The 144,179-nt window shown below is 32.7% G+C and overlaps 12 protein-coding genes across 15 annotated transcripts; 6 read left to right on the top strand and 6 right to left on the bottom strand.

The window, feature by feature from the left end:
• Positions 1 to 5,398: 5,398 nt before the first annotated feature.
• Positions 5,399 to 7,240, bottom strand: LOC112800031 (inositol-tetrakisphosphate 1-kinase 1-like). Its single transcript, XM_025842066.3, has one exon. The coding sequence runs from the start codon at positions 6,935 to 6,937 to the stop codon at positions 5,789 to 5,791; it is 1,149 nt and encodes a 382-aa protein (XP_025697851.1). The 5' UTR covers positions 6,938 to 7,240; the 3' UTR covers positions 5,399 to 5,788.
• Positions 7,241 to 36,824: 29,584 nt separating this feature from the next.
• LOC112800030 (uncharacterized membrane protein At4g09580-like) lies at positions 36,825 to 39,841 on the top strand. Its single transcript, XM_025842065.2, has 4 exons — positions 36,825 to 37,247; positions 38,623 to 38,893; positions 38,981 to 39,151; positions 39,398 to 39,841. Exons 1-4 carry the CDS (start codon positions 37,036 to 37,038, stop codon positions 39,521 to 39,523), a joined length of 780 nt encoding a protein of 259 aa, XP_025697850.1. The 5' UTR covers positions 36,825 to 37,035; the 3' UTR covers positions 39,524 to 39,841.
• A 502-nt stretch (positions 39,842 to 40,343) lies between these two features.
• On the bottom strand, positions 40,344 to 43,782 carry LOC112800029 (uncharacterized). The gene is made up of 6 exons (XM_025842064.3): positions 42,749 to 43,782; positions 42,579 to 42,637; positions 42,260 to 42,329; positions 42,023 to 42,148; positions 41,788 to 41,916; positions 40,344 to 41,168 (listed from the first exon to the last, which is right to left on the bottom strand). Exons 1-6 carry the CDS (start codon positions 43,439 to 43,441, stop codon positions 40,722 to 40,724), a joined length of 1,524 nt encoding a protein of 507 aa, XP_025697849.1. The 5' UTR covers positions 43,442 to 43,782; the 3' UTR covers positions 40,344 to 40,721.
• A 5,405-nt stretch (positions 43,783 to 49,187) lies between these two features.
• On the bottom strand, positions 49,188 to 50,728 carry LOC112800028 (uncharacterized). The gene is made up of 3 exons (XM_025842063.3): positions 49,991 to 50,728; positions 49,705 to 49,877; positions 49,188 to 49,606 (listed from the first exon to the last, which is right to left on the bottom strand). The coding sequence occupies exons 1-3, from the start codon at positions 50,459 to 50,461 to the stop codon at positions 49,516 to 49,518; spliced, it is 735 nt and encodes a 244-aa protein (XP_025697848.1). The 5' UTR covers positions 50,462 to 50,728; the 3' UTR covers positions 49,188 to 49,515.
• A 10,143-nt stretch (positions 50,729 to 60,871) lies between these two features.
• On the top strand, positions 60,872 to 67,488 carry LOC112800027 (cinnamoyl-CoA reductase-like SNL6). Its single transcript, XM_025842062.2, has 5 exons — positions 60,872 to 61,242; positions 61,323 to 61,477; positions 65,738 to 65,929; positions 66,745 to 67,082; positions 67,225 to 67,488. The coding sequence occupies exons 1-5, from the start codon at positions 61,113 to 61,115 to the stop codon at positions 67,304 to 67,306; spliced, it is 897 nt and encodes a 298-aa protein (XP_025697847.1). The 5' UTR covers positions 60,872 to 61,112; the 3' UTR covers positions 67,307 to 67,488.
• A 3,470-nt stretch (positions 67,489 to 70,958) lies between these two features.
• On the top strand, positions 70,959 to 74,003 carry LOC112800026 (zinc finger CCCH domain-containing protein 12-like). Of its 2 annotated transcripts, none has more exons than XM_025842061.2 (2): positions 70,959 to 72,252; positions 73,576 to 74,003. In XM_025842061.2, the coding sequence occupies exons 1-2, from the start codon at positions 71,412 to 71,414 to the stop codon at positions 73,863 to 73,865; spliced, it is 1,131 nt and encodes a 376-aa protein (XP_025697846.1). In that variant the 5' UTR covers positions 70,959 to 71,411; the 3' UTR covers positions 73,866 to 74,003. The 2 variants fall into 2 exon arrangements, with proteins under 2 accessions (XP_025697846.1, XP_025697845.1); XM_025842060.3 differs by having other exon boundaries at positions 71,032 to 72,252; positions 73,528 to 74,003.
• A 1,686-nt stretch (positions 74,004 to 75,689) lies between these two features.
• LOC112800025 (RING-H2 finger protein ATL30-like) lies at positions 75,690 to 76,643 on the top strand. Its single transcript, XM_025842059.2, has one exon. The coding sequence runs from the start codon at positions 75,690 to 75,692 to the stop codon at positions 76,641 to 76,643; it is 954 nt and encodes a 317-aa protein (XP_025697844.1).
• A 2,699-nt stretch (positions 76,644 to 79,342) lies between these two features.
• On the top strand, positions 79,343 to 83,119 carry LOC112800024 (transcription factor bHLH71-like). Its single transcript, XM_025842058.3, has 4 exons — positions 79,343 to 79,544; positions 81,483 to 81,982; positions 82,075 to 82,545; positions 82,646 to 83,119. Exons 2-4 carry the CDS (start codon positions 81,623 to 81,625, stop codon positions 82,823 to 82,825), a joined length of 1,011 nt encoding a protein of 336 aa, XP_025697843.1. The 5' UTR covers positions 79,343 to 79,544; positions 81,483 to 81,622; the 3' UTR covers positions 82,826 to 83,119.
• Positions 83,120 to 88,031: 4,912 nt separating this feature from the next.
• On the bottom strand, positions 88,032 to 90,009 carry LOC112800023 (RING-H2 finger protein ATL52-like). The gene has a single exon (XM_025842057.3). It carries the CDS (start codon positions 89,327 to 89,329, stop codon positions 88,181 to 88,183), a length of 1,149 nt encoding a protein of 382 aa, XP_025697842.1. The 5' UTR covers positions 89,330 to 90,009; the 3' UTR covers positions 88,032 to 88,180.
• Positions 90,010 to 95,005: 4,996 nt separating this feature from the next.
• On the bottom strand, positions 95,006 to 97,459 carry LOC112800021 (28 kDa ribonucleoprotein, chloroplastic-like). The gene is made up of 4 exons (XM_025842054.2): positions 97,000 to 97,459; positions 96,823 to 96,921; positions 96,304 to 96,603; positions 95,006 to 95,503 (listed from the first exon to the last, which is right to left on the bottom strand). The coding sequence occupies exons 1-4, from the start codon at positions 97,300 to 97,302 to the stop codon at positions 95,330 to 95,332; spliced, it is 876 nt and encodes a 291-aa protein (XP_025697839.1). The 5' UTR covers positions 97,303 to 97,459; the 3' UTR covers positions 95,006 to 95,329.
• Positions 97,460 to 98,672: 1,213 nt separating this feature from the next.
• LOC112800022 (protein TORNADO 2-like) lies at positions 98,673 to 100,173 on the top strand. The gene is made up of 2 exons (XM_025842056.3): positions 98,673 to 99,265; positions 99,498 to 100,173. Exons 1-2 carry the CDS (start codon positions 98,768 to 98,770, stop codon positions 99,807 to 99,809), a joined length of 810 nt encoding a protein of 269 aa, XP_025697841.1. The 5' UTR covers positions 98,673 to 98,767; the 3' UTR covers positions 99,810 to 100,173.
• Positions 100,174 to 130,144: 29,971 nt separating this feature from the next.
• LOC112800020 (protein RGF1 INDUCIBLE TRANSCRIPTION FACTOR 1-like) lies at positions 130,145 to 133,741 on the bottom strand. Of its 3 annotated transcripts, none has more exons than XM_025842052.3 (5): positions 133,389 to 133,741; positions 133,114 to 133,311; positions 132,814 to 133,029; positions 132,382 to 132,627; positions 130,145 to 130,703 (listed from the first exon to the last, which is right to left on the bottom strand). In XM_025842052.3, exons 1-4 carry the CDS (start codon positions 133,389 to 133,391, stop codon positions 132,388 to 132,390), a joined length of 657 nt encoding a protein of 218 aa, XP_025697837.3. In that variant the 5' UTR covers positions 133,392 to 133,741; the 3' UTR covers positions 130,145 to 130,703; positions 132,382 to 132,387. The 3 variants fall into 3 exon arrangements, with proteins under 3 accessions (XP_025697837.3, XP_072052291.1, XP_072052290.1); XM_072196190.1 differs by having other exon boundaries at positions 130,145 to 130,695; XM_072196189.1 differs by having other exon boundaries at positions 130,619 to 130,705; positions 132,389 to 132,627.
• Positions 133,742 to 144,179: the final 10,438 nt, after the last annotated feature.

Raw genomic sequence — 144,179 nt, 5'->3', positions numbered from 1 at the left:
TAGGTATGCTTTAATGTAATACAAGTAAAACCTATTAAATATATATAATTTTTCCCTTGTTAACGGTATTCACCTAATATATGAAGAAAGTCAATTTCTTATAATACTCTGTCAGATCTCTAATGGTCTATATATGACCTCTATTCTGTGTAAAAATTAATGGGTTAATTAATTATGTTGTGTACCTTATTGTTCTGAGATACATATATGGTATAGATTCATTGATCATAATCTATTGGTGGATTAATATGAACATTAATAAAACTGTGATCCATTTAATATTGAATAATAATTAATATGCAAAGTGTGGTTTTTTATACAAACTAATTAAAAGATTCACAATATATGTTGAAGTGCAGTTTCCACTTGAACACTCGTTAGTTTAGCAGAGTCATCTTAATTGGCAATGCATTAGTCTACAATAGTTTTGATGATTATTAATTAGTATTTAGTGATTAGGGTGATAACACATTGGCCTTCACAAAGTCCTCCCGAAACATGTTAGTAAAAGAGAAATGATGATGTTTATATTATATATCTTTTATTTATAATTTTTTTGTATATCTTCTGATCTTCTCTATTGTAATAAAATAAATTGTTTATTTTTGTATGCTTTTTATTAATCACTTGTAATATCAAAAATATAAAATATATAAAAAAGTTTATACAAACATTGTGCATTCTTTGTAACAATTCATAACCTTTTAACTATTTCTATTTATACGTCATTCTGTTACTTCTATTATCATATTCAAATTTTGTTGTATTATCGAGTTATAATCATGTCCCAAACTATGTTTTATTTTTTCAAAATTACATTAGTTTATTATTCAGTTCTCAACACAGAAATTACTAAAACATTGTCCTCTTTTGGCGATGATAAAAATTTATTGTGTTAATTGGACAATCAAGCATACAAAGCAGCATTATTAGTTCTTGGTGAGCAAGAATGGAGTCACCGAGATTTGGGAGGCTTTAAAAAATGGGATAATTAAAGGGGTAATTTACCCTCTATTTTAGGGATGACAAAACTTTCCGAGATGCGGGGATTCTTGTGGGGACTGCTCCGAATGGGGATCCGACTGTGGAAAATTTTTTCTGTGGGGATGAGGATGGGGATGGGAGACAAAATTTTCCCGAGACTGGCGCGGGACTCGAATGGGGATTCCCGCCCCATCCCCGCTAATTCCCGAAATTCATAAATTTACTGAATTGTCCTTAGGTAGCGTTTGGTGGAGAGACAGAGACAGAAAGACTGAGACTGAGAGACAGAGACTAAGAGACAGGGATTGAAACAAATCTCTGTATTTTGTTTGGTGCAAAATGGGAGACAGGAATTGAAACAAGAATGCAACTCTAATTTAATTTGCATAAAGGGTAAAATTAGAATTAATTAATTGAAATGAAAGTATTTTAGGTATAAAATATTATTAAAGTTTCAGTCTCCATTTCTAAAAATTTCAGTCTCCTGTGTCCCTACTTTTTGGAAGTACTGAAATACTGAAATTTTGGAGACAGAGACAGAAATTTTAGTACCAGTCTCTAAACTAACAAACACGATACTGGGTCTCAGTTTCTCAGTCTCTGTCTCAGTACCTGAAAACAAACGCTAATAGTTAATTTCTCATATATATTTTTTAGTCATTTTACAAACACACACACACACACATATATATATATAAACTAAAAACTCCTAATCCTCATTTGCATAACCCTTTTTCAATTTAGAAATTCCTAACGCTGTCCATACTTCATCCAACCTCTTTGGAGCCACCTTCTCGCCACTCTCCCTTCTCACCGCATCGTCTCACCTCACCGTGCCATGATCCTCACCGCGTAGTGCTCTCTATTTGCGGCGTTCCTTTCCGTAATTCTGTCGTCGTGTCCATTTTACTCTCTGTTACCGCGTCTCCTACCTTGTCCATTTCTCTATCCTCTGGCTCACCGTTGCATCCTCCCACTGCGTCATTTTGAAAGAAGTCACTATCTTGACGTTTAGATTTTTTGTATAAATCTTGTTGTTTTTGTATAGAATGGATACTTACACCTCTATTAATATGGAAATTAATAATTAGTTAGAACTATGAGATAGATGGGGAATGGGTCCCCGCGGAGAATGGGGTCCCGTGAAAAATGGAGATGAGGAGCAATATTCTCCCACGGCGGGGAATGAGGACGGAAATGGAGAGTAAATCTGGGGGCGGGGATGGGGAGCAGGGAGGCATCCCCTGCCCCACCCCACCCTATCCCATTGACATCCCTACTCTATTTTAGAGAGGCTTGAATAAAATTCACTACAAAATAATTATTAATTAAAAATACAGATTAAAAAAATCCAATTTTTTTTCTCTTTTATTCACTTAACGAATTTTCTTGTAAGCTTTTAGATGTTTGTTAATAGGTACACCAACCGATGGCGTCCACATGTTCACATACTCCTGCAACATTTTTTTTTTTTAATATTGAACTAAGTTTGGGATATACGGTTAAAATAGAAATAATCAATGTCGTAGGCATATACTTTGTTAGAGGTGGGTGAGTGGAAATTTAGATTTAGGTATAGCGTACGTTTATCAAATTTTTATCAAAAAGCTAAGAGTTGAACAATCAAGTATCGAAACTAAACCAGAATATTATAACTTAACATTCGTTGACTTTCAAATTTGTTCAATCTTGAGAATAATTCTTGTGTGTTGTGGTTTTATTATGTGGTGTTCCAAGTATACCAACTATGAAATTAGAATATCATCAAACTATTGCCTACAAAAGAAGAAGATCCCAAACCAATGAAGGCTTCAACACTACTCCAAAAGCTAGACTGTAAAGAAAAGTGGTTTTTTAATAGATAGTTTTAGACACTAAGGAAAACACCATTACAATACTAAGCATAAGACTAGGACTAAACATTGTAGTGAGTGATATTCAAACGATAATGCTTTTGTTATAGCATTTTGTTTCACGGGAATTTTGTTTATTTTACTTTATGTTTGGATTTGTTGGCTTCCTATTGTGTTCTGCTATGGGGTACATTTGTATAAAAATATATAATACTTTTGGATTAATAAGTTTGATTGATTGATTGAAAAGCAATGCCAGATAAACATGAGCATGACACTAATCTGATGCTTGAATCCTGTTAAAGCATTTGTATGAGTTAATCAACAAAAATTTTGGTTGAGATTTTTAGCAAATTGCTGTCATTTTTCAATTTTTGGTCTGCTATTCAATTGCATGTTTGCAATTAGAGAAAATTGGAAAATAAAAGTGTATTTAGTTTGTGTTTTGAATTTTAAAATGTTATGGGGAAAAAATAGAAATGGGATAAAAAGTTATTATTTTCACTACTTGCGTGTTTTTAGAAAATTCTAAAAATAGAAAAACAGATAATAAAAACAAAAAATAAAATGCAACCAAACCACTTTCCCACAACAATAATTTTGGTGGATAGATTTGGATTTTCCTTTTCTTTTGGATGCGCTTTGTTTTCGTTTTCATATCCAGAGCATGTATACAATCCAACTCTTAATGGGCCTCTATCTTTGGCATCTTGTATTGCAAGTCCTAAAAAAAAAAAAACTATATCTTGTATTGTTGTGTTAATATTTAATTGGAGAGGATTTGGTCCTCTCAACATGTTAATCTCAGCTGAACGGTGAACCAAAATATACAAGGTTGCTCAGTGTTCTTAGTGACATGCTGGTGGGAAGAAGGAGACTTTTGACTCTCATCAACACCTCGGCGGTGAGACAAGAAATCCATGTCGCATGGCATCCTCCTCCTCAAGGTGTGTTAAGGGACGAGCAAGGAAAATGAGTTGCTAGGTTCATGCTAGTGGGAGCTGGGTTTCTTAAGTGCTCAGACAAATATTAGGGGATGATTTTAGAGGGGCTATCTTACCCATTTACTTGCAAAAAAGAAATGTTAATCTCAGCTAGAACACTATGATGCACAGCCAGTTTACATTGTTCTAGTGTGAAACCAAAAGCAAAGCACAATAAAACGCTATTCTTCAATGCAGTGTGTAGAATTACATTCACTAACCAATACCAACTTCCCTACATATCGAAGGTTAAATAACAAAAGCATTAAAAAGATGACAGAAATAAAGTAAAAATGATAACACAGGAAGAACTACAATGGATCATACTATGAAAGCACATATCATGACACATTGCCACCAGGTCACAGAAAAATTTTGAATCATGCAAGCACCCATTAGCCTTTAGATTAATATAAATGATCATGTACCTTATTTTTCTGCTTCTTACACTGGACCATAAAAAAGATCAACTACACTCGCATCATTTCAGTACCTAATAACTTCTCCATGGGCACTTCTATCAATCAAGATCATTGAGCAGTGCCTACTTATTGATCAATTGCACAGCATATTAATATGAACGTAGTAAACTTAGTAGTGAAATCAGTATATAATTCCATTTAACTGAGTTGATTCAGTACAGCACAATGCACTAACCCAAAATCCGAAAATATATGTTGTTTGCTAATCTACATAATGCACCTCAATAGATGATAAAACTCGAGGTTAAGTATAAGGAAATTATGAAAGGAAAGAAAATGAAAACCACTGATCATGTGCATCAACAAGAATCTCTTTCCAATATATCAAGCCGAAGAATACCAATAAATAAGCATCACCATAGAGTAGCACTTATTGGGTAGATCTCCTGCTCATAGTAGACAAAACTCAATGCTTGCTACCCAAAAATGAAAATAATAATAACTTGGTCAAACAAAAACAACTGGAGAAAAAGGCTATCTTTGCTAATAATCCATCTCAATTGCACCAAAAAGCCGTAAGCCAATAACACGAATGTCCAATTCAGTTTGTTAATCATATATTTATACCCCAGCACGACACTGGTGCTGAACATATTTGCTTCAATTCCCAATAGATCACAGTTATTAATCAGGTAATGTCTTTGCATTTTATCAAAGATAGGCAGAAAATAAGAAATTAAGAATTCTAAAAGTAAATCAGATTCAGCCCAAAAATGCCTACAAACTGAGAACACACTACTTTTGAAAATGCACTGTAAACACGGAATAATCAGTATTTCATTTTTATATAGAATATGCATTACCCCACATACAACCAATTAAATTGCACCACAACCTTAGACAATATGCATTACCTCAATTGCAGCCGTTGCATCAGCTGCATTTTTCCAGACTTTTTAGCAATAGCAACACAACCACAATTGACAACCGCAATTGACCACATTTTAAGGCATATTCAGTAGCAATCTCTTATAATTAGGAACATCATGACTTAGTAAACAAGATAGCTATCAGTCAAGTGTAGGTTATAACAACTAACGATAAAATCACAATCATTGTGAATGCAGAAATCAAGAAATCCAAAATGAGGATAGAATTGATCAAAGGAAGAATTAAGGCATCGAATTAAATGCAAAAACAAACAACGTAAAGCAGTTTCTAGCATGAACTTAAGCCTCAAAATACAACTTTCCTAAAGCTTCAGGTATTTGAGAACTATCTATCTCCTGAGCAATGCTGTAAGGAATATACATGTTAAGAGGTTAAAAAACTAGCACAAACAACCCTACCAATTCCACCACTGTACCAACTGGCTACCCCTAAACAGAATGTGCAGCTCATGTCTAACCACCAACTGGTTAATGGGTCCAGTTTGCAAATTCAGGTTACCCAAAATCACCAGTCAATGACAGAGTGCATTATATGAGAAACACATTATTCGTTTGGGAAAAAAAGTAAAGAAAAAGAAAAAGAAAAAGAAAAATCCTCATACTTGAACAGAACTCTCTTTCTCTTCCATGCCAAGACTTGAAACTTGAAGGTTACCCTCATCCCCATCTCCACAAAAACTACCGCTCACAATGGACCTTGAATCATCACAACCCTGCCAACACCTCTCCGAACCGGCACTTTCCTCCGCAATGGCACCCGCTGTGCCATCCTCTTCGGTTTTCTTGCACAACACATCACAGAAAAAATCTGTCAAGACAGCCTCATAGCCAGGCATTTTTGCATACCCTGGGAAGTAATTGATGTCAATGATAAGGTACCGATTCCCATACCGGGAATCCCTAATGACATCAAAATTAAAGAGGTTCAGCTTCATCACCTTCCTCAATCCCCGAGCAATGTCCGTGACAAAGCTCAACGGCGGCATCTCGGTATCACCCAAATGCATCATCTCGTAGTAACTGTCATCAATAGTCTGGTTCGCCGCCAAATTCGACACCTGAGAGAACGAGAGGACCTCGTCCGAGACCTTCTTCTCTTCGGAGACGTCGGGGAGGGACTTCCTCTTCACGCATCTCACGCGCTCGCCGACAACATACACCTTGAAGATGACGCCGCCGTGGTTAACGAACTCCTGCAGAACGATCGGTGGCTTCAGCTTGTTGAGGCCATCGTGGCTGAACACCAACGCCATCTTGTGCGACTTGGCGCTGCCGTCGGCGACGAGCGGCTTAGCGATCACCGGAAACTTCAGCGTCTCCCACGCCTGCCGGTCGAACAGTGTTTCTTTGTCGTAGATCACGATCTGCTTCGGGATTCCAAATGTCTCACCGCTGCAGCGGCACTCGATTCTCAGCTCCGAAACCACCTGCAGCATCGAAATCCGGTTGTGGAGCCGCTCGATCGCCTCCGGCGAGTCAAGAACCGCCGCATTAGGGTTCGCCGCCGCAAATTCCCTCAGCTGGCGCTTCCAGTCGTCGCCGTATAGCTTGTGGAGGAGGCAATCGAATGGACCCTGCTCTGACAATGGTAGATTTGTGTCGACCCTTACGAGGTCGATACCGCGCGAGCGGGCGAGGGAAACGAGCGAGTCGCGGATGAAGCTCTGCTGCTTCTTCGGTGCGAGCGCGTAACCTATGCGGAATCTCTTCTTCCCTTCTCCTCCTCGTTCTTCTCCTTCCGCCATTGAAATCCCTTTCAGTGGTGCTGGTGGTGGTGATTCTCAAGAAAGGCAAGAACGCAAGCAAGGCTCATGCGAGCCGAAGAAAGAATCGCATTCGCAAGAAAACGAGAGATAATAGCGCGAGATTTTGGAGATTTGGGGCGAGAGAGGGCTAGGGTTTTCTCTTTTTGTTTCTTTTGATTTTTCGACGTCGTTTCGATGGAAGAAAATTTTGCAGAAAAGGAAGTTAGAGAAGAGGAAAATAGAAAGGGGAAAAAGGATATGTACGAACGAGGGTGTGGATATATATAGCTTATACACTAGGGTTAGAGTGAAGGGTGGGGTGATAACATAACCTGGCTTAGTTAAGAAAAGGAAGAGGATCGGGGTACACGTGGCGTTATTACTTGGTGCGCTCTGTGGATTCGCGCCGCTTTATTATTGAGTGAGTGTGTGTTTCTGTGTGATACTATTACTGTTACAGCAGAGTCAAAGTCAGAGCCTCATAAGATTTGGAGGGTGCATTGCTAGGATTAACTCCAATGGAGGAGCAATAATTATTAATTAAAGGGGAATAATTTTATTTGTGCGGAGACTTTTTGACTTTGGTCTTCCCAGCTTAGACTAATTAATAGCGTTAGAAATTACTCTTATTGAACCATTTTTCCCCGTGTTAGGAAATGTAGATGTTCGAGAAGAAAGTGGAAATAAAATATTGATTATTGTTTATACAAAATAAATTCAATTGCATAAATATTTTGTGTATAATTTTCACTTTCAATGCAAGAATTATATTGATAAGTGATCTACACTTTTTTAAATGAAAATATTTTTTCTCAAATAAGTGTTTGGTTTTTTTACTTTTCAAATGAATTAAGATTGGAGTTATAAAAATTTTAAAAATATCACTAAATTATTCTTAGTAACAATATTTATTTTCTTTAATTAATTTACTATTTTATTCAAATATGACTAAAAAATATAATATTGTCACATAATTTGTTAAAAAAATTAAAAATACAGAATTGATTAATATTTACTGAAATATAAAAAATATTAATTACCTAACATTATATTTCTATTTTTATAACATCCAATTGCACCAGAAGAAGCTAAAAAATCTTTCATGATAGCTAGGCTGGGTACCCCTACCGTAGGTGGGTCTTCAAAATTCCACACTCTTTGGCCCGGTGCACCATCTTGAATTATCCCATGCCATTCACGGGATGAAAATATGAAATTGAGAGGTTCTTTTTTCCCTCCTCAGAAAAAAGGACCTTTTTCTCCCGACACTTTGTCCCCCCTTCGTCTTTTTAGGGTCCTACCACTTTCTTAATTTAATTTTAAGTTAAACTATTAAAAATATATTGAAATTTTTTATTGTAGATAAAAATATTTTTAAATTTTATTATTGACAAAAATATCATCAAATTATTTTAAAACGTGATAGAAATATACGTTTATAAACTGAAACGTTATATAACAAAAAAAAAAAACAATGTAACAAAGAAAATTTTTCACGTGATGACAAGTGAATTTTTCATCTTTATAAGTGAGTCATATTACGATTTTTCATTCAGAACAAATATTTATCACGAGTGAATATTTTCTGCACATTTTTAAATTATTTAAGAATAACTTTATCCATAACAAAATATATTAACATTTTTGTCTGACACTTAAAATAATTTCAATGTATTTTTTGTGAATTACCCTTAATTTTATATGTTAATGTTAAAAACGGTTCTTAAAAGATAATGTATAAATTAATTTAATTTGTTCAAATATTCAACCATTTAATTTAATCTTTAAAAATATTAACATGAATTAATTTTACTTTTAAATCAAAATGACTTATATGTGTAGTATTTTTCTTTTGTTAATTTCTCATTAATCTGTCACTAATAAACATGTAAAATAAAATTTATTATATATTATATTTTTAACATGTCACTTGACTTTTAATATTAACACATCATTAAAAAATTATAAAAGAATAATTTGACTCGCATATTTTGTTGGAACAAATTAAAATATTAAATCTTTTAATACCAAATTAACTCATACATAATTTTTAAACATCAATCTTTTAATTTCAAAAGTTTAGACGAAGATTCGTAATTAAGATTCATCGAATGGAGGGCCAAATTAAATTCTTTGGCTGGAAAACAACACAAGAATTCTTTGATGGTGGTAATTCACACGGACAAATTATGTTTGCGTCATATATCTCTATATATATACTGACAAAAAAAATTAAAATTTATCTTATTTAATATTTATTAATTATTATGATAATTAATAAATATTAAATTAAATAAATTTTAATATATATATATATATATCATTTATTGTTCATATATTCCGAGATAAAGATTGTCTTAATAAGTTTTGTAAATGCAGTGAGTAATGTAGTGATGTATATGAAAATGAGCTTAATTAATCTTAGGAATTTTAATTTTAATACCCTTATAATATAAAAAATTTTAGATGATCATCTAATATAATTCACATATTTAAATGATTTTTTAAATAATAAATTCAATAATTAATTATTTTTAATAATATAATAATATACTATTAAATGTGTATGTATATATACATTTGCTTCTTTCAGTTAATCTTAATGTATATATAGTTATATACACAAAAAAAGGTTAAAATGGAGGGAAAAGAAGTCTTGCTTCAAAAATGTAGCGAAGAATTGAGTTTTCATTGTTAGAAAAATCACAATGCAGTTTATTTTTTCAAATACTTTTCAATTGTTTTTTTTATTTTTAATGCGCTTTTAATATATTAAACACATTAAAAATATTAAAACATTAAAAGTAGTTAACTTTTTTCAGTATCCTTCACAAGAGTTAGAAAAATAAGAGAAAACAATAAAAAAAAGTTTGTGTGTTTAAGTTATATAGAATAATATAATATAAAAAGATATTTTTAGGTATTAAAAAAATTAAAATAATAAAAATATAATGTAACACCCTACCACACAGGGCCTTACGCTTAAGTCGTAAAGCAGAGGTGGCAAGGTATTACGACCTCTAAAAGAAAATGATATCTACATAGATATAGTTGGGTGAAATCATATCTAGGAGCCTTGAAGAACAAGCTAAACAAATTGATAAACAGAAAATCGTGACACACTCGCATGGATATTCGTAAAACGGACAGGTAAAATCGAAAGATAACTGAACACATATATATACATATCAGAGTTCCAAAACTCAGATAGCAAGCTCCAGACTCGACCTGCGAAGCCAAGGCCGACCAGAGTATATAATTATGTATATATACAACCCAAAATAAAATTCAAACCACAAAATAAACCCCTGTATCTCCAAGTCGACCTCTAGGAGGGACAAAACACAAAATATACATGCGGAGATTCTATAAACATATATACATAACCTAAAACAAAATATGACAGTCCAAAAGACAGTTATTCGCTCGTAAGGAGGATACCCAAACGCTCAACAAGGTGTCTCTCGACCTGCATCTGAAAAACAACAACATAGTATGGGATGAGAATCGGAGGTTCTCAGTATGGTAAAGGTGCCCGCATAGTTAATATAAAAGGTCTCGGGAAAGCCAGAGGCATTCCTAGAACTTCGACACTCAGATTTCAGCTTAAGAATTCAACTAAACCAGAAATTAGGTAAGTTGTCTAAGGTATTCTAATTCTGAATCTAACTTTAACCTAATAATTCACGTTCTGTCTCCTCTAATCATCTGAATCATTGGTGGAACAATCCTCTCTCCTCACACCTTCGCCAGGAAGGATTTCTCAGAAAACATACACATATAGTTCAAGCAAGAAAAGCACAGGTAGAGAAGCATTTACAGCAAGTAGAACAAGTAGCGGATAAGCAGAATTAAACAGTTAAGCAAACCAAAACAATGCACACTCAAGCAAACAAACAAATGCATATGATGTATGCCTGTCGTATGGCTGATGAGTCTCATCTGTCGGTTATACAGCTGGTGGACGAAATTGTGATTTCCTTTTTTCTTGTAATTGGATTTATAAAAGATGTATACTCTGAGGGCATTGTTTATTTTCTTCACAATCTCGTTCAACTAACCAGCAAGTGTACTGGATCGTCCAAGTAATAACCTTACGTGAGTAAGGGTCGAATCCACAGAGATTGTTGGTATGAAGCAAGCTATGGTCACCTTGTAAATCTCAGTCAGGCAAATTAAACATTATTTATGGGTTTGAGGATAGGAATAATAAAAAGAAATAAATAATAAAAGGGATAGAACACTTATGCAGATTCATTGGTGGGAATTTCAGATAAGCGGATGGAGATGCTGTAGAGCTCTTGGACGCCTGCTCTCCTACTCCTTCTACTCAATCCTTCTTACTCCTTTCCATGGCAAGCTTTGTATAGGGGTTCACCATCAACTGTGGCTACTTTCATTCCTCACGGGGAAATAACCTGTGCGGCTGTCACTCGCACAGCTAACCAGTCTGGAGGCATCACCCATGGCTGATGGCTACATCCCATCCTCGCAGTGAAAACTATGCTAACGCACTCTGTCACAGTACGGCTAATCACCGGTTGGTTCCCGCTCCTACTGGAATAGAATCCCTCTTTTGCGTCTGTCACCAACGCCCAGCAGGTTAAAGTTTGAAGCACGTCACGGTCATTCATGATCGGAATCCTACTCGGAACACCACAGACAAGGTTGGACTTTCCGGATTCCCAGGATCCTACTCGGAACACCACAGACAAGGTTGGACTTTCCGGATCCAGATGAATGCCGCCAACTATCTAACTTATACCACGAAGATTCTGTTGGGGAATCTAAGAGATACGCATTCAAGCTCTGTTGCATGTAGAACGTAAGTGGTTGTCAATCACTCGCGTTCATAATTGAGAATGATAATGAGGGTAATCTGACTCATCACATTCATCATGTTCTTGGGTACGAATGAATATCTTGGAATAAGAATAAAAGAGAATTGAATAAAAGAAGATAGAATTTCATTAATACTTGAGGTACAGCAGAGCTCCACACCCTTAATCTATGGTGTGCAGAAACTCCACCGTTGAAAATACATAAGCAAAGAGTTCAGGCATGGCCGAATGGCCAGCCCTCTCCAACGTGATCAATGATCTCCTAAGATGAAGAATAAAACAAAACTGAGACCAAAGATGTCTAATACAATAGATAAATGTCCTATATATACTAGACTAGCTACTAGGGTTTACATGAGTAAGTAATTGATGTATAAATCCACTTCCGGGGCCCACTTGGTGTATGCTTGGGCTGAGCTTGATCATTCCACGAGCTAAGGCATTTTTTGGCGTTAAACTTTGAGTTATGACGTGTTTTGGGCGTTCAACTCCGGATCATGACGTTTTTCTGGCGTTTAACTCCAGACAGCAGCGTGTACTTGGCGTTCAACGCCAAGTTACGTCGTCATTCTTCGAATTAAGTATGGACTATTATATATTGCTGGAAAGCCCTGGATGTCTACTTTCCAACGCCGTTGAGAGCGCGCCAATTGGAGTTCTGTAGCTCCAAAAAATCCATTTCGAGTGCAGGGAGGTCAGATTCCAACAGCATCAGTAGTCCTTTTGTCAGCCTTCTTCAGAGTTTTGCTCAAATCCCTCAATTTCAGTCAGAATTTACCTGAAATCACAGAAAAACACACAAACTCATAGTAAAGTCCAGAAATGTGAATTTAACATAAAAACTAATGAAAACATCCCTAAAAGTAGCTCAAACTCACTAAAAACTATATGAAAACAATGCCAAAAAGCGTATAAATTATCCGCTCATCAACAGCCAACCCGACAAGTCCTGGTAGTTAACCATTGGACAGTCCCTCTGTGCGCGCATCCCCAAGCTCAATAATATTCCATGGAGTCAAACTCCAAGCTCAAATATAATATTCCATGGAGTCACACTCCAAGCTCAATAGTATAGTATTCCATGGAGTTAAACTCCAAGCTCAATAATATTCAATATTCATATTTATATGCATGCCCATGGGAGAATCCGGGGAGTTAAAGTGCCCGGTCACATCTTGCGACAGAGGGTCAACAAATAGTCTCAAATATACAAGCCACATAATAATCTCTTTCTCTTTTAAAATATTACCTCAAATCAAACTCCAATTCTTAAAGAAATTTTGGCAATATCTCCTCTAAAACTCAAATTTCTGCCACCCTTCAAGGGTCCCAACTATCAAACCAAACACCCCTCAGTCACTCAAATCATTTCCAGTAACAAATTATTTCATAATCAAACAAATACCAATATTAAATCTTTTTCCAAACCGACCAACTTCAACAGCAAATTATTGACAATAGCTAAACCTCACATTTTATACCATATACACAAATCCATCAATTATTCATTCATTTCATTCCTATCTTAAGGTCTTCTAACCTGAGTTTTCATGTGACATTAAACATTATCCACGAGAAACCAAAACCATACCTTCGTATGGAATCAAAATATTCAAAACTCTGGAGAAACTTTCTGACCGAGCTATCGAAGAAGAAAACGTCCAGAATCGTCTTTGCCTCCTAAAACTCTCGTTAGCCAAATCCAAAGAAAAGAAGAGCTACGTCATTGTCAACTTCCACTAATCAAAAATGGTGTCAACGTGTAGAAGAGGAGGTTACGAATACTCTTACCGGATTAGATTTTTTATTGGAGTTATAAATTTCCAGAAATCGAAGCCGGAAGTTTAGAAGAGTTTACGTTTTTTCTCTTCGTTACGTTCTCCCCTCCCTCTATTACGATATTCACGTATATATGTTTATATATATATGACCGTCTTGGCTTTTTTTTTTTAATTATTATTATGTATAAACCGCCTTGGTTTCTTTATTATATAGATGCCATATATATATATATATATATATATATATATATATAACACGTAACCTAATGCATAATGATAATAACAATATATATGTAACCTGATGCAAAGTTTAAACCACCTTTTATCTCCTATGCTTTATAGTTAATAATAATAATAATAATAATACTAGCGATAGTAACGATGGTCATGTAATAATAATAATAATAATAATAATAATAATAATAATAATAATAATAATAATAATAATAATAATAATAATAATAATACAATGAATATGAGATATATATATATATATATAAACTTATAATGCAATTTAATACTTACGGTAAGTATATATAATAATAATAATAATAATAATAATAATAATAATAATAATAATAATATAAATTTAATTAAATTTAAATTATTATAAAATTAGTTTAATTATTGATAATAAAAATATTTTTTTCTAAAAATAAAGAATTCTAATTTTTATAAAATAAATTATAACTTATTTATATTTATATTTTTAAAATTGAGGGTTGCTACATCCTATCCACCTTATAAAAATTTTCGCCCTCGAAAATTGATATAAAATGGAAGAGACTCATACTAACGTAACTTCCCTTCTTAAACATGTCAAAGAAAAACAGTAAGATTTGACATGTTTAGTTTGCAAATTCAGGATATTTTTATGGCTTAAAAGTCTACGCAAAGCGGAATATACAAGATAAACTCGATGCAGAAAGGTTGGTATTGGAACGACGGGTTTATCGCTTCTAATACTCGCTTCATCTAGCTCCCAGGTTCTGCTGATTCTAATGGTGTCACCTTTCGTAATTCAATCGAAACTGGTTCAGCCTCTGACACTAAATCTATCACAACTTACTCTTTCTTTTGACACATAACCGATTATCAATTACGAGTTTAACCTATGTCATGTCTCTTCCTCATAACTTACCATCTCTGGGTTTCAGGTAACTGTCCCGCACAACTCTCAACATTTCCGGTTCTTTATGTATAACTTAAGTTGTATACTCAAAATAATTCAACCCACTACTGCTGCGCCACTCTTATTATTATTCTCCAAGAATTTAGTCACTTTTCTAGGCTGACCAACTATCGTTCTGTCTCACCATTCGGAGGTTTTTAGTCGATCGCTCAATTGAAAATCACAAGGCTCACAACTCGGTAATGTACTACAATGAATGCTACGTGCTATTTACTACGCAAGGCAGTCGGAAATTTCGATTATCAGTGCGTGATTACCTCTAATCGGAGTATCTGCGGTTCCAGCACCATCCGCTGTCATAGTAAACACGTGTCCCTGATGTTGTGCCTTTCCAGCTTCTTGATTCTTCTTCTTTTCTGGACAATTCCAAGACAAATGCCCAGCTTCACCACAGTAATAGCATACACCTAAACCAGCCCTGCACGGAGTATTCGGGTGGTACTTTCCACACCTCCTACAAGTTAAATCATTCGGTGGGGTCTGAGCTTGCTTTCCTTTGCCTCTTCCCTGGCTGTTATTATTACTGAATCTCTGGAAGTTATTCTGACCTAAATGTGGTTGTGGGGTGTAACCGCCTTGCTTAAAATCTTGTCCTCTAGGGGCGAAGTTCCTTCCCTGATCTCTCCTAACAAAAATTCGCTGATCACTCTTATCTGATGTCGCCTTTCTCAGACAATCCTCAGCAACTCTACTTTTGTTTACCCGTTCTGAAAACACTCTGATCTCCATTGGTGCAACGAAGCTCAGAATATCACTTCGAAGACCTCCCTCATACTTAATACATTTCCACTCAGCAAAATCATCAGGCGCACCTTGACAAATACGAGAAAAGCGACATAACTCCTCAAACCTGCTAGTATACTCAGCAACAGTCATCTGTCCCTGCTTTAACTGCATCAATTCAAGTTCTTTGGCATTTCTGGCTGAATTAGAAAAGTATTTCTTATAGAACTCTGTTCGGAAAACCTCCCAAGGAATCACAGCGCCATCTGGCTGCAGGATACGTCGTGTCCCCTGCCACCAATGCTGAGCCTCACCCTGCAGCTGATAAGTTCCAAACTCAACCCATTGCTCCTCAGGAACCTGCTGAGCCTGCAGTGCCCGTTCCATAGCTTGAATCCAATTATCTGCATCTGTGGGATTTGAGGTTCCCCTAAAGGTCAGAGGGTGAACTTTTAGAAATGTAGCAAGTGTCATGGGACCATCCTCATCATTATTGTTTCCGTGATTACCCTGGTTTATCTGATTACCCAGTGCCTCGGCTGTCGCCTGCATAGCCGCAGCCATATTTCCCAGGGCAGCCATGAAGTCTACTGGATCATTCCCTGCCAGGCCAGGAGTAACAGTGCCTATCCTACCTCTACCTCGGCCGCGACCACGTCCGTGAGTCGACATCTGGTCCTTTCACACACCAAACAAGTGATATTAAGTTGATCAGTCTCAATATCGCAAGTCTAATGCTTCAAGTTCCAAATGCATGCTCATGAACGTTTATGCCACATATATCAATCAGATATCCTAATAGCACATACACACACCCAGAGTATGCCCAAAAGCATAATCAGTCCATCCCTCAGGCTCTATAGGAACGAACTGCTCTGATACCATAATGTAACACCCTACCACACAGGGCCTTACGCTTAAGTCGTAAAGCAGAGGTGGCAAGGTATTACGACCTCTAAAAGAAAATGATATCTACATAGATATAGTTGGGTGAAATCATATCTAGGAGCCTCGAAGAACAAGCTAAACAAATTGATAAACAGAAAATCGTGACACACTCGCATGGATATTCGTAAAATGGACAGGTAAAATCGAAAGATAACTGAACACATATATATACATATCAGAGTTCCAAAACTCAGATAGCAAGCTCCAGACTCGACCTGCGAAGCTAAGGCCGACCAGAGTATATAATTATGTATATATACAACCCAAAATAAAATTCAAACAACAAAATAAACCCCTGTATCTCCAAGTCGACCTCTAGGAGGGACAAAACACAAAATATACATGCGGAGAGTCTATAAACATATATACATAGCCTAAAACAAAATATGACAGTCCAAAAGACAGTTATTCGCTCGTAAGGAGGATACCCAAATGCTCAACAAGGTGTCTCTCGACCTGCATCTGAAAAACAACAACATAGTATGGGATGAGAACCGGAGGTTCTCAGTATGGTAAAGGTGCCCGCATAGTTAATATAAAAGGTCTCGGGAAAGCCAGAGGCATTCCTAGAACTTCGACACTCAGATTTCAGCTTAAGAATTCAACTAAACCAGAAATTAGGTAAGTTGTCTAAGGTATTCTAATTCTGAATCTAACTTTAACCTAATAATTCACGTTCTGTCTCCTCTAATCCTCTGAATCATTGGTGGAACAATCCTCTCTCCTCACACCTTCGCCAAGAAGGATTTTTAGAAAACATACACATATAGTTCAAGCAAGAAAAGCACAGGTAGAGAAGCATTTACAGCAAGTAGAACAAGTAGCGGATAAGCAGAATTAAACAGTTAAGCAAACCAAAACAATGCACACTCAAGCAAACAAACAAATGCATATGATGTATGCCTGTCCTATGGCTGATGAGTCTCATCTGTCGGTTATACAGCCAACCCGACAAGTCCTGGTAGTTAACCATTGGACAGTCCCTCTGTGCGCGCATCCCCAAGCTCAATAATATTCCATGGAGTCAAACTCCAAGCTCAAATATAATGGAGTCACACTCCAAGCTCAATAGTATAGTATTCCATGGAGTTAAACTCCAAGCTCAATAATATTCAATATTCATATTTATATGCATGCCCATGGGGGAATCCGGGGAGTTAAAGTGCCCGGTCACATCTTGCGACAGAGGGTCAACAAATAGTCTCAAATATACAAGCCACATAATAATCTCTTTCTCTTTTAAAATATTACCTCAAATCAAACTCCAATTCTTAAAGAAATTTTGGCAATATCTCCTCTAAAACTCAAATTTCTGCCACCCTTCAAGGGTCCCAACTATCAAACCAAACACCCCTCAGTCACTCAAATCATTTCCAGTAACAAATTATTTCATAATCAAACAAATACCAATATTAAATCTTTTTCCAAACCGACCAACTTCAACAGCAAATTATTGACAATAGCTAAACCTCACATTTTATACCATATACACAAATCCATCAATTATTTATTCATTTCATTCCTATCTTAAGGTCTTCTAGCCTGAGTTTTCACGTGACATTAAACATTATCTACGAGAAACCAAAACCATACCTTCGTATGGAATCAAAATATTCAAAACTCTGGAGAAACTTTCTGACCGAGCTATCGAAGAAGAAAACGTCCAGAATCGTCTTTGCCTCCTAAAACTCTCGTTAGCCAAATCCAAAGAAAAGAAGAGCTACGTCATTGTCAACTTCCACTAATCAAAAATGGTGTCAACGTGTAGAAGAGGAGGTTACGAATACTTTTACCGGATTAGATTTTTTATTGGAGTTATAGATTTCCAGAAATCGAAGCCGAAAGTTTGGAAGAGTTTACGTTTTTTCTCTTCGTTACGTTCTCCCCTCCCTCTATTACGATATTCACGTATATATGTTTATATATATATATATGACCGTCTTGGCCTTTTTTTTAATTATTATTATGTATAAACCGCCTTGGTTTCTTTATTATATAGATGCCATATATATATATATATATAACACGTAACCTAATGCATAATGATAATAACAATATATATGTAACCTGATGCAAAGTTTAAACCACCTTTTATCTCCTATGCTTTATAGCTAATAATAATAATAATAATACTAGCGATAGTAATGATGGTCATGTAATAATAATAATAATAATAATAATAATAATAATAATAATAATAATAATAATAATAATAATAATAATAATAATAATAATAGTAATGCAATGAATATGAGATATATATATATATATATAAATTTATAATGCAATTTAATACTTACGGTAAGTATATATAATAATAATAATAATAATAATAATAATAATAATAATAATAATAATATAAATTTAATTAAATTTAAATTATTATAAAATTAGTTTAATTATTGATAATAAAAATATTTTTTTCTAAAAATAAAGAATTCTAATTTTTATTAAATAAATTATAACTTATTTATATTTATATTTTTAAAATTGAGGGTTGCTACATATAATATCTTATAATAAATATTCAAATAAAATAAATAATTCTAATGAAAATTAATTGATTCTAATATATTCTAACATCTTTTTTCAAATTCAAGTGACAATATGAGTTTGAAATTTATTTAAATTTACGAAATAAAAAAATTGCATAAACTGATGGAACGGGTGCATATGAAACTGTTGGAAGGAAGTGCAGACATAACTGTTGAAAGAAAGCGCATATAGAACTGCCGCAAAAAAGCACAGACGAAACTGCCCCAAGAAAAATACAGACAAAACTGCTGAAAAGATGGTGAACTGTCCGAAAACTGCCGAAAAAGCGACAAACTGCGAAGAGATGGTAAAATATCGAAGGATGACGAAAAATATTTGGTTTCTCTATGAGAATAGGTAAGTAGTAGATAATAGTAGTGTTTGATTCATTAGACTTGAAAAGACACAAGATAGAAAGGATAAGTTAATCTGGGAGGTGAAAAAATATCAAAAGAGTGACAAAAATGTAAGAAAAAATACATAAAAAAAAGTGTGAAAAATACAATGATTCCACCGGAAGAAAAATAATCTATCTTCTTCAAAGAGGATACTATGATTCTGATACCATGTTAGAAAGGTAAGAGAGAATAATAAAAAAAGATTTATATGTATGTTCAAGTTGTATGAAATAATACAATATATACGAGTATTTATAAATGATAAAAAAATCGAAATAATAAATATTTAGATATGTTAGATAATTATAATAAAAACTAATTTATCCTAATATATTCTAACAATAAGTGCTTAGTTAATTAATTCCACATTTAAATATGGGCAAATGATCAAAATAAATCAATTGGAAATCAAATTTACTGGATTACAACTTTTGGAGATTGCATACGCAAATGCATTTTTTACAAAATTATAGAAATCGCGATAAGGTCCCATTGATTCCAAATGCATGTAAATCGCTATACTTTCCTAGCAGTTTACATTGAGATTTGTAATAGTCAGAAATCGCGACAGGGGTCCAACGGTTTCTTCATATTTGGGCAAATGTGCATAAACTGCGATAGGGGTGTAGCGGTTTATGCTTTAGTATAAATACGCTAGAGGGAGTTGCAGATTATTCACTTTGCACCATTTTGAAATTTTGAGAGAGAGGGAGAGTGAAAATTTTGGTGAGAAAGACAGAGTTCTTAAGGTTTAGAACATTTGGCCATTCAGATTTAGCTAGGTGCAGGACCACGTCAGACGAACGCAGCCTTTACTGACTCAACGGCGTTGTACACGTTGCTGGCAGCATCAACGAAGAGGTAAGTTTGTTTTTCTTTAGTTATTAAATTTCATATAACATAAAATGTAGTATTCGGATTGCAGTAGTTAGAATACATAATTAAGGATTGGCCAGTTTAGGATTTCAAAGTTAAGACATAAAATTTAAAGGTATGGTCAAATATTTAAATAGAATGATTATCCTCTTGTATTTAAGATATAGGGTTCAAATTGTAAGGCTAGGGGTGTTGTTTAAATATCGTATTTAAAAATTAAAATTTAAAATTTTAGCTTTTAAATATTTAAGTTTAAATTTTAATATTATAATTTTAGTTTTTAATATTTAAAGATTAAATTTTTGAAATAGAACTTAATGGTTGTATTTTATATTCTTAAAATTTAAAATTATAAGTTTTGTAGTTTTGTATTTAAAATTTAAGATTTAAAATTTAAAATTATAAGTTTAGTATTTGATTATTTTAAATTTTATATTGTAGAACATATGAATTTAAAAGTCGGACATTTTTCACTTGTTGTAAAATACATTTAGATATGTTTCAGACTGAAATGTAGAAGTTTAGTAATTTTGTTTCCCAATCCCTATATATCTGCGCAACTGCCTTTTGTTTTATCATTTACACCTTTTTGTAATTAGGCTTGAATCCGTAGGTTATTTCAGTAGCTTCTTGCAATACATTTATCGTAATCGTTGCATCGGTTCTAACCAACGGAAAAATCCTTACACAAATGACATGGTGATCGAGCTGTCGGTGATCACTCGAAATCAAAGTGGCCAAGCAAGTGTGAGGTCCGTTATACCTTCTAGCCTCTCAATTACCCTAACACTGCTGAAGTGTGATGCGAATCATCCCGTGCAGCAGTTTCTGAACTCCTTACATCTCACATGATACTTCAGATGATCTGACTCTATCACCCGGTACTCAACTCCACGACGAATGCTATAATCTTTAACACTCAACATAGCTTCCTCCTTAGTCTGGAAATATTGACCAATCTGAAATTCTCCAGAAGGATTTCCCTCGTGAATTGTTTGACCTTCGAAAGTGGGATTTATGTCCGGTTGTTGGCCAACGGCTTCCAAGTTCAGCATTGAGAAATGTGGAAGGTGATGCTTTGACCCAAAATTGGATAGCCCCTGACATGTCGGTGGGTTCCTAGGAGTATCCTCGTCATTGTCCCCCAAGATGTGAGCTGGCTCATCGTCCGAATCATCCTCTCGCATCGCATTTTCAACCCGATCCGATTCATCGTCACCTAAAAGACCGAGAATCAAACCTGGTGACCTAGCTATCCCAACTGGAACAGATGGAGGTTCAACCAACAGACAATCAGGTGCAACGATAGGCATTGAGGTAGAAGCACCCCACCGTCGTTGACTGAGGATTCATCGCTGATGCCCCAGAACTGTCGACACCATCTTCCAACTTGGCATACAACTTGTGTATTCTCACTTCCGAAAAATTGCGCCGACAATGAAACAAAATCCGCATGTCTTCGTCCGACCCTATCACAAATGTTTCATACTGCATACCGTTGATACAACCACAACCCTTGTAGAACACCTTCTTCACCTACTTCGCCCCACACAACCTGTCTTTTGCAATATACTTGTCTTTAGTTCTGACAAAGTATATGTTGACCAGATAAAAACATTCACCACTTCTTTATCAGTGAACTTAACACCGTGTCTTTTGCTTGTTTTTTTATTTTTATTTTTCCACACCAATGTACTATAACCAAAAAATTCTCCCCAATGTCCGTTTGTGAATTTGTGAAAATAACTCTTTACCATCATGCCACTCCCTCCTAGTTGGTATTTATAGGCGTTTTTTGTGCATGCATAAACCGCTGGACCCTGTCGCGATTTATGACTAGTACGAATCTCAGCGTAAATCGCTAGAGAGGTGTAGCGATTTACGTGCATTTGAAATTCGTGATACTCCTATCACAATTTCTATAATTTTATAAAAAATACATTTGTGTATGCAATCTCCAAAAATTGTAATCCGATAAATTTAATTGTCAATTGATTTATTTTGGTTATTTGCCCTTTAAATAGTGTATATTAATTTCATTCACGACAATGTATATGTTACTTGACTTTTGGAGGCTTGAAAGGACCAAATATCAAATATGCATGGCTGCTACTTTCTGCTTTAATTTGGCAAGAGATCCAAGCATATGCTATAAGAATAAAGCATGATATATGCTTAAATTCCCATCAATTGCATATATAGTTGTATTTTCCTACTAAAATTCTACAGAGAGAATGAAATGAAATTGATCCTTCTAATCTTTGTAGCCATATGCTTAAATCCCTCATTGCTGGCTACCATTAAAGTCACGATCATTAGGACCATTCTATGTCTCACAAAGCAACTGATCATACTCACTGGAGATTCTTTGCTTTATTCCTAAGACACTTTTTGTTGCTTAAATTAAGTTGTGATATTACAAATTTTAATAGAATATTTAAAAAATAGGTATATATAACACTGACAACAAAAATAATCAATATAAACTAAATATATTTTAAATTACTTATTTATAATATTTAAAAATAGTTTTAATAAATACCTTAAAAATGCTTTTAAAGAATACCAAAATAAATTTCTTTTGTAGAGTTCAAATCTAAAACAACAATTTATAATAATCACTTTTTAAAATATTCAATAATTTTATAGGAATATTTTTTTTGTGATCTACAATATTGCTCGACAGGATAATTAAGGACTAATTTCTCACAAAACTAAACTATATTTAAGGGGTTTAACCCTAGCTAATGTTAATTGTTACGTCTATAAGGGAGAATTCGAACACGAATCATATTTATAATTAAAGACCAAAAACATATTCAACCCATCCATGCATATATACGATTAAGCTGAAATATAAACTGATTGATTTTAAATATTTTTTTTTTTTACCCCGTGCCAAACGGAACCATACCGGAATCAAAGAAAGCAGAATGTCACGGTAAATTTTTAGAAGGTTAGATTTAACAGTGTTTGTATAGTTTTCTGGAGTATTTGAGAATACTCTAGATGGTTCCGAAACATTCTAGAATGTTCTAGAAGGTCCCGGAATACCCTAGAAGGTTCTAGAAGACTTTAGAAGATCATGGAATATTCTAGAAGAGTATGGATTGATATAAAAGTATGAAGAGTTGTATGGAACAATCTAGAAGTATTTAGAAAGTAGTAGTAGGATAGATATTTATAAAGAAGGTTCTAGATGATTAATCTAGACCATTGATTAGATTTAATCGTAACCATCCATTGAGGAGGTGGATGGCTATAAATAGGAGGTAAGAGTTAGTGTGGGTGTGTGTGAATCATTTGTAACCACACTTGAGCAATAAAGTATTCTTCCACCAAAGCTTCCTTTCTCTTGTGTTCTTTTGTATTCTTAGCTTTCTTGCTAAGTATTGAGGGTTAGGCTGACTTGGTCTTAGCTCAAGAGGTGGAGTAAGTCCGAGTGCCGGCACGGTAGCGTTGGAGTGTGTCCAAGACCGCGACAATTTGGTATCCAAGCAAGGTTTGAGAGGGAGCACAAGTGGTTTGTGGGAATGGCTTCAAATATCACCATGGAGCATGTTGAGTCACAAAGGGGAAGGGATACTATTCCTTCTCAATGGGGAGGCAAGAAGGTACGTTCTTCAAGTGAGCCTAGAGGTAAGGACTCTAACTTCTTAGAAGAAAGAGTTTCTATGTTGGAAAATGTTCTATCCTCTATGGATGAGCGGTTCCAAAGGATAGAACATGACAAGGAGACCCTCGAGGCTCACGTGTTGGGGGAATTAGATGCTTTCAAAGAAAGCATGCTCCAAATCGAAGAGAAGCTTGAGAACTCCTTAAAGCTATTTGAGGAAGTTCGAATTTGGTTCGAGGAGGCGAAATCTCGACCAACTATTATAAGGGAGACAACAAAGATTGATCTTCCCAAGCCAAAGGAGTTCAAGGGCGTAAGGGACGCTCGCGAGGTGGAGAACTTCCTATGGCAAATGGAGAGGTACTTCGAAGGCCAAGGGGTGGTCGAAGAAGCAATAAAGGTACGCACCGCAGCTCTCTACCTTTCTGATAATGCTACTTTGTGGTGGAGGAGAAAGTGCGTAGATATGGAAAAGGGTACTTGCAACATAGCCACATGGGAAGATTTCAAAAGGAAATTGAAAAGACAATTCTTCCCTGAGAATGTGGTTTATGAAGTAAGGAAGAAGTTGAGGGAGTTGAAGCACAAGAGTACGATTAGCGACTATGTAAAGGAGTTCACTACTCTTACGCTTCAAATCCCCAACGTAGCATCAGAGGATGCATTGTTCTTCTTCATTGATGGACTCCAACCTTGGGCAAAGCAAGAACTACAAAGAAGGAATGTTAAGGATGTCGATGAGGCCATCGTGGTGGCCGAATCACTCACTGAGTATCATAGGGGAGACTTTAAATCCAAATCTTCTTCCAAGCCTAGTTCTACTAAAAGTGGGGGAGACAAGGGGAAGAGTTTCTCAATCAAGAAGGAAGGAAAATACTCTTCAAAGAAAGAGTACGAGGAAAAGAAGAAGGCTTTCGTGCCCAAAGGAGGATGCTTCGTGTGCAAGGGACCACACCAAATGAAGGACTGTCCCAAGCTAGGGACTCTGGCATCTATCGCCGAGGAACGAGAGGCCCAAACTCAAGTAACTGAGTGTGTTGGATCCATCCAACACATAAATGCTGTGAAGGGAAAAGAGGCAAGCACTGTAGAAAAGAAAGGCTTGATGTATGTCAAAGCCCTTATCAATGAAAAACCTGTCATGGCTATGATCGACACTGGTGCTACACACAACTTCATCACGCCTGATGAAGCAAAGAGACTTGGGTTGAAGATCACTGAAAAGAATGGCTGGTTCAAACCCGTGAACACCAAGGGTGAACCCCTTAAGGGAGTAGCAAAAGGGGTTGAGATGACTCTTGGTTCTTGGAAAGGCCTTGTGGATTTCTCAGTAGCACACATGGACGATTTTAAAATAGTCATCGGGCTCGATTTGCAAAGGAAGGCAAATATAATACCTATGCCATACTACGACGTAGTATGTGTCATGGAGAAAGGGTCTCCATGCATGGTCCCTACAGTCTCTAAAGTTGGAGGACCACCGATACTCTCCGCTATGCAACTCAAGAAAGGGTTCAAGAAGGGAGAGATTACATATTTGGCTCTACTACAAGAGGAGTTAACACTTGAAAGAGAAGACGTTCCACTCGAAATCAAGGAAGTCCTTGAAGAAAATAAGGATGTAATGCCTTCCGAGTTGCCAAAACAACTACCACCTAGGAGGAAGGTGGACCACAAGATTGAATTGGAGTTAGTAGCAAAGCCGCCCGCCTCAACACCTTATAGGATGGCACCGCCAGAACTCGATGAGTTGAAGAAGCAACTCAAGGATTTACTAGATGCTGGGTTCATCCGTCCATCGAAGGCACCTTATGGCGCACCAGTCTTATTCCAAAAGAAGCATGATGGTTCATTGAGGCTATGCATCGACTATCGAGCACTTAACAAGGTAACCATCAAGAACAAATACCCCATTCCTTTGATAGCCGATTTGTTTGATCAACTTGGTAGAGCCAAGTGGTTCTCAAAGCTAGATTTGAGGTCAGGATATCACCAAGTGAGAATTGCCGATGGTGATGAGCCTAAGACCACATGTGTCACGAGGTATGGATCGTATGAGTGGTTGGTGATGCCTTTTGGCTTGACCAACGCTCCTGCGACCTTCTGTACCTTGATGAATGAGATCTTTCGACCTTACCTTGATCGGTTTGTAGTGGTCTACTTGGATGACATTGTTGTCTATAGCAATACTTTGGAGGAACATGTAGAACACTTACGAACCGTGTTCAAGATCTTGCGAGAGAATAACCTATATGTGAAGAAGGAAAAGTGTTCCTTTGCAAGGGACGAAGTCCACTTCTTGGGACACATCATTAAAGGTGGAACTCTCTGCATGGATCAAGAAAAGGTGAAGGCTATCAAAGAGTGGGAGCCGCCAAACAAGGTATCTGAATTGAGGTCATTCCTTGGGTTGGCTAATTACTATCGGAGGTTTATCAAGGGATACTCCACCAAGGCTGCACCATTAACTGATCTTCTCAAGAAGAATCACACTTGGGAATGGTCAAAGGAGTGTCAAAAGGCCTTTGATGAGTTGAAGGATGCTATCACAGAAGGTTCAGTACTAGCACTACCCGACTACTCAAAGGTATTTGAAGTCCACACTGATGCTTCTGACTATGCCATTGGAGGGGTTCTAATGCAAGAAGGACATCCTATTGCCTTTGAGAGTCGCAAGTTGAATGATACAGAGAGGCGATACACTGTCCAAGAGAAGGAGATGACCGCAGTGGTGCATTGTCTGAGAACTTGGCGTCACTACTTGCTTGGTTCACACTTCATCGTCAAGACAGACAATGTGGCTATAAGCTACTTCCAAACTCAAAAGAAGTTAAGCCCCAAACAAGCTAGGTGGCAAGACTTCTTGGCTGAGTTTGATTTCGAATTCGAATACAAGTCAGGCAAGACTAATGTGGTAGCTGATGCGCTGAGTCGCAAGGCTGAGTTGGCGGCCATTTCTATGGTTGAAGGAGATATTGTGCATACCATCAAGGAAGGGTTGCATCACGATCCATTAGCCAAGAAGTTGGTGGAGTTGGCTAGAGAAGGTAAGACCAAAAGATTTTGGTTAGAAAACAACATTCTCTACACAAAAGGGAGAAGACTATACGTTCCTAAATGGGAAAATCTGAGAAGGAAGTTGGTAAGAGAATGCCACGACACCAAGTGGGCTGGTCACCAAGGTCAGCGAAGGACCTTAGCACTCATTGAATCTTCTTATTATTGGCCTCAAATGAGAGATGAAGTGGAGAGCTATGTGAAGACTTGTCTTGTGTGCCAACAAGATAAGATTGAAAACAAGACACCAAGCGGGTTGTTGGAACCTCTGCCTCCATCAGAGCGACCGTGGGAAAGTGTCTCTCTAGATTTCATCTCTGTCTTACCGAAGTCCGAGGGGTTTGGATCTATTCTCGTGGTAGTGGATCGATTTTCGAAGTATGCTACCTTTATACCTGCCCCTACTGACTGCACTGCAGAGGAAGCAGCACGACTATTCTTCAAGAATGTGGTGAAGTACTGGGGATTGCCTAAGAGCATCATTAGTGATCGAGATCCACGCTTCACAGGACGACTATGGATAGAGCTGTTCAAACTCCTTGGGTCGGAGCTTCATTTCTCAACAAGCTTCCATCCTCAAACCGATGGGCAGACTGAGAGAGTGAATGCCTTACTTGAGTGTTACTTAAGGCATTTTGTAAGCGCTAATCAGAAGGATTAGACAAAACTCCTAGACATTGCTCAATTCTCATACAATCTGCAAAGGAGTGAATCTACAGGGAAGAGCCCATTCGAGATTGTGACTGGACAACAGCCGCTTACACCTCACTCTCTTTCTTCCTCTTACTCAGGGAAGAGCCCTGGAGCTTATCATATGATTAAGTCTTGGGAAGAACAAGCAGATGTCACTCATTCTTACCTTAACAAAGCTGCAAAGAGGATGAAGAAATGGGCTGATAAGAAGAGGAGGCATGCAAGCTATCAAGTGGGAGACAAGGTAATGATTAAACTTCTTCCACAACAATTCAAAGCCTTTCGCAAGGTTCATAAGGGCTTAATTCGCAAATACGAAGGGCCATTTGAGATCATTGGACGTGTTGGGGAGGTTGCTTACAAAGTACAACTCCCTCCCTCTATGAAGATCCACCCGGTCTTCCATGTGAGTATGCTTAAACCATATCATGAAGACCAAGATGAACCGAGTAGAGGTGACTCGAGTCGTGCTCCGCCTGTGGTGATTAGATCATTCGATAAAGAAATCGAAGAGATCTTAGCTAATCGCGTTGTGAGACGAAGAGGGGTACCACCAAGTATTCAATATTTGATCAAGTGGAAAAGGGCTCCCGATAACTGAAGCTAGTTGGGAAGCTCGTGAAGATCTGTGGCAATTCCAAGAACACCTAGAGCGCTATCATGAACAGAACGCGACGAGGACGTCTGCGCATTAGGTGGGGAGAATGTCACGGTAAATTTTTAGAAGGTTAGATTTAACAGTGTTTGTATAGTTTTCTGGAGTATTTGAGAATACTCTAGATGGTTCCGAAACATTCTAGAATGTTCTAGAAGGTCCCGGAATACCCTAGAAGGTTCTAGAAGACTTTAGAAGATCATGGAATATTCTAGAAGAGTGTGGATTGATATAAAAGTATGAAGAGTTGTATGGAACAATCTAGAAGTATTTAGAAAGTAGTAGGATAGATATTTATAAAGAAGGTTCTAGATGATTAATCTAGACCATTGATTAGATTTAATCGTAACCATCCATTGAGGAGGTGGATGGCTATAAATAGGAGGTAAGAGTTAGTGTGGGTGTGTGTGAATCATTTGTAACCACACTTGAGCAATAAAGTGTTCTTCCACCAAAGCTTCCTTTCTCTTGTGTTCTTTTGTATTATTAGCTTTCTTGCTAAGTATTGAGGGTTAGGCTGACTTGGTCTTAGCTCAAGAGGTGGAGTAAGTCCGAGTGCCGGCACGGTAGCGTTGGAGTGTGTCCAAGGCCGTGACAAGAAGCATAAGTATATTATACGAAAGTGATAATAACAAATTAAAACAATTAGAGAATTTGAATATCGTTGCCAAATTGGCTTTAAATCCACTTGTGATTTGTAAAGAATAAAGTTAGATCAGAAAGAAAGAAAAAAAATATCTCAAATATTACCTGAAAGGTAGATAAAAGATGCTTATTACGTTTTATTCTATTATATTGGAGGAAAATTTAGATTAAATTTTTTTTAATATATTTTTATAAAAATTTTTAAACAATTATAATCGTAAAACATTATTTTCATTATTTTGAAAAAATTTAACAAGCATAAACTACAACAGAAAAAATCTATATTCAAAATTTTAAAATTCAAAACAAAACATAAGAGAAGAAAAACCAAAAGTGATTCCACAAAAAAAAATGGATAATTAAAAATATTATTTGAATATAAAAAATTAACTATTAAATTAGTCATCTTAGATTTATGTATAATTATATGTATTGTTTATTTTATTTTTAATTTTTATTTTATATTTTAATATATATTTTATATTAATAACTAATTTAATAATTAATTTTTTTATGTACCATAGTTGATATATAATATTTCACAATATCTTCAGGACAACAATTAGAAGAAGATAAGGTAGACAATCTAGAGGACTTTATTTTTTAAACAAATACTTTCTATGGCCTTTAATCATACAGTTTTATATATCCAAGAAAAAATTCCTCTCTTCTAAACTTTTGTGAAAAAAGAATACCTAACCTAAGGAAAATCTTTATTATTTTACTTTGTTAACTTTCTCTGAACATTTTGGTGATAGTGATATTATTACTCATGCATAAGATAAGAAGGCACATTCCATTCAAATTAAAGTAAATATTCTCTATACTACATGGTATATGCAACTTTTCTTCTCATAAACGGTCAATTTGGTATTGTCTCCATTGTTAATAATCGATAAAATGGTGAAAGAATAGGAAAAGAAAAGAATGCAAATTTTTATTGATTGTTGATTGATTGAATTGTATTATAAATTATAAATATAAAATTAAGTATATATAGAATATTGTCTTATAAAAGATAAAAATAAATAAATATAAAATAAAAATAACTAAAAATAAGATAAAAAAATAAAATAAAATAATAAAAACTAAAATTATAACTCTTTATGGGACACGAAACTTTTTTTATTCTTGTAATTTAATAATAATCTAATCAATTGTTAGGAAAATTTTATATAGTACTTATACAGTTTAAATCAGGCACTTCGGTTTCATTAATCATTTGACTATGTAAAGAGATAAATTTTCTTAAAGTACGAGTAATAAAAGTATAAACAAAATAGCTATTGAGGGGCCAAATAACAAACAAATAAAAATTTTGTCCTACATGCAAATAATTGTATGTGATTATGTAAGTCATGTATCTAGCTGATATGTCTTCAGTTTAAAATTTAAGTTACTTTTTTTTTTTGGTTAAATTAAATTGTTCAATATATATATAAAATAAAGTTAAATATGGAGACACGTCAAACTCAAATGCAATTGGAAAAAATTACTCAAAGATAACTCAAGTATACAAGTTGGGATCTGACTAGAATTCTGTTAAATACTAATAAAAATTAGTTTGAGATTTTAATTTGTGAATTTTAAATTTTTATAAATTATTAATAAATTTATTTTTAAATTTTTTTATTTATGGTAATTAAGTGAAAAAAGATTCTTATTAAAAATGATGTCACAAGAAAAAAAATAATTGTAATGCAAATATTTTTTAAAGAAAAAAATGACATCAAACAATAAACGAAATAAAAGAACACTAATAATAATGATGATGACTACAGCCGAGAGATAGGTATGATTATATAATAAAAATAGTAAAAATAGAAGTGATAATTATAAAGATGAATAATATAGTGATAGTAATGGTCATAATTGGTCATATCCTTGAAAAGAACTTTGTGGGATTTAAAATTCCTACAAAATACAAATGGTTCCCCACAAAAATAATTACTATTACTATTTTATAGATTTTTTAATAAATACATCGTATTGTTTCAAAATGAATAAGTTGAGAACTGAAGTATCCATTTTTTTTTTTTTTTTTTACAGGAATAGTCTTGTTCTTTTGTGAAAATAAATGGGGATAGGATTGGTCTTTATTCTTTTGTTTTTTCGGCCTTGTTGGGCTCTTTTTATTGGTCTCCTTAAGTAGTAGCATACTCAGTAGCGAAACTCTCAAAAATTAGATTTGGTGCTCCATATCTTTTTGGTCAGAAGAATTTTTTGGTGCATGGTATATTTTTGGGGAATAAACCATGGAAGTTTAAGATTTACATAATTTATTTTTCTTTTGGTAGATTTTATGAACACAATTACTATATTTTGGGGGCAAACTAGGGGTACTCCTTTTTGTTATTGACCCAAGAGAGGGACAAAGTTCTCAAATGCAGCCCAATCAAGTTTTAGACTCTTTAGTAATGAAGGAGGCTCCTTATTTGGACTAGAGTTGGGTTAAAGACCATAAATTTGAACCCTAAATCTTCTAACCATATCTGACTCAAAAAATAAAAAATGGTCCCTTCTAATGATTTGTTTCTTAGTTATATAATATAATATTTTTTATATATTAATTATTCATATTGACATGTATTATATTAAATAATTTAATTAAATATATCGAATTATTTAATAATTATTAAATATTATCTTTACATAAATACATCTTTATATGAGTAATTTTTTTTTATTTTAAAATCGTTTTAAGATATACGTAACGGTTAGCTCACAAAATCAATAGACTTATTTTTAAATTTAACTAGTAATTATAAAAATCTTTATAAATGGATATAATAAAAAACTTCACAACAGCAAAAAATACTTGTCTTTTAAAAATATGCACTAATTTTTGTTATTTGTGCCAGCTCACTTTTGCTCTTATCTATAATTTTTTCATAGATAGTAATAATAAGTTTAACTTGATAAGTTAATTGATTAGGCTCAATTATATATCGTAGTTTAGGTAGCGTTTGATGGAGAGATAGAGACAAAAATATTGAGATTAAGAGACAGAAATTAAGAGGCAGAAATTAAAATAAATATCAGTATTTTGTTTGGTGTAAAATGGGAGACAAAAATTGAAATAAGAATAAATTTTTAATTTAATTTGCACAAAAGATAAAATTGGAATTTATTAGTTGAAATGAGGGTATTTTAAGTATAAAATGTTATTAAAATTTCAGTCTCTATCTCTAAAAATTTTAGTCCTCTGTGTTCCTATTTTTAGGAGGTACTGAAATTATAGAGACAAAAAAAAAAATTTTAATACCAATTTTTGAACTAACAAACATAATACTAAATCTTAGTCTCTTAATTTCTGTCTCAGTATTTCAAAACAAACGCTACCTTAACGAACTAGATATATAATAATTCAACACATGTGAGATGTCTACGATATTGCAAATGAGCATGTGTGCAAAATAAAAGGAATCAAATAATATGCTATTTTTTTTGGGAGAGAATCAAATAATATGCTAGGAATTATAAAAGAACAAGAAAGTAATTGTCTAATTGACCTATATATCAAACAATAGTCGTTAGCATTCAGCGATTTTACTCCTCAAGTTATTAAGTTATTATTATTTGGGTGGGCCTCAATCATTGTATTTTAAGCAACCTTTATCATTTTCTTTTTTTTTTTAAAAGAAGATACAATGTAAACTTCTTGGTTTTTTTTTATTTTTAAATGTTCATGATGGATTCTAAAATACCAGTACACTTAACACTTTTTTTTTTTCAATTTTATAATTTAGTATTAATTCAAAGGAGATCGATTTTACCAACTTCTAATTAATAATTAATAGAGTCACAAGAATAGATTTTGTGTGTTCTTTATTGTCAAGTTTAGTTGGGAGAAGGGTGTTGGGAAAGAGACAAAAAACGAAAAGGGAGAGGATTTGAAGGGTTTTTGTTTGTTTGGATATGAATGGAAATGGAGGTGAAGAAAAGGAGAAAGTGAGAAAGAGAAATAGTAATGGAGGAACCGGTGAAGTGGAACACTGCAAAACGCACATGGCCGCATTGGAATCTCCGCACTCATTAAGGATTCACACTCACTCCCAATACCACGTGTTTTATTCCTTCTAATCTTTCTACCCACGTGCCACCCCAACCCCCGCTGTTAATTAAAATGCACCAAAACACATTAATAATTAGGGTAACACATTAATAATCTTTCAAAGGATTAGTATTATTGTTTATTCTAAATTGGTTTTTGTTACTGATTTGTCACCTTATAATAATTTTTATTGTGATAATTTAATCTTAAATATTATTATTTTTTGTTTGTAATTGACATTTTTATTATTAATTTAATAATTTTTATTTTTATTTTAATGATAAAATGGTCATAACATGAATATCATTTATCAATTTTATGTTTATAAAAAAAAATTATATTTAATCTAAAAAATAAATACATGATAAATTTTATTTTATATCATACATTTTATATTTATAGAATTATTATAAGAACACACGTGATAAGTTGTATTTTACATTGAATATTTTATAATAATAAAATTTTTATACTTTTTAAATATTTATTGACTTAAATACTATAGTGTTTTTACAGATACTCATCACCTCCTTTTTATTTTCTCATTATCAATGTATATCTTATCTTGATGGAGAACTTATAAGTACTCGTTGACGGATAAATTATACACAAATCAATCTCAGTAAGAATAATTATAACTATATTCATCCAAATTGTTCTGAATCAGATTTAGTATAGAACCATGGTAAATTATTTTAAGGACAATTTAATATGATTACGCAAATATACATAATTCGATCCAAGGTAAACTGATTTATTACAAGAAAAGACACTACATAAAATTATTTGAATTAGGATGCTTTACCAAAAACAAGAGAAATGGATAAATTAATTTCACTCAAATCGATTTAGTAGGAAGGTGTTTTCTATATAAACCAATTTCACCTAAATCGCCTCATTGTGAGAAAAGTCTATAATTTAGATAATGATTTATTTCACACGTCTTTTGCTTTTTTAAAAAAGAATCCCCCAATTTCTGTACGAATAAAGTGTTCGTAATGGATAATAGAAATTAAAAAAAATAACTATATCAATAAAGAGATTTAAAAAAATTAGCGTATACAACAATTTTTATTGATTTCATGCTAGAGTAAAAATAAATTTTTAATTTATTAATTTTAAAATGATTGTAATAATATTAATCTAGTTATAGATAAAGTTATAATATGATTTTATGACATATGTTGTATAAAATTATTGATATTAATAAAGTTATAGATAAGATTACAAACGATTATCATAATTTGATTCAATTACATATAGCATACTAAATGTAAAAATGTTATTCTGTGATATAGTCAATTCATTGTATTAATTATAAGACTATCAAGAGATCATAGAATATATTTTTTTAACGATCGCATTATTTTTTATTTGGAGACTGTTAGACTATACCACTTAATTAGGCTCAATTACAATTGATTTAAATTTGATTAGCCTCTGATTAGTGTATTTATTTGTCACTGTGACACATAGCAATCTAAAACTCACACATTTTATATGTCATTCGATGAGTGTATTATTATTTTACAGGATGTTATATCAGTGGATGTTTCATAATTTTGAGTTGTACATTTTTAGTAGTAGACCATCATAAATTTAATTTTAAGAGTTTTTTGGGTGACTTTTTTTTTTTGTGGAATGCATCAACAAGTTTACTATTGCCTATGCGTTATTTTAAGATAGCTTTATAGTGCTCTCTCTTGATGCGAGTGAGAATAATGTTAAGATGTATACTCAAATGAGGAATATTTTGTAATTTATTTTGGGTGTAAAACGAAAACATCATCATTTCATTGTATTTACTAATTCAGCGTAAAAAAAAAAAAAAAAAGTCTAAGGACCACAATAGTGACCAAAAACTCAATCTTAAAATTTACTATAGTACAATTAGAATTTGAGAGACAAAATTAGTAAAAGCCTTAAATAAAAAAAAAATACTATAAAGTAATGTTCTCGGATAATATTTTTGACTACCTTTAAAATCATTCACATCTTCAAAGTTTCTCCAAGTCATTTTTCGATTTGCTCCTCATTCTGTTCAAACACCAAAATTAATCGTAAGCAGAACATTTTTTTAGCCATTTAAAAAAATTATTGATCTATCTTAACTCAACTTATTTACAAGCATTTATAGTTTTTAAGTAATAACATATATCTTTAAAAAATATATTAATTAGATCCTTAAATAAAAGTCAGTAACATAAAAAAAATATAGAATCAACATTTGGGTCGTCTTAAGACTCACACAATTCAATCAAATTTTATCTAGATCTATTATCTTATAAATTTCCTTTTCAATCTGCAGTTTCAATTTCTTATAAAAAACAAGTGTGTGATAACCTTCTTATTCTTGTTAAATCCAAAGCATTTGTTGCGGCCATGTGAAAAAAAATTCTCAATACTTTAAAGTGGATTAACAAATATTTCTAAAACTGTCAGAGATAGTTATTATGTATTTATAGTTATACAACTTCCTTTACAAGTAAAATAAGGGAAAAGAGTAAAACTTATATTCGTTGTTCATGTAAATTTTTGGGTAAATATATTTTGTTTTAAATTTTAAAAAGTTGTTAAAATAGTATAAGATCTAATTTAATTCAACTTATTCTTGATATTTAAAATATATTTAATTTTATCTTTTGATCAAATTAGACGAGTTATTTTTTTTTCATGTTAAACTTATTTTCCTACTTATATTACATCATCCTTATTTAAATTAACTACAAATGACAAAATTTAAACCATAATTTATGATTACCCTTAAATTGGGAAATAAAACCACCATTTGTTTTGTAATTCTAGTCACAATAAATTAAGGATAAGAACTATAATTTTACTTTTATTCATAAAATAAATGATAAATAAATTTTTGATTAATTAAACATATAAAAACATTTATTATTTTTTAAAATAAGATATTTAAATTTCTTCGAGAGACTGATTTGTCTTTATATATTTTAAATAAAAAAATTTAAATGTCTCATATCTTAAAAAATTAAAAATATTTTTATATTTTTAATTAATAAAAAATATATATGTCTTCGAATTAAAAAATTAAAAATTTATTTATCTTTTTCCCTTATTTATATACACTTAAAACGGTATATTAGAACCACGATTTAACATCTTATATTTATTATAAATTATAATTCAGTGATAAATTATTAATTATAACCACGAGTAATATCCATTTATTTTTTGTGATTTTAAATCATAATTTATATAGAGTTAAATAAGATTGTGATGTAACTAAAATTAATATAGGAGAATCATGATAATAAAAATAAAAATATTATTTATACATTAAAATTAGTTATTAAAATCAATTACTAATATATTTGTATATAAATATATATGTGATGTGTGGTTTAATTTATTTTTAATATATATTTATATTTCAATATGTATTTTATACTAATAGCTAATTTTGATGGCTGATTTTAGTGTACATATATCGTTCTTATAATAAAAAAAGAATCCCGCTAAAAAACTAATGGAATATTTGTACAATGTGTACAATAAACTATTTATCTGGCTCAATATAGTTAAAAAATGAACATCCAAAATAAAATACTATTAATTTTTTAAATACAATACACTCATACTATCCAGAATAACCATCCAGATACCAGAATAATAAACATCTAATATCCTATTGAATCAAATATTCCTATATTCTATTATACATATTGTATAAAATATAGATACTCTATTAACTCCCTATACTCCCTCTAAAAAATATAGGAAAATCATGCGATTTAGTTTATTTTTTAACTCATTCAGGTAAAAAAAAAAAAAAAACCTTGAATTAAAAAATAAATAAAAAAAGAGTGGAGTTTGTTATTTCGTTATACTAGGCTTTTGGGATTCATAAATAAAAACCTTAACCACCAATATTGTTCCTATTAGCTCATTCTTTCTATTTCTTCTTTCTTCTTTCTTCTTTCTTTTCTCTCTCTCTCTCTCTTTCTCTCGTAGGATAAGGCACAAAGAGAAGTGAGAGAAGGAAGGAACACCAATTCCAATTTTCGTCTTTTCCCTCCTTCGACCGTAAGCCACCCTCAAAAAGATAAACCACACCATGGGGAAGGAGGGTGGCGACACCGTTGGGGAGGTACTGCCGCCGCCGTCGCCGTCGTCGAAGTTCCCATTGAGCGCCTGGGAAACTGCGGTGGCTTCATCGGTGGTTTTGGGATTCGCGGCCGGTATATGCGGCGTATACCTAACGATGCCGGATTCCGATTACAGCTTCCTTAAGCTCCCTCGCACCCTTGAAGATCTTCAACTCCTTAGGTAAAAATTTTATTCGTCATTTTTTCTTAACCTTAAACATTTCATGTAAGTTTAAACATTTAAACACAGAAGAGAGAGAGAGAAAAAAAAAAGAAATCTTTGACCTACCGACTATTTTTTTATCCTACATTTTTTTAATACCTTTTTTTTTAATTTTCGGTTCAAGCTGGATTGATAACTTCCTTGATTATTAATAATTTGCTGTAGTTTTTTTTTTTTCGGATTAAGTATTATTAGACAACAATTATGAATCTGACCAAAGAGCGTTAATTTATGTCAAATAATGATTCACGCACAATATTTTGGGGTAAATGCTTTGAGGTTTGATTTTCAGCTGATTCTGATATAATGGTATCATCCAGTCCGTGAAGAGAATGTGATGATGGCAAATAATGAATTTTTTGTAGGATTCATAATTATATCATAGAAAAAATATACATTTATTGTGAATATAAGCTTCTTCCTTTCCTTCTAGTACTAATAGATCTGGAGATTATGGGGGTAGATTCTAGTGACTAAAATGAAGAGGTTGATTTTGAGTTTAGGTATATTGTAATATTTACATTTGTTATTATTGATGGATGCTAGTGTTGCCGATAAAATTTATTGAAGGGTTATGATTTGGACCCAAAAGATGCCACTTTTACTTGCAAGAATATTCCAGTTGAAAGGTTCACGGACTAAGCATGAATTTTAATTATAGTTGTTGCTCTGATCCCTTGAAGAGAATTAATATTTTCTCAATATCAATATCTACCACCAATAAAATTATTTTGAGTTTACAATATACCTAAACTCAAATATTTACAAAGTGTGCATCAAGCTACTTGAAATGTGGTTCCATTGTGATGACTTCCATCTTATTGAATAAGGTTCAAGAGTAATATGTTGCTTTGCCGAGAATAACACAGATCATCTAGTTTTACAAAAAATGCATTCCCATAGCTTGACACTGCTCCTAGCTTTGTCTGCATATGTAATGGATAAATGGAGGAGAATGGTGATTATTTGATGCAGAGTGTTGAAAATTTCAACTACATATAGCAAAACCTGTATGCTATATTTTACTGAAGGTGAACTACAATAGTAACATTGATTATTAATTCAAATTCATTATGCAATGTTCTTGTACATTTTCCCATCAACTTTCATCTTTGCTCTTAACATCAAGATGCATCAAAATGATGGTATTGGTATTTATTCTGTTGAGAGCAACAACATTTGACTCTGCCTTTCTTGTCCTGGATTGGTTTCAACTTGCTTTTCTTTTTTCGGGTGGGGAACATTGATTTATCTTATATTTATGTTAATGCATATGTGAGAAGGGATATGCAGAAAGGGAAGTGTTGATAACGTCAGTTTTTCATCTTTGTAGAGATAACCTTGAGAACTATACAAGTGACTACACTGCACAAGTCCTGGTGGGATACTGCGTGGTATATATTTTCATGCAGACTTTCATGATTCCAGGGACTGTGTTCATGTCGTTGCTTGCTGGAGCTCTTTTTGGAGTCTTAAAAGGCGTAGCTCTGGTTGTGTTCACTGCCACAGCAGGAGCTTCTTCATGCTATTTCCTGTCAAAATTGATTGGGCGACCCCTTCTCTCCTCTCTTGCACCAGAAAAATTGAAATTCTTTCAAAATGAGGCATGGTTTCCCTTCTTTGTTTCTCTATATAGCGGATTTAATCCTATCAACTATCTGAAATAACATGCTTGTTTTTAAAACTTCCAGGTGGCTAAAAGAAGAAAAAGTTTGTTGAACTACATGCTTTTCCTGAGACTGACTCCCACCTTGCCTAATACATTTATTAACTTTGCTTCACCAATCGTTGATGTTCCTTATCATATTTTCTTCCTGGCAACTGTTATTGGACTCGTACCTGCTGCATATGTCACTGTCAGGGTATGTAGCTATAGACACTACCACTTGTTTATACTGATGTTGTAGCAAACTTGTGCTTTTCCAAAGTATTCCTTCGATTCCATATTCATAGGTTGTTTTTACTTTGGTGCTTCCATACATGAATATATCTGAAAACAAAGAGAAGAGAAAAGAAGTATCGTAACCTAGAAACTGAAATAAAGTTCTCATTATACTTGTACTTAATAATTTCACATGTTAATTTGTATTTGTGTTTTGGTTATGCAGGCTGGGTTGGCTCTTGGAGAGCTGCAATCAGTGGGGGATCTCTACGATTTCAACTCAATTGCTACCTTGTTCTTCATAGGTCTTGTCTCGGTTACACCCACGCTAATTAGCAAGAACGAGTCATAGCCATTGACGAAGTGAAGAAGCTTGTGCTGCGAGCCCCTGGATATTCTGATAAGCTAATGCAAGTAGTTCAGTACTGTACATATTTGATTCATAAAAAGGGAAGGAAGTTGCAATTGCAATGAAGTTATTTGCTATAAGGATTTTTATTGTAAAGTGCTGAGATTGTTTTGATGATGGCTCTGTCAGTGTGGCAAGAAACAAGCGTTTGGCTGAATTAGTTATGGTACATTGTTCATAAGTTTGTTTATGTGTAAAACATACGATTATGGCTAGTTTTTAATGTTATCCTGTTCGCATTGTACAGTAATTTGGATAAAATGCTCATTTCCGAATCAGTCTTCCCCCATCATTCAGGTTGCGGATTGTCATTAGTTTCATCAATGAATTTTAGAGCTTACAGTAATAACATACTCTTTTTTCTTCATTTTGAAAATAATGAGTAATTAAAAATATAGAATACATGTCGCTGAGAGTAACACTTCCTTAACAGACTTATAGGAACAAGTTCTCTAACGATTTTACCTTTATTTTATATTTGTAGAAACTTTCCATATAATTATCATTGAATTTCAAGGATAAAAGAGCAAAAATTAAAGAGAATTCTGTAGTTAATGCGGTTAGGCAGCTACTTGTAGGCTTCTTGTAAATTGCCCGAAACTTTGGACAAAATTCATTAAAAAGTCGGCAATTAAGCACCCATTAATGATTGAGAAGCATTTTCCAACAAAGAATTTGGCACACAAATTCAAGCATTAAATGGCTTGAACCGTGTGATTTCCTTTATTAACAAAGAGGAAAGCAGGGTCCATTCTAACGTTGCTTTAAAACAAGGACTTAAAGTGATATCACATTAATTAATGAAAACATTCTAGAAAGTAGAATTACATATCCAACTTTAAATGAAATGAACGAAGAAGAGGGAGGGGGAAGGAGTTGAGAATACTGTTAAAAAAGGATTATAAAAGACAATATAGTTAAGCTTTCATCCCTTTATCTCTATCTACTGATTTTTTTTTTCTTATCCGAAAACCCTTTTGCTATAAAATAAATGCACCTTCAAGCCCACTGCGTGGTTATTAACTGGGAACACTGTCCAGTGAACAAGTCGCTTTTCACGCATGTTTGCTCATCAGCCATCAGAGCCAGTGAGGGCTAACAAGTTTTGTAATCTAAAATCCCTTATAATACTGGAAACGTGCTACCTATTCTTCTTCACCTTCTTATTTCTGAAGGAGCTATCTGGAGTACGACTATCAAGCTTGCGTTTCATCCCAGCTTGTTTTGATGAACCACTTTCTTTGAGCATTTTTGCTTTGGCTTTTCTGGCAGCAACTGATGGTCGTTTCTCCGAGCGTCCTTTTGATTTTTCTACTCCATGAGCTTTCTTCTTGAAATCAGATTTTGTTGCACGCAAACCCTGGTAAGATGCATTGAATTTTTTGTTTGACCTGTTGATGCTGCTTGAAGGAGACGTCATAGCCAGAGACTTTCTCTTGGCCGGGGTGCCAGGAGCTTGTGCTGGTGATGGCTTTGGCTTTGGCTTTGGCTTTTTCGATGGAGTGGAATCAGCCTTGGCATGACTGAGTCGTAATTCTCGGTCTCGAAGCTTCAGGTTCCGTTTCTTGAGTGCAGAATTAGCAGCTTCCTGCAGTTAAGACAACCCAATTTTAGTTAAAATTTATGGACATGGTTCTAGAGGGCAAGGCTGAAAACAATTTTTGCTGCTCTTTACAGGCAATATCATCCCATTCAATACTAACCTAATTACACCTTAACTGTTACAGCACTCATGTATATTACATATCACCATTGAACTATGTACCTAATTAATAATTATAACCCCCAACCCCGCAAAAAAACAAAAAAGAAAAAAAAAACTAAAGAACAAATAAAAAACAAGTACAGTTAAAAATAAAAATCCTGTTGGGATAATATATTTGGGTTCAAAATGGCATCTAAAAAATTTTTCAAAACAGCTAACCCATATGAAAATAAGGAAACAAAGCCTCAGGACAAACAATAGTCCAATGCAATTACAATGACCTATGTTCCGGATTAAATGACGGAAAACCTCTACTTCTCAGAAACAGATAACACGAAAAAGCAATCACATAATATGATGGTTTCTCACAGAAATATCAAGTCACAGACAGCTCTGATTTTAACTAGTTATAACATGGTTATTTAACCTAAGCTTTAAGAGCACAAAGTGAGCATACTTGATAAAAAAAACATATAGCTATTCGAGCACCAAAACAGCCTACCTTTGTTTTAAACAGCACATAGGCAATACCCTTTCCAACATTAAGATGAGGATCTCTAACAACTCTTACAGCTTCTACACTGGTTCCCAGGTTAGGTATGCTACAAAATAACTGATATAATTCTTCATCCTGGAGAGAAGGATCACATGTTATATCTATTAGCCTCTGTAGACCCTCAGACGTGATGTAATCGTGAGAACTCAATCATAATGAAAATTATTGACAAGAAATATACCTTCACATCAAATGGAAGGTTGCCCACAAACAAAGTTCTCTTGTTATCATAAAGTGGAGTACTCTCCCCTTTAAGTTTCTTGCGGGGCGGGCATGCCCTATCAACACGAATATGATTCCCTTCAACCTACATCCAGATAAATAAACTACTTTATAACTTATAAGCAAGCCATCACCAAAATATACAAGGTAAATACAATACTAGATACAATTCCACATAAGTGGGACAAGGACATACCACTGCCATGTTGTGGGACAAAGATGCCTGAGCAGATTCTTCCGTTTTGAAAACAATGTAGGCATGAACACTTGCAAAAAGTAAACAAACATTCATCAATTAGAAATCCCTAAAAATGAGCCCTCCTTATCAAAGCATTAAACCAAATCTAAAGAAAAAAAAAGAGGGGGGGGGGGGGGGTTAATAAAATAGCAGGTCCTATATTCCTATTCAATTGAAACTTATAAAAGAACTGCATTTTCTACAAATTAGCACCAATACAATATTGCAGTTGAAGTTGCAGCTTGGTAAATTGTTCAGTTTAGTTCAGCTCGAATACCTATCAGCAGCATCATTGATTTTCTTCGCAAGGATAGCACCCTTCCTAGGCTTTTTAGTCTGTTCAATACAAAATAGTACAACGTTAACTCAGATTCCAAATTGAAAAAGGATAAAAAAAAAAAAGCATTTAAATCTTGAAAGAACACCCAAAAGATAAAAAAAACCTACGTCTTGTATCGGAACAGAACGAATCCTCACGGATTCAACCTCACCGAACTTCTTGAACTCTTTGAGCAGGGTCTTCTTCTTCACCTTGAGAGGCAAATTTCCAACGAATACCGTTCTCAAGAGCTTCTCCTCATCATCAAACCCTTCCTTCGATACCATCATATCAGCAGGGTTATGCAGCAACTTCCTCTTGTTCCCAACTTTTCCGTTCTCCAACACAGACGCTTCTTTTTCTTCATCCACCACCGCACCATACTTCCTCTCCTCCCACTCCTTCTCAAGCTCCTCTCTTTTCCTCTTCTTCTTCTTCTTCTCCTTCCCCTCATCGTTCTTTTCAATTGCCAAGTCAGAGCCTTTGGCCTCTTCAATTGACTCGTGGTACTTCCTCTTCTTCCCCGAAGCTTCGATTGCGGAATCGGCGGAGGGCTTCTCCTCTAAGGTTTTCCTTTTCCTCTTCTCCTCGCCGGTGTCGTGTTGTGCGGATCCGACATTGTTAGGGATTTGAGTTTGTTCGTTTGATTCCTGAGAAGGTTGAGTGGGCTTTCTCCGAAAGGGGTTGTCGTCGGAGAATAAGGAAGCGAGGGCGGTGCTTGGTTCCGGTGCGGCGGCAAAGAGCGAGGAGAAAATGCCGGCGGCGGGACGGGGCGAAGCTAAGTCGGTTTGTGGAGGGTCCTTTGGTTTCTTTTTTCCCATTGTTTGAATTGGAGAATACACTGAGTCGAAATTCGGGTTTGGGTGGCAGAAAGAAACCCTAGAACTGGACTCTGATTTAACAAGGAGAAAGGTGTAAAAAACTAGTCTTAGAAAATATATATATATAAAAATATAAAACAAAAAATAACAACTAGTTTACTGGCTACTATTACAGAATTATTAATTCTTAATGGTTGATTAGTTATTAACAGTTTATACACAAATAGGAAAAGCCAGCTCAAAAAATGTATTTGTAGTAGAAGTCATGGATTATATTATATGTGAACTAATAATAAGTTCAGCTTAATTTTTTCTTGATTCCAATTTAACTTTGTGTCACTATTATAACTTATAAGTTTGTTTTCAAAACAAATAGTTCAGACTTCAGACGCTGATCTAATCATACTACTAAACTCTCAGTTTTTTTTTTAGTTAGCTTCTTAAACAACATGAAGATTTAAGAATTAATTCTTCACAAATAATCAACGAGTAAAAATTATTCAAAATATAATTTTTAACTATTTAAATAAAAATTTAATTTGAATGTACCATGGAGAGAGTACTCTTTTACTATAAAATTATGGCACTTCAAAAGATACTTAATAAACTTACATGAGTGAGGTATTCAAATGCAGGAGATCAATCACCAATGTTTCTGCACAAAAGGGTATTCGTTGTGATTAAAATGTAATTGTGTATCTGAAGTGTTGGTGAGTTTGCATATAGGGTCCTCCTATTAATTTTAAAATGTCCTAAATTTGCAATTGAGTTTTACGGTCATTTCTAAACTTACAATGACTTTAATATTGTCCCTGAATTTAATAAATGTGACTCACGGTCGTCTCTAAAATATTTTCTGAAAAATATTTTTTAACGGCGTGATGACGTGTACTAAGAGACGCCACGGTGGATAGGTAACAGCTATATAACGTGGCTGTTATCGTTATTGACTCAATTTAGTCCCTAAAGTAGTTTATAACCTTAGTCTCCAATTTGAGCTCTATCTGTATCCAACATTAGAAGTCACTCTCTTTCTTCTTCTCTATTCTTCTTCTTCTCCGCCACATCTCCTTCAACCAAAGCAGCATAATCAAATAGGATGAACCCAAATGACATCCATGCAAATTTAATTTAACCTCCGATGAATCCCACACCATTACCTCCTCCAAAATCACACAATAATCCAGTAACTTCTTAAGTCCGAAACTCATTTCCGCTGTTGATTACCTCCTGAATGAGTTGCCATTGTCGATTGAGGAGTTGAATGAGATGCCTAAGGTAATCATCTTCTTTAGCTAGGAAATCATTTCAATGTGCTCACCATGAGTGCCAAAAGTTGAAAGAACCATATCAGTGCCAACAGTGTCAATCTCAAAGTCACCTCACTTATTGATCCACAACTCTCTGCAAATCATGGAACAATCCCAGCCTCCTATAACCATATATAATGGACTTCAACTCAAAAGCTGAAGCGTCAATTTCTCCACCATTACCTCTCAAATCCTCAACCAAATCCTTGGCTTCACGAAACCTATCCATTGCACACAAACCACTAACTATCTACTCAAAAGCCCTGGGTTTTATGTAAACAGAGGAAGAATTACAAAAAAGCTAGTTCATGTAACAATAAACAACACCAAAACCTTTCTATGAGCCTTGCTTGGAGTGTGACTCAAGCAATTTACAGTAGAAAAGAGCAAGCTCTCTGTTTTGAGATTCAAGCTTGGAAGTGGCCTTAAAGACGAGAGCTTCAGCTTCCTCAGAACGACCCAGTTGATAAGAAGAGCTGCAAGGTCAGAAACAAAGGCAGGGTTCCAAGTGAACTAGGAAGTTTGGGCGATACATGAATAAAATTGCAAAATTTTGAGGAATTAGAAAATGGAAAAAGAAGAAAAGGGTTTAGGGTTTACAGCACTTACAGAGAAAGTGAGAGAAGAGAGGTGAAAAAGGAGGAGGAGGAAGAAAATAGAAGATGACAAAGTAGTGTCTTCTAATAGTGGAAGAAGAAGAAGGAGATGTAGTGGAGAAGAAGAAGGAGAGCAGAAAAAAAAGAAAGAGAGTGACTTCTAATGGTGGACAGAGATGGAACTCAAATTGGGAACTAGGGTTATAAACCACTTCAGGGACTAAATTGAGTCAAATAACGATAATAACCACGTCATATAGCCGTTACCTATCCACCGTGGTGTCTCTAAGTACACGTCATCACGCCGTTAAGGAATATTCTCCGAAAAATACTTTAGGGACGACCATGAGTCACCTTTGTTGAATTCAAGGACAATATTGAGGCAATTGCAAGTTTAGGGACAACCGTGAGGCTCAATTGCAAGTTGAGGGACCACTTTGAGATTTAACTCAATATAAGTGTATATGACTTCTGGTGTGAATGCTGAGAATATTGTTGTGTTTTTATGTGAGTTTTTAAATACAGATTTTAGAGTCAATGTTTTGGAAGAGTGCATTAAAACATCCGTCCAATTCTTGCTGGAGGAGTACAGTGCAGCTCTAGAGTAAATGGTATTTAAAATCAGTGACGCAGTCTTGGTAAGATGGGCCAAAAGGCAAGATAATAATTATTGGAGTTTGAGTTTAAAAAAAATAAAGTGAATTTTTTTTTTGCAAAGTTTCAATAATATCAAGATTCAATATGCTTCACACAAAGAGTTTAAATTTATCAATAATTGAAAAAAAATAATTAATAAACAAAACAAGAGTAGTAAAGTCTTGTGATGCTAATGAGAAGCTGCATGATTACCAAAATGATATACGTGTGCAACTTTAGCAACCATTACAAAAATGAGGCCTTATATACAGTGCTGGAGACGGAATAATATAATAAAAAATAAAGACAACTTAACAAGAGTTATTATAACCCTAATATTTAGTGGGAGAACTTTCTTTTTAATTTAATGTTAAAGACTTTGTTTTAGGTGTGATTTTTTTTTATTTTGGATATTTTTATATTAGTAGTTATGTCTTATTCTTAATCATTATCCTTGATAGCAATATTAAAAGAAATATGACTGAAATGTAGGATTTGTTTTGTATTTTTTCTTTCTTCAAATTTTAGAGGAACAGTGAAAATAACAAAAATATCAAACACTGGAATAAAACAAAAATTAAAAAACACAAACTAAATAATTTACTTTTTCGAAATCACTCCAACCTTTAAACACTAGTAAGGTTGTCGAAATAGCATTACGACTCACAATGTTGCCTAATCCAAAAGAAGTTGCAACCATAAGCCTCTATCCTTAATCCGGTTAATCATTTTGCAATTAAAACATCACACAAGGACAATTATCCTACATACCTCCAACCAGATAATAATCAGGTGAATTTGGTGACCTAATCTGTAAACCGGATTTTGTTGGATTTTATCGAATATTATCCGACAATCCAATTGAAGGAAAAAAAATGACGAGTTTAATAAATTGGACAATCCTCTCTGCCTCCTTCTTGCTTCTTGCTCTGAATTTTTGCTGTGGCTAATTCAAATTTGATAAGTATTAGAAATATAAATTAGAATTTGATCATCGAAAAACATCTTCAAATCAATACCAAGAGTACGACTTAAGAGAGGAATCAACAAACAGTAGTTCAGAAAAAAAAATAATTGTCCTTTATAATGAAATTGTGGTACAATTAGGCCAGCTGTGTATCAAAATTGAGTAAACAAGAGCATTAAACAACTAGATTAAGACATTACAAAGTTCATGCATGTTTGATGTGATGAGTGGTATGTTAATATGACTTGTTCAAAAATCAAAGTGCATATTTTTAGTTTGCGGCGTCCTAAAAAAAAGACATAATTTTATAAACTTTTACGGGAATTTTTGAATGCATATTCTAGAGTTAATGTTTTGATAGAGTGCATTGAAACTTCCATTCAATTCTTGCTGGAGGAGTATAGTGTAGTTTTAGAACGGTGGTCTTCAAAATCAATGAAGCAATCTTGGTGAGATGCTGGATCAAAAGACAAGGTGATAACTATTGAGGGTTGAATTTTGAAAAAAATAAATTGAAAAATTTTCTGCAAAATTTCAATAATATTAAGGTTCAATATGTTTTATAGGAGGAGTTCAAATTCATCAACAATTAAAAAAAATTTCATGATCAATAATAATAAGAATAGAAAAGTCTTGTAGTGCTAATGAGAAGCTGTGTGATCACTAAAATGATTTTTGTGTGCAAATGTGACATTGAGTATAGGGATGTGGTCTGTCGGAGGCAGAATATTGCAATAAAAGGTAAAGACAACATAGCAAGAGTTATTGTACCTCTAGTATTTAGTTGGAGAACCTTTTTTTTTAATTTGGTGTTAGTCTTTGTATTAGGTGTAATTTTTTTATATTTGACATTTTTATATTAGTAGTATTATCCTATTCTTGATCATTATTCTTGATGGCAATACCAAAAAAAATATAACTGAGATGTAGGATTTGTTTTGTGTCTTTTCTTTTCTTTTTGGGTCGAGTTTGTAACCCAACAATCGGGAAAAAAAAAATAGCCTACATAATTTATATACTATTCCGTCATTTTTTATTTTTCTTTTATTTTTATATATTTTCGACAATATTTAAACAAACTTGTAATGACTAATGAGTTGATTACATCAATATTCATTGTTCGTGTTATAAAAAATTAAGAGTTTCATTCAACCGGAGAGCGATGGTGCTTTTAATGTATCTAGCATGTAAAAGAAGGTAGCTTTCATCCTCCAGTAGGGATCATAAATGGGAGCTAAATGATTGCATATTTGCATGTAATCAAAATTGATATTTTTGACATTTTTCCTTTTCTGTGGCCTCCATAAATTTGTCTTCTCATTCGCTGAAGCAGGTGTGATATTATCACATTATAAAACAAAAAACAAAATAAGATCTTAGTTTAATCAATAGAAGTAGATCACATTGAAGCATATGTTTTTTTTTTGTTTTTTTTCCTTCAATTATTTGTTCAAATTGTTAATCATATAAAGTAAAAAAGAAAACCAGGTGCGTTGTCGTCCATTACATTAAGTAGATTATGATATTCCTCTTCCCCACATGAAATGACATGTTGCAAATCCAATTGAAGGATTGAACAACAATACTTTGTTTGTTTGTAGAACAAGAGTTCACTCTAATTCATAAACCCACTTAAGATATTTTTCTAATGGAACAGTGAAAGTGAGCGTGATCTATAGTTGTGATGAGATTGCTTACAGTGCAATTAACAAAAAGATAATACCTGATTGGATTGTGCTAATTTTAATTAGCCGGCATGTGGTTGTCTCTATCAGTCTGTCGGTGAGATAAGCTGCTTAACACTAATCTAAATCTAAATATACTTTTGGAGACTATAGTTTAGTCGGGGAACTGATTAATATTGACGAATTGAGCTTTAATCTTAATATTAAAACTTAAAAGGAGGAGTGAATAAAGTTAAGCAACTTGAAAAGTAACAACGGATTAAGAAACTCAAAACCAATTTTGGTACAAAAAGGTTAAGGTACCTCTCTCTGTTTGTTTTAGAAGAGTAGTAATGGCCTAATAGTGGATGAGTTTAACAACTAATTTATTCAGTATCCATTTTATACTAATTTCCAGATCTAAAGCTACATAGTAAACGAGTACTATAAACGTAGAGTCCACAACTAATCTAAGATTTAGCTAAAAATTATCTCAGAAGAAGATAAAAGATCTGCGTTACTATTGATTATGTAGATATGGAAAGATAATGCCTAATAAAACAAGGCTAAGGATGCTGGGTAAAAACGATTAGCACTATTATTAATTGCATTAACAAAATTTTACAAGTCCATGTCTATCCCAATAATATCTATCATACATAATTTAAGCGGGATCTACAAAGTTATATTAGAATGTTACAGTCTCCGGAAGTGGCGAGAACGGAGGAGAAGGGTGAAGGGACAGAGGCAGCCATTTACTTTTCAGTCTCTGATATTCTATAACTTGGAGCTATTTCCGGTTAGACATATCAAACAACAACGATCCTTATTCTGTAACTTTCAGATTCAAATGCCATTTATAGAAAATATAGCACTCTCTACAACCTCTAAATACCAAAAATCACTTTAAAACACAGCCATTAACTTCCTCCTCCTCCTCCTCTTCTTCCTCTGCTTCCCACATGAAGTGCGCATAGGATCCCAGCACCGTGCTGCACATAAAAAAATATCAATTATTGTTGTAATTACTAATTACTTTACTATGTGATTTATTATTATTATTATTATTAAGAAAAGATGGAGGAAGTACCAATCATCAGGAGCAGCGTAAACGGCCTGGTCAAAGTAAGATTTGGCTCTCTCTTCATCTCGCTGCGTCTCCCAAATCAGCGTTCCGTACAGAGAAAGAAGTTCGCCGTCGCCGGGATTAGCGAGGATCGCTCTTCCGTAATATTCCTCCGCTTTCGCCGTGTCTTTCTCAACCTGCAATTTCATCATCCATCATCAGATCCATGAAATTTTCCTCTTACACCTTTTTAGGTGAAAGGATTCATTAAACGAGTGCATTAGAATTTGAGTTTTCATTTTTCAATCACCTCGTGCAGGAATTTCCCGTAGTTTCTAAGCAAAAGAGCGTCCGTAGGGTTTGACTTCAGCATTTCCTCGTAGTATGCGCCAATCTTCATCCTATCGCCGCCGTTTCCTCCGGTCACGGTCGAGATTCTTCTATCGCCGCCGCCGTAGCCGGATCCGCCACCGAATTCTTCATCTTCGTCCTCTCGCACGATCACCGGGAAAGGGCGCGTTCCTCTTCGTTTCAGATCCTGGATAGCGCCGAATCCTTCGCTCGCGGACCGAATCGATGACTCCGACATCACTCGGCGGATTCCGTTTGGCGGAAGGTCTCTACGGCCGTCGGAGTCTAAATGTATCGAGAGGCTCGGCGACTGAACACGGCTGTTGTCACCGGAGAAGGACGCTTGGCGCGGGAGAGCGAGGCGAGGCGAACAGTTCCGGACCGGATTCAGGACCGGCACGGATCCGGTTCTTATGAGAGAAGCTCTCATAACTCTTATGAGAAGTTTCGAGTGTTTGATTTTTTGGTATTGTGTGTAAGATAAGAGGCGATCACCCCCACCTACTAGAAGAGTTCAAAGGACCCCCTTTATTAAGGGGATTTAATGGAGGGGCAAAACGGGTATTTAACCTTATAGTGTATGATTGTATTGCATCTGAACCATTAGCAGTTTAGCACCGCTGAAAGGGTTGACCCCCTGATTCTACTAGATTATGACACGTTTTTGTGGTCACACGTGTACCCCCCAAAATAGCAGGCTTTTTCAGCTAATTTATTTCTTGTTTTCTAATTATTGTGTGAAAAAAAAAATTACGAGGAGATTTTAGTATTATTTTACATAAAGTTTTCTTATAACAAATCAAATGTGTCCTCTAAGATTAATAAGCATGATACTTTATTTGATTTGCTTTATCGTATTTTGAAGGAAATACTAAAGCTGAGGTGTGTATGGTTCGAGAAAAATTAGGTTTGATGTAACTTAGATTCGGTTTGAAATATATATCAGATTTATTTATTAGACTCAAATTCGATCTTAAATTCTATAAAATTTATACATTTTTGGACCACGATTATATCGAGTAAAAATTGGGTGAAAATTAGACTGTTAATATTACATTATATTAATATTTTCTTATAAGCTAGCATGTGAAAACATCCAAATTTTTAAGACTCCAACCATTATTTGACATGGTAAAATTCACTTAGAAAAATATAACAAGAACCAACTCTTCTCTAAAATTAAAGCATAACTATAATGAATATTAATATTGTCTAATAACACCAAATATTTAAATCAATATAAATAATACAATATTATACATTAATTAGTCTAAAATCTTATACATTTTAAATATAAAATATTAACTCATAGTCTTATAATAACTAATAACACCAAATATTAACGTTTACAGAATAATGACCGGATCTATTTTTTAGACCCTTATCCAGTCCTAAACTCGGTAAAATCACACAAAATTATTTCTTAGAGTGTTCGAAATCGAGTCAAGTCTTCGAGTCGGGCCGGACCATGCACACCCCTAACCAAAGCCAATTTAATTTGACAATGTAATATTATTATAGTAAAAATGTTATATGTATATAAAAAAATATTTATCAAAATGATTATTTTATTTTATTCTATATAATTTTTAATGTATTTAATTGTTAATTTTAAATGTATACTTAAGATAAACACTATTATGGAGTTGAATACAAGTTAATTATGGAAAGTTCTAAAGGAGCGTAGACTTTTCTGTGGGAGGGAGGCGCAAGAAAATTGAATCACGGGCGGTTTGTGAAATGGTGTGATGGAGTCCAAACTCTAAATATTACGCCACGTAGAAAAAGATCACGTGATGGAGTATTGAAAAGTAGTGAAGTGAAACTGATGTGGTGAAATACTTTCATGTAGATGTAGCATTGATCAATGCAATGTGAAAGTGTGTGCTAATGGTTCCTGTTGTGGCGGGTTTAACAAGAATGCCATACTACTCTGCAATTAAAATCATGAATCAATTTGTGTTAGAAGAGCTAATTAAATGGAATGAACAATCGGGTATGTATTACGCAAAGGAGGAAGCAAGACAAAGTTGCTATCAGAAAGTAGAATATCTAAACAAGTAAACAACAATAGTGAAAAGGTAAGTTAAGTTAGAAAGTGATATTTGAAGTTGAGAGCATGTATAAAAATATTTTTTAATATTTGAATTATACTAATTATTATTTCAAAATTGATAAAAATATCTACGTTAATCTTTAACAATATGATAAATCACTTGATAAAAAAAAATTGACAGATTAATATATGATTTTTTTTCTCAAAAATTTAATTATTTGAGTGTACGTGATTAATCTAAAAAATTCGCTTTAGCATTAACTCTAAAAAGAATAAAATTTAAAAATGGATTCATATTAGGTGAAAAACTTATTTGCTTGTTTGATCTAGGGTTATCATGTTGAGTTATTTTCTAAAATAATAAAAGAGTCATGCTCTCAAATACAGCTACTCACTACGAATTATAAATATATAATATAACAATTAAATCATATCCATATTTCTTTTTGGGTGACAACACTTTTGTTTCTTCCTATTAGTTAGGAAGTAAATTTTGATATTATATCTTTAATTTACAATCATGGATTCGCCATATATAAAAGATTCAAGTCCTCCTCCTAAGAAATAATTGGTAGGGACATTAAAATAGGGAAGAAAATTCCAAGACTCATCACGTCGTTATTATTGTAAAATCTCCCGTCAACGGAATGGGCAAATGGTATGGTAAGAGTGCTTGCTGTGGTTTTCGTGCGAAAATGGTTTTGCATTGCATGGAGATTGGAGAATACAGACAAAATGGTTGAAAATGAATCTTAAAAAAAGGAGAGGACATTGGATAGTAAACACTTCTAGGATAAGGTTCATCTCCTTTGTTCCATTTTTGCACTCTCCCATTTCGATTGACTTTACAAGATAAGATAATTATTGAATTTCTATGCTTCAATTTTTATTTTTTAACCTTTCAACTTAAAATTGAAAAGAAAAATTATTGAATTTCTTAAAATTCATTGATTTTCAAGAATTTGTTTGAATTAAAAGGAAAAGAAATATTTTACAATCACAATATTTAAACTTTTAGAAAATATGCATATACCCACCGAAAGTTCTAAACATATGATTTTGTCAAAATTTTTATTCAATTCTTGTAATAGTTGAAAAAAAAAAGAATGCCTTCCATAATATATATAATAGAATGCTTTTCATTGTTTGTTTATTTTCGTCATAGATGCTTATTTATCAGTTTTTTGGGAGATGACAGATCTTTGTGAATATCAGTAAATATTAATTGCAAAAAAGTTTTAAAATATATAACACAAAATAATAAATATAACACAATTAACCCTAAAGTTAAAATATAATATAAAAATCCATTCATATCATTTTAAGGTTATTTTTATTAAATACACAATAAATATATTGAAATTCTAAAATATTTATTTTTTATTACAGACTTATTATATTGATACCCTTAACAAGTGGTTTTAGAACACTTATTAATTAATTTCTTAAAATATTTAACTTTTCTAGTTTTTAGATTCATTGACAATTTATTGATTTAATGTATTTATGTACAATTTTTGTGGATATGCTAAATTACTAATGAACCTAAAAGTAGTGCGTAAAGAAGAGAAATATTATGAGAATGATGGACCTAGGGTGCACATGCCGGGTGAAGCCGGGTTTGATGTGATCCAGACCCGATTCGAAATATATACCGGATCTATTTACTAGACCCGAACTCGGTCCTAGACTCGATGAAACCAATACACTTTCGGGCCACAATTATACCGGGTGAAAACCGGGCCGTTAACATTACATTACGTTGATATCTTCTTGTAAACTAGCATGTAAAAATATCCAAATTTCCAAGGCTCCAACCATTAGTTAACATGGTAAAATTCACTTAGAAAAATATAACAAGAACCAATCATTCTTCAAAATTAAAGCATAACCACAATCAATATTAAAGCATAACCACAATCAATACTAATATTGTCTAATAATACCAAATATTTAAATCAATACAAATAACACAATCTTATGTATTAGTCTAAAATCTTATGCATTCTAAACATAAAACATTAACTTATAGTCTTATAATGACTAATAACACAAAATATTAAGGTTTATAATACTTAAATTCCACGTAAGAATAGTCATGATCCATCACTAATAACACAAAATATTAATTGTGTATGATGACCGGGCCACCGGGTCGACTTCGGGTGACCCGAGCTATAGCCCGGACCCGACCCGAAATAACGACGGGTCTATTTTTGAGACCCGTACCCGACCCTAAACCCGATGAAATCACTCCAAATTAGTTCCTAAAGTGTTTGGGACTGGGCCGGGACTTCGGACCGGGCTGGGTCTGTGCACCCCTAGATGGACCTTCCAATTTTCACTAATGTCCAATAATACAAACAGGGTTTCAGCAATGCAAACCATCAAAAAAAAATTATAGACTTCCACACACACACAAGTTTGGGCTCTTGGTCAATAAGATATTTGTGTATCAGCTACCCCAAAAAAAATTGATGACTCGTTAACCAAAAAAAAATTGATGACTCTTTTGGATCAGTGGGTTTACCAATAAGTTTGAATGATGGACATATATGTATCAAACACCGAATTAATGAATTATCGATATACCGGATCTCTTTAAGTTGGGCTCTTAACATCTGTTGGGTTCATCAAACTCTTTATATTACAGAAATGGAATTCAAATAATTAATTAATTATTTTACCAAAAAAAAATAATTAATTAATAGACACCGAACAATAAAAAAAAAAAGAAAGAATTTGAGTGTTCCGGATACGATGGTATATTAAGAAAATGATGAAATAGATGTTAATTTGTAGGATGAAATCTTAACGTTAACATACTAGTCATATAAAACATCCATAAATGGAATGTGTATATATCAAATTAGCTTTTGAGTTTTTTAGTATTGAGTTTATGATTATTTCTTTTTTGGTTAATATTTTTTGGGCTAATTTTTTTTGTATCAAAAAAATATTAGTGTTTTTGTTAAAAATTGGAGTATTTGGTGTAATTACATATGGGTGGATTTTTTTGTGAGAAGTCAACACGTGGGGGACGTGGTGCAACACGTGGGAGGCATAGTGAACACGTGGCAGCAATCTGATCAACACGTGGGGGATATGTTAAACACGTGACAGCATCTTAACCAACACGTGGAGAGCGTGGTGAATAATTTTCACAACACTATAATACACTTCAAATATTAATATTTAACTAAAACACCACTTCTCTTTTCATATTAAAAATAATTTCTGTATTTTTCGATCATATTTAATTTTCAAGATTTTATGATTTGGATAAAGTCAAAGTGTTTGGCCTATGAATTATATATGTTGTAATTTGCAGACTTTTCCAACTAAGCTTGCCGTTGTCGCAGTTGTCATTTTCAAAACCAAAGCCACAACTTTGGACTGAGTCATTGTGTACTTGGCAATTAATTAAAGCGGAAGATAATTAAGCTCTCTATACAATTAGGATTAAAAAAAAAAAAAAAAGAAATCTTGTGTTTGTTTGGAATCTTTACATGGACATTGTAAAATTTATTTTATGGTGTGTCAACGTTTTTTTCTTTTTATCCTTTGCAAATCAAAATTATTAGAACATATTTAAGAATTTTGCTAGCTAAACAACACCTAATTAACTAATTACCAGTCAATTTGTTAATAATTAGTAATTTTGATTTTTTAAATTATTATTAATTAGTGATTATTTAATTTTTGTTTTTTAAAAATATATAATTAATAATTAATAATTACAATTATTTAAAATTAACTATTTAACAGCTGTTTATTTATATTTTTCCTAATGATAAAGGCCAAAAGGAGAGGGTAAAATAATAAACATGCTAAGAGGAGGGTAACACCACAAAACTCAGCCTTGTGTGCAGTGTCTTTTTCTTTCTTGTAATGTTAGTTTACACATCAACTACTCAACGTACATACACATGTCCTGTTTTCCTTTCAAATGTTCATTATTAATATTAATATTCCCTTCAATGCATACAAATATATCCAGAGAGACTATGAACCTTTCAAAACTTGCTTATCGTCATTCTTCTTCCCTTCTTTCACTCCCATTTCCTTTTTTGTTTTCTCCCAAAAATCCGATCTCTTCGTTCATTTTTCTTGTTACAAGCGAAAAACCAGGAGTTAATATTCAAATAAATTTTTGAAATTTGAGGTCGAATTCAATTTGACCATACTCTCAAATTTTTTATTGATTTAAATTAAACCTTGAAATTTATAATTATAATTTAACATTAACTCTTGAGCTGAATTTTATTAATGACGTGTTGATTTAATATATTAACTTGCTGTAATTTAAATTTTTCATTCAAGTTTTATGTGATCTACACTTATAAACTTTCATAAACTTAGCCACTACTTGTAGAATTCCAAAATTTTTAAATTGAATTTGTTATTATCGTATTCGTAAGGATGTTGACGAGTTAATCAAATTTATAGAAAGCCTATTACATCTCAGTCACTTGAAATCTAGACGATAAGTCCAAATCTTGATAAATTAACGTGTAAAATTAACACGTCATTCACGTAAATTAGTTCAGAGACTAACGCAAATTATTATTGTAAATTTTGAGATCCAAACTGAGTCAATTATAATTTTAAGGATTAATTTAAGCTCAACCTAAAATTTCAGAGATAAATTGAATATTGACTCAAAAAGTAAGTGTGTTTCACACCAATTAATTAGTTTATTAACATTAAAAATAATAATATGTATTTCTTTGAGCTTAATCACTACAAAAATTATTGGAATAGCGACCGATTATGGTGTTCGTTAAAACCTTGGTCACTAATTAGAAAATAGCAATCACTTCGATCTCTAACCATTAGCGACCGATCTTCAACCAATGCTACCAAACTAGTACAAAAAAGATATTGGAACTAAATTGGTCGCTGAAGAAATCGGTCACTAAATAGCAATTGGCCAAATCGGTCGCTGATGTTTCACTATAAAATCTAAAATCAGTCGCTGTTACTGATTTTTTTATTATAGATTTTAACTAATTTCACATATACCATTATTAAAATTCGATTTTCATAAATAATTATATTTCAACAAAATATAAAAATATCAAATAGAGATCAATTTTTCAAATAAATATCTTGTAAATACCTGCAACCAAACGCGTTGAAAGAGAATGCCACCGAAAGTGTAACTGCTTTGAGAGTGATTTGGAACCTCATGCGCGTGCTTCGGCTAAGGTTGCAAATTGAAATAAGGTGAACAAACAATAAGAAAACAAATCAAGAACATATAAATTAAGAAATCAAGGCGTTTCTTGGTTTTGGAAACCTGAATGTGAACGATCTTCTTCTCTTCCGTTGGAGGTTCAAGATTGAGAACTGAAAGTGATGGTTCACTGAAAGATTGTTATTTGTTAATATGTGTACAAATTCTAGCTACCAAATTTAAACGGTGATAAAACGATATGCGAACTCAGATAACGCTAATACCGCCGGGATCTCAAAGATGAAGGCGACGACGCCAAGACCTCAGAGGATGACGCTGCAATCAGAAGATGATGAAGACGGTGCTGCAATAAAGAGACGACAATGGTATGGGTAACTCAGAAGGCGAAGAAGATGTTGTTATGCTTCTGGCGAGTAGCTCGGTAACTGAAGGGAGAAGATGAGAATGGTGTAGGTGAATTAGGGTTGGTGACGGTAATTTAGTAACTATTTTATTTTTTTAAAATTAGCGACCGATTTTGTGACTAATGAGTTTATAGTGACCGAATTAGTGATCATATAATCTTTCATCATATTTTTCTATCGATCGCTAAATTAAAAAATAGTGACTGATTTTGTGACTAAGAGTCCCAAAAGATGTTGCTTCTTTATTTTGGTTGCTAATTCGGTCGCTAAATTAAAAAATAGCGACCGATTTTAGCAACCAACTTTATTCTGATTGGATAAAAAAGTAATCGGTCGATAATTCGATTGCTATTAGTGAATGATTTAGCGATTACTGTCTTAACGACCAAATAAATTTTTACTATTTCTCTATTGATTGCAAAATCGGTCGCTAAATTAAAAATGGTGACCGATTTTGTGACCAAGAGCCCCAGAGACATTATTTCTCTTGTTTTGGTTGTTAATTCGATTGTTAAATTAAAAAAATAACGACCGATTTAGTGACCAATTTTATTCTAGTTGTATAAAAAATTTATCGGTCGTTGAATGTTATTAGCAACCGATTTAGCGATTAATTTTTCTCTAGTCCTAAAAATTCTATATCAATCACTAAATTAATTGCTATTAACAATCAATTTTTTAAGTCGTTAAACTCAATCGCTATTCTAATAATTTCTTATAACCACTAAGAATAACTCAAGTCTACGTCGTTAATTATAAAAGAAATTTATCGCATGGGTTTACTTCCTTTGAATTAAATTTATTAAGTTGCATATTCAAATATGGTGTTCTATTATGGATTGATTCCATGTGCTAGCTGGGTACATATAGGGAGACGAATAACACTAAAAATAATCTAAAAATACATGAGACACCATGTCATCACCATGAATTACGTACTTGCATACATTATCATTTAATACCGTTTTCTCGAAGAGTACATAAATGTGACTATTGAACTAATATTTTGTTACGAGGAAAATATAACTTGGGATGAAAAATTGAAAAGAAATCGCAGAAAGAGTAGTCATGGAGATTATCTATTACAAATGTGATCCACCAAAAGCCCATATGGAGATGAAGACTTGCCCCCGCACAAACAAATTGGGATGGAGTAGGGAGAGAGTGAGAATTCTAGTTATTATTGTTTTTGTTGATAGAAAAATCTAATTTTACATGAAAATTTTTATATGATAATTTTTTTTTTTTTTTTACCTTTAGAATGGTATGGATAGATAATATTTTACATTTTTTAACTTTACAAAATGTGATGAATATAATGAAAAATTTTAAACTTTATAAAAATGCATTGTGTACATGCCCAAAATTTATATTAAATTGTGTGTCTAGCACGAATTATAACAATTGTTTGCTACACTAAATCATTTGAGGGTGAAGGAATGTACTTCTCTATTACATCGTTGATTTACTCAAATGACACCACCTACTAAATTGTGGTAAAATACAACGATGTACATGAAAGAAAAATATAAAAATACATCAATGTAATTAATTTGAAATAATTTGGACATTCACCTAAAATTTTATTCCAAACAATTTATTTAGGTGATTTATCCAAATTTTTAACTACTAAAAATAAGAGATTTCAATTTCCACCTATAACGAAAGAATTTAATTTTTTCCTCTCTGATCTCTCAACCTCATAAAATGCATCTTATAGGATATTTTAAAAATACAACTAATATTGATAGTTCAACCAAATAAAATATTCTGAAATTAAATGAAATATAGTTACAATGTTTAAGTTTTCTTATATTAAAAATACAGGAAATTTAAAAATATCCCATCCAAATATATCTTAAATTTTATTATTTTACTCTTAAAATATACTATTAACTATTTTTTTTAATAAAAGACAAATTAGTGTACCTTAGTCATGCAACACCTTAAAATTAACTGACTATACTATGGGCCAGTTTGAATAAATTTTTTAAATAAGTTTTTTGAAAAAAGAGTTTAAAATATAAAGATTTTTATTAATAACAACTTTTAAATAAGTTATTTTGTATTTGGAAAGTTATTATAAAAATTCTTATTTTAAACTTGTATATTAAATAAGAATAATAAAATAGCTTTTGAAAATAGGAGAAATCACATTTTTTAACTTTTTCAAAAGCTCTTAAATAATTTTTTGAAAAGTTAAAAGTTTATTTAAAAAATTGTACCAAACATTATTAATGTAACTTTTTATAAGTCAGAAGTAAAAAAAAAACTTCATATTTCCCAAACAAGTTTTATATATACACTAAAATTAGTTATTAGTATAAAATATATATTAAAAATAAATTAAATCACATATATTTATATACGAATTTATTGGTGTCTAATTTTATGTAGGAATAATATTTTTGAAAATCAATACATAGTCAAAGACGTAGTAATTGACTAAGAGTGAGAGCATAACAATTTAATAATTTAAGAAGGCCACTTGTTAATTCTTAAAAAAAATTTAATTAATATGTACTTTTTAAGAAAACACATTAAGATGATTATTAATAAAAAATTTAACATTTTTTATTGAATAAATACATAATGAAAAAGTATATGAAACCAATTAATAATCAGCAAAAAATAAATGGAACAACATAATTAATTATAATTAGTTTTATTAATTTATAATTTAATTTGTTTTTTAAATTATTGTTGACCACGTTTAAAACATGAGAGAAGATACGCTAGTGATAGGAGAGAATTACAGAACAGATGCTTTGATCATTTATTAGTTGATTTCATATAATTAATTATATTTTATTAATGGTAACACATGAAACATAGAAATCATATCCAAAACCATCAAATTTATAAGAAAAAGAACATTCGTGTGCCTATCAGTAGCAACATCCGATTAAAGTCATTGGTGCTTCTGGTTTACCAGTTAGCTGATTCTTGACTTATATAGAGTTGGTTTCCTAACATTGTTGATACATAATAAGTATATTTTTGGATTAATAATATTAAGAGAGTGTTAAAAGCTTTATGAAATTAGAAGAGAAGGAAGAGATGGTAAGATGGTGAGTTAGGTGCATATAACTAGGCACGCCACATTCCCACCAAACTACATTTATAATGGGTTGAAAGTTGAAGAAACTCAAATACGTTCCCCCTTTGTTTTGACCCTTTGACCCCATGACCCCCTCTTTTTATATTAAGAGCTTAATATTGTGTGAATAATAAATGAAATTAGAGAGAGAGAAAGGTGCGTGCGCGTGTCAATCTCCTAAACGACAACTACCTCCTTCCTACCTATCTACCCTCCACACTCTTTGAATGCCCTTCTCTCTCTATAAATCAATCTACACTTTCTTCACATAAACCCCCCCTTTTTATTTTCCACTCTTTCAACACAGATTAAGATCATAAGATGGCACCCTCATTCGACCACACCGCTCAAACCGTTTGTGTAATGGACGCTTCGGCCCATTTGGGCTTCGCCCTTGTCCACACACTCCTTCATAGGGGCTACACCGTTCATGCCTCCTTTCAAACACAAGGTATGTGTATCTCCCTAAATGGGATTATTCTTCTTACTATTTCCTCTTTTATCTTAATTAATTAATTACTTCTTAATTAGGGGAAGATATGTTAAAGGGGATTTCTACTGACCCAAACAAGCTTAAGATATTCCGCTCAGACCCGTTTGATTATCAAAGCATAATGGATTCCCTTAAAGGCTGCTCTGCTTTGTTCTACTCTTTTCAACCTCCTTCTGATCAACCTGATTATGATGTAAGCAAGCAAGCAACCTCCTTTATTTTTACCCTTCCTTGGAATTGTTATATTATATTATTATTTAATTTTTTTATAAGATAGAGTTAATGCATGCAGTTTCTGTTGGGGAGGTTGTGGTTGGGTGAAAATACCAGCAGTGTTTGTTTGCGTTAGTCTTTAAACTTTGGGATATAATATAGCTTCCATTTATTGTGGTAGGCATCATTTGCCTGAATTTTCCCAACTTCTTCTATCCCATGGCAACTCTAATTTCCCTACCAACGCTTAAGATTATGACAACTAAGCACTTCATACTTCATTCACAGTTTTAGTTAATCATAATAATGTAGCTAATCCATATGTCATTGTCGTCCATTCACTTGGTTAATCCCCCACCTTTTTTTTTTAATTTTTCTTTTTGGGTAAGGATATAGGAGTAATATCCATACTCCAATAACTATCCAATTATATCATTGCTTCTTATTTCCGGAGGCTTATACTGAGGTGCTGGCGCGCCTTCACTCTGATCATTGCCCATTATTCACTAGGTGCAAGATGGCAAAGAGGGCTACCAAGGGCCATCGTCCGTTCAGATTCCAGGCTGCGTGGATGACTCATCCTCTTTTTAGGAATGTTGTTGATACAGCTTGGAATAGAGGAGCTCCGGATGTAGTCAAATGTTTGTTGGAGGTTCAAAAAGAGGCAACTAGCTTCAATAAAAAGGTTTTTGGTAATATTTTTGTTAAGAAAAGGGAGTTGGAGAGGCTTTTGAATGACGTCCAGATTACTCTAGAAAGTCGGGAGGATCAACAGCTTAGGATAAAAGAGCAAGTTTTGCATCAGGAACTGAATGCTGTCCTTCTTCAAGAAGAGCTGTTGTGGTATCAAAAATCTAGAGAACAATGGGTGAGATGTGGAGACAGAAATACAAAATTTTTTCATCTGCAGACAGTTATCAGGAGAAAGAGGAACAAAATCCATGGGTTATTTTTGGAGGATGGGTCTTGGGCCACGGAGACTACGACTCTAGAAATGGCGGCAAATTCTTTCTTTCAAAAGCTCTTTTCTACAAGGGAGGATATTGACCTGGACGCCATGGGGCCTTTTCCTTGTCCGTCTCTTAGTACTGAGGCTTGTCAAAAGTTAGTGGAACCGGTGACGTCTGAAGAGGTTAAAAGAGCTGTGATGACCATGAGTTCGTTTAAAGCCCCAGGGCCAGATGGATTTCAAGCAATTTTCTACAAAGAGTTCTGGGACTCTCTTAGCAACGATGTGTGTGGACTGGTCAAGCGAGCTTTTGAGGGTGAGCCAATGAATGCGGCTATTTTCGATACTCTAATTGTTCTAATTCCTAAAGTGGAAGTTCCCTCTTCCTTACGGGAGTTTCGGCCTATTAGCTTATGTAATGTAATTTATAAAATTGTCACAAAGGTTCTAGTTAACAGGTTCAGACCTTTCCTGTCGGAGATCATTGGTCCTTTGCAAGGAGGGTTCATTCCAGGAAGAGGAACCACAGAGAATATTATCATTGCTCAGGAGATTATGCACTTCATGAGGAACACCAAGTCTCGAAAAGGGACCATGGCATTCAAGATTGATTTGGAAAAAGCTTATGACAGGGTAGACTGGCGTTTTTTGGAAGCTACTTTGGTCCGGTTTGGGTTTCCAAAGGCTACCATTAATCTTATATTGAATTGTGTGACTTCCTCTTCATTGGCAGTTTTGTGGAATGGGAACAGGCTCCAAAATTTCAATCCAAAGAGAGGGTTGAGGCAAGGAGATCCTATGTCTCCTTATCTATTTGTACTCTGTATGGAAATGCTTGCTTGCTTTATCTCTCATAGAGTTTCCCAAGGTTTGTGGAACCCAGTTGCGGTTTCTAGGAACGGACCACGACTCTCTCATTTGATGTTTGTAGATGATCTTTTGCTTTTCTGTCAGGCATCAAAAGCTCAAGTAATAGAGGTCATGCATTGTTTGGACTTGTTTTCTAGAGCGTCAGGTTTAAAGGTAAATCTTCATAAGTCAAAGGCCCAGTGTTCCAAGAGGGTGTCGGAGAGGAGAAAAGAGGTTCTCTCAGGGGTCTCTAACATCCGTTTCTGCAATGATTTGGGTAAATATCTGGGAATTAACATCGGTCATGCCAGAGCTTCCAGGAAGACGGCTCAGGAGGTTATTGAAAAAATTTCGAGAAAGCTCTCCAGTTGGAAAGGACGCCTACTAAATAAGGCAGGGAGGCTTTGTCTTGTTAAATCGGTTATGACCTCTATCCCAGTTTATGAAATGCAAATTTCTCTTCTCCCGAAGTATGCATGTAATAAAATTGATTCCTTAATGAGACAGTTCTTGTGGAAAGGCCAAGCGACTGGAAAAGGGCTGCCTCTGGTCAGGTGGGAGGTCGCCATAACTCCTAAAAAGGCAGGAGGATTGGGTATTAGGGATACTTCCTGTGCTAACATGGCACTTTTGGGAAAGTTGGTATGGGATTGTCTAAACAATAGTGAGAAGTTATGGGTGCAGGTTTTGAAGCATAAATATCTCAGGAATCAATCTGGTATGAACGGAAACAGTAGAAATTCTTCATCGGCTACCTGGAAGAACATTGTTAGTGCCTATGAGCATCTCAAGGAAGGGCTTCATTGGAATATTGGAGATGTCCACAAATCAGTTTGGTATGATGAGTGGACTCCTTTTGGTAAACTTTGCAACCTTGTTCCTTATGTACATATTTCTGAATCAGATTTCATGGTGGCTGACTTGTGGAAAGGGGTGTCTTGGGAGGTTGATAGTCTTACCACGCCTATTCCGCATGAGATTAAGCAGTTTATTTGTGGTCTGAGATATCCTAGTTCGACTGAGTTGGAGCCACAGTGGGAGTGGTGGCCTGCAGCATCAAAAAAGTATAGTGCAAGGGAGGGTTACAGATGGTTATTAAAGAAAGCATTAAATTGGAATGCCAATAGTAATTGGAACTGGTTGTGGAACACAAACATTCCAGAGAAGTTCAAATTTACTATGTGGCTTGGCTTACATGATGCTCTACCAACTGAGACCTTTCGATTCAAGCGGCATTTAGCTTCTTCAGATATGTGTAAGAGATGTAACAAGGCGCAGGAGACTATGGAGCATTGCCTTAGAGACTGTGAACGATCAAAGGCAATTTGGTATATGTTGGATCCTAGTATCCTGGACTCGACGACTGGTACTGCTCTTGAAGAGTGGTTTCGGAAGGCCTTGGCTAACAATGAGGCGTCCTTTGGTGCAGGACTTTGGTGGGTATGGAGACATAGGTGCAATGACATATTCAATACTGACAACCCTTGGACAGACCACAAGGTTGTTGCCTTGGCCAGAATTACCGCCAAGGACTTACAGGTTTACAGGAATCGAAGCAATGCCTTTAGGTCTCTCCGAAATTGCCTGTGTTGGGAACCACCGGTAGGTAATAGTTTTAAAGTTAATTGTGATGCAAGCTTGTATATGGATTCAAATTTAGCGGGATTTGGGTGTATTATTAGAGATTCTAAGGGAGATTGGATCTCGGGCTGCTCTGGAAGCATTCCCCCTTGGTCTATAATCAGATGTGAATTATTTGCTGCTTGGAGGGGGCTGGTTTTAGCTTGGGATTGCGGTTTGAGGGATATTATATGTGAAACGGATTGCCTTGACATTCTGCCCATCATGCATGAGCTTACAAGTGGGTATTCATCTGAAGTAACAGATTTGGTTCACAAGATTCAGGAGCTTTTATCTCGTCCTTGGCTTGTTCACGTTGAATGGGTGTCCCGAGAAGCAAATAGAGCTGCGGATTGGATGGCTAAATATAGTGCCAAGAATAACTCTAATCATGTTATTTGGTCTGAGCCTTGTGTTGATCTTCAACGAATCATCCGCTCGGATTTAGGATAGTTTTTGCTTTGTTTCTTTCCTTGTTTAGACACCAAAAAAATATCATTGCTTCTTAGTAATCATATGGAACACATGCAATGGTTCTAATCTCATTAAAACATAACTGCTTGATCATCTCTATGTAAATCGTATAGGTATTATGATTCTTTAAATAGTAACCAGTGTATTAATAATTAAGAGAAAATTAAACCACATTAATATTCTTTAAAATATTTTTACTTCCTTCCAAGTTTGAAAGTAAGCAATAAACCAATGAGCCGACCGTCCAACCAAATTAATTTGGCAAAAGAAAGTTGTCAAAATTTGTAAAAAAAATAGCTGTAAAGGCGGTAGAAATTGAATTGAATTGATGAGTTGTCATGCACGCAGGAATACATGGCTGACGTGGAGGTAAGGGCTGCACACAACGTGCTTGAAGCTTGTGCACAGACAGAAACCATTGAGAAAGTTGTTTTTACATCCTCGGCCACCGCTGTTGTTTGGAGAGAGGATCGTAAAACCATGGAACTAGACTTGGACGAGAGGCATTGGAGCGATGTCAATTTCTGTCGTAAATTCAAGGTATAGTGTCTAACACCTTAGCTTCTAGACAGAAGAAAATTATTTTCCATCTAAAAGCAAAACAATATGACTACGGTTTAAAGAACATAAAAAATATTTCTAATCTTTATTTATTTGCTCGAAAAATAAATCGTTTTTTCATAATTCAAAAAATTTGGTTTCCACTAGTTGAACACCAAGTCTAAGTAGTTTTTGTTATTTGGACAAATAATTAAAAAGCAGAAAATACATTTAGGGTGGGTGTGTTTGGAGAAATTTATAAATAATTTCTAAAAATTTTAAGATATCATATTTTCATATTTAGTTTAAAGTTTTGAAAAGTTATTTCTAAACAAGTTTGATTCTAGAGAATTAAAATACCATCATTTTAATTTCTATTTTCTTATTTGATATCTTTAATTTTTATGGGAATGAAATCTTTATAACAAAATAATACTTGAACCACACGCTAAAAAAACGTAATTTAGGAATTGTACAAAGTTGAAAAGTAAAGAAATGAGGAATTGAAGAGTTGGAAAAAGAAAATCGATAATTAATTAAAAGAAAAGTATAGCGTAAAAAAACGTAATTTAGGAATTGTACAAAGTTGAAAAGTAAAGAAACGAGGAATTAAAAAGTTAGAAAAAGAAAAGCGATAATTAATTAAAAGAAAAGTATAACACAAATAATTATTCTAATATTAAGATTTAAATGAATAATTTAAAAATGTAATATATTTTTATTTTATTAGTAATTATTTATTTTATTAAAAAAAATTATTAGTTATCTATCATTATCCTTGCTTAATTAATGAATAGTTGATATCTGTGAAACAGTTGTGGCATGCAATGTCAAAGACGATGGCAGAGAAGACAGCGTGGGCCCTAGCAATGGACAGAGGGATGAATATGGTGTCAATCAACGCAGGTCTTTTGATGTCCCCTGATCTCTCCATCAGCAACCCTTACCTCAGAGGAGCCGCTGAGATGTACGAGGATGGTGTCTTCGTAACCGTTGATCTTCCTTTTCTCGTCGACGCACACATCTGTGTCTACGAGGATGTCTCATCCTACGGTCGTTATTTGTGCTTCAATCATATTATTAACACCCAAGACGATGCCCTTCGCCTCGCCCGCATCTTGACCCCTGATGCTGCTTCTTCCTTGCCTCAAAGGTTACTCACTTTTTCATTTATAAAATATTTAATTTAATTTAATTTACCTTTTACGTTTTTGGAATTTTGGTCACGTTGACTTTTGTATTTTAGTGTAGCATATTCTCGGGTGACATATTTGACTAAATTTGATTTTGTGCAGAGAGGAGTGTGGGAAGAGTTTTATAGAGCAGAGAATAAGCAACAAGAAGCTGAACAAGTTGATGGTAGACTTTGAGGCTTGAATTATGAATGATTTTTGTTGGAAACCAAAGAGAAAATACATACTGTGTGTACAATGTTACCATGTTAATTATTAGTAGAATTATTTGTTTGTATGTATGCCCCCCATGTCCCCATGATGAGCCACAAAATGAATTTATCTCATTTTTAAACTAAATAATTATAATTATTTCTTTATTATTTATATTTATTTCTTTATTTGTGCCACATAATTGTCTGCAGTTTTCAATTCTTTTGTTTATGGCTTTATATTTTCTTATTTTTTGAAGAAAATAGTAAAAAAAAATGTGCTAAATAATTGGAAATCATCAACTTAATTAATGATTAAATTATATATAGTTAATTAAAAGACGAAGTTAGTTTGTACAAATGTATTGATAGTTTAAAAATATTTACACTACAAACTAAAGGATTAAAGAAAAATATTATCAAAACATCAGGATGATAATTTTTTTTTCACAATATTAGATAATTAATTTTTTCTCTTATATTTAATTAATATTAATTAATTTTTCATTTTTTTATTAAAACAATTACCTTCTAATATTTTACGGAATATATTAACCCTATATATATGCACAACCCTCACTATAAAAAAAATCACTCTCTTAAATAGTGATAGTACACCTTCATATTCACTGGACATTCGTCTTGTAAAAGAAATATTAGAAAATTAACAGAAATTATTTTTAATTGGTAATTAACAAGTAATAAGTGTGAACTAAAAATATGTTATTGGACTGTTAAATTAAAGGTATTAGATTAATAGTTAAATATACTCATCAATAATAATAATTTAGCTCGTACTCAAATTTTTTTCATCTTCCAATTACTACTCGTCCTAAAAGTATATTTTAAAAACACAATAAAAAGGAATATTTGTTTAAAAATTATTAAAAAAGTAACTTCTTTTACCTTTTTAATATATTGAATATATTAAAAACTATGATTATATTTTTAACATGTACCCCATATAAAGGGAAAAATTAACTAAATCTTAAATAGAAATAACATGCGAGTTATTTTGTTGGGCCCAATTAAGATGAATTTTGATGTGGCTCCTAGGGTAACATTAAACAAAAATAAAATAAAACAAGTTGATGGCGTGACATAATAGAATGTGTTGGTGGAGCAAGCACATGTGGTTGAGTATGAGAAAATTAAATGACCCATCAAAATGCATGGTAGAGCAGAAAGCAACTGCAACCAGGAGACTCTGGAGTGGACCAACACAAAGAACCTTAGCTGGCTTATAAATTCATAAATCGGATCGGTCGGTGGTGGAAAACAGAAAAACTAGAAGATGATGAAGAAGAAGAAGAAGGAGTACTAGCTAGTTCCTATGGTTAAATTAAATATAGTTGGCAAAATGAAAGCTAAGACTGTGGTGGCATTGCCATTATTATTGCATAAATGCATATGCAATTAAACCAAAAATTAAAGCCCTTTGCTATTTATTATTGGGTACGTAGTAACTTGCCTCAACACTTTGCAAAGTAAAATAAAGATAATGGCAATTAACAATACCCCAGCTAAATGCAGATAATAATAATAATAAGGTTTAACTACTCTATTGGTTTTTTATAGTTTCGCAAAATTTTTAATTACGTTTTTGTATTTTTTTCCTTTTATCTTTGCAATAATTTTTTTTATTGGTTCTCTATACTTTTTTTTTTCTTTTTATTTAGGTCTCTGCACTAATTTTTTTTTTTTAGTTGGGTCCCTATAAAATTAAATCAATTACTACTAAAAGAGACTTAATTGAAAAAAATTTGGTGCAAAGACTCAATTAAAAAAAAAAAAGTATAAGAACCTAATTGAAAATTTCTAAAACTAGGGACCAATAGAATAATTAATAATAATACAAATAAAATAGTAGAATGATTTTATCAAGTTATTTTTATGATTAAGTAAAAGTTGTGTGTGTGTCTGATATTGATTTGACGCATACTTTTCATCGTTATTAGATAAAATATAAAATCAAATATGTCCATGCAAAAAAATATATTTCTTAAAATATATAGTGGAATCGAAGAACATGATTAAATTGAGTTGTGCAAAATGCGATGAATGTTGGTAGGTTGACCATACCATTTTTTTCAATCAGCATTTGATGCGAGCTTCTTCTGCCAAAAGTAGTTTATCAAATGTTTTCTTTTAAACAATAATACGTAGTTGGGTTTAATTTTCGGCCACCTAATAGATTTGTTCCGCGTTGAATGATCGACTTTTCTCTTCTTCCTAAAATTGAATGATGTATTTATTGAAAAAGGTCAACTAATGAAACTACAGCATGGCATACTTCATGATTGTTGCTGGAAGCAGAGATAGATGCAGATCTTATGTTGCTGTTTCATTTAATTTTCCTTCAGCCAAGTAGTTAATTAGTCGTTTCACTTCTTTATCATACATCTTAATTTGACGAGAATAATGTGAATCGGAATATTCCCTAATAATACTTTACTGTTTTTCATTAATTCGTAGTTGATAACTGAGAATTATATAATGTAAGATTGTGCTATTTTTTTCCATTTTTCTTTTCTGCTTAGTCATGTTTTGAAAATAATACTTACGATTTAAAGTGTTTAACTATTTTTCTGGGGTACATATTAATCATCTGAACCATTTTATTCTTCGGTTCTTCCCCCTAAACACATCAACAACACTGTTCAGCTAATTCCCTACATATGTTCATTGAGTTGACCTCCAGCTGCAATTATATTAGGAATAGATTCACATGGAAAAAAAAAATACATCTTTTGAAGAGAATTGATACTCATTTAAGAAAAATAATACATCTTTTGAAAGTTATTTTGTTTTTTTTTTTTCATAATATTTTTTAACTTGGTATGTTAAGGAATAATCCGTGGTGAATCAGAATTTTATTTAATAATTTGTAGTTAGCTAATGAATTGCGACATACTAAAAATGTATGGATCGGATCATCTATATAATATACAAAAAAAAACTCCAGATATTTGATACAGAGTCAATCGTTTCTTTTTTCTTTGAGAAATGGTCAGAATTGCATCTGTGTAATTATGTTCGAATTTTACTTGGAGGCCTACTAGAAATAAAAGATTGCCTAAGAAAAAACAAGATGTTTTTTTTGTTCTTCTCTTATAGTGGCACAAGTTTATTTTTTATTCATATGGGGCCTAGGCCCGTTAAGCTGACATGTGATTTACTAAAAAATAGCTTAAGGTTTTGCAAGTTCTGACAGATCTTACATTGGGCTATGGGCCATAAAGTATTTTAAAGAAAATTGGGCCGAGGGCTTTGACCAATCTCTAAGATGGACTAAACCCATTTGTTCCAGCATTTTTGTTACCGTGGTAAAGAAAAGAAAAGAGAAGCCTTTACGATGCATGATGAAAAAATGATTTTCTGTTTTCGTTTGCTTTTGGTCATATGATTTTTCTGCTTTTTTATTTCTATTTTCTTTTCTTTTTTGGGTTTTAAGTTTCATCACATGACCGAAAAGAAGAAGCAGAAAATCATTGTTTATAAAAGAAAATGGAAATAAAAAGCAGAAAATCATATGACAGGAAAAAAAAGGTAAATCATCAACAAATTGTTCATGGCAGAGGGAGCAAGGAATTAGTACTACAGCACTCCTAAATAAATCCTAATTTGCCATCCTCGAAAAAAGATATAAAAAAAAATGAAAAATTTGTCGCACTAAAAATGCTAGTAATAAATAGTTCCTGATGTAATGTAGTTAGTTACATTTGTATCTGAAAATAAAAATCTAAGAGGAGGTTGTGTAAGTAATAATATCTGTTATGTCTTGTTCATTACAAGACAATGCCATTATTTCGGCAAATCTTACTAACACATGCCTTTGAAATTCAATCCATTTTGGGATTTGGGAACCAAGCTACTTCTGTCTCTAGATCTAATCCAATTCATACCATCTTCTTCTTCTTCTTCTTCATCATTCATAAAATTCTTAAATTTCATCTCTTTCGAATACTCCTAGGACTACCACTAACACTAGAATCATTTCTCCCCTTTCTCTCACCTAACACACACTAAACTCAACACACTTCTCAGCTTGTCCTCGTTTTCCGTGAAATTAGGGTTTTCCGATCCCCATTCCGGGCGATGGATTACAGCCGAGACGGCGACGTCGTTCAAATCATCGCCGGCGCCGCTAATGACCCTTCCGTCTGGGCAACCGAAGAGGACTACAAATTCTGGAACAACGAAGGTGACAGCACGCCTTCCAATTCCGGCGGAGGAAGCGGATACGACCAGAGGAAGAAGGCAAGAAGCTCTCAGGACAACAACGCAACGACGTCGTCGAGCAACAACAATAGCAACAGGGCGAAGGCCATAGGGAAGATGTTCTTCAAGACTAAACTATGCTGCAAGTTCCGTGCCGGAACCTGCCCTTACGTCACCAACTGCAACTTCGCCCACTCCGTCGAAGAGCTCCGCCGCCCTCCACCCAACTGGCAGGAGATCGTCGCGGCTCACGAGGAGGAGAGGGCCAACACCGGCTCCGACACTGTTGTTCCCGCCAGGGAGGAGTTCCAGATTCCCATTTTGGGGTCTTCCAATTACTCCGGCGAGTCGCAGCGGTCTTACAAGGGTAGGCATTGCAAGAAGTTCTATACAGAAGAAGGGTGTCCCTATGGGGATAGTTGCACTTTTCTTCATGATGAGCAATCCAAGTATAGAGAGAGTGTGGCTATAAGCTTGGGCCCTGGTGGCTATGGTGGTGGAGGGGGTGGTGCCGGTGGAGGAGGGGGTGGTGGAGGTACTGGAAGTGGCAGTGGTGCCGGTGCTGGTGCTGGTGCTGGTGCTGGTGCTGGTGGAGGTGGGAATGGGAATGGGCCTAATTCGAAGCCTTCGAATTGGAAGACGAGGATTTGTAACAAGTGGGAGATGACAGGGTATTGTCCCTTCGGAAACAAGTGCCATTTTGCTCATGGTGCAGCAGGTATTCTTTTCATTTGCAAACTAGGACTTGAATAGTGGCTATTTAGTGCAGTGGAAGTTTGGAATAATCGTTTTATTTAATTTGTCTTAGAATTGGAAACTCATAAATGCTGTGTGTTGTGGTGGTCACATATCTCCGTAGGTTTTCTTTCAATTGCACCTTGGCATTGCGTTGTTTCATTAGAAAATACAGATAAACATGCTTATTATCAGAGACTAAAAGCTTATGTTAGGTTCCTTCTAAAATGAAAACAGGGTAGTATGTGACATCCTTATAGCTCTTAGATAGATGTTCAGTAGTAGAAATTGATCAAAACTAAACACTTTTGGCAACTTCTGCATACATAGTGGAAGCAAAGTTGATGAAAAACGAAACTTAATAAAAATATATGCATGCTTTCTTGTCTGTTCCTTTCAACTCTTCATAAGTGAAGTTGAACCTATACAAGAAGAAACTGATTCGGTTTAGAACCATGCACTAGGTTTCTTTCAACCATGACAATAGCCTCTTTCAAGTTGCATATTATGCTTGGAGAATGCAACAATAACTTCAAGAAACAAGAAATGAAGTAGATAAACTATTTTGAGAAACCTATTTTCTACCTTCCTTACATAAGGGATATTTTTCATGATACTGAGAATGAGGATTAAATTTAAACAAGGTACCACAATTATTAATAATTAGATGGCATAAAATGTTTTCAACTTCACATTTTGGAATTAGCAATAAATAAATAAGAGAGTCAAAATCAGCAGTCTGAAGCCAACATTTTGCTAAAGCTAGGCAAGTTTCAGGAAAAAATGCAAATGTGTGTGAATAACTGTTGGAAAAGACGGTATTTTGCCCAAGTTTTGCTCCCTTCAATATATATTCTATCATCTGATGGCTTTCCCTAAGTCTGTGTCCCTGTTAAGTTCTGTGATTGCTTGTGTGTGGAATTGGTTAGAGAATGAAATTTGCAGCAATTAACTTGAGGGTAGGATGAGTCTTGAGCTCATCCTTAAGGTTAGTGTTGTTATGTTGAGGCTTGGGTTCATGAATATGCTAGTTATCGTCTTCTACGCACAAATTCAACGAATGCCAGCAGTAACTTTTTGTGGCAATGAAATGCTCCTCTGTATTATTAATGGTTGCAATAGAATTTCTCAATTTCAGTGTGAATCACACTACTTGTCCTTGAGTATAACTATATTGCATTTAAGAACATTTTGTCTGATGCTGGCACATAGCAACTTAATTACTCTCTAACACTGGTTCTGTCGAAATTGTATCTAGCAAGCCACCTACATGGAAAAAAGTTTGACTCTGGTGTTATGACCGCAGAATTGCATCGGTATGGAGGTGGGCTTGTAGAGGGAGAAAGTAGAGACCCTGCTTCTGCTGCTGCTCCGGACGCGAAGCAGGGAGGCGTACCTTCAAAATCTCCTGCTGATAATGTGGTTGCATCAGTTACCCCGGTTGCTCATTCGGATTCGATGTATCACATGGGAGTTCCTTCGTCGCAAAGGGCTACGATTGTGCTTCAGAGGCCTGGACAGAGAGCGCACCAGAAGTGGAAAGGTCCTGATAAAATCAGTAGAATATATGGTGATTGGATTGACGACATTGAATAGAGTAGAGTGGCAATCCATGCCTTTGTAACGTGAAAAATAATGGAACAGGACTCGAATGATCCTATGTATTACCATGAAACCGAGTATGTAATGTCCCGTTTGGATGAAATGTGATGTGATAATGTATGTTTATCAGTTTATGTTCTTGTTGGAAGAGGAAAGAAAAGAAAGAAAAGTGAAAGAACCTTGTTTATGCAAGGATTTCCATTCTTATAATTTTTTCGTTCAACTAAACATATTCGAGAAATCACATGTAGGGGGACCCTGCCTAACGGGTTTATACAAGGGAAAATCTTCTCAAAAGGTCTTTCACTGTCACCAAATAATTGTTATAGGACCCCTTATGGTATAAAATATAATATATGTACGCGTATTATTTTTAATAGGTAGATTTGTTTTTATGTGAATTTTTTATTTTTTATTTTTAGATGATCAATTGTAAAATTAGATTTTGATATTATAAAAAGGTGAATGTTATGATGCCTATCATATTGTACCTAAGTTCAGGGACGGACATAAGGAGGGGGCGAGTGGCGGCCTCGGCCCCCCAAACTTTTTTTTAATAGTAATAAGTTATTATGTATAATTTTTTTAAAAAATTATTTAGTATTTAGTTTAGTATAAATAAAAGTTCAGTCTAATTTAAATATTAATAATTTTTAATATCTAAAAGATAAGTAACAATATTAAAGAAATTTGAAAAAGATATTATTACTAATATTTTTTAATTAAATAAAAATTTTCAAATCTCATAAAGTGAATTCTTTTTCTTCTTATGGTCGTCTTTTTTTATTCATTTGATATTAATTCTCTCTGTTTCAACTGCTATAATTAAGAGATCTTTTTCAACTATGAATATTGTGAAAAATAACTTAGAAACAAACTAAAAGATAAATTTCTTGTTAATTGTCCTTTAATTATATTGAAAAGAAAATTAATGAAAAATTTAATACAAATTCTATTATCGGTGAATTTTATGATACAAAGAATCGACCACTTCGTTAGTAAAAAGTATACACATATTTTTTTTACTTTAAAATATATTCTTTGTCGGTATATTTTTGTAATACATCTTATATTATATAATTTTTTTACATAATTTTTAATATTATATGTGTGTTATTGACCCCTATAATATCATTTCTAGATTCGTCCATGCCTAAGTTACTAAAAAAAGTAAACAAATAATATTTAATAAATTTTACATTATTTATTTTTTATTTTAAACATTTTATTTTTTACTTTAAAAGGTAAATTAAGTAATTTAGGCACCACAACAAATGATCCCATAAAATTCACCTTATAAAAATGTAGTTAAATAAATAAATTATATTTTTATTTGAGTAGTTTTTTTTTAATATAATTGCTACTCTAATGAAGATTTTATGATTGTTATCGTGTAAAAATATTTTATTTTGATCATTAAATAATAAAATATGTTATAATGCTTAATTTTCTATATCTAAACATATAAATCACATTTTTAAACAAACAATCATGATAAGGAGATATTTTTAACATTTTCATTGAAATAGTCTCTTTAATACGTGTGTTGAGACATGGAGGCAAAAAGTGTTGTTATTTTATATCCTAAATTAGTTATGGAACATTAAGGGTTGTGGTTGTTACAAGTGAGAAAAGTAATGGTGCATATATTAAATGAAAATAAAAATAAAAGGAAAGAAGGTTGATCATATTCCACGTTTGCAGTGCTGAAAGTACTCTCATCCATGCAACAGAGGAGAAGGAGAAACAGCATAACAGAGCAACATCATTCCTTTTGATTTCTTTTCATCCATCCATGCAAATAATGCAAATGTTACTATGTCGTCGTCTTCTTCGTCTTCACCATCATCAGAATCAGATCACAGAGGAGGATCAGCAGCATCAACAGCATACAACACACCACCAATACTCGTAGCTCTCGTCCTCATCGTCCTCGTCATCTGCTTCGTCTGCTTCACCCTCGTCTACTTCTGCCGCTGCTACTTCGTCAGCATCATCCATACCCTCGCCTTCCACCGCTCCCCCTCCGCCAACGCAGCCACCACCACCACCGCCTCCGCCACCGCCAACACCATCAACAACGCTCCTAATTCCCCCTTCATGGGCCTCGACGCTTCCCTCCTCCACGAATTCCCCACCTTCCCTTATTCCTCCGTCAAGGATCTCCGCAAGGAGAAGAAGTACGCCCTTGAATGCGCCATCTGTCTCTTGGAGTTCGAGGACGACACCGTTCTCCGCTTGCTCCCCGTTTGCCGCCACGTGTTCCACCAAGAGTGCGTTGATCTCTGGCTTCAACGACACAAGACCTGCCCCGTTTGCCGCACTGATCTTGAAACCAGAAAGTCTTCTGCTTCTTCGATTACTCACGATCATGACAGGCAGAGTGCTGCTGTTGGAGGAGACGACGGTAATGGTGATGATGACGTCTGCATTGACGTCAAAGAAGGCGGCGACGACGACGGTAATAACAGATTCTTGCGGTCGCATTCGACGGGGCATTCAATAGTTATGGTTAGAGAAGAAGGAAGAAACGACGAAGATGATGATAGGTATAGGTTGAGGTTGCAGGAGGATGCAGAGTTGAGAATTGTTAACAATGATATGAAGAAGAAGAAGAATCACCAATACTCGAGAAGCTGCGAGAGTTACAAGGAGATGATGATGATGATGGCGGCGGCAAAGCCCCTTGTTCCGCCTTGTACTAACTGTGGTTATGTTGATCATCACACTCTCTCCGCTCCTTCTTCTTCTTCGCGTGTTGGTGCTAACTGATACTTGATTTAATTAATTTCTTAGTATATATGTAGCTATCTATGTATATTAGAATATTTTTCTTGTTAATCCGGTAATAAAGCCTTTAGGATCATAATTTTTACTTAGCAATAGCAACACATATTTATTATACTCAATTTGCAACGAGAAAGTTTAGAGGTCAGCAAAATTTGTAGTTTTTAACCATTACTTAGTTATTAATAATGTTTTTAGTGGTGTGAAATTGCATCTAATAACGTAGAATCATTCAATTTTTTTTTTATAGTTAACTACTGGTCAGAATTTAATAAAAATGCTGGTCGTAGCACTCTTGGTTTGCAATATCTCATATGTCTTTTCAATTTGTTCTTTTGCTTTTTAAGGTGGAATTGGGAGAAATAGATTCTCTCCATTTTTTTTAACACTTGAGAGAATAAAGTGTGATCTCTTACCTTTAATTCTATAAGTATGACTAAAGAGAAAGAGTAATGAATAGTAAAATTAAGCACTCGACACCATCCAATTTTTTTTTTTTCACAAGAGAAGATCCATTTCCTGAATCGGGACACTTACAAACTCAACGCATAAACCTATTTCGTAATTCATGACATAAGTATAGAGATAACAACTTTTCTAGATAGTTTCAATTACTATCAAAACATAATTCATCAACTTAATATGATCATTTTTTAGACTAAATATTTGGATAAAAGATGAAATGATAGGGGGTTTCACTTCAGTCTTATAACACTAATTTCATTTTCAGCATTAGGGTCTGTCACTGCCAATGTTTTTTCCAATTATTGATGTTATAAGAGATTGCTTTGACTATTTGAATGACACCATTTTTTAGCTGTATTTGTACTTCTGATGCAGTCTGATACCATTCGTGGAATTAAAGCTGTCACTACTTTGAAGAATCATTTAATTGAGGATTGAAACTTGATATATGCTTTATCTCCATCTTTAATTATAAATTATAATTTCCTTCAATAAATTTTATGCAGGAAATATATCCTGACAGAATTGGTAAACTTGTTTGCTGATATCCTCTGTGTCATTTTTGTTAGTCTTTCTATCTTTGCTTGTATTATTTATGTCCATATTTACCAACTACCGTTGGATATTAACAGTATTTCATATGTTGATGTTAATTTTGTTGCAAGCCATTGGCAGCTATAGAAATACTTTTTTGCCCCTCTGTGTTGATCAATTCAACTGATTTGGCAATTTCAATTTCATGCTATATTTTTAGGGTAGATTCTTCAATAAAGATTAATAATTGTCATTGTATAAAAATATTTTATTTTAATTATTAGATTATAAATTCTAAAATTTGATTTTTATATACTATAAAAATATTATTTTTATTTAAAGTATGACAAAATAAATAAATTATACTTTTTAAACTAAAATCATCATAAAAAATATTTTTCACATTTTTATTAGAATAGTTGTCTATTTCTAATGCATTGTAATAGTGTGGTACCGGTTATTATAAACTATAAACTATAAAGTATAAAGTGAATAATACAGGGTTTATTAACGTTGTTGATAGAACATAAATATCAAACAGTAGCGGTCTACTTGTACATGCAATGATTCAATTGCATGTTATGATTAATTCAATTAAACTGTTACGGTAGAACTTTAAAATTAGGTCTAAGCTATTGTCGATTCAATAATATCCTTTCTAGAGGCATATCAATCCATACAGATCGTAAACTAGATCATATCCACCAAATATCTATTCGATTTTTTTTAGTTCACCTTTTAAATACTATAAAAAAAACTTAATACGTGTTCAAAGTATCTTATATTTACTTTTTTTTTTTATTAAACAGAAAAAAAAACATAGACAAAATTAAATTTATTGATGATTAGATTCATATCTAAATTTATTAGATATTGAAGTTCACTCCGTGGTTGATTCCAATTCCAGTAAATGTTTGCTAGAAGTAACTGCTTTAACCATATAATTTGTAACACTATTTGCATTTTTCTAAATTAAAAGAATAAAGACTCTTCAATTTCAATTCATAATTTTCTATATATGTTCTATAATATCCTTGTCAAGTATTCTTTAGTTTACCAAAAAAAGAACTTCTAAACTGTCTGTTTTATAAATAACCTCACGAAATCTACTATCTCAAACTAGAAGTAAGCCTCTCCAAAAAAATACTGTACACTTCGACTTTTTCAGTACAAACTTTCAACTAACATCTTATATTTACTTTTAATTCTTATATCTTTTGGACTATTTATTAACTTGAACTTCAGAATGTTTTGTAAGTACAACTCCGTTCCTATAAAAAGATCAATCCTGAGTAAAAAATCATCAACTATTGTCCTGTGTTCTACTCTTACAAATTTATATTTCACATAATCCAATTGAATTAGACTGAGGTTTTACGAAGGACTAGTTATAAGGTGGTATTATGTAGTATATAATATGAGGTAGTGAATTGGCAATTTCAAATTCTGACATACATTAGAAATTGTGATGAGTTATATATATAACCTTGAGGGCACATAAAAATTAACGATAGGCATGGATGTGGTTGCACATGCAATTGCATGTTATGGTCTGTGCACGGACATTGATAGATCATGAAAGAAACTCACAACTCATTGTTTGATAGTTGATAAAACTTCATTTTCAAGAAAGTAGAGAAAGAGTAATATATATATTTATATATATAGAATGGGAGAAGAAGAATGTGGAAAATTGAATGACATGATTTCAAAATGTGAGTGCTTGCAGTTGCAGAGGTGAGAGAGATGTACTTTTTCCGTGAAGGGAAGGCTTTGCAAACCAGATTCACATGGTGAGATCGAGGGGTTCTGACACATTGGACCGTGGTCCAACCTCTCCTCACAAAACTTCTCTCTCCTTCATATGTCTTCATCACCCACAAAACGGTATCTTCTTTTCTCTTTCCTTTCTTCTTCCTCCTATCAACCCCATTATTTTACTAACTTCTTCTAAAACTTTCCAAAACTAATATTATACTATTAACTAGGTAAGAAATAATAATGTTAATAAGTACACAATAACACAAAGTTACTTTATTTGACTTAGTACCTATATATATATATTTACATTTATATATTCATTATATCTAAAATTACTTATTTATTTTAGTAATAATTAATAAATACAAAATTTAAAATTTTGAATTATTTTAGATTAATTTTTATTGTGTCTCAATTATTTTAAACTAATAATAAGGATTCTGCAATAATTTTTTAACAATAATAATTACATTCATGCTTGTATATAAATTTATTCATCAGATCAATTATCAATCTAAAATACATATTAAAATACAAAATATATAATAATAATATTTAAGATAACATATATATATATACATAATTTTTTCATTATAACTCGGTTGTAACTACGAAATAATAACTTAATCATTAAATTAATTATTCATTTATTTCAACTTGGTAACTTTAAAATAATTCATCTAATTATAAATAATAAAAATTCATATACAATTATTTTTATATAAAATTAATATTTAAAAATTATTAATAATAATTTAAATAAATTTATTAAATCATCTCATTGATACAACCATAAGTGACTTTTTACCATTATAAAGACCCATATTTCATTATTTCTACATTCTACTACTAGACCGAAGTATAACTGGTTCGACGAAGAAGAATCGAACTTCTTCTTCACAAAAAAACGAAATATACCTCGAAATGCTCAACAATACTGAAACAACAACACACAAATATATAATATGTATATCTAATTTAATAATTAATTTTTGTATACACATTATATTTTATAATAGTTGAATGATGCACGTCAAGTCTTTATTTTCCATCAAACGAGGCCTTAATTGGATTCAGTTCATGCATTTGTCTGTTTTAGATGATACGCATTACATTAACAAAGGTGATTGACTTAGCTTGAAAGATTATTTTCCTAATTGTGAAGTACATGGTGGTCCTCACGATCATTAATGTGATTACAATCTAGCATATCAAAGGTATAACAAGTTCTTAAAAAGATCAGAAATAAAGCACACTATTCACTTGAAAATCAAAGTAACAACGGGTCGGGAAGTACGCACCATGTAGTAGGGGACAGATGCATTTGTCATAACTCATAATAGAAATGAAGTTGCATCCATATACATGACACATCAAAATGACTAAGCTTTGAGGAAGAGGAAAATGTTGATATATGCATATGACATGTGGAATGTAAACTCTGTATTGTCAAATTAGGAAGCCATAATAATAATTTTTGGGAGGAATCTCTACGTGGGGCATGTGATGTATGCATGTATGTATGTATATGCATGCGTTATGCATATATATACACTTTCCATATCGATTTGGGTCCCTCACCTCACTCTCTCATTGCAGATTCTCTGCACTCTTTCACAGCATCTATCCAATTAGGGAGCCAACCAAAGCAAATTGCAATTGCAATTGCAATTACAAACAATCACTCACTCACACCCTTTTTTTTCTAAGGTTGCGTTTATTTATAAAGACAGGACACTAACACATAAATATAGAGACATAAAATTATGTTTAACAGAAAAAATATAGACAGAAACAAGAGACATTGAATTAATAACATAATTTATTTTTTATTTTTTTATTTTTTATTAATTTTTTATAATTATATTTTTTTATTATTATATTTTTTATCTCAAATTTTTTAAATAAAAAAATAAGAATAAATTAAATTTTTATAATTTGTTCTATTTTATCACCAAGAATACAAAATTTTATATCTCTATCATGTCCTGTTCTGAAAAACAAAACGCAGCTTAATTTACTAACTTTATTATTGCTGAAAAGTGTAACTCCTTTTCTGTGCAGGTCACGTGCTGCATAACCTCATATCTAAATTTACCCTTTTCTAAATTTTTTTTATCATCAAGTTAGATTCTGATATAAAAGATTGGGGTGGTGTGTTATCTTACATTGAGAAAGGTTATTATTGTTGAGAGCAAAAAGCAATGGCCTTATTAGAAGATCATCATCATCTTTCATCATCAAATGAGTTTTCCAACTTCATTGTGTATGATACTATTTCTGCAACCCCTTTTAGCAGCCATGGAAGTTCATCTACTTCTTTCATGGCAGAAGAAAACAAGGTTGAAGAGTATGGAGAGAGGACAACAACACGAAAACGGCAATCGGGTGAAGCAGGGCAAGGGAAGAAGAAGAGAAGGAGAAAGCCAAGGGTATGCAAGAACAAAGAAGAAGCTGAGAATCAAAGAATGATCCACATTACTGTTGAAAGGAACAGAAGGAAGCTCATGAATGAGCATCTTGCTGTTCTTCGCTCACTCATGCCTGAATCCTATGTCCAAAGGGTTTCTTTCTACTCTCTCAAATTTATGTTCATGCATACATAGACATAACAAGTATACTAATTGAAAATTGAATGATTTAAAATGTTAATTAGGGTGATCAAGCATCAATAGTAGGTGGAGCTATAGAGTTTGTGAAGGAGCTAGAGCAGCTGTTGCAGTGTCTTGAGGCTCAAAAGTTGAAGCTTGTACATCAAGGAATGGCAGCACAACAATCCAACAAGAATAACAATGAAGATGAGTTGATGATGATGATGATGATGGTGATGGGATCAGCCCCTTTTTCTCATTTCTTTGTGCATCCACAGTTCACTTGGTCTCAGGCTCCAAACAAATATGCTTCCCACCACAACAAGACTAACAATAATAATAATAATAATCAAGCAGCCATGGCTGACATTGAGGTTACTTTGATTGAAACCCATGCAAACCTCAGAATCCTCTCAAGGAAAAGCCCCAAGCAACTTTCAAAGTTGCTTTCTGGTTTTCAGAATCTCTCTCTCACCATTTTGCATCTCAATGTCACCTCCATGGACCCCTTAGTACTCTATTCCATTAGCGCCAAGGTATGTTAATTCTGTTACTATTACACTTACTATTTGATTAATGAATAATAATGTTGTGTCCTTATTTAGAAAAATTCATTGTTTATTAATTCAAATGAAGGTTGAAGAAGAATGCCAACTTGGTTCTGTAGATGACATTGCAAGTGCAGTTCACAACTTGCTTAAAATGATTGAAGAAGAAGATTCCCTTTGCAGTTTATACGGTGAAGTTACCAAATCAACCCCCTCTCCCCTTCAAGACTCACTAGAGAATTCAAACACAGAATATTCTCTTAGCTAGCTCTGCTTTTTCTTTTTAAATTTATTGTCTGTTTTAATTAATTTTCTCAATCAGGTGTGCATAGTTTTAAGTGTTAATTATTCTAAGAACTAATGTTGTTTATTAGGGTCCTTCTAAGTACATGTTTTGAGAACATTTTGCACCAAACTTGAGAGTGGTTTAATTTTGGTTAAAATGTAAAAAAGCAAAGGGGAAAAAAATAAAAGTACTGACAAGGTTTTATCTTGTTTGCAGTGCTGAATGGATGTATTGTCCTACATTGCCTTAACACTAATAAGTACTTCACTTAGCTTCCTTTGTTTTCTTTCTCAATGTGATTATTATAATATTAATCTCAATTTATTTATTAATATATAAACAAGAATGGTTTTCATTAATTGTTTAGCTATTTGGATGAAACTATAATAACAACAAATGCAAACCAAAATAGGCATTTTAATTTCCACCGTATGATGGTTGTTGTTGTACTTACATACATTAGAAACTTTATTTGTGTTTAAAATAATATATAATATATAATGTATGTACTTGTTAGTTGACTTACTCACTTACCCATGAAAAAGCTCTCTATTATTATACAGCAGGAAGATGAAGTAGAAAACAAAACTGGCCAGGTATCTAGGTTGTGACCACACTCAATATTTTTTTTTTAATGTTTATTTTAATTATTTGAGTTGTGGACGGAAGGGATAGTAAATATTTTAGATAAGTCACCAGCCATTACTTTGTCCAGAAAGGTATAATATAAGTAATAAAAAGAAAGAATCAGCTTAGAACATTTAAAGATACATTTTGGACTCATTTGAGTTTGCTATCAGTGGTTATTGTCTTTGTTAGAACTAGCGGTGTGCATAGTTCGGTCCGGTTTGAAGATTCGGTTTGGTTTCAAATATTTTAAAGATTAATTTGGTGTGATTTCATCGGGTTTAGCGTTGGGTAAGGGTCTCAAAAATAGACCCGATCATTATTTTGCGTCAGGTCCAGGCCATAGTTTGGATCACCTAAACTCGATCCAGTGGCCCGGTCATCATACACAATTAATATTTTGTGTTATTAGTAATGAATGAAGGTTATTTTTATGTGAAATTTAAATATTGTAAACCTTAATATTTTGTGTTATTAGTCATTATAAGACTATAAGTTAATGTTTTATGTTTAAAATGTATAAGACTTTAGACTAATGCATAATATTGTGTTATTTGTATTGATTTAAATATTTGGTGTTATTAGACAATATTAGTATTGATTATGGTTATACTTTAATTTTAGAGAAGAGTTGGTTCTTGTTATATTTTTCTAAGTGAATTTTACTATGTCAAATAATGGTTGGAGTCTTGAAATTTGGATATTTTCACATACTAGCTTACAAGAAGGTATCAAGATAATGTAATGTTAACGACCCAATTTTTACCTGCTATAATCATGACCCGAAAGTGTATAGGTTTCATTGGGTCTAAAGTTGGGTTCGGGCCTAACCAATAGGCCCATTATATATTTCGGACTGAGTCTGTGTTACAACAAACCCGATTTCATTCGACCCATGCACACCCCTATTAGAGATGTGGGTACAAATACATTGAATCATGAAAAAATGTAACACATTTTTTTTTACATTTTAATAAAGTAAAATTTAACCAATGTTGCTATATATCTTATATATTAATTAAATTTATTTTGTCAATCTATATATAGAGGCATGAATCATGATTACTCATTCGTAAAAGTTCTATTAAGCTCAATTAAGGAAACAATTGATTAAGATTTTAATTTAGCCCAATACTATATATTCTCATATTGTTGGCAAAGAGAAACAAAATGAGAATAATGTATGGATGTAAATTAATTTCATTTTGAGGCTCTACGACATGGTGTTGGTACATTGGGATAAGTGATACGTTTTTTTAATAATTTTGAAAAGAAATGCAAAACTTTGGTTTGTTTTAACTCTTAGCTTCCAAATTTGTTTCTTTGTTTGCAATTGATGTGTTCATTAAGACAGAGTGTCGAGTAGTGAAAGCTAGAAGCAGATACAGACATGCATGGATGATTCCCTACATAACTTTGTTGTAGTGGGGATAGATTTCTTTGCAGTGTGGTCTTAGCTTGCAAACTGCCAAACAATCAAATCATTATATATTATCACCTATATATATATATATATATATTTCTTTGTTCTTATATATCTATTATTCCCTATATATTCTTATTACTATAAATTAACTAGATAAAAAATTAGGTCCTAAAATTTTTACAAGATATTTGAGCCGATCAAATTCATTGACAAATTTTAAAATTAAATATACTCTAAAAATATGTAGTTTTAAGCTTTTATTTATTGTTCTATGAAAATACAAATAATTCATGGCTTCTTTTTTTTAGTCCCCCCTCCCCAACTAATCATATGACAAAATTTGAAGTTCAATAGGACACATCACCTTCCCTTGTTGGTTAATGTTAGCATTTGAGTTTTTCTATGGATTGATAAAATTGTTGGGCCAACCGTGGGGAGCTCTCGACAATCGAGGAGATTCAGAAAAAAATTAAGTGAGAGAACATAAGATGAGATGACGCCCCATCCAACTCAAAACCTTAAGGTGTCAAGTTAATGGGTCTCTTATCTTATAAACTCATCACTCTTCCATGTTTTCTTTGATGTGGGACTAATTTCGACACTTCTCACACTTGCAACACTAACAAAAATTGTCCGTTGATGTAAGAATAATGTTTTTATTGTTAGTTGCATAATATATATTAATTTTAATGTTTAAATAAATTGTAAAAATTAAATAGGTTTTAGTTTTTGTGACGGTTTTTTGTCACTAAAAATAACTGAAAAAGTTGTCATGAAATAATCGTCACATAAAATGATATTTCTTGCAGTGATAATCATTAATGTCTAGAAGAGTGAAAGAAAAGAAAGCTCATTCAGAATAATAGAGGCCATGGAATTGGTTAACAACCTTTTAAGCACGATATTATAATGTGATAGCCCTTTTTTTCAAAACTACTCTATTTTTATGGAACACTTTCATTATCCACTAGTATAGTTTTTTCTGCAATATCAAAGCGTGGTTCGGCATTGTGAGTTTGTGACGTACCTAATTTCATAATGTTTTGAGTGCAATGCAATCATTCTTGAACTTCTTATGATAACAAAGACCCGAGAAGGTGTTAAATTAAGTCCTGATGGTGGAGTACACAAACTTTTTAGAAAATGGACAAAAAAAAAGAACTAATTAAAATCCTTGATACAACAAAGGATGGATTAGATAAATGCAGTTCACTGATTCAGACATGCACAAAATAATTTGAGTCGTGTGATACATTAGACTTATAACATATACTATAAATGTTTGCAAGGAAAAATAAAAAAAATTAGTTAATTATAAGCCAAAAATTCGCACATTCAACAATTTAAAAACCGCATGCATTGCAAAATTCATATTAATTAGTTGTTGACTGCTGTTTTTTTTATTTATTATTTAATTTTTTCTCGTATTTATCCAAGTATAAATAAGAGATAGACAGAGAACAAAAGATTAACAGTAACTAAATCTAAATACAATCTCACCATCCACGAAATTTTCTTGATTATTTTTAGCAGTTTAACTTTCAGAAACTAATTATAGCATCTAACTAATTTAGGTTTACTGAATGAGCTACTCGTCTACTTAAACAAATGTAGACATATCAAACTTTGTTTTGTGTATACAACAATTTAGTTGTCTGTAAAAAATTTTTAAATAAAATTTAAATCTGTATAAACGATTACTTTTTAATCAAACAAAAATTAATAGAATCTCCGAGTAGTTTTCCTTAATAACCCAAATGCAAAAGCAAACGAGATATAATATCTCTTATCTCGCTAAGATCGAGTATAAATATATAAGACTATTTATTGGACCAAATTGTTTACTTTAGTCGCTATTTATTAGTGAGCTAAACTTAAAATTGTAGCATGTTTACAGTTGGGTAAAAACTCAAGTGCAGTCATATAAAGTTGATAGTTGAGAATCGTTAAATAATTTGACAGATTTGACTAAATTATCATCTAATGACTCTTAACTATCAACTTCACATAAAGTTAAATGCACCTGAGTTAAGTTGACATGAAATAATCCTTCTAAACTATTTTGTTGTTTCGGCGTGTGAAAAAGAGCAAGTATCGAAAGCAAGTATCACAAGTCACAACCTAGTCTAACCCGAACAAAGAACGAACCAATTCATTCCCCTTATTCACCATGAATCCAACTATATGTCTCTTTCATATTACTAAACAGGTTCCTATCATTTCATTTCATGATATCAAATCCATATGCTTTTAATCGGTGCTTTATTATTATATTAACGCGCATATATGTATGACTTTAACACAGTTTAACATACAAAAGTCTTGTAACATAAGTACTACATGAATACACATCAATGTAATTTTACATTGTACACTGAAATATCGTTTGATAAAGATTTTTCTGTTCCAAAAGATACATATATGATTTCATAGTTTGATTGAAATTAGAAAGAAAAATGAAAGGGAATCTAAAGATTGATCATCCTCATGGCCCAATTGGAGTGACAAGCAGACACAATAATTTAAGGACTCGTTGTTCAATAATGAAGATTGGAGAGGACTATGGTCCTTAATACCAACCCTGTGTGTTATGGCCACATCATAAATCAACATCATGCACACATTCATGGTCTACTAATTGGATAGCACAACCAGCACATTATGAAAGGGAAACCTTCAATGTGCCTTCTCCATCCTTATATAGTATACATCATTTTCATCTCCACAATGTTTTAAATGATTCAATTAATATATATTTTTTATGATATAGCAATCAAAATTAATATTGTAATAGTAGTACTTTTATTGTTAATATAGTTTAATACTGTATTGTTATTGAGAACTAGAAATTACCACTGATGATTCATTTGATGATAGAGAAATTCTTGGATAAACCACTCTCTAGTACACATTTTAAATAATTCATTTAATGTATAAATGCATTGTTTAAGAAACTGAGATTAAGATTCTATTACTAGAATGAGACTTGATAGAGAAATCATGTGAAAACTGAAAACAGAATTATGAGAAAGAAAGTGCCAATACTTTCAGTTACCGGGGTGATAGTTCGATGCATAGATTTGGAGCATCATCATAGCAAGAAGAAGAACATGTGACTTCCAAGTTCCAAGAATATTGCTACAACAAAGATTCAATCATATCTAGCATTAAGATCTTCACACACAAAATTGGTCAATCTCCTTTTCAATCATCATCATCATATCTATATCAGAAAGGGAATTGAAATTAAGATAAAAAAATAAAATAAAATGAGACACTTGTCATCATAAAGGTAAAATCCCCTGCCTTCCCCTGCCATTTCTTCCACTAAGAGAGAATCTTCCACCTGAGAATGATCTCTTCATTGAAATTGGACTCAGAACACAATGCAACACCCTTCTTCTATAGCTTGATTTGCTACTTTCACCCATTGATGATGATGATCTCTTTGAAGTGCCAACTTCTTCATTTGAATCTTGATCATGATTCATGTGAAGAACATCAGCTACTGAAAGTGTAACACCATTTTGAAAGGAATGGTCCATAGACACTGATCTTCTTATTGATTCATAGTAATCCTCATCTCTAAGCTCAGCATGCCTTCCCCTCAAATTCCCCAAGTCACTGAAAGCTCTGAATGCATTATTAGTCTTTGGAACTTCTCTGTTACCATTCAGTGCACCTTCGTCCAACACCACATCCAATAACTCATCACTCTCCCTTGTTCCATTATCCACATTTTCATCTACATGAACCACATTCTCAGAAGAACCTTCATTTCTTGCTGAAGAAGGTAGTTCCAACACCTGGGGTGCCGGCGGCAGCGCATGAAATGGCACTGCAGCATTGAAGGTGAAAAGCGTGGCGTGGCAAAGAGGGCAATTGGAGTGAGACTTGAGCCATGTATCAATGCAAAGAATGTGAAAAGCATGGCTACACTTTGGCAAGAGCCGAATGCTCTCGCCATCTTGGAACTCGCTGAGGCAAACGGAACAATCCGTTACCTCAACGAGTCCTTCGCCTTTCTTGTACTTGCAAACAGTTATGGTCTTGATGAGTGCCTCATCTAGACCAGTTGTTGAGGCATGCCATGGCTCATGGAGTGAAGGGTTGTGGTTGTCTTCCAAAATCTCAACATTTGTTACTTCTTCTTCATGTTCTGCTGAGGATGATTCTCTTCTGCCACAGTACTTGGAAATTATGGTGTAGTAACTCACAAGGAGAAAAGCACTTGCCAACACTCCAATGATTGCAATAACAAGAGGTGAGAAATTCGGACCTGAATCTTCATCAGGGAATTCAAATGGAGGAGGAGGAGGTGGAGGGTACACTGTATAACACCACTGTGGACAGTACAAGCTGCAAAATCCTTGAGAACAGTCTTTGCTGTTCACATATGGAACCCAAGTTCTTGGGTTGCCAAGAGATGCCATGGCATCAGAACCTTACAACAAAAAATAACTATATACTAATATTTAGTACTAGTACAAGCCATCTAATAATCATGGGATTTTAAAGGAGAAGAAAAGAAGAATATGCTATGAATTATAAACCATTAACTACCACTGAGAACAATTGAAATGGAACTTAAGATACAAGAGAATAGGAGGAGCTTTTCTTGTTCAGTGAAGCAAAAACACAAACAGAAGATGGGCATGAGATATGCTATCATGACATGAAATCTAACTGGTGGTTGATATTGTAATGAGAAGTTTTTTATCTGATAAGAATTATTAACTAGCACACAAGCAAAAGATAAGAGGGGTAATGTTGTTTCTTATAAGATTATATGTTTGCAAGTGAAAGGGGCAAGAAGACAGTGAGAATGTGTGTTTTCTATGAAAGGGGAAAAAGATAGCGTGGAAAAGGGGCTAAAGACAATGAAAATGGGAATACTTTTACTTTTTTTTATTTCCCCTTTTTCTTTTTTCTGTTCATAGCTTTCTCTGCTCTCTAGTTTTTATCTCTTTTGGTTAACTTACAATGGTTTGTTGTCTAATAAGGACGTGGTGGTCAAGGTCATGTTGGTTGAGAATTTATTAACAATAATCATTTCATTATTTATTTATCTTTTCTTGATGAATTGAATGAGTGCTTTATAAAGTGAAATCTAAAATTAGCTCCAATAAGTTCATTAATGTGTGTTTGTGGCGCCAATTTTGGCCGTCACGTTAGCTTTGTCATTGTGCTTTGACACAAAAGTGTTAAGACTTAAGAGTCATGCTTTTGTTGCTATGAATTCATTCACCTATGTTATGTATTTCCCACTGTATCTCCCAACCCGTCAAGCTAATAACTAATCCGCCGCGGTACTGAGCTCCATTTAAGGGTTTGTCGCTGGCCAATGGGTTGCTGCATGCACAAGGCGAGATTCGAACTTCCGACACTTGCTTAAGCGGACTAATGAGCTAACCATTAGACCAAACTAACTTGGTTTTATGTACCAGTTTAATGTTGATATTTTGGATATAAATAAGAAAAAGTCTAGGAGGCAGCAACTTTTGTGTTTTGTGGTCAGCACTTATCTATCAAAAGAAAAGTAAATAATCTCCCACAATTAGATGTAATCTCACACCATTAAAAACACTATTGATGGCCAATTGATGGTTACAAAACACAAAAGTTGCTAGTCTCTAGCACTCCTCTATAAATAATTCAAAATGAAATGTCCTAATAACTTGTGCAACTTGGTTAATACTTGAGTTGAGTGAAAGTAGATTGTACTCTCTTGAAAGAAAAATAAAAGATCTCAAGAACAGAATAGCAGGGAATTGATATGTTTTGGGAACACAATGACAAGGTACCATTTTTATTATTTTTTTTTTATTTTTGGGTGGGCCTTCAACATATGACTATTCTGTGTTATTCTACTTTGCATATATTCTCCTCATGATTCCATCACTGAGTATGTTGCTCCCCTAACTAAAGCTCCAATGTGGGACTAACTTGTTCCTAAAGAAATACAAGTTAGATTATCATTTTTCATCTTTTTATATGAAAAAAAGTAGGAGATTATATTTGCCAAGTTACACTAAACTATATTTGCTAGTCAACTTTAGATTACGAGAATATATGCTCGGAGAAATAAAGTTACAGTTAAAATTTAAATACTTGGTTTGTGTCTTAAATCAAGTTAGAGTCAGATATAGTTGTGACTTGTCACCTAAAACCTAACCAACCATTTTGCTCAAAAGTTGGGACCATCATCATCTTCACTTGCTAGTTGCTATCTATGTAGGAGGGTTTCCCTCTCTCAGAAGCTACCCATTTAATGCACTTCTTGTTCTCATATAGGAAGTGCCATATCCAATGATATATAACTTGCATAGGATATAGTATATATGTAATTAATAAGAGTCTGTGGGTCCAGGGACGGACCTATGCATAAGGAAGAGGGGGCAAGCTTTTTCAAAAAAACTAATACTTACACTTTTATATATATATATATATATATATATATATATATATATATATATATATAACTTATTATATTATGTTTATTTTAAAATAAAATATAAATAATTTTTTTGTATTTTATATTAAACAAATATTTTATTAAATTTAATTTAGTATAAAAAATAAATAAATAAACTAAAAAATAGTGATAATTAATTTTATTATATTAGTTAATTAATTACTAATTAAATTAAAATTTAATTTTTTAATTAAATACAACTTAAATTATTAGTAACTTTTTAAAAATTATTTAAGATAAAAAAATATGTTATTTATATGTTAATATTACTGTAATTATTTTGGTTAAAAAATTTATTTATACCATAAAGATTATAATAAGTAAATTTGACAATTAAATATGAGATAATAAAAAATAAAATAATTATTTAAAAAAATATAAAAATAATATTTAGTCATGTTAAAAATAAAAAAAAGTCGTTATAAATTATTTTTTATTATTTTGAATATTATACTGTATGAAATTATATTTTTATTATTTTAAATATTATAAAAGTGATTGTATATATATTTTTAGTTCTTATTAATATGTATAGATAGTTCTCATTTAAAATTTTAAATATATCTAAACCAATTTGGATTGGTCAAGTGATAATTTAGTCATCTACTTAAGTAAGTATTGAGAGTTTGAATTTCATCTCGTATGTGTAACACGCAATTCATTGTCGGTCAATTGCAGGCTGTTAAATGGAACCCAAATTTACAATAAATTAGTTTTTAACTTGTTGGGGATCGTGGAAAGCCAAAAAAAATTCTATAACTAAATTTTATTATATTTTTGCCCCCACTATTAAATTTTTCTGGATCCGTCACTGTGTGGGTCTAGCTACCCTTGTTGTGATCACAAGAAGCAAAATAAATTAAAATATGTTGTGAATTGTGAAATTGTGACTTTATATTTTGTTTTTCCTTCCTTTGATGCACTTCCATTTTCGACCATTCCGTCACAAAATACTACTGTATAATAATAAGAGAAAGTACGAGAATCCAATAAAATATTTGTACAATATGTATAATGGAGTTTTATGGAGAGTTAGAGATATAACTATTAGTGTTATCTTTTTCTATCAGCTGAAGTTTTAGAGCGCTAGATTCAAAAGGTCAAGAGTTCGATCCTTGGTGAACCCCAAAATCAGTTTAAGCTTGTAGGAAGATGTTCATTAGAGTTCGATTCTTGGTAAACCCCAAAATCAGTTTAAACTTTTGAGAAGATGTTTATTATTCCTAGTACTCGAATGGTTATTCTAGATAGTATGGGAGATGTTCATTTTGTAATTTAATAGCCCATTGTACACATTGTACAAATAATCCATTGTCTCCCTAACTGGATCCAATAATAATAATAGTATTTCAAGTGGTTTATATATTGAGTTATTTTTTCTTTAGATAGAGGAGAAAAGTATATGTTCTTATAAGTGGGAGAATATTATTTTTCGAAGAGATAACGAGAGGAAAAAAAAAAAAAAGAGAGAATCATTAAAAGAATGTCAGGTTCTTATCTTATCAGACTATAATGTAGTTAAGAAGAATCTAAGGCTATAGATTCATTTTGACACTAACAAGCAATAACTTAAAACACATTAACAAATTCTTTGCAACAAACTAAAATGTATGTTAAACCTGATACTGTTATTTGTAATAAAAGTCGCTGAAAAACATGAGTAGGGCCCAATTCTTCTACTAGTGCCATGCAAAGACATAATCATAGGCACAAAATCCAATGCATTATTGATCCAAGTCCTTTTGAGTCTTTTGACAAACAGCAAGACGAAAGAATAAAGATGACCTTCATGGAGCCCCTTTACCTTTTTTGGTTTTCAGGGAAATTTTACTTGTATTTAACTATTTATGGTATTAATAAATGAAAAGAAAACTCGTAATTGGGTTTGAGTTGGTTTTAAGAAGCTATTAAATTACATATGAATTTGTTTACAAAATTTTCAACATATTCTATAAGTGAGAAACGATGATTATATAATTTTTTTTAAGTCTAATTTTTATGATATAAAAATATATTTTTTTATTTTTATCTAGAATTCTTAATTCTAAAAATTTTGCCTATATCATTTCTCAGCAAAGGAAAGCTCTTGATTGAAGCATGATTTCACGTTGTAACCCAACTTCAAAGTTTTACTAGCTCTTAGATCTTATTGTTGTTTATGTGGTCAAAAACGAATCTTTTTTACTAAAGAAAGCTAGGAGCACATGCATAGCTTGAATCCAAATGACAATCATTATGGTAACCATTGTGGCTTTGTTACTCAATAAAAATATTGGCAGATCGATGAGTCAAGATTTAGATTAATAATGTTTATTGAGATCGAGAGAAAGGTTCGATTGATAGATTTGGCAAGATGTTTGTTTATAAAAATTTGACAGTAAGAAAGACTTAAATTGATTTTGAGAGTTATAATTCAATTTGGGATTGTAGTCGACTTAATGGTAGAATAGTTTCTGCAGAGTGATGAACATAGCTAAGGGAGCAGTTATTAGGACATGTTTGGCGAAAACGGTTACTTTATTAAGCCATTATCAGATTAACAAGTCTTACTAGAGAATTGGTGAAAGATGTTTATTAATAAGATAGCAAACAAGGATTTAAAGGTTGGAATTTTTTTTATAAAGAGCTCTTTACACATTCACAATTTTAACAACTGAGTCTGACAGAGTTTTTTTTTTTTTTTTTTTTATAGGATTTCTTCTATGTATTTATACTTTCTTCTTTAAAATTTGTGTAATTTTCATTAATATAATTTATTTTTTTTTTAGCAAATTTGAAGTTCAATCATTTTACATTTCTAAATTTGTCATTATTTTTTTTATTTACATTTACAACAAACTTTACATTCAGTTATTTCAATTTGTGAGTTCTATTAATTTTTATTTTAGTCCATCTTTTAAAAAACCAACAAAAATCGTTTCTTCTTTTTATTATGACAAAATGAAAGACTTTAATGCATGGTAAATTAGCATCCACAAAAAAAAGGTAGATTTTACTCCTAGATATTAGATTTCAATCCGACCTAAAAATTTCTTACAAAAATCCTTTCAATTCTGATTTGTAGAAAATCTGTTAAACAGTCTTAAACTTTTAAATCAAAGTATTTTGTGATATTGAACAAGACGTGAATCAAGACTGGTTGTCATTGTTTTTGCATGAATTTTTTGGGGAGATGGAAGCAATAGCACTTTTCCTTCAGAAATAAATTTATACGTACGTTCACTTTATGATTATTTGGTAATTATATTCACAAAATTAGGGAATATATATCTTCTCTTGGAACTAGGTAACAAGATAAGAATTGTTGGCAAAGAGAAAGAGTTGAGTTGAGTTTTGGTAAATATATAAAAATGTGTTTTTTCAAGTCTAATTGTGTGTTATTGAGTTGCAAGCATGTTTTGTGAATGTAAGCTTTATTTTTTTTTTTTTGGATTACAATATCCTCCAAGCTGATAGGTCAAGGACTAATCCATCACAGATCTACCGCCAAACGAACAAGTGAGCTGATCACTCGACCAATCCAAATTGGTTAATGTAAAGTTTATTTATGTGCCATTTCTTGCATGTCTCTATATGATTTTTGGCATAGCCCAACCATAAATGCGTTCAATAAAAGGAAAAAACTATTTATACATACACCAAAGTCTTATCTTATAATGATTTATGGTTGAACTTATTAGTTTCAAACTCAAATGTACATTGTTTAATTTGCAACTTCATTAATTCGCAAGATTATTGAGTTACACCCTTAAAAATGTGAGTGGAAAACTTAGCTTAGAAATAAAGATACTATATATGAAGATTTATGTCGAAAATTGATTTCTTAAAAGCTTTTCAACCACATTTTTAAGGGTATTAGAAAAAGTGAACATGAGTGAAAAAGGAGTTATCCATCAAAGTTGTGTATAAATGAGGTAATCCGGCTCCAAGAATCAATTATAAGAAAAAGGGTTAGGATTTATGATTGTTCCAGCTGAGCATCAGAATCATGGATTTCCTCCTTTTCAGTTTCAGCTTCTTTGAGCTTCTCTTGATCCACCAATTCAGGAGCTTGGTCTTCATCCCTTTCAGTTGGAGCTGCTTTGACTTTCTTTTCACTCAACTTAAGACGAAGTGGTCGCTCCATTAATTCCTGCAAAAGGAGAACACAACCAAGTAGACAATGAAATTCAAAATAACACAGAATTCATCTTTAATTAAGGACTAATTTGGAGAAACAACTTAATTAAATTCTTTTAAAAAAAAATTAAAACATAAAGAACTTATATTAAAGTAGTTTATAAATAAATTATTTTATACTTAAATCTTTATCATAAAAATACTTATTTTCAAATTATTTTAATAAATAAGATTGATTTATAACTTTTGAAAAACAAAGTCAAATTGTTTTGACTTTTTCAAAAGCTTTGAAACAATTTTTCAAAAAATTAAAAGTATATTTAAAAAATTGTATCAAACAATATTAATGTAATTTTTTATAATTAAAAAGAAAAAAAAATAACTTTTGAAACTTATCAAAAAGAGACTCTAAGTACATGACAAAGGCTAGTTATATTTTGCTTATTCTGAAAACAAAAGACCATGGAAGCATGACATGTTAAAATTTATGATAATAATTTAAGAATAAACTTCAAATTCATATACTATTGTGAGAATGTACAATAAGAAGTATTTAATAATGGGCCAAGAATGTAATTTAATCATAATGACAAAATCAACCTAAATAAACATAAAAATCAATACGAAATATACTTTATATTGATACATAATACCCTAAATATAATCCAACACTTAAACATAGATACCTAATGTCACATAAAAGTATTTCTTCTGATGAACAATAATTTCAGCTAAAGTTGCTCTCTGTATTTAGCATTAAGGACTAAACACAATTAATCATCAAAATAATGAAATTGCAAAATTGAGAAGTACCTTCCCATCCAAAGCAGAAATTGCAGCCTCTGCATCCTCTTTTGTGAGGAAAGAAACAAATCCATACCCTGCAGATCTTCCGGCAGGGCTCTCAAAGACAACCCTGGACGAAACTGGGGTTTTGAAATTATCAGTGAAGAATTGTCTGAGAACGGGTGATCTTACTTTCCATGCAAGGTTGGCTACATATACCACGTGACGTGTCTCGCCGGCAGGGGGACTCGGAGACGGTGGAGGAGGAGGCGGCGGCTTCTTGAATCTCTTGGCAAGCTCTATCCTTATTTCCCTTCCTGATATTTGCTGAATCACAAAACACTTAATGAGCCTCAATGCAAATCATACATAGATATATTGAATTTTTAAGGTGAAAACTGAGGTGAAATCGACTTTAGTTGATATCTAAGAGGTTGTTATATGAAAATTTAGTCAAATCAGTCAAATTATTTAACGGTTATCAGGTATTAATTTCAGGTGAAGTCGATTGCACTTGAGTTTCCTTTGTGCATGAATAAAACTTACATGAGAATTGAACTTGTGAACGACAGCAAGAGCCTCTTCCCCTGAAGCCATAGTAACGAAGGCAAAACCCCTGCTCTTGCCTTGTTTGTTCTTTATGATCTACTATAATACTTATTTAAATTAGAGACAAAACCATAACTTAACGGGTAATAATAAAAGAATGTTGGCCAAACAAACCTCGACGTCTGTTACAGTTCCGCATTGGCTAAACAGGTCTTTGATGTCAGCAACGGACATAGACCAAGGTAAGTTGAAGACATAGAGCTTCTTCTTCACGTTCTTGGGTTGTTCCTGAGTTGTAGGTGTGTGTGGTTGTGCTTCTTGCAATGTGGAGCAGAGGAAGGAGAATGATCTTGGTGTGGAGGCATTGAAAGAGAAGGAGAGAGAAGAGAGGTTTGGAGAGAGACGAGTGTTGTTGTTGGAGAAACGGTGAGAGTGAGATGCAAATATGGAGAGTGCTGACTCTAATGTTGCTGCCATTGACTTTGGAACTGAGATGAGAATGGAACAGAAGAGAAGAGAGAAGAGAGCAGAAAGAAAGAGATAAGAGGTTTTGTGAGGATACAATGTGTCCAAGTATCACCATTTTGCTGCTCTCATCTCTCATAAGTCAATTTCATTACAACTGGATAACCTTATTCAGAAACATGCATGGTAAATGTAAATATAACTTGTATAGATTAACCACTAGTATATTTTATTTAGATAAATAAATATATATTTGCAAATACAAGTAAAAACCGTAGAAGTTTTCATAATTTCTATACCTCAACATTTAAATAATTTTAAAATTAAAAAATTTAAATTTTATATCCCAAAAATTAGAAAATTTGATTTTTGTATTTTTCACAAATTAAAAGATTCAATTTTTATATTTTAATTTAAATAATAACATATTTAAAATTAACACTCTAACCATTCATAATATAGATAATAACCATTATAAACCCAGTATAAAAAAAATGTTAAAAACAGTCCATCGTTTACAATAAATATACATACTAAACAAATAAACATTACTCAAAAAGTTATGTTAAATAATTAATGACTTTTTTTATCAACATAAATAATTACTAATTAAATAAAAATATATTATACCTTTAAATTATTTATCTAAATCTTAATATTAAAATAATTATTTATTTATTTAAATTATTATTTATATTATTTAATATTTTTATTATCTGTCTATATTTTTCTTACTGAAAATGTAATTTGTAATTTGTGTAACATGTGTGTAAGGCAATCCCAATTTGTTTAGGTGCTACTTTGAAGCACAAGATGACAAAGCATGAGGAGGGAATCATAAACAGTTATGGAAGGAATGTCAAAATAGTCAACAAAGAAGCTGACAAGGCATGAGGAGGGTGATTTTGTTCCAATTTTACCCCTGCCCCTTATGTATATATATATTGCTGGCAGCCACTTCTTCTCTTTCCCGCCAAATTTTCCCTCTTCCTCTCGTCTCATGTCCCAACGTCACTGTTACTGTACAAGGTACACCTTTTCAGAAAGGAAAGCACTCCTCACATATCTAATCCCTCCAAAGACCAAATCCCTTTTTCTATTATATTATATTTTATTCTCTCCAATAACAAAAAAAAAATGGAGAGAATTCATTTCTTATATTATTGAAGATTTATATACTGTTGAATGTTGATTATTTCTTGATTATTTCATGATTATTTTTTGTTTAATTTATTTTTTATATAAAATTTTAAATACTAAAATTATTTTTTTAAAATTAAGCATATTTTTTAAATACTATAACATTAAGCATATTTCATAATAAGAAATGAACAGTAGTAGTATGTTGGTGCAAGCATCCAAGGTGAATAATTAATTATGTGTAGGACTGCCTAGCCTAACAAAGTAAAAACAAAATCACACAGCATCCAATTTTATTCACACTTGAAAGCCACTCTTCCCAAAGAACCAAAGCAAAATGGCACTCAGCAACAATGTGATCGGAGGCATAAACCTAGTGGCGGTGATACTCTCAATCCCCATAATCGGCGCCGGCATATGGCTAACAAACGAGCCAGCAGACTCGTGCGTCAAGTTCCTCCAATGGCCGGTCATAATCCTCGGCATTCTCGTGCTTGTGGTGGCTCTGGCGGGTCTGGTCGGAGCCTTCTTCAGGATTCCCTGCCTCCTTATATCGTACCTGGTAGCCATGCTCGTGCTCATAGTGTTGCTGGTCATCATGGTGGTGTTTGTGTACATGGTCACCATTCGTGGCCATGGAGTGATAGAACCCAACCGTGCTTACTTGGAGTACCATCTGGACGATTTCTCTTCGTTCCTAAGAAGACGGGTGAGAAGCTCCTTCAAATGGGACCAGATCAGAGCCTGCCTGAGCTCCAGTAACATGTGTGCCGACCTCAATCAGAGATTCCGAATGCCTCAGGATTTCTTCAATGCACATCTTACACCAATGCAGGTACGAACTTACGTATAATTATTTAACGGTGAAAAAGTGTAGTCGATTTCACGTTATTTCACGTGAAGTTGATAGTTAAAAACCATTAAAAAAAATTTGGTCAAATCAATAAAATCATCTAATCGTTCTTAACCATTAATTTCACGTGAAGTCAACTGCACTGAGTTTCACCTTATTTAATAGCTTTAAGATTTTAATGAATGAATTAATAGTGGTGTGGTGTGTGTTGTAGTCAGGGTGTTGTAAGCCCCCAACACTATGTGGGTACACATTTGTGAATCCAACTTATTGGATAAGCCCGATAAACAGTGCGGAGGACATGGATTGCCTTCAGTGGAGCAACGACCAAACACAACTTTGCTATGCGTGTGACTCCTGCAAGGCTGGTTTGTTGGCTCATCTCAGGAAGGAGTGGAAGAGGGCCAATGTCATTTTGATCATCACCATAGTTGCATTAATCATCATATATTTGGTTGGCTTTTGTGCTTTTAGAAATGCTAACACTGAGGATCTCTTCCGCAGATACAAACAAGGCTATACTTAGAACATCATGTTACTATTTACTCTTTCTATTAGTTGCTAGCATTTGTGTTGATTCCAACTTGAGAGTTGAAAACTGAAGCAAAAGGTTTCAAGGGTTCGGCTAGATTTGCGGAGAGCACCGAAAGCTTCATGTCTCGGGATTCTCAATATGTCTATCATTATTAGCAAGTAACTTTTAATGGAGCTTTTTCACATGTTGTCCTAAGCTTTATCCAAGCCAATAACTGTTTTAAGTTTAATAATCCTATAGATTATGAACCTTTAGATATTACCATGTATTATTAGATCTTCAGGAAACTCTTATATATGTGGCATCGATCTTTTATGCTTAAAATCAATTAGAAAACCATTGAATTTTTTTTTCAGTTAATATTTATTTTTGTGTTTAAAAATTTTTTTACTTTTAATTTTATTTGGCCACTGTTTTATTAGATCTTCGTCCTCGTCATTAACGTGTTAGATAATAGTAAAACTCTTATGTTACATAAATCTTTTATGGTTAAAATCAATTAGAAAACCATTGAATTTTTTTCTCTCAATAATTAGTTAATATTTACTTTTGTGTTTAAATTTTTTTTCTTTCTCTTAACTTTATGTGTCCACAGCTTTATTAGCCGATTACTAATTAAAAATAAACATATTATATGTATACTAAAATTAGTCATTAAAATTAATTATTAGTATAAAATATATATTTAAATATAAATACACATTAAAGATAAATTAAATCATACATCTAATTTTAATGATTGATTTTATTATATAAATAATATTTTTAAATTAAAAAATAATAATTTTTATTAAATCCTCTTCTATTTTAATACATGCCAACAACAAAAAAAAATTTCACATTAATCCATAAATTTATCTCAATAAAATATATAAATTTAGTTACAATTTCAGTCTATATATTTTTAGTTTTATCTTTTTAATTATTATACTAATGTACTCTTTATGTACTCTTTCAATTTTATTAATTTCTTAAGAAAATTGCTCTTAGGAGCGCTAGATCCATCCTACTCTTAACTTTATGTCCATCAATTACTTTTTTTTTGGTCATGATCCATCCTCTACTCTTTTTTTTATTTGTTCTTTTACACAACACACACAACACTCACATACACTACAACTACTATCGGTTCTATATAACTTCTGAACTTAGTCAGGATTCCAACCCTTTGTTCGATGATGAGATGGACCTAAATATATACCAACAAATATTAGTGGGTATGTGCACATATTAGAATCTACCGGGCCTGTAACTTTTTTTCCTTTTGTTTGTATGTTGGGTTATCCTATTTTTCTAAGACCAAGGCAAGATGTTGCTAAAAATAAGTAACAAGGACCTTTTTGTATTTACCTTAAAAGCCCGATTTTATTTGGTTCTGACAGGTTAAGATTATTCATTAACTTACAAACGGGCACCATTTATACAAAAATTTATTGTTTTCAAGGCCCAAAATAAGACAAACCAAAATTAAAATAATTCGACAAGGTAAATTACATACCATCAAAAAAAGAAAAAAGCATTGCAGATAAAATGAAATTCCTGAATTCAACCCCGCCAAAATACAGTATAATTTAACTTGAATGAGATATATGTCGATAATAACGTCTTAATATTAGGTACGGTGCATTGCATTATTTATTTAATGAAAGCATTGTATGTATGTTGAGTTACATTATTAGCAAGGTGAATAGAAAGAGAGTGAGATGAGGAAGAAGAAGAATTGGTATTGGGTAGGTTGTGTCAGGGCAAGAAGGCCTACCACACTCAAAAATTGAAGAGCATAGCATGTGTAATGTGTACGGCCACTCTGACAAACAAGCATAAGCAGAGGAATTAGCATTTAGCACCTTATGTGGTCGTTTTATGTATGTATGTGTCGCCACTCACCACTTAGACATTGATTCCCATATCCACTCATCACTGCCCATTACAAAACAACACTAAATACCCATCCCTACGCCTTCTCTACTTCTCTATTACTTCCCTTTAATTCTTCCCATTCCATTCCCATGCTTTTCCCACCTCACACTAAGCTTACTACGATCTTCATATGCTAATTTAGTTTTCGATTACTGAGGAGATTTTGAGGAGAAATCAAGTGAGATAACATAAGATGAGAAGACACCACGTCCAACTCAAAACCTTAAAGTGCCAAGTTAACGGGTCTCTCATCTTATAAACTCCTCACTTTTCATTGCTTTCTTTAATGTGTGACTAATTTTAACACTCCTCACACTTGCAACACTAACACTTGTTATATGTTAATTGTTAGGAAAAGTATAGGTAGACAATAAAAATATTAAACAATGTGAACAATAAATATATCGAATGTTTATTTCACTAGGTGTGCAAATGATTATTCTAATATTAAAATTTAGGTAAGTAATTTAGAGGTGTAGTGTATTTTGATTTGATTAGTGGTTGTTCATATTATTCAAAAAAATTATTGATTACCTAGTATTACCCTAATTGTTAATATAGATTATTTATGAATTAACGATGATTTGAGAGTGAAGCGAAATTTGGATGTTTCACATGTCCAAGTCTCTTTTCAATTGATTTAATCAACAAATGGTTTTCTACTTACGTGTCTTGTTATATATGTGTTTGCATTGAACTGAGAAATGATTTATGAGCAAAATAGGCAACAGAAAAGGACCTAATATTGTAATCCATTAGGGATTGTCTACCCCAAAATCATCCAACCATGATGATAGAGACCCATGTTCTTGGAGCAGCTGGAGGAATATAATTTCCTAACAACGTTTCATTATACACCTATCTATCACCAATGTGTCACTCTTGATATTTAATCGGTAATGTTTCAATATTTAAACTATATGGTAATTATGTTGTATCTCATGAATTGAAGTTGATGTAAACAATAAATAAATAAATTGAACTACAAATATGTGTGATACCAAAAATATGGGAGAGAGATGTTTTAAATAATTTGGCCCTCCTTGCACTTCCCTCAATTTCATGCTCACATTTTGTTATTACTTATATCAAATATTACAAAAAATAGTTGCAATTCCTAGTTTTATTAAAAATTGACTATCGTGTAACGAATTATATCAAAATATCCAACTAATAAATCTTGAAATAGCACACTAAACATTTGGGGATAAATAAATATGATTTTTTATATATAAATATGAAATAGCACACTCAATTTAGTGAATTTACCAAATAAATTAGATCTCAGGTGTACTCGAGATCAATACATTCAAATTCTTTCTATATATTGAAAAATACTATTTGTACACTAAAATTAGTCACTAAAATTGGTCATCAATAAATTTTTGTATAAATACATGTATGATTTAATTTATTTTCATAGTGTATTTATATTTATATCCACTAATTACATTCGAGATGTATTTTAAATTTTAAATAGATAAATGTTTAAAAAATTACGAATATCGATTTATTTTATTTACATATAAAAAGAAATTCTAAATACAGAGGAATTTCTCAACAAAAAGTTAAGGGGAATAGTTTTTTTTTAACTAACTTCTGACAGAATTCAGAAAAGAAAATCTCGTGAAGGCTAGTTTTGAGGCCTAAAATGTAGTTGATCCTCATCTACTACAATTGTTACAATTTCAGATCAGATGAGGGATCTGATGTTTTTTACATTCTTTTTCATGTTTTTTATAACACTAAAGATAAATATTCTGTTTTTTATTTTTTATTAATTATTTTAAAAAGAAATGTATATAAAAATGGTGTATATAAATTTTTAAAAAAATCCAGGTGGAGTGTGTGATGATGTCGCTAGCACTGACCAGTGTGGATCAACTTCCATTGAAGACCAACCATGTTGATTTTGATTTTGATATTTAGAAGGCGTGAAAATGAGCGAGTAATCTAGTGACCCCTCCAAAAAAAATTCTCATCATTGATTGGAATCTCAGTACCATGGAAACTTGTAAAAAGCATCAACACTACCAATAATAATAATAATAACAACAACAATAATAATAATAATAATAATAATAATAATAATAATAATAATAATAATAATGTTCATCATTGATTGAAAGAGTTGACTTGTAGCTTGTAGGAATGGCCAAACCTTTCTTTGCTCCTTTTCTTCTACGTTACATATTTTTTTAGGTTCAGAATAATTGTGGCCATGACTTTATGATATTAATTAATTAATTTTGTTAAGATGAAGAAGGGACTCTTTCAGCCTTAGGAGGGTATCTTCAATGGGCAAACGCCTTGGACCATGCCTTAGACCTTTTCTTTATAAAATAAATATATTTTTTGAAACCTAAACAAAATATCTTAAATAGTGTATGTAGATATTGAAAGAGTCAAGGCTTCAAACATGTATATATTCCTCTACCTTATGAACCTCAATAAAGTTATAGAGGACTTGATAGGTATTATTAGTAATTACTGTTGCACTATGGTGTCATAGGCAAAAAGGTATGGAACATTATTTCTCAAAGTGTTCCATTTTATTAGTACAAAATGAAGCAACATTAGAGAAAATATAGTAGAATAGTCTCTGCTTTAAAGACTAAAGAGACTAACGTGGATACTATTATTGTCACAAAGGCCAAACCAAATAATGGAGGGCTATGTCAAAATCTATGATCCTCTCTTCTCTCTTTAATTCTTCCCTAACCATACCAATCAAAATTACAAAGGGAATGTGACTCAGATACATATATAGATGCCACCCGTGTGTTGGTAGTTCCCTCTTTAAATTTACTTATTTTATATATGGTGAAAACTCAGCTGCAGTGGACTTCACGTAAAGTTGATACTGAGAACCGTTAAATGATTTGGCTGATTTGACTAAATTTTCATCTAACGATTCTCAAATATTAACTTCACTTGAAGTCGACTTCACATGAATTTTCATCTATATATATGTTTTTTAATCGAATTTTATGTGAACCACATGGAGATGTACATTGAACCATTACACCATTGTGGATTATGGGACTTGGATCTGTCGAAATTAATGCAAGAACGAGAACTAATAACCAATTAATTGTTTTTTAATTTGTAAAAAAACACATCGTTACATAATTAGAAAAAGGAAATGCAGGGATAGTTAAAAGTTAAAAGTTAAAACACGTGATATGGGTTGAAAGTCTCTCTATATATTGGGAGTTAAAATAATGTTATTTTATTGACGCTATGAAAACAAAATTAAATATGACTAAGAATAGGATGATGAATGAGATCGCGCAGATAGATATTATTGTATGTGACTTGTCAATACTCTAAAGCAACCTCGAAACACAAAACCAAATTAGGAAGGGGATGGGATATGTTGGAAAAATTAATAAAATACGAGTAATAGTATTTCTAATTAGGCAACTATATTTATTGGACAATAATTAATGTTGGCCCAATTAAACAAATACAATAATTATAAGCCAAGTATATGATTATTTGTCAATTGTATGAATAGTTAATCCAAGTATAGGCATTATCATGAGCAGGTCTTTCAAGTTGGCGCTTAATCACAAAGATATTTTGCGACTATAAATTAGTTGCTAGTTATATGGGGCATATAAGGAATTAGGAAAGGACAACGAACTTTTCTTGCTTCACACCTTTAATTTTCAAATATATTTTGTCATATTCATATATACTATATCTTACATACGAGATACTTTTCAAAATTATTATTATTCAATTACATCAACTTATGTGAACAAGTGTAGACTAATATATCAGGTTGCAACAATAGTTCAAAAAAGGACGAAGATTGAATAGTTATAAATTTTGTTCTTAAGAATCTTATCATCAATTCTGGCTGCTTTAATTAATTAATTAATTAAAGAAGTAGAATTGTTATATATGTAACTGTACTGACTGCTACTGTATGTATACGTTCATATATTAAAATATATATAATATTATTACATAGATATCTACGCTGCAAGTAGCGAGTTGTTTGCCAATGAGTAATAACTCAAATAAAATAATCTTTTCATACTCAATTAAAAAATTACGGATTTAAATCTCTTATCTTTGGTTAACAAAAAAAAACTAGCGAGTTGTTTATATACACAAATAATAACATAACATTTGCCTAGGAGAACACTTGCTGTTGCTGTCACACGAAAGGTAATAATAAACAATGACATTATTAACTTTAATAGTTTGATAATATAAAATATTATATTTTTACATAATTATTTAAGAGATAATTATATTTATTAATGTAACATTATATAATTATTATATAGAATATGTATGAAAAATTATTTTATATTAAGAATGTATTAAAATTAAATTATTCTTCTCTTCTTCTCCTTATTATTATTATTGTTGTTTTTTATTTTTTATTTTTTTGGTATTTTGAGATAAATTAATTTTGATGAGTTGAAATTGTCGTGATGTGTTTAGGGGCCAGGTATGTGGGTGGCTAATTAAAGTTGTTTGGAGGATGTGAATGTGGATAGCTACTTGCATCGCCCTTCTTATCCACTTCTGGTTGAGACTACGAGGTCTGTTTCTTCGGATTGAGATCAATCCTCTTTCTTTTTTCTTTTTTTGGTTTGTAGTAATAATAATTTATTTTTTTATTTTTTGCATTATCCTTCGTGTAAAGTTATTTTCATGGGTTGTTTGATTGCTTCCGGAAATAAATGATTCTACTGTAGGACTTCAATTGACCTCTATGACATTCAAGGAAACCTTATGCCTATGCCCCAACACTTTACTGTTTCTACTCTATGCTTGGTTTCGATTAGGGTAACAATTCAATCAAATTTCTCATCGTCTTTCAAATTACACGTATTATTATTATTATTATTATTATTATTATTATTATTATTATTATTATTATTTGTTCGGTTGCTCGGAAAATTAAAGTGGTGAATCAAATGGTGTCGGGTCAACAGCAACGGATTGTGTGAGACAGGAACGGAACTAGACTAACTATTTAGAAAGGATAGTGTTTAATAATTTACTAAAATTATTACTTGCTGTAAAATAAAAGTGAAAAATTTAAGTGAACGAAGATATTGAGAGAAAAAAAATTTAGATTTTATTTTGTAAATAAAGTAAACTATTAGACTAAACCTAAAACTATTATACTTTATTAATGTTATATAAAAATGGACTGATTTTTTTTTATAAATGAAAGAAAAACTGAAAAAATATACCAAAAAAAAGAGGGGACTGAAAAATAAAAAGAAGATAGACTATATCTATTATTCTTTTTTTTTAACAAAAATTAAAAATTTGAAGGGCCATGCCTATTGCCCCCTTTTCATATGTGTAGCTCTGCCCCTGTTGTAAGGAGAGATCTCGACCTAAATGTGAGCTCTTTGAGTTGAAGGATTGTCTTAGTCGTTAGTAAATCGATAGGTGGGACCAATTATTAGGACATTCTGATACTAAAGTCAATGTCTATACAATAAAATAGTTAATTAAAATAAAAATGACATACTTTAAAAAAAATAGATTCTTCTCCATTTATAATCTGTATTCAAATGGACTCTTTACTTTCTTCTTCTTCTTATTATTATTATTATTATTATTATTATAAAAAATCGGCTCAGTAGAGTTGTCCCACCATAAGATTGTTTTCCTGTTCTAAGCACTCCTCATAATTAACAACTGAGTACATTATTAAAATGATTCTTTGATGTTTAATTATTATTTGTTGAATTAATTAAAATGTCTTTTTTTTTTCCTTTCTTTTTTCACACATGCATCCAACAAAAAGAAAGTAGTATTATAATTAACACTTGTCAAACATAATAAAAAAGTTGTACCTGATTTCTATAATTCCAAGTACATTTTAATCATACAAATTAAAGCAAAAAGGTAAAAAGGTGGCCATTTTTTTATACGCAAGCTTGTCAAGAGAAATGTATAATCAAAGTTGAATTTTCTGCTTTAGAAAGTCAAGAGTTTGATATTGGTTATTAATCTTTTGATTTGTGTTAAACAACAATAGAACTATTTGAGTTGCATTATTAGTAGCTTGGAACCATCATCTAACTGCAAGGGTCAAACAAGAAGAAAAATGTTAACATAAATTTCTGACTCATCACATATTATTATTATTATTATTATTATTATTATTATTATTATTATTATTATTATTATTATTATTAAAGTTGGCTAATATATATCCTTAAAACACATAATGAATTTATTATTAATAAAAAATTTTAAATATTTTTATTTAATAAATACAAAATAAATATAATAAAAAATTAATTTTTATATTTTTAATAAAAAAAATTTAATTTATAAATTTAATATGTGCCCTTATGACACAAAATAAATAAGGTGAAAACTCAGGTGCAGTCGACTTCGTGAAGTGAATAACTGAGAGTCGTTAGATAATTTAACTGATTAACTATCAACTTCACCTAAAGTCGACTGCACATGAGTTTCCACCAATAAATAAATCCGTATTATTATTCCGTGCCTTGCTGGAAAAAAGAAAAATACAAACACTCGTAGGGTTATGTAGAGTGTCATATGTGAGTATTGTGTGTATGAGCAAATATAAAATCCTACATAGTTGTTGTGAGCCTCAATGATGATGAAAATGAGCATGAATGGTGAGAGTGTGGGCTTGAAGGAGGCTACCACTTTAATTTCTTTTGCTACTTTAATTTTTATATATATATATATATGATTAAATCATTCACCATCATCATCTTCATCCGATCCTATTTTTTAGGGTTAGTAAATCAAATGACATCACGGCTTCGGCAATTTGATTAACAAGTGGGTACCACTTTTACTTGTACCTATATGAATGTGGCTCTCTCTTTCACCCAAGGGTTCAAATATTATTATTATACTATACATGATGATCATCATGAGTAGTTGAGCACCATGCCACACAAATGCAATTCCATCCCACGTTATACTTAATTTTTTTTTTTTTGAGGTAAAAAATTCAACACAACAAGTAGAGGATATAAAATAACAAAGAATAACCTGATAACTTTAGTCATGACAACTCCTAGTTATCTTTAGCATTGTCATCAATAATTATAGGGTTCACCACCACTCCACTCATCGGAGAACAAGAAGAATCTATTAATAATATCCACCACACGTAAATTTTGATTCCTGAAGATTTTATCATTCCATTCTAACCAAACCGTTCAGATAACAGCAAAGAAGCCAATCACCCACCTCCTCCTCTCACATCTTCTTGCTGCAGCATTCGTCCAACTTTCTAAGTGTTATTTAAGTGTATCAGGCATGGTTCATTTCCTTTCAAAAACGAATAACCAAGCACACCACAGCTGTCAGAAAATCTCACAACCAACAAACAAATAAAAAGCAGACTCCACAGACTTATCACATAAAATACATATACGATCATTTGGGTTAATTACACCTAGTCTACACATTATACTTAATTCATTCATGTTTTATTTACCAAAAAAAATTATATATAAAACAAAATAAAATGGGAATAACTTATACTTTAGGGCGAGTAATAAATAAGTCAAATAAATTAATAATATTAGGGGATCATATTATGACGATGGAGCATGTCACCAAAAATAAGAATGCAAACCCTCTCTCTAGCAAAGTAAATAATGAAAATTAAAGTAATTGAGATGTGTGTGTTTACATACATATATATTAATTTATATCTCCACTAACTATAGCAGTCTAATAATGTGCTCTGTATCAAAAGAAAAAGTCTACTAATGTGCTCCTATATGGCTACCACCATTTTAAAAAAAAAATTGCTGCTTCTAATTATTCTATGTATAAATTAAACCACTTTGGATGGCCACAACGTGGAATAAATGCTTTAAATTTTTTAAAAAATGATATTTGTACTATTTTTATATTTTTATATTTTTCATAATATAAAAAATAATTTTTTCATTTTTTCATTTTTATTAATTATTTTAATAAAAAAATCTGCACAAAAATAATATAATATTCTTTTTAATTTTTTTTGCGGCCGTATGTTTGGGAGCGCATTATGAGGGAATCTAATCTCTTTCAATAATCTGGAACCTTTATTTGAAAAAAAAAAACGGTGATACTACATATAACAAAAAAAATAATAGTAATAACTAATAAGTGATGCTTTGCGTATTAAAACTCTTACATAAGTCACTGTCTACTTTAGAATTTCTTAAGGAATCATACAAATATCTAATGAAGATTGGACTACGCAAGTTGTAATTTGAATAGGCTTAATAAACGCATTGATCATAATTCATAAGTTCCTAACTATATAGAGCTACAAACCATGGGTTATTTTAGTACAAGTTAGTGAAATGACACAATACAAAGAGTCATGATTCCATAGTTTCTTTATTTGGGATGCATATTCATGATTGCATGTTGCTTTCTAAGCATAAGTTAAGAACTTGGGTAATTTTATTTTCCCTCTTCAACAGTGGGGCACTTGTGTTTTTTTCCCTTCATCAATTAAGTTAGTGATGTGCACGATTTAGGAAAAGCAAAGATAGAGAGATATCAAATTGTCGTCACTAGTTATTTTGTTTATAAATAACTGAATGTTTAATTTGCCTAGGAATGCAGTGGGAAGGTTCTTATGATAAAGAAGGCAATCAATAAGACAGAGACAAGATATATATAGTTTGGCATAAGGTTATTTTCACAACTCCGGTGGACTCTTATTCAGATCAATTCAAGTACTCCAATCCCTTTCATCAAACTAACATATGGATATATATGATGAATATGAAAATAATAATTAAGATTATTCAAATATTACCGGGACAGTTAATTAATGATTAACCTCTTGTTACTATATATAATGATAGTATTTTAAGTAAATAATAGCGTGACGAAACAACACTAGATGAGCATTCGATCTATAAGTCACGAAACTTTCAAATCGTAGAGATAAGGTAGCGTTTAGTGGAGAGATAGAGATTGAAAAATTGAAATTGAGAGACAGAGATTAAGAGATAGAGATTGAAATAAATCTCAGTATTCTGTTTGGTGCAAAGTGGGTGACAGAAATTGAAATAAGAATGAAACTCTAATTTAATTTGCACAAAGAGTAAAATTAGAATTAATTAATTGAAATAAGGATATTTTAGGTATAAAATGTTATTAAAATTTCAGTCTCCATTTTTAAAAATTTTAGTTCTCTATGTTCCTACTTTTTGGAGGTACTGAAATAATGAAATTTTGGAGACAGAAACAGAAAGTTTAGTCTGAACTAACAAATATGATACTGAATCTCAATTTCCCAATTTCTATCTCAATATCTCAAAACAAATGCTATCTAAGAGCATGGTATAAAAGCATTAAATACTGAAAAAACGGCAATATCATAAAATTACATATGGGAATAAAAAAAAAAAGAAACTCAACAAGTAAAATTCAAGTCTAAAAATATCATAAAAAAATACTTAATTAATATCATAATGTCTTATAAATTTTTTTTTTTGTCTAATTCTATACTAACTGAAATTAAAATCTTCGATCTTCACACTCTCCGTTCGTGATCTCTATTCTGAAAAAAAAATAGATAGATTTAAATGTCAAATTGGATTTGGTTAAGAGTCACACACCTAATTTAAAGAGGAGAGATAGATTGTGATGGCTATTTTATTATTGAATGCTTTGGGTAAGGTTTGTCTCACATATGCTAATTAGTTGGGGGAAGAGAAAAACCGTATGAACTCATATATGATGCAACACTAGGGACCGTTTTTTAGTTAAGATTTTGCCATTTGGTTACTCCCACTATGCCCTCGTCACCTCAACTCTCTCCAACAATTTTCTTTGTTTTCTCTCCTCTCTTTTGCTGCCACCTACATCTTATCTTATTTTTCTTCTCCTCTAATTTTACCATGTGTGTATTTATTTTGGTGAAATTCACGTGCAGTCGACTTCACGTGAAGTTGATACTTGAGAGCAGTTAGATGATTTGACTGATTTGACTAAATTTTTATCTAACGGCTCTCAGATATCAACTTCATGTGAAATTGACTTCACCTGAATTTTCACCATTTATTTTATATGGATTCAGTTAAAGTGTGGTGATATATGTGATTAGTTTATATTTAATCCTATAAATAATTATAATGTAACCTATTTCAATTTAAGTTAAAATCTTATTAACTAACAAATATATCAGTTAATTATATTTATTAAAAATATAATTTTTATGTATTAAATACATTGTTAATATATATTGTTCATACCCTGACCCAATAATAAAGGCCCAGGATCAAGCAAAAGACCTAACCCAAAGGGTTGGGCCTCACCAGTACCAATCTTCATCCCATGAAGTCGGTACTCACTATGACTTGTTCTAAAGAAGTCGGGCACGAGGGTTAGCTGGCAGATAAGCACTCATTCAAATGAGTAACTGCCCCTAGAATCTCTCTAACCACTTCTACGAGCCATATCCTAACCTCCCTAAGATAATGGGATGGTTACCACCCTAAAAATATGGCACTACTCCAACGGTGGTTATTGGTTCACCACTATAAATACACTGACACCCCTCAGGTATCTCTAAGTTTCAATATATTCTAAACCTGTTCACACTCTTGCTAACTTAGGCATCGGAGTGTCTTTGCAGGTACCACCCCCATCTCTTCGCACAAACAAGTCGGACGGATCCTCCCGAGTTGCATATCCATTCGGAATCCTCCCCCTTCACACATTTGGGCCAGCCAACGCCATCCAGCCCATCAATCTCCGGTTACCCACTGTAACATTGGCGCCGTTGCCGGAGACCCGAGAGATCAACCAGTGATGGCAGACAGATCCCCCGAAGAGGGTCATGTGGAGTCAGATTCTGAACAAGAGAATTTGGACACAGGCAATAATGATGCAGACTTGACCCTCCACCAGGGAACCAATGATCAACACAGGGAAGGTACCTCTGGAGTAAAAAAACCCGAAGGTAAACTCTTCAGAAGGGCGCGACTCAGAGAAAGAGGGGTCATCCCATGTAACTGAACTCATGGGATTAGTCCACAGTCGCCTGGAACAATTAGAACAAGAACGGGAGCGACAAAAGGAAACTGAAAAGAACCTAAGAGAGGAGATGGAGCGACGAAAAGAGTTAGAAAGAAAACTCTTAAAGTTAGAATCCTCCCTCAAAGGCCGCAACTCCCATGACGAACGAGAAGAGCCACCCTTAGGAGGGGAGGATCCTTTCAGCGAGGACATAATGAGGGCAAAAGTTCCGAGGAACTTCAAAAGCCCCGATATGGATCTCTATGACGGAACCACGGACCCAAAGCATCACCTGAGCAATTTCAAAAGTCGGATGTACCTAGCTGATGCTTCTGACGCTACACGATGCAAAGCTTTCCCGACCACACTATCGAAAGCAGCGATGAAGTGGTTCGACAACCTCCCCCCAAGGTCGGTTACCAGTTTTGAAGACCTCTCAAGGAAGTTTTTGATGAGGTTCTCTATCCAGAAAGATAAAGTGCAACATGCACCGAGCCTCCTGGGAATAAAACAGGAGGTCGGAGAACCCTTACGAGCCTATATGGAAAGGTTCAACAAAGCATGTTTAGAAATTCAAGACCTGCCCACAGAGGCAGTTATAATGGGGTTACTCAATGGACTCAGAGAAGGCCCCTTCCCACAGTCTATATCTAAAAGACACCCCGTTTCTCTAAGTGATGTACAGGAAAGAGCTGAAAAGTACATCAATATGGAGGAAAACGCTAAGTTGAGAGACCTGAGTTGGCGACCTGGGCTCCCTCCCTCAACAAAGGAAAGGGAAAGGGAAACCAAGAAAAAGGAGGAACTCGGTCTCGAGAGACCAAGAAAATACCACTCTTATACTCCTCTGAAAGTGTCTATAGTGGACGTATACAGAGAGATTTGTAACACTGAAAGACTGCCACCCCCTAGACCCATTAAAAATAAAAAAGGGGGAGCCGCAGCGACTACTGTGAGTACCATAAAATATATGGTCACTCCACAAACGATTGTTACGACCTTAAAAATGTGATAGAAAAGCTGGCTAGAGAATGTCGGCTTGATAGATATCTCATAGAAAGGTCGGACGGTCATGGAAAGAGAAAGCGAGACGATATGGATAGAAGAGACCCACCGCCGCAGACTCCAGAAAGACATATTCATATGATCTCAGGAGTGTTCGCGGGAGGGGGACTCGCCAAATCCTCTCGCAAAAGACATCTCAAAAGAGTCTACCAGGTCGGAGAAGAGTCATCCGACCTCCCTACCATTTCATTCACAAAAGAAGATGAGCAAGGAATAATCCCTGGACACGATGATCCAGTAGTAATAACTATGATCCTGGCAAATGCCCATCTCCACAGCACCCTAGTAGACCAAGGAAGCTCAGCGGACATCCTTTTTAAGCCCGCTTTTGACAAACTAGGGTTGGATGAGAAAGAATTAAGAGCCTACCCCGACACCTTGTACGGATTGGGTGATACGCCAATAAAATCACTAGGATTCTTGCCCCTCCACACCACCTTTGGAAAAGGGGAAAAATCAAAGACTCTGAGTATAGACTTCATAGTCATTGATGTGGGGTCAGTATATAACGCCTTAATCGGCAGAGCTACTCTTAATCGACTCGGAGCAGTGGTATCCACTCCCCACCTTTGCATGAAATTCCCGACTTCAGCGGGATAGCAACGGTAAGGGGAGACCAAAAGTTGGCAAGGAAATGCTACAATGAAAGCCTAAATTTGAGAGGAAAAGGCAGAGAAGTTCACACAATAGAGCTCGGCGGTGCAAGGGCCAGAGAAGAGCTGCGACCACAACCGGGAGGAAAAACTGAGGAGGTACAGGTCAGAAAAGAGGAAGGAAAAAATACTCATATAGGAGCCAACCTAGGGAAAACCCTAAAACAAGAATTGACTAAGCTCATAAGAGATAACTCCAACCTCTTCGCCTGGAAGGCCTCCGACATGCCTGTGATAAACCCCGAGCTTATGTCCCACAAACTCTCGGTTTATCCGGGATCCTGACCTGTACAACAAAGAAGACGCAAGCTCGGCCCAGAACGAGCCCTAATAGTAGAAGAACAAGTGCAGACACTCCTGGAAGCTAGCTTCATCAGAGAAGTCAAATACCCAACATGACTAGCCAATGTAGTGCTAGTCAAAAAACAGCATGGCAAATGGAGAATGTGTGTCGACTATACCGACTTAAATAAGGCATGTCCCAAGGACCCTTATCTGCTGCCAAGTATTGATGCCCTAGTGGACTCCAGCTCGGGGTATCAATACTTATCATTCATGGACGCCTACTCGGGATATAATCAAATCCCAATGCATGAGCCAGACCAAGAGAAGACATCATTCATCACACCCAGAGCTAATTTCTGCTACGTGGTCATGCCATTCGGATTGAAGAATGCAGGAGCCACATATCAAAGGTTGATGAATAAAGTGTTTTCTTCTCACCTTGGGAATCTAATGGAAGTATACGTCGACGACATGCTGGTAAAGACCAAGAAAGAAGTCGACCTCTTGTCCGACCTCTCACAAGTCTTTGACACCATAAGGCTGCACGGGATGGGACTAAATCCCGCAAAGTGCGCCTTCGCGGTAGAGGCAGAAAAATTTCTAGGATTTATGCTAACACAAAGAGGGATCGAAGCCAATCCCGATAAGTGTAGAGCCATCCTAGAGATGAAAAGCCCGACTTGTTTGAGGAAAGTCCAGCAGCTGAATGGCCAACTTGCAGCCCTCTCCAGATTTTTGGCAGGATCGGCACTAAAATCCCTTCCACTGTTCTCCTTATTAAGAAAGGGATGTCAGTTTGAATGGACTCCTGAATGCGAGGAGGCGTTCCAGGAGTTCAAAAAGTTTTTAAGCCAACCTCCTATTCTGACCCGACCAGTATCTGGAAAAGACCTCGTCCTGTACTTATCCGTAGCGGACAAAGCTGTCTCATCAGCCCTGATAAAAGAAGATGAGGTCGGACAACATCCAGTTTATTTCATCAGTAAAGTTCTACAAGGCCCTGAGCTAAGATACCACAAACTAGAGAAGTTTGCCTACTCCTTAGTAATAGCCTCACGAAGGCTACGACCTTACTTTCAGGCTCACACAATAAGAGTCCGAACGAACCAACCCATGAAGCAAATCCTCCAAAAGACGGATGTGGCAGGGAGAATGGTTCAATGGGCAATAGAGCTTTCCGAGTTCGACTTAAGATACGAAGCTCGGACGGCGATTAAAGCCCAATGCCTCACCGATTTCATTGCAGAATAAGCAGGGGATGAGGAGGAAAAACCAACTACATGGGAACTCTATGCAGACGGATCCTCCAATAAAACAGGAAGTGGCGCAGGCATAATATTGGTAGATGAAAGAGGAACCCAGATAGAGGTTTCCCTAAAATTTGAATTTCCAGCTTCAAATAATCAGGCAGAGTATGAAGCCTTGATTGCTGGATTGAAGTTGGCAGAAGAAGTCGATGCTACAAAGGTGATGATATATAGCGACTCACAAGTGGTGACCTCCCAGATAAGCGGAGAGTATCAGGCAAAGGACCTAAATATGAAGAGGTACTTGGAGAAAACTCTGGAACACTTTGGGTGCTTTGCAGAAACCGAGGTTAAACATATAACTCGGGATCTAAACAGCAGAGCAGACGCCCTATCCAAGTTAGCAAGTACCAAACCAGGAGGGAACAACAGAAGCCTGATCCAAGAAACATTCCAGGAACCCTCAGTAGTAAAAACAGAAGACAAACAAGAAGTACTTGAGGTAGTCGGTTTAAACCTCGGATGGATGAACCCCTTGGTCGAATACATGAAATTCGACATCCTCCCTAAAGAGGAGAAAGAGGCTAAAAAGATCCGAAGGGAAGCACAACACTACACCTTGGTGAGAAATATTCTCTACAGAATGGGGATATCAACACCATTATTAAAGTGCATACTGACCTCAAGAACCACCGAAGTATTAGAGGAAGTACATAATGGGATATGCGGAAACCATCTCGGAGCAAGGTCACTAGCCAGGAAAGTAATCCGAGCTGGATTCTACTGGCCGACCTTGCAGAAAGATGCCACAGAATTTGTGAAAAAGTGTCAACCATGTCAGATGCACGCAAATTTCCACGTAGCTCCACCAGAAGAGCTCATCAGTATCACTTCTCCATGGCCCTTTGCAAAATGGGGAATGGATTTGTTAGGTCTTTTTCCCCAAGCGTCAGGACAAGTCAAATATCTGATCGTGGGAATAGATTACTTCACGAAGTGGATAGAAGCAGAACCATTGGCCACTATCACCTCTCAGAGGAGTCGGAGGTTCCTCTACAAAAATATCATCACGAGATATGGGATACCTTATTCCATTACTACAGACAATGGAACCCAATTCACCGATTCTACCTTCAGAAGCCTAGTAGCCAGTATGAAAATAAAACACCAGTTCACCTCGGTGGAACACCCACAAGCTAATGGGCAGGCCGAGGCAGCCAACAAAGTCATACTGGCAGGGCTAAAAAGAAGATTACAAGAAGCAAAAGGAGCCTGGGCTGAAGAACTCCCCCAAGTACTATGGGCTTACAGGACAACGCCCCAATCCGCCACTGGAGAAATGCCCTTCCGACTAGTCTATGGCATAGAAGCAATGATACCAATAGAAATCAATGAACAAAGCCTGAGGGTAACTCTCCATGATGAGATCAGAAGTATACAGGGGCACAAAGAGGAGCTCGACTTGCTCCCAGAAGTTCGAGAAGAAGCCCAGATAAGAGAAGCAGCGTTGAAGCAAAGGATGACTACAAGGTACAACAAAAAAGTCATTCGAAGAACATTTTCCCCAAATGACTTGGTCTTAATCAAAAATGACATTGGAGTTAACAAATCAGGGGAAGGAAAACTCGCTGCTAACTGGAAGGGATCATACAAAGTCAATGAAGTCTTAGGAAAAGGTTATTATAAAGTGACTGACCTGAACGGCACTGAGTTCCCAAGGTCGTGGCATGCTTGTAATATGAAAAGGTACTACAGCTAAAAGCGAACTCTACTCCCTGATGTACTCTTTTCCCAACTTCATGATTTTTTCCCAAAATCAAAGGGTTTTTTCTGCAGGAGGGTTTTTAACGAGGCATCATAGTAGAGGCTAAGGGAAAATAGGCTATTAAAAACCCTTAGTAGCAAGAAGGTACCTCCCCAATCAATAAAGATCCTTTTTCATTTACAATATCTCTTATAAACTCCTTTCTATTTTCTAAATCTTTCTACGAAACGCGCCGACTTAAGCTCGACAAAACGTGAAAATCCCATGAATCGATCTAGATGGTCTCAGGATAAAACGACGAGGTACAAGTCGGTGTAAAGAGGTTATATAAGTCGATAGTAAAAACTCAGAAACACTTTGACCCATAAATCGGAATGAAGAACCGAGTAGAAGAAAAACGCATCGCAAAAATAACCTAAGTCATAAGAACTCAATAAAGCAAAGTTGAGTATAAGGAATAACAAAAAAGAGATTGAAAAACCTAGGAAAAAGTTTAAAGGCTGTCCTAAAGCCCTTAAACAAAAAGGCTCAGAAAAACAGACAAGCCAAAGGGAAAGGTTTTCAGAAAAAGATCAAGGGGACTTCGAAAAATCAAAATCAGAAAAGCATATACGCATAAGGTAACTTAAACCCTTATCTAAAAAAGGGTATTTATTTTGTTAATTTAAAACCATTATTTAAAAAAGGGTATTTTTAAATATTTTGTTTACGGCCTTGAAAGGCCAAAAGAAATTGTTCAACAAACACCACCAACAAACAAATATAAAGAGTTTAAAAAAGGGGGATCCACAGGCCGAGCCCCCATATAGCCACATAAAATTATTTATGCAGAGGAGTAGACGGATCACCACCACCAGAGTCAAGAGGAGCGCCACCAGGACCAGGAAGAGAGGCATCCACAGGAGATGAAGAGGAAGTCGGAGGAATAACAGAAGAGCTCGGAGCATCCATAAAACGAGGAGGGGACTCAATGATCCCCTGCCCCCGGGTCTTCAGTTCTGACTCGGAAACGATCACGGGGGCAGGAGGATCCACAATTGCACCATCAATAACGACTTTGTCAGGATCTAAAGGAGAAAGATCCAAGTCGGGAGCAATGACTCCAACTTGCTCTTTAAAGATCCTCCAAGCCTCCTCGGCACCATCAGCAATAGAGTCCTCCAACTCGGTATATGCCTTCCGAGAATTCAGCAGATCATTCTTCACAGACACAAGATCTTCAAATAAACTTTGATAGCTAGCCTGCGCTGTCTTCCTCAAGTCCATCTCCATGTTGCATCGAGCTTGCAACTTCCTCTCCTTTTTCCGGAGGTTATCTCTCTCCCCCTTCAACTTGGCAACTTCCTCCTTCAACTCCCTCTCATGCTCTTGAAACATACGAAGCCTCCCTTCCAGCTCTTCGACTTTCGAGGTCATTCCCAAAGAGCTGAGGGGAACCTTCTCAAAAATGTATAAGAGTTTACCGCAAACACCCGCCGCCTTAAGGCTCTCCTCAACCAGAGTGGTAAGGTGACTCCGAACAGAAACATCATCCATGCTTATGCGAACATGGGGGTAGATGTTCTTTCGGACGAATGCAAGAGCATCCGCCTTAACCTCGGAAGAGCCAGACTCTAAAGTCTTGCGCTTCTTCTTCTCTGGCTCAGGGGAAGGTCGGGCGGATGGGGGCGGCTGAGAGGAAACCGAAGAAGAAATCACAATGGGCTGGGAAGGAGTCCCAACGTTCCAAGGATGAAGAGGAGGAGAGATAGCCGCCTTAGCACCACCAGTCCTGGCGCGAGACCTTGCTCTAGCCTCCTGGACTCTCTGATAAGACTCCTGAGCTTTTGTCTTCGCCATCTCTGAAAAACAATAGATGATAGATTCAGCCAAGTCGGAAAAGTCAGTCAGACAAGTCGGAACCCTAAACAAACAAATGAAAACTACCTAGCTGTACCTGAACAAAGGTCGGAGACCCCTGGAAAAACTTTTTAGTGTCCAAATATGGGGCCCTCTCCCACGCTTCTCGGAGGAACCCCACAATGGCTGCTTCTACCTCATCCAGGTCGTCCAGACCATATTTCTCGTAGGGGGAGGCCTCCAGCCAGTATAAAGGAAAACGGGGAGGAGAATTATCATCCAGGAAAAAGGGGTGGTGACCCTCTACAGCTTGCACTTTGAAGAAATAATTTTTGAAGTCATGGAAAGATTCATCAAAAAGGGTGAAAACTCTCTGACCTTGTATGGCTCGAAAAGACACCCACTGTTACTTATTGTTTAGCCCACTAAAGGGTTTGGTCATATGAAAAAGATAGAAAAAAATCTTCAAAGAGGTCGGAAACTCCAAAGCATGGCTAATAAATTGATAAATTTTCAAAAAACTCCAAGAGTTTGGGTGAAGCTGAGTAGGGGCAACTCGACAGTGATGCAAAACAGACATCTCGAAATCTGAAAAAGGAAGAAAAACACCCAAACGGGTGATCATACACTCATACATAAAGAAAAAATGAGGGGCCGCCTCGTCGCCCCTCCCAAAACAAACCTGGTCTTCTGGACCCGAGACCACCAACTCATACTTCGGCTCATCTTCCTCAGAAGTACAAATTCTGTGGCGAGTACGAAGATGAGTGATAAACTCGGTATCGACCAAAGGTTCCTCCCCTAGGACCGTGACATCAACCCACAGAGAAAGAACATCTACGGAAGCCATTTTTTTTCTTAAAAAGGGTGACAAAAACCTACAAAGGAAAAGGAAAGAAAAAAACACGGTCTCTAAAGGGAGGGAATACGGAACTAAAGTCCACAAACCAACCTATCTATCTACAAATAAAAGCATGCAAATATAAGGCATGTTACGAAAGAAGAAAGGCTAACCTTTATCCAAAAATGAAGGTTGGAAGAAGTAGAAGTTTCCAAAACACAAGAGCGTAGCACGAACGAAGGAAGAGGAAATTTGAAAAAACGCAGAAACGAAAAAATGAAAGAGAGGGAAAATATTTATAAACATGCTAAGGGGCATAATGGTAAAAGCGGGGCAGTCATTAATGAGAATGCACCGTTACCAAGACCTACGCACATCCCTAACGGACACGACGCTTGATTAGACGTAACTGTCAGAACCAAAAGGACATGGAAAGCCACGTCGGTTTCAAACCATCACGTCGGTCCGTCGACAAGTCGGCTACGACCCCGAGCAGAATATTCGAACCCAAATCTTGAAAAAATTGGGCTCGAGTAGGGGCACTGTTCATACCTTGGCCCAATAATAAAGGCCCAGCATCAAGCAAAAGACCTAACCCAAAGGGTTGGGCCTCACCAGTACCAATCTTCACCCCATGAAGTCGGTACTCACTACGACTTGTTCTAAAGAAGTCGGGCACGAGGGTTAGCTGGCGGATAAGCACTCATTCAAATGAGTAACTGCCCCTAGAATCTCTCTAACCACTTCTACGAGCCATATCCTAACCTCCCTAAGATAATGGGATGGTTACCACCCTAAAAATATGGCACTAGTCCAACGGTGGTTATTGGTTCACCACTATAAATACACTGGCACCCCTCAGGTATCTCTAAGTTTCAATACATTCTAAACCTGTTCACACTCTTGCTAACTTAGGCATCGGAGTGTCTTTGCAGGTACCACCCCCATCTCTTCGCACAAACAAGTCGGACGGATCCTCCCGAGTTGCATATCCATTCGAAATCCTCCCCCTTCACACATTTGGGCTAGCCAACGCCATCCAGCCCATCAATCTCCGGTTACCCACCGTAACATATATATATATATATATATATATATATATATATATATATATATATATATATATTAGAAGAACAAAAAGAATTACTTTTAATTTATTATCCAATGTATTTAGAGCATTTATTATTAGATAACTCATATATTTATTTCATTCTAATGATTGTTTTCATTCTATACTCATATTTCTAATTAATGAGTTCAAATACATTAATTTTAAATATAGCCAAAAAATAAATTAAATAAAAAGCACCCTGAACACAAGATAAAGAGAGTATTTATTCAAATTTAATGCACTAAAGACCTTATTTAAGTCGCATCAAACCCACCTATTAAATCATAATGAAAGAGCTGCTTCTTATCGATTGAAAACTATATACAATCACATTGAAATAAAGATATAAAAATATTATTTATATATTAAAATTAATCATTAAAATTAATCATAAATATATTTATGTATAAATATATATTATTTGATTTATTTTTAATATATATTTATATTAATCGTTTATTTTGATATATATCCAATATAGTTAATAAAAATAAGGATAATTTACTTAAATAAAACAATTGAGATTTATATTTACACAAATATAATAATCTAAAACTTATTATATGCATGTTTTATTTTATTTTTATATAAATTATAGTTGCTAACTATGATTTAGCTTTTGTACGTAAACTGCGATATTTCTACTGCAGTTTATAAAAAGCATGTTTGTGCATAAATTGCGAAATTTATGTGGTGTCATATGCTATCATAAGTTGGACAAAAAAAAAAAGAGGATGATCTTTGTATATACAGCATTCACAAGTAATTTTTTTGCATTTTGACTTTTAAAACTCAACAAAAAATTTGCCGTCACATGACAAATGCAAAATATCCGATAAGCACACGGTAGTAGCCAATCATTGTCAACTGTCTCTAGGAAAGTCTTGATGCCATTGTCGTAGGTTGAATAAGAAAAAATACCACGATTTTACATTTTCTTCCTTCATAATTGTAAACGCAATGGCCAAGATATTTGAGTTTTTATTTCGTGCGATAGGCAGAAGCAAAATATTTCCATATTTGCTATATAAGTGAGTACTATTAATGCTCATTAGTGACTTGCAATGTCGAAAAATTTCAATACATGGAGAAAATATATAGAAATGACGATGAAAGTACATTGTAGATTCATTAATTTGATCCCCAATTCTAACCGGAAAAATCTTCAACACTGCAATGGTATCGAGCATGGTGGACTAGACTCAAAGCATCCAATGTGGCAACTCGCCGTATAAGTCCTCCCAATCTTCACATATCTATGCTATTGCCTTATACTTTATTATCCAAACATTTTTGTAAGTAGGTCTGAAATCATAACTGCAGCATCTGCTCTAATAAATGAAAATATTCTCGCACAAATAATGTGGTAATCAAGTTGTCAGGGTCGTTGACGAAGTGAGATGCGAATCAACCAAGTGCAACCTTTGTCGAATCCCTTGCATTTTCTATGATACTTAAGATGATTTGATTCTAACATCCTGTACTCAACTTCTCGACAGATGCTATAATCCTTTACACGCTACACAACTTCCTCTTAATTTTGAAATGATTGCATAATCTAAAATTTTGTAGGAGCGGTTCCATGATGTAATTCTTGACCCCCCAAAGACAACATCTACGTCCAGCTGTTATCCGATAGCTTCCAAGTTAAAGGTTAAAAAGTGTGGAGAATATTATTGTGTGCCGGAACTTGATGGATCTTGCTATATATGAGGATTGCTCCTTGTATCATCATCTCTGTCTCTAACTATATCGACGGACTTTTCGTCCGAATCATCATCTCTCACTGCATTTTCAACTCGATTAGGTTCACCGTCACCTACGCAATCAGGAATCATGACAGAAATTAGTAATCTCAACTTTCAACTGTCGGAACGAACAGTTCTCCAATACTACACAACCATCTTCATTCACACAGTTCAAATCGACCGCAAGAGATAGAAATGCAATTATTATACAAGCCGGTGCAACCACAAGGATCGAGTTGGATTATTGGAAGCAGCCCAAGCTAGACGACTGAAGAGTCGGAATTAATGTTCTGTTGACACCATTTTCCAACTTTGTATACAGACTTGTGTATCCTGACCTCCAAAAAAATTTTTTTGACAATGAAACAGAACTTGCAGATTTCATATTACAAATAATTTTTTTACCTATATGGTCCCAAACACTCCAAATTTTTGTAATATATTAGTTTTTAGATCTGACAAGATATTCGATAAATAGATAAATACACTCAAAAATTTTATGTCAGTAAATTTTACACCCTCTCTTTTGTTTTAATAATTTTTTCCAGAAAAATATATTAGTGTTAAAAAACTATCCTCTTTATTAGATATTGTAAAAATAACTCTCCCCTTAACAATTATCTTTAATTAATATATATAAAATCTATACTACAACAGAGATCCCACAATTTATGTACAATCTTCGATCTTCATAATGGCGGCAGTAAAAATCTCGCAATTTATGCACAAATGTTAAACCACGATTAGCTGTTATTATATAAAATTCAAAAAGAACACCGATATAATGAGTTTCAGATTGTTGTATTGAGATAAATTGCCCTAAACATAATAATAATGAACAAACTCCATAACTATTATGTCCATAGGTTAATTAATTGACATATGCTAGTTTTGGCACATATATTGTGTCATTTGTTATGTTCTAGCACATGTTGAATAATATATATATAAATGATATATTATAAAAAAATATTAAATACTAATAATCTTATTTATATTTAAAAAGTTAAGTTTTAATTCTAGACAATTAAATAATTAGATTATTATTAATTATTATTAATATTTGTTTTAAATTTATATAATATAATAATTTTTATTACTATATATATATATATATATATATATATATATATATATATATATATACTTGTTATTAACTTTTTAAAAATTTAATGAATAATTACCCCCACACAATTATACATAAATTCGTCCATGTATATATAATGTATAGGGCAATTTACATATTTAAATAAAATCAGAGAAACTTTTATTCAAATACACAAATTAAAAAGTTGTTATGTGTTTGTGTAAAATGTATTATTATATACATAAACCGTGGTTGGCAGAGACATATTACGTGTTGAAACAAAATGACCATAAACCGTGGTAGCTACCACGGTTTATGAATGTAAGAAAATCTTCATAAAACCTTGTTGCCAACAACGGTTTATGAGAAAGGAATATCTATATATATGTGGGTGAGATTCAACTTGCATGAGAGATACATCTTTACATATATTTTTAAAATATAATACAGATACATTTTTAATTATATTAATAAGACGATTAATTTACGTATATAATTAAAAATTTATCTGTATTAATAATTTATTTATATATCATTAAAAATATATCTATATTACAATTTAAAAATATATAATTAAAAATGTATCTGTATTAATAATTTACGTCTGAATTTATTATTAATATAATTAAAAATGTATCTATATTATATTTTAAAATATATGTAAAATCTTCAATGACTCCACCACTCAAACCGGAGCAAATTCTCCCACCCTCTCTCTCAAACTCTCTCAACTATGAAGGTTTCAAAAATTTTTATTGCTTCTAAATGATCTGTGTTAAGCATCAACGGATTATGTATATATATATAATCGTCTAGGAGCCTAGGAGGTTTTACGTTTAACGCAAAATTCTTCATAAACTGTGGTAACCACCCACGGTTTATGTCTAACACTTTTCCTTCTTAATCTGTGGTTGGTGGCCACGGTTTATAGCCAAATTTTTCTTTCCATAAAACTTTTCTGTTTGTCGCGGTTTATGTATAAATCAAAAATCGTGGTTGACTCCCACAGTTTATATAATAATACATTTTACACAAACATGTAACAATTTTTTGATTTGTGTATTTAGATAAAGGTTTCTCTAGTTTTATTTAAATATGTAAATTGTCCTAGTGTATATATAGTGTAGGGCCTTAAGCATAGGTGACATCCTATGTACGTAATCACATGAAATGTATAAATTAACGGATAAATTAACAAATTCGTATTAATAAAACTAAAATGATAATTGTAAATTGCAACTTAAAAAATATATAATAATGGGTAGAAAAATTTGAATTACATTCACTAAGAAAATATAAACTATTCTTGTCTTATAATGTACAAAATTGATATGAAAGAACTTAGAAGTATAAGTAGAAGTAATACTAAATCATTTTTTATTTTAATTTATGATAATAATAAAGAAATTTTATATAGTTTATAAATTTAGTTTAATAAAATACATTAATTCAATTATAATTTTAGCATTTTATTATATTATCGTATTTTTATATTACCTTCTTATTTTATTTTTGCTTTTATCTTTCGTAAATAATATTCTATATATATTTAGTTTTGTTTTCATAATTCAATCAATCAAAAAATATATAACAAAACGTTTTTTTATTTTTGCGTACTCTTTATATAATATCAACCGAAAAAAATAGAAAAAGTAAAATCTCGTCCAGAAAGAGAAAAAGAAAAAAAAGGGAGAAATGTGATTATTGACAAGGTTTTTTTACAAGGATAACAATTAAAATAAATATATATTATATTAAGTAAATTAGTTAAATATATTAAATTATGATTAAATTGTTTTATTATTTTTTATAATTTTATTAAATTTATAATTAAATTTTTATAATTTAAAAAATTTTAATTAGGTCTCACAACGTTTTAAACTTGGCATTTAAAATTTTATCATACTAAAAATATTAGAATTATTAATAGAATACTTTAAAAGTAAAAATACGTTCATATTTAAAAATTTAGTCTTTAAACGTAAATATATTTAATTTTAAAAAAATTTATTAATTTTTATTTTTTTAACACAATAATATTTTAATTATAAATTTTAAAATAATATAAAAATTTAATAAATTATATATAAATAAATTATTAAATAATTGACTATTATTTTTACACAAAAATATGATATAGTAAATGTACTAAGTAGCTGGAGGATGGATGGCCGTGTGATTTTACATGACAGTTAGCAGCCGTGCTGTCGCATTAAGATTAAAGAGAATGTTCTAGCGTACTACTTAGGCAGTTACCGATGATGCGTTGGAACATCGTCTGCCGCGTGTCACACACCTGGTCGCCCTATCAACCACGAACCTCTGCTTCATTCCCACGCGTCATTCTCACTCTCACTCTCTGCCACTCTTTCATTTCTTTCTATTTTACTCATAATCACTTTTATCCTCTATCAATTAAATCTCTATATTCATTATTTTTTTATAAAAATTTAAAAATTGTGTACTATTTTATATACGTGTCGATTATGAACTTTAGAAGAATTTACACATGTAGCACCTTCTGTACACACACCATTACAAAAATAAAAAGGTTGCTTTCTTTCTTTATTGTTTATATAAATGAACATGTAAATTTCCGAGACTCGTTCTTATCCCTTCTTGCACTGCTAAGCAAATCTTTCTGATTTAAATAAAACTAAGTTGAATCCCAAGAAAAATGCAAAAAAAATTATTTAAGTCATGTGCCTGGGACTAAACATATTTACCGCTACAATAAATACTCGCTGAAGAGTATAAACATATGAATCGATCAATTAAACAGCATAGGTTTTTTTTTTAATAATTAGTATAATTCTCAGAAATAGAATGTATTTCTACTGTTTATGTAAAAACTTCTTTTTAAATTACACCCAATATCATTGTTTACTTAAAAGAACCTTGTAACAAATAGAAGAAAAAGTGGAGTGAAAAGAAAAGAAAAGTTTAGATCAAAATTAGTACGAAAAAGTTGTGTTAAAATGTGATTTATAATATTTTGGCCATTGGAGCAGGATAAGTTGAAAAAGACATCGAAAACGTAAGAAGTGACGTGTTGAAGAGGCATTTTCCACGTTAAACGTGTGACAGTGGCACGTGACTGATAAAAGCACAGTGGAGTCGGTCTAAAAGCAATAAAGTTTAAAAACCCCTATCGAAGGTAAGGTAATTTCATTTAGTATGGGTTTAGATTACAGTTTATAAATAGGAGTTTGTATAAAATTAATTTTATAAATTTAATTTGAATGAAAAATAAATTTGTGTTAAAGTGATTTATATTTGATAATTTTTATATTAAAATAAAATATAATAAAATAAATATTATTTAGATTATATTATTTAAAATTATTTTTAGATAAAAAAATTATTAAAATAGATATTAATTTAAATAAATTTTTTATATTATTTTATTATTTTAATTTAAATATTTAAATAGATCTTATTAATTAATTTTATAATAAAATTGATATTTATATTTTAAAATAAAAATAATATATAAAAATTAACAAAATATATTTTTAATTAAAACTAATAAAATATAAATTTAAGAGAGTACTAAGAATAATAAAAAAAATTAAATATTTACTTTAGTACTGATTGAAATCAATCAAAAAAATTTTGATGATATTTTTTATATAATATATTTTTAATATTTTTAATACTTTTTTTAGTATGTTATAATTTATTATTATTATTATTTATAATTAATTTTTTATTTAATTTATTTTACCTAATAGAATTAATAAATCATATTATAAAAATAATAAAAATAATAATACAAAAAAATCACGATTATAAAAAGTATAATGTCAAACAAATAATTAATAAAAAATAAAAATAATAGAAAAAAGAATTCATATAAATAAAAATAAAAAAATTTTATAAATAATACAATAACATATATAAAAATAAAATTAATAAAAATAAAAAAATTGAGTATTAATAGTTAAAAATACTTTTGTAAATTGCAAAAGCTGTTGCTTCTTTTAATCAAAAGCTTATAAATAAAAAATTTGACAAACTAAAAATAAAAATTTTTAAACAACTTAAACGTACTTTTTCTTTTTCAATGCGTTTGTCAATCACACTCTTAATCACTCAAATAATCATATCGTAAATAGTACAGCAAGTAAATAAAAAGCATCAACTCTAACGCATGTAGGCCTAACCTAAACCGGGAACATCACTAATGATTTGCTGACAAATGGTTAGATATTTAGCCACCCTTCACTTTTATGTTACCAACATTTTCATTTTTTAAAAATGAAATTATAGTAAAATTATTAATTAAAATTATTAAATAATTTAACATATTAATTAAATTATTATTTAACAATTTTTAACTAATAATTTTACATAAAATTAATTACATGTGAGTTTATACCGACTTTTATTTATTTATTTCTATAGAATCGAATCAAAATTTACCGACTTCGAAACTATTTTAAAAAATTCCAAAAAATTCTGACTTATTTGAATTGACCAATTTTGCAAAAAAATTAAATATCAACTATATTAGTTATATATTAAAATTAATTATTATTTTAAATATATATTAAAATATAAAATATATATTAAAAATAAATTAAATTATATATATCTATACAATAATTAATTTGTAATGTACATCTAAGTAAGTATTTTCTATCAAACATACATTATGCCCCGTGATTAATTTATGAGTAGCTAACATTTTAGATGATTTAACATTAATATATTAAGACTCCGTGACTAGAGTAACTAACTTTCATGTAAGTTGATCGTATCACTGTTAACGCTTACAAGTCATGTCATACCACACTCGGTCAAACATAGCAAGGAATAATACTCGGGAAACACACACTTCTTTTTAGATATCTGAAATCTTAAACACGAAGGAAATATTAACCAATTTGAGCAAATCACAACATTTTCCATACAATCTCAAGACATTCTTTAGAGGGAAATATTTCCAGTTGATGTTCCAATAGATTAAGCTTTCTATTTTTCTGTGTTTATAATTAGGAAAATTAATCTTTGTTCTAATTTTATCCCAAATAATGCACAATTCCAGTCAGACCCAACTGAGGGAAATAAAGAATGAAAGAGCACACTTATAATGAGCTCATTAAGCACTTGCAACTTTATCATCCCACGGTGATTAGACCCTCAACAAAATTGCCAAAGCTAAAACACAATGTTCCCGATTAGTGCCACTAACCAGTTCCATTTTTGCGACAAATCCATGTACCCTTTTCGCCAATATGCTTTTTACCTATACACCCACTAAACAAAAGCCCTCCCATTTCTTGCATTCGGGAATCTACCACATAATTGGGGTTATATCATCAAAGAGAAATCACAGCCACCAAATGAAAATTAATATCAGCCCTCCGATTTCAAGGGTGGGACCCGCACAAGCCTCAGGTACTACGGAACCGCCCACGGGGTAATTTTGTATTTTTAAATTCAGGGCGGCTGACCTACTCTTCCTGTTTTCGAGAACCAATACAACTCGCTTTCACCGCCACCAATGACGAGCTGACACGTGTAAATGATGACGGCCCGAACTACGACCCGCCCCATATAAGCCGGCTTCGGCGGGTCCCACCGTATTGGAAGCTTACACTGCTTTTCACCACCACCATCCACTCGAGCACAAGTTGCAAGATCTCTCTTTCAAAATTTTAAAGAGGAGGAAAAGATCAAGATAATCTCGTTAAATAAAATGAATAATTGCAGTACAAGTAAGAAAGGGAATAGGGGAAAAAAAAAGTAATAAAATCTATTTTTATTTCAACATTTTTCCATATATAGACATCCCACCTTTTTTTTTTTTTTTGAAGAGTAGTACATTGTCATTTGTCTTCTTCCCCTTCCCACCATTCACTAGACCAGCCCTATTTAAGTATATTTACAACTCAACCCCAAAACTTAAGTATAATTACTCTAGAAAACAAACCCTATATTTCCCCATTTTTTACTAAAAAGGCCTTACTTATTTTGCTACATGCACGGTACACCCTGCACCCTTAACTATTTCACAGGTGTCTTATTTTTTTCTTTTTCTTCTACTTTCTCAAACTTTTACCACTTCTATTGGGATTTTTCTATATATACACAGGACACTAAAACCACTACAGAAAAGCAGAGATAGCTGACTGGAACTGGAACACCTCCAACAGCGACGACCCCTTCTTGTTTTGCAAAAAAGGGCTTGGCATTGGAAGTGTTATGCGAACTAAGCTGCTGAGACACTTGCCATTAGTGTATATATGACATATATGAGGGGCATTATAGCAAATAAACCTAAAAATACCAAACGAACTTATATTCTGTTGGGAATAAGACACAATTCCCCCTTGAGAAAACACCTTTGACAGAGAAATAAAATAGACACAATCACAACACAAGAATTTAACGTGGAAACTCCAATTACCGGAGAAAAAACCACGGCCGTTGTCAAATGACAACCAGAGAATATCACTATGTGAAAATTGTTACAACACATAGACTTCTTTCTCTCACCGGCACCCCAGTACACCCACACTCTTTCAAAGCAAATATCTAACTACACCTCACAACACTCTCTAATCAAAGAGTACAGAGGAAAAGAAAAATCAGATACAAGCTTAAAGTGTTTCTGACTGGTGCAAAAACAAATGGAGAACTTAGCCTCATATTTATAGCCTAGGCCACCCACTCCATTTGCTATCCTAAGCAATGTGGGACTAATTCAACCAAATCCTAACAATCTCCACCTTGATTGAAATAGTCACACATCTTCAGCTTCCATTGTCAACACCGACAATTCTTTGCTGCCATTGTCTATACCGACAATCATAGTTCAGAGAACTATCATACTCCACCATGAAAGTATACTCACTTGGAATTAGACCACTCCAAGAATTTCGCCTTGGTACAGATCGAAACCTTGCTGAAAATTCATGGTGCAACTTCCAAATTGGCTTTTCCTGGAAGTTCTTCAGCCATCGACCTAACTCCGCCACACACCTTGCATCTCAACGCCAACCAATGCCCGTGTGCAATTGTGGACCTGATTGCCACAACTCATCCTTATCCATGGCAGTGCGGTAATACCATGAGGATACTTCTTGTCTTCTAGAGAACATCATCTTCTCTCATAGAGAGAGCAACCAGAGATCTTCTCCTTCAACGCCTTGTGCAAACCTGATTGTATCAACACATCCTTGACTTGTACTTGCCACAAGCCAAAATTGATTCTTCCATCAAATTTCTCTATTTCAAGCTTCACAGCACTTGAATATCCTGACATTGTTGCAACCGTATACTGGAATATTATAACTCAACTGTAGACCGTGCACTAGGAAGGGTCCCCAGGAAAGAGAGGTGGGTCACAATGGACACACTTAAATACCAAGTCTTTCCTTAGCCAGAACCTTTTCCAAACTGCACTCTCACAGAGTCACACTGCCTTCCAGCAACAACAACAGCAACCAAAGATCAACCTCAAGCCACAGGACAAAATTCTTTTCTGATGTGGAAGGTCAGACTAGGCTGCAACCACAGAGCATACTAAGAATAAATCCCACCGAACCGAAGCTCTGATACCACTTGTTGGGAATAAGACACAATTCCCCCTTGAGAAAACACCTTTGACAGAGAAATAAAATAGACACAATCACAACACAAGAATTTAACGTGGAAACTCCAATTACCGGAGAAAAAACCACGGCCGTTGTCAAATGACAACCAGAGAATATCACTATGTGAAAATTGTTACAACACATAGACTTCTTTCTCTCACCGGCACCCCAGTACACCCACACTCTTTCAAAGCAAATATCTAACTACACCTCACAACACTCTCTAATCAAAGAGTACAGAGGAAAAGAAAAATCAGATACAAGCTTAAAGTGTTTCTGACTGGTGCAAAAACAAATGGAGAACTTAGCCTCATATTTATAGCCTAGGCCACCCACTCCATTTGCTATCCTAAGCAATGTGGGACTAATTCAACCAAATCCTAACATATTCTTAGTATTCTATGATTAGTCCTCCTCCCATTGGGGCTCGGTGTGGTATTCCCTTTCTTCTCTTGGCCGTTCTGTAATTAACCGAAGTTGGAGGCGGTGTGGACGGTGTGAAACTCTGGACTTGATTACTGTTGTGGTGGCGGCCATGGCTGCTGTTGCTGCTGTATGAATCCTCTGAATCTGATGCCATTGCCGCTGAATGTTTCTTCCTCTTCTGGAAGTTCTTCGATGTTCCAACAATCTGCAATATCGTAGGGTATAAGTCACACATTGATTAACCAATAAAGAAAACCGAAATACACTAAAAGGCTGTTCTGTTTTTGAAAGAACAAAGTAAAAGTCAATGTTGAGAATTTCAAAATTAAGGCAAGAGTGGCGTGAATTTGAGAGATTTTGAAAGGGGGACATTGTGTTGGTGTGAAAATACCTTGCAACCGAGAGAACAGAAGCGGTAGGAATCAAGGAGGCTGCGTTCACAGACTTCACAGGTGTTAGTGACACCTTTTCCAGGCCTTGGCTGAGGCCTCTCGTTGAGGAAGACAACCCTTGCGCTGTTGATAATGTAGGTCTGAACACCAGTGATGTCCAACACCTTCTGGATCTCATTCACCCTTATCACATCATGATATGAAGACCGCCTTATCTGTTAACACATTTAATGGCAACAGTTAATTAAACGTGTTATAGAGCATTTCATTTGTACAGACACAAGAGATATGAAAGGAACCTGAATAGCACGATGATCCTTGTGGTAAGCGAGACACAGAGAGCAGAGAGCGCCGTTCATACAGTCCAAGCAATACATGTTGCATTCGCTCTTGTGGGAATCAGCGTGTAGCTTGCATTGAACAAAGAAGCTCTCCTTCAGCAGTGGCTTCAACCATGGCGGCCACCTGTTATCCTCTTCATCTGGACCCCCAGCACCCTGCACAATTAACCAAAAACGTAAATCATCAAATCAATCCAAATCCAATGTCTCTTTACACAAGACTAGTATAGTACCATGATTCTCCTGTTCTTGGGTTTGATTTCCCGGGGGACAGTGGAGTCTTGATTTTCAATCGCCAGCTTGAAGGAAGAAAGGAAGGAAGGAGTAGAGAGTGTTTGCTGAGTTGATGCAGGAAATGTGTTTGTGTTAATGTCTGAGAGAAAGAGAAGAAGGAGGGAATGGGTTCTTGTAGAACTTGGAGGCGGTATAGAAAGAGAAAGAGAGGGTATTTTAGACAAAGTTATATAAAAGATGAACAAAACAGGCTAGGGGTCGTTCTTATCCGCACAAAGTCTTCTTCCGAACCTACTTCCCAACCCGAACCTACTTAAGATACGTTCTCTCTAAGGAACCCACCTCCTTCTTTCCTTTTAATTACTTTCTAAATACATATAAATTATTTCTTTTTCTTTCATTTAATCATGCCTTTTCTAACCACACATGCTCTGTAATTTATTTTTATTATTTTCCACTTAATACAATATTCTAATAAATATACATTATTGGAAAACATTTACTCTTATTTAATCTAGTCGCTCGAGAATAGATAGGGTTCACACATTGTGACTCCTTTTTAAAATGTAGCATTTAACCATTTACCATGTTTTAGTTGATCAGTAAATAATTTGTAACTAGTATAAATCTTTAAGAAATCACATTTGACGAAACTAGTTATATATTCATCATCATGTGATGTAATGATAGATCCTAATGCCTTTAAATACTCTTTCATTTAACATAATTTTTACCAAGTGAGACTTATTGCATGATGAAGTTCAAAGCCCTGCTTGATAAGTAATTTAAAAGAAAAATAAAGAAATATTAAAAGAAGATACAAACATATTTTTTTAAATAAATAGATAATAAAAAAAATCAAAAAACTATTTGTACACCAAAATCAACCACTAAAATCAATCATCAATATATTTATGTATAAATATATGTATGATTTAATTTATTTTCAATGTGTATTTATATTTTAACATATATTTTATATTGTGGCTGATTTTATGTATACTATTTTAAAAAATGATATAACTAAATACATAAAAATCATATCATTATATCACTTCCATTTTTTAAAATTCTGCTCTGTCGTGCTCCTTGCTATAGTGATTAACGCAATCTTTTAAAATACCTCTAATTATTCGTCAGTGGCATGGGTTTGGGCACTCCTTTTTCGTCTTGTTGTATTAATTATTACTTAACTAACTAATTGGCATTGTATTTTTAAAATGGTGTAGGAGTATAATAATGTCTGATTTTTTAAGGGCTGCTTATGTCCTAGTCCAACTTGTATTGGCTATTAATTATTTATTAATATGGTATGAACAATGTTTTAATTCAAGAGCTCGAACCCCTTCCCTATCTCTGAGTCCTAATTATCGGTTTTGTGAAAATGTGAAATGTTGATAAAATAAAACAAGCCCCCCAATAAACGCAAACATTTATTGTGTAGAGGATGTTTGATTCATGTTAACATTGTAGCAAATACCAAGTTAAGAATTAAGATTTTAATTTGTGTGGTGTTTGAGGCAACTCCATGAATGAATTAACAATAATGTGAAACCTAATTGAGATAGTAGGAAGTGGAAACATCAGGTCCTAATCATGTGGGTTAGGTCTTGGTTGGCCATCCTTAATTAGTATCTACAACAGAACCAATTATATGATCGACGAGCATTTTTTTATTATATACAGAGAAATAATTGCTGTTCCAACAAATCAAATAAAATAGAAATTATTGTCCAGTTGGTGATTAGATTAGGTCAAATTATTTTCTTTCTTTTTGGCTGTAATGGTGTATAAACTTGATAAACCGATTTACAAAAATATTTGATAACAAAAAATAATAGAAAAAAAAGTAAAAATTTATCATATTTAACATTTTATAGTTGTTATATAAAATAAGTTCTGACATTTTTTTGTTTTTTTAATATTACCATCGATTTAAATGCTCATTATCCACTTAATAAATAGCTTACAATTAATTATAGGGTTAAAATTGAGTAAATATTGAAAAAAAACTTGAATTAAAATTCTTGGAATTATAATGAGTCTCGCTACATATTCAAATAATTTTACATTCATGTTCATCCAATTCATTTAATTTGCATTGTGGAGTTTCGTCGTCTTCTTCTTCTTTTTCCTCCTCCTCCTACTTTTTCTTCTTCTCTTTCTTTTTCTTCACATCTTTTTTTTATTATCGTTATCGCCGCCACCACCATACAACCACATCCATCTCCCCCTCCTCCTTCTCCTCCTCCTCCTCCTATTTCTTTTTTATTTGATTTTTTTTATCTCTTCCTTTCTTTTTTCTTCCTCCTCCATCATCATTATTAACATCACCAACAATACCAATATTTTGCTAACATCTTTATTGATTCTGATTTTCTATTGTGATCGAATGAACCGAAAATATTACCAAAACGAAACCATTGTATAATATCAAATGAACCGAAAATAGTTCATTATATAAATTCAAATTCAGAAATGCGTGCGTCTCGAATAAACTAAAAATATTATAAAAAATATTGTATAATACCAAATGAACCGAAAATTGTCCATTATAAATTCGAATTCAGAAATACTTGTGTCTCGAATGAATCGAAAATTAGCTCAAAACGAAACCATTGTATAATACCAAATGAACCGAAAATTATTCATTATATAAATTCGAATTCGATGATAACAACGATACGTATTTGAGAAGAAGACAATGACGATAACAATGATGATTATGATAATGATAATGATGATGGAGGAGAAGGATGAAAAGAAAGAAGGAGATGAAATTCTGATAGAAGGAGGTGAAGGAAGAGAAAGAGGTATTATTAGTAACGACAATAACAAAATTAAAAAATAATAAAAAAAAGAGGAGAAGAAGAAGAGGACATAGTATCCAAAATTAAAAAGAAGAAAAAAGAAATGTGAATTTGAAAGAAGAAGAAGCGCTAGGAAAAAGAAAGAAAACGAAAAAAATACGTAACCTTTTTGATGACTAAAAAAAAAAATATGTAACTCAAATTACTTGAATGAATTTGGATATAAAATTGCTTGAATATAAAAAATTACCCTTATAATATATGGATATAGATTTTCTAACACAATTAATTTAATGCTCAATATATTGTTAATTTTACGATTCCTTTTTTATGAATAAAAATTTAAGTTTGACAGTAATTATTTTACTAGCTAAGATTTAGATATGTGTTTAGATTCTTTAAACGCGTATATAAAATGGTTATAAGGTTTAATAATGGAATCAAAATTTTTTAGCTCATATCAATTAATTTTTAAAATTATTTTTATTTTAAATTTTAAATTCTCAAAAAAATTACAATAAAAAAATTAACTAATATTAATTAATTAAAAATTAATTTTCTATACTTATTCTAGTTAACATCGTAATAGAATAGTCTTCACATTAATCATGAAAATGAAACTCAAATACTTGTGAGATTGAAATCTCATTATTTAATTTAAAAATAATTAAATCAATCATCATTAGCCAGCTAGTTTTTCACTTTTTTCCTTCCTAATGCTTATATATATGATACACACGAATACATAACACCATAAATCTCAAAAGTTGTGGGAGGAAAAGAGGCATCACAATTAAATTTTGTGTTCTGTAGATTAGATTTTAGTATATATATTACTTGTACACTATAGGTTTATAGCTCTTATTACTCATTAGTGCTCATTGTCATTGTACCTTATTGTATAGCATGATGATGATCAAGTAATAAAGTCAGAAATTCAATCACTATATTGTTTTTGTCTAAACATGAAAAGAAACAAAACAAATACTATCTTATATTCGAGCGAATGATTTATTAGAAATCAACACAAGGCTCAAACCAAATAATATGATTAGAGTTATTCTTAGCACCATATCTAGCCATCCAATATACAGCTCTATTTATTTATCGGGACACCCACTCAATATGAACAAGTCAAGGACGAGATAAAAGTTCCTGAATCTTGTGAACCAAATCTGTTACTTCATATGAATACCCACTTGTAAACTCATGCATGATGAGCAGAATGTCAAGACAATCCATTTCACATATAATATCCCTCAAACCGCAATCTCAAGCTAAAACCAGCCCCCCTCCAAACAGCAAATAATTTACATCTGATGATAAATCAGAGAGGAATGCTTCCAAAACAGCCCGAGATCCAATCTCCCTTATAATTTCTAATAATACACGTAAATCCTACTGAATTTGAATCTATATACTAACTTCCATCACAATTAATTTTAAAATTATTGTCTACGGGTAATTTTCATATATTAAACTAAAAATTGAAATTTGAAATAGTGCCAAGGTAAAGGCACTTGCAATGCCTTGCTCTGCTCTGTCGTTGGAAGTTGTTTCCCAGACATCACGCTCACCACATCTAGCACGCTACAATTTTTCTTTTTAATTAAAAAACGTTTACTTATTATTTTATTTTTTGAACTTCTTATATGTTTTGTTTTTTTCTCTCTTTGATCTAAAGAAACTGCTGAGGATTAATAATCAATCTAAAGGCTAGAATTCTAAGTGATTAGGATGTGTCACCAATTCTGCCTCTAATTTGTAGTACTTTCTTTTTTGATTAATTAGTTTGCACTTTCTTTAATGATTTAACTCGATACGAAATTCGTTTTTTTTTTCTTGGTGATTCTCTTTACTTTCTTTCTATTTTCATCCTTTGTTTTTTTAACTCGTGGATTTGGAAAACGACAAAATGGGCACTAGTGTGACTGTGTGAGTAATGGCTTTTCGTCAAAGAATAAAAGAATCCATAAATTTTGAAGCATGTAAATTTGGTGTATCTTTAGACTAAGAGAGAGTGAAGAGAGAAAAAAAAAAGTTGATAGATAATTAGATATTTATATAGGAGAATCTATTATTTTATTTTTATTATTTTTTTAAAATAGATTACACTCTAATATTTCTTCCATGCAAATAAAAACTTCTTCGTTATAAAAAAATATTAACAAAATTTAGGAATTAGATAAGGACTATTTTCTGAAAAAAAAGATATTTTAAATAAATAAATTAATTAATAGTATTTTAGTCTCTTTATAATAATCGAATACATATTTCTGAATTCTAATACCATTGCAATTTAACTCTTAAAATGACATTTTAGTCTTTTTAAATGTGATATTTTGGTTGTTTTAATATAAACTAATAAAAAATATTTTATTACTTTTAATATTGAATTAACTTTCAAATTTCTAATGCATTTAAGAAATCTTAATTCTAAAATATATTTTGTTCATTATATTGATACGTACTTATTTTTCTATATGCCAGAACAAAAAAAATTATGATCACAAACGCAGTCACAACAAGATGTTATTATGAACCTTTCTATAATATTTTAAAGATTTTTATCATATATAATTATATTACAAAATAAAATACAACTTTATACTTCATATAAATAAGTTTAAAATGAGCCAAATTAAATCGAGATAGACTAAATTTAAGATTGATTCATTTAAATTGAACTTACTAAAAATTTATAAATTAGTTTAAATAACATGAATATAATCTAAATATAATTCTATATAAATAAATTATAACTTATATATAAATAAAATATCTATTATATATATCATTTATCTATTAATTATAATTTATATCTTCTATCATAATTATATACAAAAATTATGTGTGTCTATAAAAATATATATTATAATTGTTAATTAAAAATATAAGATAGTTATTTGTATATTGAGAGAAGAGAGAGAGTTGAATTTATCCTAATTCAAGCTCGATTTATTTCATATACAAGTTTAAATCTAAGTTATAAAAGCTTGACCGACTATATCGGAAGTGGCAGATGGCGGCGGTTGCTAGAAACCGCCACAAATTTTAATTTCGATGCCTTAAAAAATGGTGGTCCTGTAAACGCTGCTAATTCGTTTTGTAGTTGTTTGAAATAGTCACAAATTCTTAAAAAAACTTTCGCTAAATTTTGTGCACCTTGTGATCGGTTCGCATGCTCATTAATTCAGTTTATTGAGTCAACAAATCAAATTAAATTGATTCACAAATATTCTTAACTCGTTTTCGGAGCAAAACGTCATGCACTAGTTATAAATTAAAGCTTGTCTTTTTCATTTTAAACAATTGGGACACAAAAATGTAAAGCATTGTGTCTGTGTCCCTTTTATAATTTAGATTTAACTAATTTGTGTCATAAAAATACATTTTAAAAATATAATAATAAAATTTTTGTAATATTTTTTATGTACTTAATGCATTAAAAATGTAAAAAAAAAATGAATTTTTATAACAATTTTTATAAAATATTCTTTTATATAATATGCTTAATCTATATTTTAGGGCACATATTTTTTGTAATTTTTAATGTTATTTTTTATTTTCATTTCTATTGCTGAAGACAAATTATTGACTAAGGAAAGAAATACGAGAGAGACTCTCAAATCAAATCAAATGATTCCTTGTATGGCCGTGCTCCTTAAGTTCAAATAAGTTAGTACTAAAATAGCAGTGGTTATTGGTTTGATGGCATTTTAGGGTTAGGATTAAAAAGTTAGTATTCAATTTCTGTTTTCTTTGAAAATGAGGAAAAAGTCCAATGAAAGAAAATTCTGGCCTCTTAGTATTAGAAAATTTCCTCTGTCTGATATCTACTGTTTATATCATGGCCTAATATCTTAACTCAAGTCCAAGTAAGCTAAAAATGTTCAATTTAAAAATTGGCCTTAATACTTAATCGACCTCTCATAAAAAAAGCCGGGTTCGATATGAGTCTCTTCCCAAAGAAGTCGAGTTCGAGATGAGCTGGCAGATAACACTTATTCAAATAAGTAATTGTTGTCTAAAATCTTTTATCTACTTCTAAAAACAATATCTCAACAGTCCTAAAATAAAGAGACGGCTATCCACCTTCAGAAGTAAAACTACTTCAACAGTAATTATTGGATCACCACTATAAATACACTGACACTTTTCAGGTATTTCTAAGTTCTAATACTCTCTTAAATTTACTTACCTCCTTTGCTAACTTAGACATTAGAGTGTCTTTACAAATATCATCCTCCATTTCTTAAAACATACAATTCGAAAGGAGACTCCCGAACGTGAACAAATTGGAGACCCCCTTTTCCCTTTTCCATTGATGTTTAGGCTAATCTTTCCAAACACCCCTTTTTCATCGATGTTTGGCCTAATTTTTTCAGCTCAATTTACCCATTTCAAGTTATCACGTAACATCTATCATACAATGAATTCAGAAAATGTTATTTATTTACACACTCTAGAGAAAAAGAGTGAATATTGAATGTAATGGTAGTATCTATTTATTGTTGAAACAAAAGTGTTTAGAGAAAATATTAATAAATAATAAAATAAAAATGCTAGACTTAATTATGAAGTTATATATGACCTTTACTTCTTTCAATTTATGTATATTTATGTTGTGACTATTAGCATTCTTCTCCCTAATGTTCCCTTATAAGTTATTTTTGTGTTTTTTTCTATATTTTGAAATTAAAGCTTACCGTTCGATCCATGAACAAGAGAAACTAGCAAAAATGAACCGAAAAACATTATTGGAAGTGTAAACTGAAGAATATAGTGATTCTGAAAAACTATAATTTTTTTGTGGTAAAATGTGGCTAACACCCAAGCAAAATTGAATTAAACAATCAAACTGGAGAAAACAGTACTCCTCTCATCATATAAAAATTGGTAGTGAGTCTAAGTCAACTTAGAAGATATTTATAAATTTGATCACACGTAAAATATTATAAGGTGAAAACTCATGTGAAGTTAATTTTATGTTAAGTTAATATCTGAGAACTGTTAGATAAAAATTTAACCAAATTAATCAAATCATCTAACGGCTCTCAGGTTTTAACTTCACGTGAAGTCGACTGTACCTGAATTTCCATCAATTTATAATGTCCACTTAAATTTTCCAAAAGTAATAATTGATGAAATAATCACCTAAAAATACAAGAAATTTCACCAAGGTTTCGGTAGGGCACCCTTCTGAGATAGCTATGATAAGAGTGAATGGAAAGTGCAACAAAGTCTCAATCGGTCAACTATATATTATTATTCAACAATTGCGAAGAAACTTACTTGTTAGTGTGGGTTCAAAAAGAACCCTAACTTAACCTTCTCCATTTCACACCATTCTTCCAAATTAGGCTGTTCCCTTAATTAGTGACTTATGTTGCTCCTGCAACCATAACTTTAATTAATCATTTTTTTAATTTCTTAATATGTTTCTGTGTTTTTGGGGAACCGTATCTTAGATACGATTAATGAATAATAATGGATAAGCACTAACCCCGTCTTTTCATATAAACCCTTCATTGGGTTTAGTTTAGGTGGACATTATTATCATATTATTTTCTTCTGTATTATTGTGGTGTTACTTTGGATTATTTGATGAGTAGCAAAGATATTTCATATTTGTCTACAAGCTATTATTCCGTTTCAACAAAGTATGTGGACCATCCCCAATTGCTAATATATATACTTCTCCTGTTTGCTTCCTCATCAACTTACGCCAATAACCTATGGACACGTGTTCATTAAATTTCCAAAAAGCTCTTAATTTTAAATATATAAAACAACAACAATGTTGTTACATGTAAGACAAAAACAAAAAATAACTATTGATGAATTAGTTATTACTACAAAATATATTTTAAAATATAAAATATATATTAAAAATAAATTAAATAATATATATATTTATATATAATATTATGATAATTAATTTAATAATTTATTTTTAATGTATATATAATATTTTTTATTAAATAATAACAATCAATCATTATTGTATGTAAATATATGTATTATTTAGATTAAAAAATTAAATTTTATCAATATTATAATTAAATTAAAAAGTTTATGTATACACAAAAATAGATCATTATTGTATTATATATATATATTATTTAATTTATTTGTAATGTATATTTTATATTTTAATATATATTTTATATAAATAGTTAATTTAGTAAATATTTTCTAACATTACATGTAATGTTAGTTTGAATTGATTTATTTTAATAAAAAATATTTTTATAAAAAATAAAATATTTTTATTAAGTTTTAAATATATTTAAATATGTCTTTTAAAAATTATTAAAAAATAAATTATTTATTTTTTCAAAAAAGTTAACAATATTTTTATTTTAAAAAAATAAAAGTAAAAAATATATATTTTACTATTTAAAAAAAATTTCAAAAAATTTATCTAAATATAAAATAATTTTGTCTATTAAAAATTAAAAAATATACAAAAAATATTTTTTTTTAACTCAAACTAAACTAGCCTGTAATATGAGTGAATTAGATTTTATAATAAATATAATTTGTTAAACTCAATAAATATTAATTAATAATGAAAAAGGAATTATGGGATATGACTTAATTAGTTGCCATTAAAGATATTGAATACACCTTAAAATATTACGCGTGACAAGTGACAAGTATAGAAGCCCATGCTTTCGCGAGGGTGAGTTGAGAGGTTTGCAAATATAAGCAAGCTCAAATTTTTTTAATTTACTACTGAATAAATTAAGTTCTATACTAGTTAAAATTAAAAGCTTGATCATTTTTATAAGTATGAAGCCATTTTTATCTCTTATTAATTTTTGAGATAAATTAGACTCATTTAGTTTCTTATATAGTATCAAAATAAAATTAAAAATTGTTTTTGGACTACTTTCATATCCCAATATAAATTCAAGTCGGTCTTAAATTTCACGTTTCAAATCTTTGTCCAGTCTTCTTGTACTTCTATACTATGAGAAAATAGTTTTCTATGTATTTTTGTCCTTATTTTCCATCGCCCTTTGTTTTGTTTGATGTTTTTATTGGTACGCCGTATGTTGCTCGTATGTATACGATTGATATTACTAGTTTACTACAACTATTAAGAAATTGGTATCACTACGATTTTATTTGTTTATTGATATTATTATAAGAAGGAAAGCATACGAAGCAAACAAATAGAAAGCAGAAAGATAGTAATAGTAGTTAAAAGAGTTATTAGTTACTACGCACAAATCGGAGAACAATGGAAAATGAAATTGTCAGATTCTTATTATTTTCTCTTATATTATTATTATTAGATTATTTAATTTTAGAATGTACTTTAATAAGAATTTAGAAAAATTGTTAACGGTTTTTTATGAATTAATTTTTTTATCAACAATCTCTTAAAAAATTAATTAGTAAATGAGTAAACACTATTAAAAAAAAAGAAATATTTAAAAAAATATTGGCATAGAAAAAAAAAAAAGTAATTTTTAACTTTTTTTTTCGATTATTAAATGATATTAAATAGAAGTAGTTACGAAGGACTTGTTATTTTCAGGAAGAATTTGTGAGTGAGACTATAATACTAAAAGGCAACTAATAAAGTCAAAATTAATAATAAAATTTTATTTAATATGTGTTTTAAGATTAGTATCAATAAAAATTTTAAACTTATTTATTTTTGAAAAAAGTATTAACATTTAACTTTTTATAAAAAAATAAGTTTATAATTTGAATTTGATTTATGTCCTGAATATACATTAGTTAACTTCCAATAATAAATATAAGTTACTTAGTTATTACCATTTAATGGACGCCACGGTAATTAAACCAAAATATGGAGTGTGTTTGGGTCAAAAAAGGAGCAGAGTCAATGGTTCTGGAAAGCACACCAGCATTGACTACGCACTGTTCAGTGTTCAACACCGCAAGTGTGTTTCACACGTGCGTTGACCACCAAAACTCTACCTAGGTTACACGTTGTTT

This window comes from Arachis hypogaea, chromosome 5 (assembly GCF_003086295.3).
Source record: "Arachis hypogaea cultivar Tifrunner chromosome 5, arahy.Tifrunner.gnm2.J5K5, whole genome shotgun sequence".
NCBI classification, from domain to species: domain Eukaryota; kingdom Viridiplantae; phylum Streptophyta; class Magnoliopsida; order Fabales; family Fabaceae; genus Arachis; species Arachis hypogaea.
The sequence above is the reverse complement of the archived record's forward strand: the minus strand, read 5'-3'. Positions and strand labels throughout refer to the sequence as shown.

What these genes read in the sequence shown, in the direction of transcription:
- LOC112800031 (XM_025842066.3), bottom strand. Translation starts at nt 6,937, where the DNA reads ATGGCGGAAGGAGAAGAACGAGGAGGAGAAGGGAAGAAGAGATTCCGC.
- LOC112800030 (XM_025842065.2), top strand. Translation starts at nt 37,036, where the DNA reads ATGGGGAAGGAGGGTGGCGACACCGTTGGGGAGGTACTGCCGCCGCCG. An exon ending in GAAGATCTTCAACTCCTTAG is followed by an intron (nt 37,248 to 38,622) that starts GTAAAAATTTTA and finishes TCATCTTTGTAG; the next exon opens with AGATAACCTTGAGAACTATA. An exon ending in CTGCATATGTCACTGTCAGG is followed by an intron (nt 39,152 to 39,397) that starts GTATGTAGCTAT and finishes TTGGTTATGCAG; the next exon opens with GCTGGGTTGGCTCTTGGAGA.
- LOC112800029 (XM_025842064.3), bottom strand. Translation starts at nt 43,441, where the DNA reads ATGGGAAAAAAGAAACCAAAGGACCCTCCACAAACCGACTTAGCTTCG. An exon ending in ATCAATGATGCTGCTGATAG is followed by an intron (nt 42,330 to 42,578) that starts GTATTCGAGCTG and finishes ACTTTTTGCAAG; the next exon opens with TGTTCATGCCTACATTGTTT. An exon ending in TGTCCCACAACATGGCAGTG is followed by an intron (nt 42,149 to 42,259) that starts GTATGTCCTTGT and finishes ATCTGGATGTAG; the next exon opens with GTTGAAGGGAATCATATTCG.
- LOC112800028 (XM_025842063.3), bottom strand. Translation starts at nt 50,461, where the DNA reads ATGAGAGCTTCTCTCATAAGAACCGGATCCGTGCCGGTCCTGAATCCG. An exon ending in ACGGGAAATTCCTGCACGAG is followed by an intron (nt 49,878 to 49,990) that starts GTGATTGAAAAA and finishes ATGAAATTGCAG; the next exon opens with GTTGAGAAAGACACGGCGAA. An exon ending in TACGCTGCTCCTGATGATTG is followed by an intron (nt 49,607 to 49,704) that starts GTACTTCCTCCA and finishes TTTTATGTGCAG; the next exon opens with CACGGTGCTGGGATCCTATG.
- LOC112800027 (XM_025842062.2), top strand. Translation starts at nt 61,113, where the DNA reads ATGGCACCCTCATTCGACCACACCGCTCAAACCGTTTGTGTAATGGAC. An exon ending in TGCCTCCTTTCAAACACAAG is followed by an intron (nt 61,243 to 61,322) that starts GTATGTGTATCT and finishes CTTCTTAATTAG; the next exon opens with GGGAAGATATGTTAAAGGGG. An exon ending in CTGATCAACCTGATTATGAT is followed by an intron (nt 61,478 to 65,737) that starts GTAAGCAAGCAA and finishes TCATGCACGCAG; the next exon opens with GAATACATGGCTGACGTGGA.
- LOC112800026 (XM_025842060.3), top strand. Translation starts at nt 71,412, where the DNA reads ATGGATTACAGCCGAGACGGCGACGTCGTTCAAATCATCGCCGGCGCC. An exon ending in TTTTGCTCATGGTGCAGCAG is followed by an intron (nt 72,253 to 73,527) that starts GTATTCTTTTCA and finishes AATTGTATCTAG; the next exon opens with CAAGCCACCTACATGGAAAA.
- LOC112800025 (XM_025842059.2), top strand. Translation starts at nt 75,690, where the DNA reads ATGTCGTCGTCTTCTTCGTCTTCACCATCATCAGAATCAGATCACAGA.
- LOC112800024 (XM_025842058.3), top strand. Translation starts at nt 81,623, where the DNA reads ATGGCCTTATTAGAAGATCATCATCATCTTTCATCATCAAATGAGTTT. An exon ending in CTGAATCCTATGTCCAAAGG is followed by an intron (nt 81,983 to 82,074) that starts GTTTCTTTCTAC and finishes AATGTTAATTAG; the next exon opens with GGTGATCAAGCATCAATAGT. An exon ending in TCTATTCCATTAGCGCCAAG is followed by an intron (nt 82,546 to 82,645) that starts GTATGTTAATTC and finishes ATTCAAATGAAG; the next exon opens with GTTGAAGAAGAATGCCAACT.
- LOC112800023 (XM_025842057.3), bottom strand. Translation starts at nt 89,329, where the DNA reads ATGGCATCTCTTGGCAACCCAAGAACTTGGGTTCCATATGTGAACAGC.
- LOC112800021 (XM_025842054.2), bottom strand. Translation starts at nt 97,302, where the DNA reads ATGGCAGCAACATTAGAGTCAGCACTCTCCATATTTGCATCTCACTCT. An exon ending in GAACTGTAACAGACGTCGAG is followed by an intron (nt 96,922 to 96,999) that starts GTTTGTTTGGCC and finishes GTATTATAGTAG; the next exon opens with ATCATAAAGAACAAACAAGG. An exon ending in TTCACAAGTTCAATTCTCAT is followed by an intron (nt 96,604 to 96,822) that starts GTAAGTTTTATT and finishes TTTGTGATTCAG; the next exon opens with CAAATATCAGGAAGGGAAAT.
- LOC112800022 (XM_025842056.3), top strand. Translation starts at nt 98,768, where the DNA reads ATGGCACTCAGCAACAATGTGATCGGAGGCATAAACCTAGTGGCGGTG. An exon ending in CACATCTTACACCAATGCAG is followed by an intron (nt 99,266 to 99,497) that starts GTACGAACTTAC and finishes TGTGTGTTGTAG; the next exon opens with TCAGGGTGTTGTAAGCCCCC.
- LOC112800020 (XM_025842052.3), bottom strand. An exon ending in AGGATCATCGTGCTATTCAG is followed by an intron (nt 133,030 to 133,113) that starts GTTCCTTTCATA and finishes ATGTGTTAACAG; the next exon opens with ATAAGGCGGTCTTCATATCA. An exon ending in TCTGTTCTCTCGGTTGCAAG is followed by an intron (nt 132,628 to 132,813) that starts GTATTTTCACAC and finishes ACGATATTGCAG; the next exon opens with ATTGTTGGAACATCGAAGAA.